The 143222-nt window shown below is 40.4% G+C and overlaps 4 protein-coding genes and 1 long non-coding RNA gene across 15 annotated transcripts; 2 read left to right on the top strand and 3 right to left on the bottom strand.

Annotated features, from left to right (window-relative positions):
• The first annotated feature begins 1118 nt into the window (after positions 1-1118).
• On the top strand, positions 1119-4980 carry uncx (UNC homeobox). The gene is made up of 3 exons (XM_037089146.1): positions 1119-1896; positions 2523-2698; positions 3482-4980. Exons 1-3 carry the CDS (start codon positions 1638-1640, stop codon positions 4610-4612), a joined length of 1566 nt encoding a protein of 521 aa, XP_036945041.1. The 5' UTR covers positions 1119-1637; the 3' UTR covers positions 4613-4980.
• Positions 4981-51559: 46579 nt separating this feature from the next.
• On the top strand, positions 51560-103306 carry LOC119014682. Of its 5 annotated transcripts, XR_005073039.1 has the most exons (4): positions 51560-51632; positions 56558-56762; positions 63977-64061; positions 68364-69909. It is a non-coding gene; the product is annotated as an uncharacterized LOC119014682 (long non-coding RNA). The 5 variants fall into 5 exon arrangements; XR_005073038.1 differs by lacking the exons at positions 63977-64061; positions 68364-69909 and adding an exon at positions 102793-103306; XR_005073040.1 differs by lacking the exons at positions 63977-64061; positions 68364-69909 and adding an exon at positions 97431-97514.
• Positions 91445-106154, bottom strand: micall2a (mical-like 2a). The gene is made up of 17 exons (XM_037090077.1): positions 104073-106154; positions 103314-103362; positions 102026-102167; positions 101725-101891; positions 100743-100873; positions 100151-100654; positions 99844-100028; positions 98091-98142; positions 97442-97641; positions 96324-96431; positions 96084-96148; positions 95768-95891; positions 92676-92778; positions 92225-92298; positions 92036-92150; positions 91853-91899; positions 91445-91762 (listed from the first exon to the last, which is right to left on the bottom strand). Exons 1-17 carry the CDS (start codon positions 104213-104215, stop codon positions 91683-91685), a joined length of 2289 nt encoding a protein of 762 aa, XP_036945972.1. The 5' UTR covers positions 104216-106154; the 3' UTR covers positions 91445-91682.
• A 1725-nt stretch (positions 106155-107879) lies between these two features.
• On the bottom strand, positions 107880-109642 carry si:dkey-43p13.5 (homeobox protein unc-4). The gene is made up of 3 exons (XM_037088642.1): positions 109379-109642; positions 108937-109094; positions 107880-108302 (listed from the first exon to the last, which is right to left on the bottom strand). The coding sequence occupies exons 1-3, from the start codon at positions 109611-109613 to the stop codon at positions 107880-107882; spliced, it is 816 nt and encodes a 271-aa protein (XP_036944537.1). The 5' UTR covers positions 109614-109642.
• An 8531-nt stretch (positions 109643-118173) lies between these two features.
• Positions 118174-137227, bottom strand: ints1 (integrator complex subunit 1). Of its 7 annotated transcripts, none has more exons than XM_037090078.1 (48): positions 137074-137227; positions 136575-136703; positions 136199-136489; positions 135921-136117; positions 135672-135809; positions 135434-135593; positions 135222-135327; positions 134900-135086; positions 134179-134324; positions 133957-134098; positions 133679-133855; positions 133472-133589; positions 133271-133391; positions 132743-132820; positions 132477-132634; positions 132129-132225; positions 131954-132045; positions 131797-131857; positions 131514-131711; positions 131178-131307; positions 130785-130964; positions 130470-130619; positions 130204-130383; positions 129996-130109; positions 129730-129897; positions 129307-129418; positions 129066-129224; positions 128825-128971; positions 128641-128739; positions 128297-128421; positions 127833-128087; positions 127587-127746; positions 127375-127506; positions 126678-126846; positions 125884-126010; positions 125661-125776; positions 124920-125007; positions 124547-124797; positions 123064-123193; positions 121777-121910; positions 121480-121672; positions 121245-121369; positions 120737-120846; positions 120480-120593; positions 120319-120389; positions 120133-120224; positions 119823-119932; positions 118174-119619 (listed from the first exon to the last, which is right to left on the bottom strand). In XM_037090078.1, the coding sequence occupies exons 2-48, from the start codon at positions 136627-136629 to the stop codon at positions 119507-119509; spliced, it is 6576 nt and encodes a 2191-aa protein (XP_036945973.1). In that variant the 5' UTR covers positions 136630-136703; positions 137074-137227; the 3' UTR covers positions 118174-119506. The 7 variants fall into 7 exon arrangements, with proteins under 7 accessions (XP_036945973.1, XP_036945974.1, XP_036945975.1 ...); XM_037090079.1 differs by having other exon boundaries at positions 125884-126007; XM_037090080.1 differs by having other exon boundaries at positions 130005-130109.
• Between the last annotated feature and the right edge of the window lie 5995 nt (positions 137228-143222).

Below are 143222 nucleotides of genomic sequence, written 5' to 3'. Positions count from 1 at the left end.
CAAAGAAGAAGGGAGGAGGAGGAGGAGGAAGGAGAGGGGGAGGCTTCAAAGAGCTGTAAGAAGGAGAAGAAGAAAAAAAAAAGGAAGATGGATAAATACGCGAGATCATTTCTGAGGAGTTCATTAAAATGTAGGGCTGCGCGCTGAAATGCAGAGGGGTTGTTATTTGGGCTTTGGGGGTCAAGTGACGAGCGGATTATATACTTCCTCATAATAATATTAATTAAACAATTTGCATGCTAATAGGGTAACAATTATCGCAGCTTCTGTTGAGAGATTCAGGTTATTACAACATGCCAATCCGGGGTGCCAAGGGGTCAGGGAGTGAGTGGGGTGCGAAATTTCAACTCTGATTAACATTATGACAGCGCCAGACTTGGGATAAATAAAGTCGAATTAATTATTTGAGAGGGAAAACCTTAATGAGCAGATAGGATTCGGGCTGGTCACATATTGGGTGCAACACACACACACACACACACACACACACACACACACACACACACACACACACACACACACAAAAGGGAGGGCTGTGCGTAAAAAGCAAAAGTGGAGGAGCTCTCTCCAGTCCTGGACAGGGGAAAAAATAACAAAACAAAACGCCTTTTCGGTGAGGATGGTGTTTTATTGTGTTGTACTGAAACTCGTCCTTGTTCTTTTAGCAGTTCCCTTTTATTTGCTCGTATATTTTGTTCATAACGCAGCGAGGGTCGTAAGTGAAGCCCCTCACTCCCCCTCCTCACCCCCCCTCCCTCAGTAACACTAAAAATATTACAGATTCACTTTGTGCCTCCAGCAAATAATCTCACCTCGCCCCCTTTTATAAAAAAAAAAAATAAAAATTACTATCATATTTCAGCAATCAGCCGGTTTGTTTTACGTTTTAATGTGTTTAAATGACGCTCAGAAACTAACGTGGGGGGCTGTTTTTTTGTTTTTTTTTTTTATCTGAGGTGGTGTCCCAAAGTGGGGCTCGGGGAACAGGAGAGGGGTCGCACCGAGCAGAGGAGGTCACAGACATCCCTGAAGAAAAAGAAAATTTAATTAATTTATTTTTTTCACCACATTATCAGTTATTGTTGTAGTTTTAGGTCAGATTTCGTATTATTTTAGCAGTCATACCTGAGAATATATAACAATACTACACAAAAAAAATCACTAAATAATAATAAGAATAATACTGATAATAATAAACGTGTATTGTTTCCTCCCATGAACAAAAACTCCCGGAGCCTCTGGCCCTAACCTATCCGCCTGTAGCCCTCTCCTCCCCGGCTCCGGTGAGCCCTTCCTCCCCGGTGGGTCCCCCGTGTAGTCGCGATGTAGTTCTTATCAAAGCCCTCCTGTCTTGTTGTGACAGCTCTGATATTGTTTATTGAGGTGGATGTCAGCTTTAATTAGCAATCGATACGGGGAGCGTTCGCAGAGCGCGCCTCTGACGTCAGAGTCCATTACCGCTTCTCATTGGGTCTCATATTCCCAGAGCCTGGGCTAATTATTGGGAGGTTCATGTGGATAAAGTACAGCTCATCCCCTCCCTTCACATCATGTCCCCTACTCGCTGGCCACACTCGCTGCATGCTTTTTAAATTCCCATCGCCGGCCTCCAGACGTCGTTTCCTTTTGCCTGCGGGATGATGGACAGCAGGATACTGGATCCACCTCACGCCCAGTTCGGAGGCTCTCTCGGCGGGATGGTGGGCTTCCCGTACCATCTGAGCCACCATCACGTTTACGAATTAGCCGGGCACCAACTTCAATCCGCGTCCGCGGTTCCCTTCTCAATAGACGGATTACTTAATGGTTCCTGCACGGCGTCAGTGGGTAATTCCAACCCCCTCTTGTCTTCGGGCTGCGGGATGAATGGAGATAATCAGCACTACAAACTCACAGGTAAGACGCGTTTACGCACCAGCAGCGCAGAAGGGGGGTGGGGTGGGGGGTCGCCTCTCAATCCAGAGCTGGCCGCTCCGCACAAAAACCAAAAAACAGAAAAGAAACAAAGGCAGGGTATTGCGATATAAGTTATCCTCTGGATGGTGGCGTGTGTAAAGAGGCAAGCCACACACACACACACACACACACACACACGGGGAGAGACAGAGAGAGAGAGAGGGAGAAAGAGAGGGAGAGAGGTTTTGCTCCTTCGCCACTTCATTTCCATCGCTAAAGCTGAAGATGCACCGAGGCAAAAAAAACAATGTTCCTGTCAGTCAGCGAACAGCAGAGCAGAGAGTCGCCCGTGTTAAACACGTGAAGCCTCAGAAACAGACGACAGGCTCCGACACAAGCTGCAGGCAACAAAAAACAAAAAAACCAAACAAAACCATGTAAATGTCAGACGCAGTCGTCCTCTCCGGCTCTGAAGTTTGCACGAATCGTCGCACACGCACCAGAAAGCAGCCCCGCTAGAACAGTGCAGAAATGCTGGAATAAATCGAATGCATTCACCGGGCTGTGTTTCGTTTTTAATTTAATTTTTTTTATTTATGTATTGTTATTCTCGTCCTCGCTGTCAGACTCGGGGGACCCAGACAAAGATAGCCCTGGCTGCAAGAGACGGAGAACTCGCACAAATTTCACTGGCTGGCAGCTGGAGGAATTAGAAAAGGCTTTTAACGAGAGCCACTACCCCGACGTGTTCATGAGGGAGGCTCTGGCTCTGCGGCTGGACCTCATAGAATCCAGAGTCCAGGTAAATATTAATTTCATGCTCCTTTTATTTGTATTTTTCTTTTTTTTAGTTGTGTGTGTGTGTGTGTGTGTGTGTGTGTGTGTGTGTGTGTGTGTGTGTCTTCATCCCTTTGTTTATTATTCATTCAGGCTCTTTTATGATTTAAACTGCTCAGGAAAAAAATGCAGAATAAATATCTATATTTCTTGTAATAATTAAAAATGTAATAATCAGGCGTGGAGGTGTGTTGTTGTGACCTTTCTTAGCTCGTGTGAGTCGAATAAATCAATTATAATTACGCCTTTTATTTTGAAAAATTATGGAGCCCCTCACACCAGCTGATATTTGATCTTTTATATATTTTTTGACGTAATTATTTAGTCATAAATCCTGACTGATATATTTGTCAAATATATCGACAATCTTGGATAAACAAAGACCAAAACATATGAAGTGTGTAAATCCAATTCTTCAGCTGAATATACCAGCTAGATTTATTTTATTATAAGAATATTTTTGTTGATAAAATCAGCAATTTACATGAATTTTATAAGAGAAAAAAAATATTTTATTAAGAAATTTCAGCTGTTCTGTAATCGTGAAGAAGTCACCTCAACTTTTTGTGGCACAGTTGAGTTTTAAAAATGAAAGGCCCTCATATAAACCCGGAAGAGCAACACGTCAGTTCACTGTGTGTTTGATTACCAGGATGTTCAGACACAGAAACATTGTCACACGTGTTTTATTCTTATTTTATTCCCACTATTTTTATTATTATTATTTCTTTCTTTGAATCCTCTGCAGGTATGGTTTCAGAATCGCAGAGCCAAGTGGAGGAAAAAGGAGAACACAAAGAAAGGTCCGGGTCGACCCGCGCACAACGCACACCCCACCACCTGCAGCGGGGAGCCCATGGACCCGGAGGAGATCGCCCGCAGAGAGCTGGACCGGCTGGAGAAGAAGAAGCGCAAGCAGGAGCGGCGGCTGCTCAAGTCCCAGAACCGGCTCGCTCATGGGGATTTATTTCACACCCCGGGGTCGGACAGCGACAGCGGGGTGTCGCATGTGACCGACAGTGACCACACCACAGGCCCGCCTTATGACTCTGTGGGGCCAAACCAAACGAGCTGCGACCAAACACCTCACCCTCTCCAGACCCAAAACCAGAACCAAAGACACTTGGACCAGGACGCTGGCGGCTCCGAGCTGGACTCGCCCGACGCCAGCCACCGGTCCAGCCTGTGCTCCGACAGCAACAACAACAACAGCAGCAGCAGCAGCAGCAGCAGCATCAGAGCCTCCGGCGTGCAGAAACTCAACCCTTTCAGCGTGGAGAGCCTCCTGTCGGACTCCAGACCGAGACGCACCCCCGCGGCCTTACCCTCCTCACGGCCTTTGATAGGGAAGGGACACTTCCTGCTCTATCCCATCACACAGCCGCTTGGATTCATTGTTCCTCAGACTGCTCTGAAGACGACAGCAGCGGCGGCGGCAGCAGCAGCGGCGGCGGCGGCGGCGGCGGCAGGAGGAGGAGGAGGAGGAGGAGCAGGAGCGACCTGTGACAGTGACAGCACCCCGGCGGAGAGGAGCACCCAGCCCGGCGTCCGCTGCGGCGCCTCCGCGAGCTCCGCGGGATGTAGGAGCGGCTCGCCGGACCGCGCCGCGGACGCGCAGGCGGGGTCAGAGGACAAGACGCGTTCTTCACCGCACACCAGCCCGCCCAGGGCCGCCTTCGCCACTGGCAAAAGTACTCACATCTCTGTTATTTGCGGCGACTCGACTTTCACCCACGAACACAGTCCGCAGCGCGTTAAGCCCGTCGACGCGGACAGGAAGGAGCATTTAGAGAACACGGACCGGCCCGTCCACCCCGAGGCTGTCCACAGTGACAGTCCGGCAGAGACAAAGACAGACTCTAAAGAAGACTTGGAATAAATCCTTGGGGGTAAAAAGAAACAGAAAAAAAGAAAAGAAAAGGCAGAAACATACTGATATAGCCTCTAAACGACATTAGGCCAAAGCTTAAACCACAAACTACATCTTTACATCTAATCTCCCCCCTCTGCTGATATTTTGACAATGTTGTGCTCTCTCTCTCCCTTTCTCTCTCTCTCTTCCTCTATCTCTCTATCTCTGCGAGTGTGTGTGTGTGTGTGTGTGTGTGTGTGTGTGTGTGTGTGTGTGTGTGAGAGAGAGAGAGAGAGAGAGAGAGAGAGAGAGAGAGTCTCTAGATATCCTTTAATGTGTGATAACTTGTCAAAACAAACAAACACAGAAAAAAGAGACAGACCACGAAGACCAACACAAATCCTCAAGAGCTGTAAAAAAAAAAAAAAAAGGTATTATACTATTTATATATGTAAGTTTTTTTCTTAAATAAATCTATTGTATACAAGCACCTCGAACCGTGTGAGACCTTAAATAGCAGCACGCAGGACGGCGGGTACAGTAGGAGAGGGGAGAAAGGGGCTTTTCTTAAGAAATCTCGTGTTGTACTTTGTATATTGCCTTAACAAATTTATTCATCTATAAGCCCCCACTGAAATGAGGTTACGAGCCTGAGGCGAAAAGGACCCGCTCGACTCCTGCAGAGTTTTGATATGAAAGTAATTATTTTCCCGGTGGCTACTGCAGGGGGATTCAGTTTATTTTAGCTCAAAGGGGGTTATAATACATTACCGATTTCTAGTGATATGAAATCACATAAACTTCCAAGAATAATAGAATTAGCATGAAAAGGCCTGGGTGTCAAATTGAAATAGGAAAATAATAGCCCCGGCAGCTGGGAGTGTGTGTGTTTGTGCATATTGGATAGGAGATGGGGAGTCGTGGGGAGGCATTTTCATGAGCTTTCTTTCTTTTTTTTTCATCCTCCTCTTCTTCTTCTTCGTCCTCTTCTTCTTCTTCTGCTCTCCCCCTCCTCGCTCTCCACTTTGCCAGGGCCTCCTTGTAGCAGGGCTATATTAAGATAGATGTTCGATGATATCCCTCATTGTTCTGTCGCTTTACATTGATGTTCTCTGTGTTATCAGCCTATTGATCATGCGTCGGGCTGTAATAGGACGGGGGCTGAGGCAAACGTGCCTATTTACAATAGCAGAACACATTTGTTCTAATAGGGTTGGTGGTCCCCAGGGAAGCCGAGCGGGATCTGGGACATCTGCTCCCCTTTTCTTTTCTCTTTTCTTTTTGTGTGTGTGTGTGTGAGAGAGTGTGTGTGCAATATTAGCAGTGTTGACCACAATATCACGTCGACCTCCGGGGATGGAAATGTCGAGGCTGGGCGTGTAATGGCATAATACAAAAAAATAATCTTAAGACAAAAACAAAATAAAATAAATACATTTTAAAAAAAGATATCAAGTCCAAAGCTATAGCTGCTCAATGCTCTTGTTAAATATATATATATTAAAAAAAGAAAAAAGAACATCCACAAGCCCCCTTTGGTGTTCTGTTTGGGTCCTCGATTTGCAAATAAATTGAAAATAATCAGAGGGGTGAGCTTTACGTCTGAGCCGGCGCAAATGAATTTCTGAGCCAGTGTCCCTTTCAAAAATATTTACATAAATTTCAACCCCGTGCAGCTGTTTGCTCTAGGAAGCAATGTCTTATTAGGTTGGTGGTGGTGGTGGTGTTGTTGAGGGTGGAGGAGGAGGAGGAGGAGGAGAGGGGAGGAAGGGCAGCAGCAGCAGCAGCAGCAGCCAACATGGCACACACAGTGAACATGCAGGAGATTAGAGGCCTGAGCAGGCTGTGGTTTAACCTCTGTGTCTGCACGCCGATCACTCAGCTGAGATCATCGTCCTGTGCGTGAATCCATTCATGTCGTGTGTAACTTTTTAGGTGAGGTAATTCTATCCCAAAAGATAAATGAATAAAATAAATAACACAACAAAACATAAACAGAAATTACATCAGGAATGCGCCACGAATCGGTGACGGAGGCTTTAACTCCCTTAAATTTGTGGGATAACCAATTTGACAAAAAAACAACAACAACAACAACAAAAAATAACCTAACCTCGGATCCTCCTCGCTTGTGTGTGTTTCGCCGGTGCTACTCTTTAGGCTATTTGGGACGTATGCCCAGTTCATCCATAATTCATTAGCGCGCTGAATGGGGAGTATCGCTGGCTGCACATTGGTGGCCTTAAGGTGAAATTAGCGATTTGCTTAAGTAGTTAAGCTTTCTCTTGCCTGAGAGCTCGCGCGCCGCGTGATTCAAGACAAACTATCAATCGATATGCCCAGGCAGCCTCCAGGAGATGTGTCGTCCATGAATCATACTTTATGAATTCAATTTATACCCGCAGAAATTTTCAATTTGAACGCCGGATCATTATGGGAGAGTGTAAATTGTTTTTGCTCTATTATGCATCGGACGCCATCATTTTTCTTTCTAATTACGGAGGTGTCAGGTCGGGCTGTCATGCAGACGCTGATTTTCAATTTAACTGATCATCATGCATTCATTTTCCCATTTGATAAATCTGCTATCTCGAAGCTTCTCCATGCCCGGAATGCTAAAAGAGAGAAGGCACCAGATTGGCAAAGTAATAGGGGCCTGTATGCGGCAATAAGTGCAGATCAGGCAGCTAATTTAGCACCTCCTGGTATTTCCATTTCCATTTCTCATTTTCCAACTCTCAAAGGAGGAGAAAGCAGCCCAAAGGCAGAAAAAGCTGGTAGGGGCTTTTTTTTTCCTCCACTATCGGAGAAAGACAGGGGGGGAGAAAAAAATCTACCAAAACGGCTTGTTTTCAGCCACACATTCTCCTAAATTAGGATATCAAGCTTAATTAAGGCTAATGGAGTTTTCTCAGTATGTGTTAGTTTTATTTAATAGAAACAAATTTGCACAATTAATTACGGCCATGATATTAAGGGGTCTCATTTGCAAGCATTCGAAGCTGCAAGCCCGGAAAAAAATCAAGCGTCTTCAGAAAATAAGCCTCTCATTTCCAAAGCAAATGACTGAAAAACCAAATGTTTTTTTTTTTTTCCTACCAGCTCTCATCACAGACAGCATGTCGGTTTTATTCCGCCCCCCCCTCTCGAGTGGAACTCAGTCAGATTATAACGTGAATTGATCTCTCTCTCTTTTTTTTTCCTGCGCAGGGTGACTGGAATAAATGTGCCATTTTTGCAGAAAAAAAAAAAAAGTGTAACTGTGCGTTTTGAATTTTAAGATTTTTCCAAACATATATTTTTTCTTTAAACCACAACCTTATCTGACACCTCATACACACAAAACAAAACAAAACAAAACAAAAAATGTTTTCTCTTTGGAAGTTGGACAACCTGATCCATCCTGTCTGTCTGCCTGTCTGTCTGCCTGTGCAGGCTACTCATGTGCGCTTTGTGTCGCTGCATGAGATCTTAGGGAGCTCGGATAAGAAAGAACCGTGTCACTTTAAAAAAAAAAAAAAAAGAGGGAAAGAAAAGGGGGATCCTCCATAAAATAAAATGGCACTTGACATTTGGCTTCTCCTGCAGCAACTCTGCCATGCCTTTTAGGATTATTTTACATCTACATACTCATTAATGCGCCGCTTGGATTTAATCATTCTTATCTTTCCTGTGCATACCTGGGATAAGCCTGAAATTACCATCTGCATTGATTTCTGGACGATCCTTAAAAAATAATTTTAATTATCTTGGAGTGTTTCGAGAAAAAAAAATCCCCCCCCATCCACCCTTAATCAAAATTTAGTTAATAACACGTGAGCTCATGTTTTGTAAAGAGAAAAACACAATTTAAAGTTTAATTTACAGAGTTGAGAGTGTTTGCTAAATGATATTCGTTGACTGTGTGACTCATTTAACCACCTGCACTTTGACTTTGCGTTAATCCTTTTTTAAACTTCACACCAAATGTGAACCTAAAGACTCAGTTCTCGTCCATGTTTGACCAAAAAGAAGCTCGAAATGTCTAAACTTCACTTTTTAACAGATCACTGCTGTCATACTACAACACCACAACTAATGTGTGTTTTCATTTTTATTCAAGTGACGGTTTCGACGATCACTGTGGACTGAGTGCATCTCCAACACTTATGAAAACAATTCAGAACACACCGCGCGTCTCCGAAAAATACATGGCACATATTGAAAACGGGGAGAAAAGACAGAAATGGTTGCTTTTTTTATCATGTGTCATGTATTTTTCAGTGTGCTCTGAATTGTTTTCATAAGTGTTGGAGATGCACTCAGTCCACAGTGATCATTGAAACCATCGCTCGGATAAAAATGAAAACACACGAGTTTGTGGCGTTGTAGTATGACAGCAGTGATTTGCAAGAAAGTGAAGCTGTGCCATTTTAAACATCTCCTCCTCTCCCTCTCTTAGTCCAATGTGGATGACACCATGTTCCCCCTCACAACATTAAGTTGTGAGTCTGTTTGTTTTTTACTCTTTGGGTTGCAGTCATCACGACACAATACGCAGACTGTCCTGTCGTCTGATAAACAAGCACCAGAAATTCAATAAAGAACACAAACATTTCACATCCACAGCGTGAAGGCTGGAAAAAAAAAAAAAAACAAAAAACTTTAGGAACACTGCATTAACATTTTATTTGTTGTATTTGAGAAATGTGACCTTAAAGACAAAAGAGGAAATGTAATGAAGAAACAATGGGCGAATAGATTCTGGAAAGTTTTCAAATATCTGCAAAAGGGCAAACATCTACCTTTTAACGTCGCTTTGAGGCTGATATTCATCATCAAAACACACAATTTTTCCATCCTCTAGAATTGTGTTTCGCCTCCTTCGTACCTGGTCTACAAAACAATAACTTTGCAAGAGTTTGAGAACAACAACGCTGAAAAATAATGCAGATTAACACGTCTCCCAGTCACCAATCAAACCATTATAATCATCTCTTCTACTTTAAAGTTATGCAGCGCAGAAGAATGACAAGTGAAGTGCAATAACATTAGTGCAATATCGCACCATTTCCCTCTTTCTTTTGAAAAATGTCTCCCTCATTAAATATTACACATTTCTCTGCATTATGCCGGCTCTATATTGTCTTGGAATGGCTGAAGGGAAGGATTAGATATTAGACTCCTCTTCACAATAAGAGCACTTGCATCCTTGTATGCTGATGTGAGAGGTGACAGGAGTCTTTTCATAATGGTCACACCTGTTACTATCTGTCTGGCCTCATTATCTAAAGTGACCCGTATTGTGCTTTTTGGATTACAGAAGCTAATAATTCACAGGACAAAAGAAATGTTAGGGGGAAAAAAAAGCAGACAATGTGTTTAAAAATGTCTCGGTAATTTGAGGATAAGAGGGTCTTCTCTCAAAAAGGCTACTGGTGGAAATAAATTTGAAAGCAAGCAAGTAGCTGCTTTCTGACACCTCGCTGTCTTTAGTGCTTAAACTTGACAGCTGCCTCCTTCCAAAAAAGTGAAGTCATCATGTATCAGAATGTTCAATAGTGATACGAAGTGATATCTGAGCAACTTCAGCTCCAACGTTTTACAACAATGTCCAAAAGAATAGCTGCATAAATCTTGGAAGACCATAAAAGCACTTGAGAAACACTTTGACGGCATTTGTCTACGACCGGTTCGGTTTCTTTAGATGTGGCTCGCATACTGACTCAACTCCCAGGTGAGTTTGATATGTGCTTAATAAAATAATAAAGAACGAAATTAAACAAACCCGATCTGCAATGTGTGAAGAGTCGGAGTTGGAGAGCTGGAATACCTCACAGAGTGCATCCTGTACATTAAAGGTTCAGTTCACATTTTTGTGAAGGTTGTGTTTGTCAAGAAGCCTAATTGATAACTTACTTTGAACTGCAGCCTGATAAGGTGAATGTGACCCATAACATCTTCTCAGGTAACCTGGAGTGACGTCTGAGAGCTGGGAAAACAGTCTTTCTGAGACGAATCAATAACATTTCTACGAGAGGTATAAACCATTTTCATGACTAATTCCACAACAAAAAGCTTTTTGTTTGTTAGCTTTGCATTGTTTCATAATGCTGGCAACACATCAGTTACGTGAATAACAATGTTTTGCATTGAACATGTTGATATTCTTCCAAAATACACAATACTGTCAGGCAATGTGGCGATATATCAACACTATATAACTGTTGATGTATATATCTATACAGACCAATTATCACCCTCTGTGGTGATTCTATTTATGAAAAAAAAATCTGATTTAAACAATTTACATCTATTTGGCTCCAGTTTGTACATGTGTAGGCTAACTGGCAGCCTATTACCCAAGTGTAAAATAAGTATTTGGAGCCTTCAGGATCCTTTGGATGGCCTATTCGATCTTGTTGGTGCAAATACAACTTTATTTTCCTCAACACCTAGTTCGTTTGGCATAATGCGTGGTCACAGGTATGTGCGATATGAACTTTTTTAACAGCACAACCAGCAGATTATTCACCTGAGCTTTCTCTTAACAGTGTTAACATCTAATTATTCTTTCTTAATGAGAGAAACTTTTAAATGTCAACATGTATCCACACTGAAAGCAACTTAAAAATATCAACTCTCATTGTTTTCTCTCTGCGTCCTACAATATCCGCTCATGGTGGCTAAAACAACCAAAGTGAAAGATAGTTGAGCTCTGAGACTCCAAACTCAACTATCTTACAAATTGGATGCGATTGTGGCGACATCCTGAGATAAGACACATTTGTGGTCAGTTTTGTAGGACACCGATTACGGACCTACTGAAAATAACCCACATCACTGGCAACAAGCTGCCACAGGGTACGTATGAAATGCTTGGTGAAAGAGCTCTTAGATGAATCACTCAGAAACAAACTCATGCTGAGCTCTAAGACCTGAAAGATCACAAAGCAGCACACAGTCGACAGACCCTCGTGTGCGCTAGCGGCTAAGCTAAAGCAGAGAACAAGATGGAGGTGGAGTTAGTATGTCAGCTGGGAGTGGCTCTAATTCAACAAGAAAGTGAAAGCAATTCTTGATCCAGGAGGGAATGGTGACAGAAAACTCCAGGCAATAACAGCAATCGGCCTTGCTTCTAAAAGGTTCAGTGTCGTACGTGATGACCAGTGGCTATGATTAGGCAGCTGAGGCAGGAGCTTAGGCCCTTGAAACAGCAGTTCAAGGAGGCATGAGACGAAGTGAGGGGAGCACCTTCAACTCGCTCATGATGAGAAGGAACCTTTCCAACATTCAGAGGGGAACAACGTCATATGAGGTTTGTTAGAAAGAAGAGCAAGGCACCATAGAGTTCATGAAAGAGCCATTTGGGTAACAGATAAGACTCTTTACACCCCCCAAAAAGTGGTCACAGCCCAGTCACCAGGATACAGTGTCAGCAGTTAAGTTTCAACAAACCACAAAAAAGAACTTTCACTTCAGGAGGTGGAGGGGACGGAGGTCGCAAGGTGACAAACGGACCGGCCACATTTCAAGTCTTTGTGCCAACCAAAACCGGCTATTTTCACAGGAAGTCAGACCATCTCCAGGCATTTTGTTGCGACCTAAACCAGGTGTTTTAGCACGAGAAGGAAGACCATCTCCAGCCATGTTAATGGTGACCAAAACAGGTACCAAACTATGACATTTCCAAACCCATACCAAGTGCTTTTGTGCCTAAACCTGCAGAGAATAAGCAGTGGATTATGACAAGGGAGAAATAAACCTTAACAAACATAAAGTTACAACATACACATTTACACATTTAGAAATTACAGCTGCACTTCCTTTAGATCCCCGGAAGGGAAAAGTATTTTTTTTGTGTTCCTCAACAGATGCCTCTAGAGGGATTCCTTCAATGCACAAGGATAGGTTGACACATGACCATTGAGCTTATTGGAGGTGTGCAAGAAGGTGTAACGTAAAGCAAATGAGCCATGGTGAATAATGATCAATATTATTTGTTTCCTTCAATAATTTAGCTTCTAGTTTTCTTCAACCGCTGCCTGTAGACTGAGGCTCCGGCCTTCCAAAGTTTACCATTCGGGAACAGCAGTTGATCGCATATCCCTCCAAGGAAAGGGAAGACTGCCTATGTGCTCACTTCTGCTTTAAGTACATGTAGTATTCATAAGGGACACAGTGACTCTTCATGTCCTCCACCTCTTCTACTTTTTACAAACCCCCAAATCTACTGTACCCATACAAGACCGTGGTTCCTGGTGTTGACAACAGACAAGTGTTTTTCTGCTCATGCCAGTCATCTGTCCAAACAGGAAGTAGTTGCTACTCGTAGCAGCGGGCAAATTAGTTCGGCTAGGGAACCTCAACGCTTGAGGCCCCAGTATAGGATTGTGTCGTTCAATAAGCCGATAATTTCTTTGAATCGTTCTCGCTGGATCAATGTGAATCACCACCAGGTTGTACGTATCTCAGAGGAAGAGCCCTGGAGAACGTCCTCAGCCGTTGCCTGAAAGCTTTGGGAGAGTGAAACCATCTTTTGTTCAATAACCACATCCCAACGGCCTGCAGAGGCACCATCCAAGGCAAGACACTGCTGTGATCCAAGAAGAAGAGGACACAGCTCCAGAGCAAGGTCCCATGTGGACTTCTCAGGTCAGCACAAGACCTGGGCGAACAAAATCTCAAAGACCGTCATATTGACTACAACTGGACCAAAAACTTTACAAAAAGAATCCGTTTGAAGTATCTACACAGTTGGTCAAAGTTTAGAAAGTGGTCCCCCAGAAGGGCGCATCCGGCTGAATGGGAATTTTTTGCTTTTCACACACTCTCATCGCTAACTGTACCAGCTCCCAGGCTCCAGCCTGCTGTCAGAGTTGAGAAAACCATTATGGTTGGAGAATCAGCTTTACTGTGTATATGCACAAGGTACACAATGGATTTCTCCACATTTCAAGATGTCTTGACTGAGCCAAATTGATTCAGATGAGTCAAGGAAATAGAACAAATAGAGGTAGTGTTTGTTGTGCTGCCCAGGCAATATGAAGGGCAGCCAACAGCCAGCATTATTAGCTGGACAACAGAGCCATCGGGTCCTCAAAGATCGAGCTCACAGATTTCTGTTGGATTCAGGTTTTGGTCAAGTGTTGATGTGTCGGGGGGTGTGAAACTTGTTTTATGACTGACAGAAACTTCAACACAAACAAAACAATATGGAAAAGCAGAAAGAATCTGAGTGTAAAGGGTCATTTTTAATCTTATAGTTTGCTACAATTCTGTAACTCAAGGTGCACATTTCCTAGATTTTTTTCCAGATAAATGTAGTTTTCTGCTTAACATTTAGAGTTCTGCCTGACGCAAAAGTTGAGCACAGTTCTTTGCATCAAACTGATTATTCTGCAAGTGATTTAGCATAATATTTGCCATATAATAATATATATTGATATAACAACATATTTTGTTGAAGATTAGTTATATATTGTTATATTTTGTCATTTCATTCTATTCATTATTTAGACCAAAAAAGAAAGAACATTACAAAAATGACCCTGCAATTAACACCATATGCTTTTGTTGTTTTTTTTTGCTTTTCTTTGTCTTCATTAGATAAATATAAATGAATATCTTGACCTTCCATGGTTGGATCTCTAATCTTGTCTTTAACCCCATATGTGGATGGTTGTTGTTTTCCCTGTTCGTTAAGATTAAACTCTTAAACAGCAAAATAAAATATCACATCAGATTATCATCACTATAAGTATGGTTTTACAATTATAGAGAATAAATGGGGAAAAACCTAATACCATTTACTGAATACAGGGCTGCAGTATGTGTTGGCTTATCAGTAAACACAAAATACATCCAACTGGGATCCATGAAAGTGTCAGACTACTCCATGTATGTAAACACTTGCTTTGGTAGCCGGCATGTGTCAATTTAATCTGGGATACTGAGATAAGTAAACTTCATTTTGTCACAATTACTGTTGTTTTTTTCGTGCAAGTTGGTTTTTCACAGCAGTGTTTGTCACATTCTGTTCATGCACGAGTACACGGGTATTTGTGATCGAGATGCGAAGGTGCATATAAACAGCGTTTACTGAATGGCACCTTAACCGGAATATCAGCTATTATCTGGAATACTGTGTGCATGTAAATGTTGTCATTCGGGGTTTACCGCTTGGTGGTGATTTATATGAGAAAGACAAGCATTTTCTTTCCTTGACTTCCCAGGGAATCTGTGCCCCAGAGGTTAATGAAGTGTGAAGTGTGAAAACTTCCTGAGATGGGATGAGTTAAATAGTGTTCTCAGATGTTAAAGCAACACTGTCCAAATTTATTTGTGTGTGTCAGTTCTTTATAAGTCTTAAATCTGGCGAACATGCCCCACGGGCCGTCTGCTACCACTGTTGGAGCTAATGCCATCTCGTGTGTTCCAGTCGGTCCACATAAACGGGTTTAATAACAAGATCTAAGTGAGAATTCGAATTGAATCCATGGAATTCCCTGACATTTGTTTTACCGTTCGGTGGTTATAATGTTAAATTTATGAGCAAAGGTGACCATACCATCATAAATACAGGATTTAAGCAAGATTTTCACGACTAAGGATAAAATAAAGACATATAACACCACATTTTAAAACAATGAGATGGCTGTGCAGCAATTTAAACTCTCAATATATGTATGTATTAGAAGAAATAAGAGAATCAACTAAATAATAAGTAAAATGATTTGCACAATGCTACAGAAATATTTGGATTAAGCAATATATTTTTTACATTTTGGTATGGCCAATATCCAAATGGCGGGAGGTGCATTTTTTTTTTGTTTGTTGATAAAAGGTAAAAGGCATCACAACATAGAAATGAAGATGCTACAGAGATGGCACAGTCTAAAAGTCATATTCTCCAGACATGAGGACACATCACAAAAAATCACACCATCTTTTAAATTTTTTTTATCATGACATATCACAAAATCTGTCAAAATATGGACAAAATAATTTTTTTTTTTGTTTTTTTTTTTTTTGCAAATCTTGCAGCCTAAGAAAATGGTATGATTTCAATGTGTTGTGCCAGGAGCTGGTTGTTTGTTTACGGTGGCGGACTCCATTTCTAAACTAAGGTTAGCTACTGAGCGGAGAGAGGCACTAAGACGAGGCGTTCGAGAACGTGCATAAAGTTACATCCTATGGACTGTCCCGGAAAATCGGACCTGAGTCCTTCACAAAGAAATGCACAGTAAGACGGCATTAAACAAAAAATAGTCCACATGCCTGTGTAGGCAACCAAAAGAGACGGGGAAGGCCTCATTGTTCACGTCAAGTTACAATCCGCTCACATATAGTAGATAAAAAATTGATTCATACATGTAAATTACTACAAATTGTTACATAGAGGCCCTTTAATGAAGGGTGATGACTTTCACAACAGTAACATACAATAATAATAATAATAATAATAATAATAATAATAATAATAATAATAATAATAATAATAATAATAATAATAATAAATGGTGATACAATCTTTTCATTGATGGATTTCAACAGTATGACCTCTATAATAGATACAATATGTGCCTGAGGGAGACTCGCTAATAGACACTTTTGGTTGCAATTAAAAATGGTTCCCATGAAAGGCCTGACATGTCCTCTAAGGCAAGAGTCTCAGACCGGGCTCCTTCCTTTTCGTCATTAAAGTGGTATTGCAAATGTTCTTAGCACATCAAGGCCAAGACCTCAGATCTCACTATTACATGCACATTATTTAATCCTTGGGCTCTCTGGTAGTACTGACATGTACAATTTCTGTCATTAACGTGCCTGTAAGCTCAGGGATGGACCAGACTCAGAGATCCACTTGAGGTCCAGTTTTTCATTTAATGGCCCAGGGGAAGTAGAGTTCAACTGGGCCTGAAATGTTACTATAAAAGGGCTCTGTAGAGGAGCATGTTATGGTTCTGTAGCCAGCCCAATCGATCACATTAGGGCTAAGGAAGTGGCGAGATGTGACAGCCCAGAAACATTTCAATACTGACACAGTGTGTCTGAGAGCTTCAGGCACACTTCTGAAAATAAAAAAAATGCCTTGTATCAGTCCTGTAAATGGGTGTGATTAGTCATAAAGGAGCTTATTGTGCAGAGGCTGGAAGCAAATTAGAGGTGATAGTGGGACAGAATCAATGCTGTTTACCTCTCGGAGGTGTGAGCATATCCATCAGCAGTGCTGAGGATGGCCGAGGACCCCTCCCTCCCAACTCGTTATTGACAGTTTCGGGAGGACCTGAGGAAGGAGCATTTTAAGACATAACATTCATTTCTCTGCTATCGATGAGTAGACGGGGCTTTCAAAATAAGTGATTAAGGAAGGGGGGAAACAATTAAAACGACACCTGCAGCTTCTCACACTGCATATAAAGGCAGTTTAGAGAAACGCATACATTCACCTTGTCCCTTTGTTTGAAGGCATGTAGTGTTATCTACACAGTGTCTTCTCTCCCTACAAATAATCCCCCAAGAGGTTTTTACTATTATCAGTTTGGGTTCTTACTGTTAACTTTTACCTTGAAACATGATATAGGTAAAAATAAAGAAGAAGAAGAAGAAGAAGAAGAAGAAGAAGAAGAAGAAGAAGAAGAAGAAGAAGAAGAAAAATGTCAAACTATGAGTTTTTTTCTTATGCTTTTAAACACAAATGTTAAAGAACACTGACAATGATAATGTGTTCATTAGATCTGTGTTATGACTAAAAGGCTCCAGATTCATCGACGTGTTGATAGTGACTGTTGCTGCTAGTGCTCAGATTATCTCCAAACATGATGTTTGAGCAGTTTATGGAATTGAGACGTCACGGTAATAAAACATTCTTCAACACCATTAGTCCAACAGCTACCTGGTGATATATTTCTTAACAAGATGATCCAGAAGATGAATCTTTTTATATCTTAACTTATTTTAGCAAATTAGATTTAGATAATAATTGCTCGTGCAATACTGTCAGTGTCAGTTATTCTTTAACAGGAACTGTCCACTCTCTCATTCTGTTATTAGTGGGTAATTGGTCGTTTAAGAAAAAAACAAAAAAAACATATTGCAACCCAGCCTGCACCCTTTCATTCCTCAGTGGAGGACACACAAACTCAACTTCACTTTAACTACAGTGCAAACATTATTGTAGTAAAAGTTTTGTTGTTTTGATTCAGTTTGTGTTGGATGGTTCTGATCCTAATGCTATAAGATGTTGTACTTGACCGACTGTGAGGTTCCTTGAGAGGTAAATATTGACTTGACTTATTGTACAAGACTTGAAACTGTGACAACTTTATTCTGACGTTTGAGTGTGTTCAGAAAGAGGGTCATGTGCTGGTATACAAAGGAAACATTCACAAGTCTATCTCAAAACACTGCTAACACGTTCATATGTACACTCAAAGGATCATTGTCACTACAGCTGCTCATCCTGTCCATACTGGCTGTAATTTGATTGCTTACAAATCAAAGCACAGTAATAAAATTCACATTCCATATTCTGTGTGAAAATGACTGTAAATGAATATAACTGAGACTTTAGCTTACTTTTTTGGACATTTTCACTTTAAAAGTCTCTGTTTTTTCCCAGGAAACTGATATCTTGCTGCATCAGAAGTATAGTAACGTAAATGGGGACCTTGGTGTGAAAATTATAATATCTTTGTAACTACTTCTAGTCCAACTCAGACTGCCAAAGCCATTTATTGTAGAGCCGGCTAGCTCTGGAGGAGAGAGCTGAGTGTAGAGCTAGACCTTCTGGAGGAATAAACACCAAGAGATACAGCTGTTTACTGACAGGAGGAGTGCTCATAGAGTGTTTTTTTTTTTTAACTTTTGGGATTAAAAATTGTATTTATTTTCACTCCTGTTGACCAACCTGACTGCAGCAGGTGGTGACATCCATGGTAGGTTTTTCATGTATTGAACTGGAGTATCAAACAATCACCATTGTTACCGGTATTTGAAATATCATTTTTAGACATTTAAATGCAGAATTTGTATGCAAATCTTTAATTTTCTGCAGGTCCATGTGAGACGCTGACACTTCATCATGCAACCTATAAGCAGTCATCATTCTGACCACTCATTCTAAGATAAACTGTCATCAAATCAATCAAATCTACATGTCTGTATCCGCAAAAGTTGATCCTTATGGATACATTACAGTACAGCAGCTTAATCTATCAGCCTGTTATGTCTGTACCTGTAGCTGTTGAATCACATCTTTGACCGTGCCACATCTTGTGTTGGTGGTTCCGTCGTCAGCGGTGGCTGGAGAATACACCAAACAAGTCAATCACGAGGAAAGTCACACACTGGGAGAGCCAGACGACATTAAGGAAATAATAGTATAACTTCCAGCAAAGAGGTGAGCTGACCTAGTTCCAGCAGTAGACTCACAAGCCACAGTGTGTCTCAGAGGACTCGATTCTCCTCCGGAGGAAGGTGACTTTGTCCTTGATGGAAGGCAGTCAGTGGCCTCTCCAGCACAACACAAGTTTTCCCTTCAAACACAAAGACATGATGCGAGGCAGAAGTACAGTCTATGTAGGAATGATTTGTAAAATTACACTGGAATATGGGCACTGTCTCCTTATAAAGTCTTTGTCAGTGTTCTGTGGATTTTATAAAGAATCATTGCTGATGAAATACTATACTTCTCTCCCAAACAGCAATCACAGCATAGCAACCATAACTAGGCATGAAAGGTCTGTCAAGCATGAGGCTATATTAAATGCAACACTTTATAAAAATGTTCAGGGGGTGGTTCGTTTTCTTTTTTTTCTCCTCTACAAAACTAAAAATACCGCAGCTAAAGTGTAGGAAATTGATTGAACAGTGTGTTGGTCTGCTCTAAAGTTAGCTGCAAACATAAGCCCGTCCAGGGAGCTTCCTTTCATACATTAAACTGTGTACTCACAGGTTTTGTGATGAGAAAAAGCTCCGTACATGACATCACCACATCCAGTCGTGAACGACTTTGAACGCTTGATGGGCAAAACAGTGGGGGAGCTGGTCCTGCTGCGGCCAGTTTAGCCAACTCAGTGACATTTTCTAACTACAGTCAGAGACTTTTCAGACTTAACGGATATTCAACTCGAACCTTTTGGGACCCAACAGGCTGAGTCAAACTGTGTCACAGTTCAGTTTTGTCAATCGACATGGTGCTTTCCAGTTCTTTTTGTGAAAATACGTTATGTGCCAACGCTTTGAACGCAACACACAGGCCAAGGACAGAGGACAGAGTAAACAGCTGTAATCAGTGAACCAACTTTCCCATGATACAAACACTGAGCACATATTTAAAACCACTTTTACAGCATTCTAATTTTAAATCTAGAAAGTAAGCCTCAGACATTCAAAAGTCAGCAGGAGTCGGGAAGTAATTTTTGCCATCGCGTGAAGCCAGCGTTAGCTTAATTAGCTACTTAGTTGAAGGTGCTTAAATCCTCGAGCCACACGTGGTCAATTCAGCAAACGATCCACAGTTGCTGTCTGTAAATGAGACACCTGCTTTAGTCCAACTCTGTCTAAAACTCAAGGATGTGGTGTTTTTGAATATTGCTAAAATTGAACTGAGAGAAGGGAAGCTTGGCAACGGTAACTTAAGGGGATGAGGTTTATCAGATAGTTAAGGGCTGAGAGAGTTTTTGATCTCGCCCAGCCTTTAACTGAGCAGGAACTAGCGTAATTTATAGATAAAATGTAAATTGGTGTCATGTTATTTTGGTAACCTTACCTTAACCTTCCCGAGACGTAATTATTTTCATACTGTTGAGTAACTGACGGGAGCATTTCTCAGAGGAGATCTGATCTAATTTGACAAATTCATCAGATCGGGTTCTCGGAGGAGTCTTGTGTGGTCACGTTTCCGGCTATTTTGAGAGTTTTCAAAATTGTTTTAGCTGAGACACCTGCTGGGTCTTCTCCAAACAACTGCTCTGAAGTTGAATCACTCGGCCAATGTGATTTCAAAGGATCATTAAATGCAGCCCTCTCCAAAAAATAATAATAATAATAATAATAATAATTGACTGGACAACACACTGACAAAAGCCCACACTGTCATAGATCTTCTAGCATGTCTGCAAATTCAAGATATCCTCCACTACAAAAGTGCTTTCCCATTAATGAATAGAACATGAGCTGAGGAAATTATTCCTTGAATTCTCTGGGCAGATAATGATTCTCATCTTTATCAGTGGTTTATCTTCTAAGGTCAAGATTAAAGTGAAAAGTGATGTGAACCCCCAGTGTCTCCAATTAAGAAGAGCGAGAGAGAATAGAAAGAGAGAGGGAACGAGAGAGAGCAGAGGTGGACTCTGCTACATTACTCTGCTTTCTGGTCCCTCAAGAATCCATGAGAAATAGAAAACAACACAATTAAATTATGACACCTGACACCTAGACCTCACATCAGTGTGAATCATAATGGACTAACCGCTGAACGTGAGATCCTGTCAGACGATTAATGCGATCACACACATTAGCACCTTTCTAGCTTGACATTTTTTGATGTTTTTTTTTTCTTTTCTGTTTCTTGATAAAGACCGGCGGATGTGATCCTATAGGAGCGGTATAGATGGAGCTTAAAAGTGAAAATGACATTACACTTGTACGTCTCCATGTGGTTTCTATTGAGCTGTTGTCTCTGAAACCCCCAGCAGGTAGCTGGTTTCAGCTGTGCACCACTGTGTTTTCAATCCAGCTACTGATAGCCTTTGTAGAGAGCTTCTCCAGGATAAAGGTATTGAAGAGCTGAAGATTTACACAGATTTACAAGGCTATGCGCAGTGTTTAAAATGTTTGCAAACACAAAAATATTCAGTTTGGCCAGCCTCTCCCAGAAGAGTTACTGGTTTCAAGGAGCATCAGAAACTTGTGTGGACAAGGAGCTTTGTAGTTTGCACTAGAAAGTACAGGTCCTTACTGAATATTAGACAAGTCAAGCCTTCTGCCAATTGTGTCGTGATTTGTTTTGTTGTGTTTTAAACTGCCAAGACTTTTTGTGAAATACTGTAAGTCAGGGTCTTGGTTAGCGCTGTTGCCTCACAGCAAGAAAGTTGCGGCGTCTCTCTGTGCAACCCCATCTCCAGAATAACAGATATGATGAAACTTTACGTTCGATTAGTTGAAACTTTACATTAATTTACAATTTCAGGTTGTTCATGATGTTGTCGGCAAAGCAGTTTTTATGGTCAAGTTAGGTTTCAGCACGAAAACGACCAAGAATTAGGAAAAGATCAAGTTTTGCTTAACTGTTTTTTTCACCACAAAAATGGAAAATCGTCACAACGTCTCATCTATAATGTCCCATTTGTTGCCTTCTTACGTGGCTGGAAAATGTACTGACAACTCGTCAAGAATATTCAGTGTTTTCAGGCTTGAAAAAATGTTGAAACACCTTCCTGTACAGCCATCATCTCCCCGTCACCACCACTGTTCCAAACACTGAAAGCTAACATACCCGCGGTGACTGAGCTGTTCTGTCAGGAGGAGTAAACCTGGGTTTGCTGCAGGAGCTCCAGTTTCCTCCTCAAGTCCAAAAACATGTAGGTTAGACGCCGATTCTAAATTGTTGCCAATAACCTAATCCTAACGGAAGGACTGATGGGCGTTTATCTTGGTGGGGACGCTGTTAAGACAGATGATTGTACAGCAACTTAGTCTGATGTTTAATTAACAATAAATCAAACAAGATTTCCATCCTGTTTCGCTCTTTTATAATTTAAAAGATCAAACAAGCACATAAGTGTTTCATTCTTACACCTATGAATCTAGCTGTGTGTGGTTACCGTAGAATATATTCGCTGTAGTCTATTTTTCCTCCAACATGCTGTGTCTGGTAATGATTTTTTTTGTCCCTTCATGTGGGTGAAGCCAAGGAAGCTTACCAAGTTTTTTACAAGCAGGGCTGCTACTAGAAATTCTGCCTCCTCTTGACAAGATGTCACACTTGACCCCCCCCCTCACCCTGTTATCATATAACAGTAGACTATCACCTCAACAGTACCCTCCACCTCGGGGTCCTATTAAGAAAACTCAGTGCATTTTCATGAGACCCACTACCTGTGCCCCGAATTAAGAGACTTTCAGCACCAGTGAAAATAGCAGCCTGGAGCAGCGCCTCCCCCACCGAGAGGTTGAAGGAGCTCTCAATCAAGTGATGGAGGGGAGTTGTGACCATGTATATTTTAATGTGTAGCCAATCTAATTCCTTATAAGTACCTACACTACACCGTCTAATTTAATAACTTCTTCTTTTTTGCCATTAGACTGTACAAAAGAATCTCCTCAATCTTACCAAGACATTTTTGTAGCCATAGAATCACATTGTACTGTTTTATTTTGTCGATACGAGTGAATTATTGCTTCCTGTGATGCATACGGACCTGTTAGCACGAGAGAGGGGTCGGATTGACCTTGTGCATGAATAATTCTGTAATCTGTAGTTTGTACGAGGACAGCGGCGGCTCCTCGACATCATCTTCCAGCAGGCAGGTTTTGACTATAATGAGTTAACTGCTGATTAACTAAAGAGATTGAAAGCAGCATGTGCTGTTGGAACATACATACCTCACCCAAGCTGACTTTAGAGTCTCGTGAATCGTGAAGTTTTGCCATTCTACCCATAAATATGTTTGTATTTCATAATGGAGAGATTGTTGCACCAGCAAAGAATGGTGAACAACCATCAGGCTTATTCAGTGTAGATGGCTTTTATGTGGATTTAACTAGTTTTAACTATAAACATATTTATTAGACGAAGGTCTTTGGTTCATCCACTAATGATCTGTCATATGTGTGCATTTTTTAGACTGTTTTTTGGAGTAGATGTAGGGATGTTTTGACTTTCATTTTTTTCGACTAGAGGCTGGAGAAATGTTTAAAAAAAATGTATTGTCTTTTTTTTGTTGCTATTTTGTGCTTATGATGTGGTTTCATATTCATCTATTGTTGCTTTTCTAACTTGACCTGTAGAGTGTTATTTAGTGTTTGCGAACTTCACCAAACACTTAACATGGATTTGTGGATTTATAATTTTTTGTGTTTTGAGAGTAAACAACCATGTGGTATGTTTACTCCCATTATTACTCTCATTATTTAGGAAGTTGATGTTGGCTGTTTATCTAGATCTAGTAATGAATGTGATTGGTTGTAGGCTTGCAGCCACTTCCTATTTAAGATGGCCTCTCTTTTTCAACAAACTGCCTGATGAAGGTCTGCTGAAGGTTTGCTTGTATCTTCTGAAATAAACATGAGGTAAAAACAGTTGATTAAGAAGTCTACTAACCACTTTGATTCAAATTATGGGTAGAATTTATCATGCCAGTTAGCTGATACAGTATATTTCTTCAACACATAAAATGCAATGGATGCTCAAGATTTTAGTTCTTTAATGTCTTTTCTGGCTGTTGCAACCAATATCTAATGTCTACCAATGGCTGCTAACGTAAATGGAAAAAAAATGACAATTTGTCTATGGATATTTCCAGTCTTACCTCATGCTGACTTCTACAAAATGATGGGCAATTCATGCCAGTGTAGGTCTCTATGAATGCTGTGGTACTGGGCTGTATCAACAGCTATCAGTCCTTTCTTATTCCAACATGAATCAGACACTTCACCGGGAGCAGCCACCCCTTTATTTCTCTTCTCACTTTCATCTTTTACCGGGTCCTCAATCCATTCCCTCTTGAAAACCTCTCAGAAGGTGTTGCTCTAGAAAAGGTTTCGACTTGGTGTTCAAACGGATCCCAGAATTCACTGGTGCCTGATGTTTACACTCCATGAAATTCACATGTACTCACTTACTTGTCAGTCTGTTAGTGATAGAGTAGCATTTGTCCTTTTATCTTATAGTGTAGCTCCTTTAAGTACATTTTTATGTCAAATTGTGGGTTTGCAGTTGTACTTCAGGGCATGTTTGTCTTTCTTCCAGATAAAACTACGGATCAACCAGCTGAAAATGTTTTTGGATACTGTTGGTTTGAAGAAAAATGCTTCAAATCATCCTTTCATTTGAGAGTTTTGCTTCCAAAAAAGCAACAAAAGGTTGTGTGTTACTGACTGACAGATCATCGATTTAAAAACATGCTTCTTCATTTTGAGTCTTTTTCAATAAATATTGAACTTTGAGCTGAAGTCAAATTTCTTTGTTTCCAAAGTGAGCAGAAATGAATCTTCAGTACTAAAAACACGGCAGAGAACACACACTCACATCACACATCACACCTACACATTATGCCCACATTACAACAGTGGGTGCTTTGTTATCAACGCAGACTCGATTCAAACAGTAAGTCCAAGGAATTCAGCGGCAGCACAAAACAAGTGCAACACATTTAATTGCTGTATGGTATGGTGTCACTATAAGGAACCAGAACAATTTCTGTTATTTTAAATAAAGCCCCCTCAAAGATGAAAATATCACGGCAGCAGCAGAGAACAAAACGGACATGAACAACAGTGAGAAAAAAAAAAAAAGTTCTCGACATGAAAGTACTTTATAGTGCTACTTTGACACACAGAACAAGCAATTATTCATTCTGCAAGAAGATAAAAAAAAAAAATCACTTTCAGATGAATGATTAGCATTTGATTCAGTAAGGAGAGAAAGATAACTGGATGTTCTCTGTGACAACCTTTTTGATCTTTGTTGATGTTTGTATGACGTATTATACTCCTTATATATAAAAAGTATAAGTATAACTATAAGTTTGTTAGAGAAGCAACTATTGTGGAAGAAGTATTCAGACGCTTTACATAAACCTGAAGTTTGGAGCTTCTCGGCAGAGTGATTAAACTATGTGCCTGTGATTCTCTGGGTTAAAGTTATAATCTGTGATTTAAAGGGGTCTCATTTTTAGGTGGCATGGTAGCCAGTCCAGACTCCTACTCTCTATTCAATATGTTATTATAACGATAACATTTCCTGGTTACACATGTAGTGGCTTCATTCTCCAAATAGGTTCATGACATGTTTTCCACTTGCAAGCTCCAAACTTTCCTATTTTGAATGTTAACAATCGTCAATACACTGAAAAATGTCCTATTTGTGCGTGAAGATGGTTGTCGTTGAAGTGTCAGCCGCCCCGGCAGATGTTCTTTTAGTGGCACAGCTCACCAGCTCCCAAGTAACTCGAACTCTGATGATTATTTGTTGAAAGCTGGAACCAACTTTGGAACTGAAACACATTTTAAAGTCATTGATTCATGATCATAATAATGTTTTTTAATTTGAAGAGACATCTTTCTGCAAGCTCTGTAGATGTATTATTCTTGAAAACATAAAAAAAGTCAATAAGACCTTTAAGTACCAAAATAAATTGTTGGGCAATTAATGTACAAGTAGTCAAATTATACATATATTTTTATGTACATACTATACTCTATAGGTTGGCCAGTTGTTGGCCTGGCAGACTCTAATCTACATGCGAAAAGAAGGCAAGAACCACACATGCGTGTATGTGATGCATAATGTACATTGCTTATGCTTATATTCATTCACTTGTGAAAATGTCCAGTTAACATATGGCTTCTTTTTCTCTTCACATATAAACATTTTTTGTTCATTCACATGTGAAACTGTCATTTTAATGTGTGAAAGGAAAATGTCACGTGTCACATTTTCATAAGGGATTATACGTAGTTACTTTTGACTGCATAGCTGTCATAGTTGTTAAAAGCTCATTTGAGAACTGACTACCCACAGAATTATTGTGGCATTTGCTTGTGTCCCAAATATTTAATTCTTAATGATAATTGTGCCATTTATATTATCTTTGCAGTGAAAGGACCTGTAACTCTTCATTTCACCAGCTGGTTTTGAGTGATAAAGACATGGATAACAAGGATTTACACTCCACTGGGAACTGTTTTAGTGACAGAATCAAGTAGTCTTCAATCAGTTTAATGTGCTAAAGAGACTCATTTTATTTTGTACAAACAATAGAAGCGACAGGGCTACACAGGGAAAGAAAAGCAATCCTTTTGCTCCAGTGGTCCATGGCAGATAGATGATTCCTCCAGGTAGATCTTTTAGTTCAGCTGAGCTGCATTGATTTGGCAGCATCGGGTGGATGTCACACATGCACTGAACAATGCTCAATGACTTTGCCATCCTATTCCCATTTAAATTGCCTCTACGTTTCCTTTCTGACACCTGTTTAAATCAATGCCTTCCTCTGCAGGTCATGGGCTGAATGTACTAAGGCGCACACCAGCCGCCTCTCAAATCCACTAAAATCAACACAATAATTGAAATATTTTCAAGCTGATTACACCGAAGCCCGGGGCTTGGCTGGTTGCTAAGAGTACGCTCCCTAGTTGCTAGGGGGAGTAAATCATCTTGCATTATTTGATTTTTGTTACTGATATGAAACTGCTAGTCCCTCGATTAAATGTCTCACAGTCAAACACCTAGGGGATGGACAGGGGAGGAAAAAAAAATAAAATAGTCACAGCGAACCTGTAAAATAGCATCTCTAACTTCTCTTTTCCTCGGGGCTTCAACACAAATCTATCTGCTTGTTTATGTTTGTTCCTGCCGAAATAAACAAAGCTCTCATTGAGGAAAAACAGAAAGGACAGCGAAATATCAGGAAATCCCACATCACACTCGGGTCTGTAACATCATCTGTAATTTACCCAGCATCCCTTTTATCAAAACAGATTGCAAAGTCCGAACTGGGATTCTTTTTTTCCGAAATTGCAATCTCGGGGCGATTTGGGTCGTAACAGACGTATAAATAACAGTCAGTTAAATACAACAAGGGAACCATTGACTGAATAATATGCTGTCATAGAGGATTTAGAGATAAAATCACCTTGACTTGCACACAAGTTGTCACAATTTATGCATCTTACTCAATGAAGTCTGTGTGGTTTTATATTTAGCAGAAAATTCACACAATTTCCTCAGTCACCAGAAATAAATGTTGGCATTGTACATTTCTGCAAACTGTGGATATGTTAAATCTGTACATTTCATATGTTGTCTTCTTCTTCTTCTTCTTCTTCTTCCTCTTCTTCCTTTCTGTCAGTGAAGTCTTTGTCTTGCAATTTAAAAATAACTGTTAATGAGTGGATAGAAAATGATTTATTAAGCTTTATAAGCCATTGTTCTCGCTTTAGATCCAGTAGCTGTAAAAGCATAGTCACTGTTGATAAGTGCATAATGAATTACATATTAATCCTAATAAAGCAACAAAACAGTTTGGTAAAGATTTAGCAATGACATAGTAGGTAAATTAGTTAAACTCATTATGTTAATAACCTGTTAGTATGTTTCTTTTAAATACTTATTGATATCTTATAATCAATCAATAAGCATATTTATTGTGCTATTATTAACACTTTTAATGTCTTATTGATAAGTGTTACTAAGCATCTTATAAGGACTTATAAATAACCTATTAAGTAGCAGTTATTACAACAACGGTGATATAAAATCTGATGATGACTTTACCTCGGGAGATCGGGGGTTCAAGTCTGTTTGTTTTAATGCATGCAACATATATAAGTAATTGATATTAAGTCCACTGATCAAGATGCCGAATTTCACAAGTGAGAATGTGTTGAAAGTTTCAACACATTCAGGCGATACTTATTGTAGAATTTGCTGTATCCGAATTTTCACGTATCCATAGTTACATTTATTTTACATTTATTCTGGCGATTGGGTTGAATACCCTCCCTGTTGCACCTCAGTTGATTATCAGAAGCTTTAACAGGCTCTTATTTTCCTTCCCACAGCATGAAAAATAAGGGGCTACAGTCCACCACACCACTCCAGGATCTGATGCTCCCTGATTATAACTGGACCTTCCATTTAATATTAATACTGCATTGAGGAGGATTTTCTCCAAAGACTTGTCAGACATTGAGGGCTGCTCCAGCCGGCCTTGTCAAATGAGATCAGTGCTCGCCATAATGGTGAGGTCAAGTGGAGGGGCAGCCTCTCGACTCCATAACAGCCTGACAGTGAGCGTTATATTATGCTCTGCAAGTATGGAGCACATAGACGTGCGCAGTCCTGCACGTTACTAACTACAGATGCACTTGACGCATAGCCAAGGTGTGTCATATCATTAAAAAAAAGTGTCAACGTAATCCTCCAAATGGGTGTCGGCTGAATTAGTTAATCTACTTATGCAACAATAGATTCTATCTGTCCAAGGACTCAACTCCCGTGAAAAGAATACAAGCCATTTAACAATATTCCTTGACCCCGGCAATGAGCTGGCCCCTGAATTTGTCTTTCCTTAGCCAATAGGAAAAAAAGCTGGCTGACAGAGCTACTTAGGGGAGAGTGAGTGGTGATCAGTGTCTACTAAATGAAACGTCTAACCGCGGTCCAGTGTCCCTTCATTAGCAGGCCATCAGATCTGGCTCGGGGTGGTGGGATCGATAAAGCAGTGCCACTTCTTTTTTTTATTTACCAAGTAGCACATTTCTTGTAGCTGCTTTAAACTGCGCCGCTGTTTAACTGCTTTATTCAGCCTCTGTATGAGACCATCTGGTCCCCTGTCCTGTAAGTCTCTTCTAAAGCCCAGGCCTGACAAGCAAGAGATATGTCAGTGCAGTCCTCAGCACAAAGCAACATCTGCCATGCCTGACGCCCACTATTGTATGGCCATTTAATCTGTCCCCCTCCTCCCCTTAACGGCGCACAACAGTTCCTGGTATTATGTTTTGCCACTCAATTAGCATTATCATCGCGCTGAAATAGAAGCCAATTTACCTTTAATGACGTGATTGTTAGATGAGTGACAGCAGTCGGCGCTGCCACTATCGCTAGATAAACGGAGGCCTGCCCCTGTTTTCCTGACTGGTCGTGCCGAGGGCTGGGAAGTCAGAGCCAGCCAATCACGATGGCCTGACTTCACCTCTTCGCCACCAACATTGTTTCCCCCGGTTCATAGAGGCAGTGTGCTGGAAAATTGAGTCCAGATTCATTAGGTTTTCAGTGTGCCGCTCGAGTCAGTTAAATTGATACATTTCCTAACAAAATTGAAGTGCTTTTGTGGTGCCTGCGGATGGCTGGTGACCCCACTCGGCCCACTGAGCAGCCGAAGCAAGCTGATGGATCCATTAGACCGCTTAGACTGCTTATTCCTCTCTCTCCATCTCTGACTGACACTGTAAATCTGAACCAATTTCAGACTCTAATCACCATTACAAACCCCTTCCACTGTCCATTTGTTACTCTGCAATTCGAATACACTACCTAGATTGGTTCAGAAATACCAGTTTAGAGGGGCCCTCCTGCTTTCCCATGGTTAAATGGCTCATGACTGGTCCCTTTTCTCAGCTGAAGCAGAAAAGCAGTGGCTACTGGAGGAGGAGGGAGAGGAGGTGGTGGGGCAGGAGGGGGGGTTGGATAACATACAGTGAAACAAAAGGGCCTTGAACAATTCCCAAAAGATAAACTGGAATTAAGAAAAATGACAGATAAATGAATAAATAAGAGGGGAAAAATAGGAAGTGTGAAATTCGGTGAGATGACAGACAGGCCTCAAGGCCACACTGCCGGCTGTGGTGGAAGGGTGTCCCTTGAATAACAATCACTGTTACACCTCCAAAACATTTCCTCATCCACTAGCCATTTTTACCCAAGCTTTTATCTGCTCAGTCAACCGCACAGCACTAGCGAAGCGGCTGGAGGATATTATTTCCCTGTTGGCCCCAGTCATATAACTCTGCTTAATATGCACTCTATAATTTAAGAAACTTGAATTATAACCCGAATACGCCTTGCTTTATATTATCTATCTAACCTTCAACTTTGTTCAACTTTGAATTAGTGACTCCGAACATTTCCACATAACAGGTAAAAATGCTCCAAAAGTAAAGCCTCGCATGCATTATTTATGCACTTAAATCATAGCGGTTCAGTTGAAGGGCTTATATTGAAAACCGGTGAGCTCACCCGTCAGTCTCTACATCTAATTAACTGCTGCACCTAATATCCTCTAAGTGCAGTGGAAACACATTTTAATTGATATTGAGATGTTTATGCCCTTAGAAAGTAATTAAGATTTTCAATTAATCCTGTCTTATTTCTGGACATCTTGGTTCTGTGTCCTTGAGCGTCCAGCGATTAATTCCCCAAACCTCCTCCAAATGAGGGAACTTCAATTACTTTGCACTGAATCGCAACCCTGTGAGTGACCTCATCCGAGGCTGCATCATCATTTAAATTAAAGGCAATACAAACCCATTTAATGTAATATAAGGAAATTACCGGTAGCTGAATGGCTGTTTTGGTACATCCTACAAAAGGCGCGAGTAAACTGGGGAGCCTCCTTTATGTCTCCGCAGGGTGAGAGGCAAAGCTTTCATAAAAAACCCAGCTGCTTTTAGGTTATCAATAGTTCCATAGCAATCAATTAAAACAGCCTCAGCACAGAAAGTTCCCTTTGGGAGCAGAAAAGCGGCGTGTGCCTTTAACGCTGACCTCCTCCCGCTCCCCCGTGTCTCCATTTGCTTGCTTACTCTATTACATTCAAACATGCACACATGCCACTATAAATATGTTTGCTGCTCACCCATAGGGAAAAAAAAAAAAAAAAAAAGGAGACACACACACACTTTATCAATCAACTCAAAAAAACATTTGTTTCCTCTTCCCAGATACACGCCTTGCCGATAAGGGTAAAAAGTGGGGCCCGATATGAAAACATAATCCATCTTCTACAGAATTTTTTATACCTTTGGAATTGCAACTCCCCAAACCTCAAGTGTGTACATACAATGTGACAACACTCCGACTGTCCAAACCTCTATTGTCATGCCAAGAATAAATAATAATTTCACTCGCTGCCCTTGCACTGCTGTTTTGCTCACACATAGAATCACCTGCCCATCTAGGCAACAAAAAGCCTGCTTGGGGATTATGGTGACATAATCTTAGCAGTGGCCTGTGAGTCGGGGGCTGAATGGGTTTGAACCCTCTATGCCACGCTGAGATAACATTTGTCACCGGGGTTCCTAGGCGCCCTATTCATAGATTAGTGGACTGTCGCCTTTTCAGAATGTGAAATGGCTTTGGCACTGCTGCATGTTTATTTTTCAAAACCTGTGCCTCCGAGGATGAGGAGAGCATCTTGTCCCTTTCTTGAGAGCACCACCACTTGGCCTCGTGCGAGCACACAGGAATCAGCGGCCTCTGTTGTCTACGTGAATCTGTGAGGACAGTGAGGAATAGTGTTACATAGCATTGTCGCCTAGTGGACCTCCTGAGATAATACATGATATGATTCAAAGTGTGATCATTTCACACATTCTTAAGTAGAACAGCCTGATTTCTGTTAGCCTATTTTTGTTCTTTAAACCCAGAAGCACAGCGCAGTCGACAGAATGACATGTAGGCATTTTATGTTTCTGCAAACCCTGGGTACGTTCATATTTGTATGAGCCACATATATCAACATTTATATAAAGCATGGCATATCAGGGCCGCATTTCATGTACAGGAGCTGACCTTTAGGTCGTGTGGAGGGGATGGTGGTGGCAGCACAGCTAGCTGAGACAGCTACCAAGACAAGAGGCAGCCACACATTACCCAGCCGTGTTAATCACAATTTAACTGTATATTTCATAAGAGATGTTTTTGCTGATAATAAGCATCTTTTAAGCCCAAACATCATCTTTTCCTGACACTAACCAAGGGTTTTTTGTGCACAAGCCTAACCAGATCATAAGCACAGCGCTGTCCGTACATAAAGTAGAAAACTGAACCTAAATGAACATGACGTTGCAAGTATCAAGATATTTCTAGTTTATAGACTCTTATTGCCAACATTTATTCTGGCAGCTGGGTTGGGAACCATTGTTCAAGCAAATAAGAACAAATAATGCTAACAAAATCCAAAGAAAAACTTACTCACCCAAGACTGATACCATTCTGTCCTTCAAACAGGAAGCTACAGCTAGCAGCTGGTTAGCTTAGCATAAATTCCAGAATCGGGGTGAACAGATAATAAGATAAGAATCAGCAGTTAGTGACTATTGTGTAGGTATCAAAGGCGCTACTGAAGCACGCGGCACATAAAATCAGTACAGCAGGAGCATTAGACAGGTCGAACCATCATCTTTAACTATACATCTTTAAACATTACAGTCAAGACAGAAAATGACAACAGAAGTAAAGAAGTTTATTTCACGTTTCTCTACAATACAAACCAACAGCAACTTTTCTACCCTGAAGTGACTTTAGCTCTTAGCGACATTACAGAGATTTGGTCTAAAAACCCCAATAAAATAGTGTATTTTTTTTTATTTATTTACAATTTGGTTCTGGTACGGATTGAACAACAGATAAATAACGTGTATTTTTGTGAACTTTAGATGTAATAGTGTGTCACTTCGTTGGTTGTCGACAGAGCCAGGCGGTTCCCATCTGTTTCCAATCTAAATGCTACGCTAAGCTAACCAGCTGCTGGCTGTGGCCGCACATTATCCGACAAACAGACAGAGTGGTATCGATCTTATAGTCTTACTCTCTGCCGGAAAGCGAATGAGCATCCCTTTAAGCCGTCTTCCTTTAGACAATGAGCTTTACATTTCCCTCCTGTCACGCCAGCATCAAGTTGGCATGAGCCATGAGTGATTGGTTACTTATTTATTGAAATTCATTCTGAGCAGAAAGATTTGGGGGTGTTTCGCCGCTGCAACATCTCCGCTATTCCTCTCTGAACATCCACAGTGTATTATTTGAGCACGCTTCAAGGGGTCTTTAATCAGCCCGAGCGGTCCCCACAGTTAGCATTTAAAGCGAATCTTTGCATCACAAAAGGGTGGGATGTGTAAATGAGATGTGACATTTTATTTGTGCGTGGCTATGCAGCAAATAAATAAATATCAGGCCATGACAGACAGAGACTGCTGGGAAAATCTCCCCCACACTGCACTCACTGGTTAACTGTCACACCATTAAATTGACTTTCACGTTGACATGTTGCCTTCCGATTGGTTAGCAGATGTAAAAAGAAGGGAACACTTGCCAAGCAGTTTCCAAGAGCATGAAATTGATATTGTGAATCACATGTGACAGTGACTCTTCTGCCCTATAATTGATCTACATTAAGGCTACAAGGCTTCAGACTGTGATTGGAAAACGGAGCACATCATGAAGCTCTGTGTATCCCCGGCTGGCAGCCAGAGGAGTTTATTCTTGCACTGGAAAGATTACATCTTCAATTTTACCTGGGGTGTATAGACCTCAGTGGGCCAGCAGATATCTCTCTATAAGTGGGACCTTACTTATTGCTCTTTCAAGTGGTAGATCTATCCATTCACTCTAATTAAATTGAGGTTTTTAATCTGGTTCCTCTAATCCAGAGTCAAGTGTGTTGGGACTTGGATGATGTGATTTGAAAGGGAATACTCTTGATTCGCTGAAACACTGTTATCTCTTCCCTACTATTGAAATAAATTTGAAAATGAGGTTTGTGCACTTAAGCACCACACACTCAGCCGGCCTGAGCCGGGTGCTTTGGCGTTCAATGTATTCCGAGTAAAGTAGACGGATATAAGGGAAAGTAAAAGCTCTAAATCGGCACATGCCATCTTTTTTCTTACCTTTTTTTTGTTTAAACTGAAATGAAATTACTGGAGAAGGGGCAAAAAACAGATCTCAGCAGGGCCCCAAAATAACATAGCTTATTTATTTATTTTTTATTTTATTTATCTATTTATTTTTTGGCCAAACAAACATGGCATTATCATGTTGCGGAAACCTTATCATATGTGCCAGATTGGTGGGAATGCTAAATTAGAATTCCTGGCCAACCAGTGAATTTTAGTGCCAAATCCGTCCTGGAAAACGTTAAGTAAGTAAGTAAACAAATAAATAAATAAATAAATAAATATTGAGTTGGATCTGTGAGTTGAAGATGACCTCTCATTGCAATTGTAGCATCCAAGTGGGTAAAGGTAAGCACCTCCATCTCATGAAAGCAGCAAAGCATCCACCGCTTCACCATATAACCTCTCTGCTGGGGGAATTCATGCAGTTTGGTCTTTAAGATCCAGATCAGGACGAGGCTTGATAAAGCTTGTTCTAGCTGGGTATCCAGAGATAGGGGTCTTACCTATGAGTCATTTTCAGCATGATCAGCCTTATCTGCGTTGAGCTGGGCTCCCCTGGCTACTCGGAGGCCTCCGTTTAACCCGGGCCCTCACATGGCTTCACCACCAAACACAAAAAACCACTTGCAGCCAAAGATGCTTGTTTGTCAGGGATTAAAGGTATTTTCCCTGCCTCTGTCGCCGCATCCTTATTTGGCAACAGCGCCTCTCTAATTCAGGTCATGGTGCCATCGCTCTCATCAACAAACTGCAGGCCACCTTCCAAGTTACACTGGCTCGCACAAACCTGTGCAAATCACGTTGAACAAATATCAGGTCAGCCAACTGCCCCGGTGAGAAAAATAAAATGTTTGAAATTAAAAATAAAAGTTTAATGGTCGACATTCGGCCGTAATGTGTGTTCAGATCATGAGAAAATGAAAAAATCTGGGGTTGGGATCAAAGCTAAGGGAGAAATGTTGCAGGGATAGGACTGAGAAGAATGGGACAATGAATATATTTTAGGCAATTACCTCCGAGAGCAGAGTTCCATAATTTATGCCTGCCAAGATAAAAGTAATCCACAACACAGAAACTAAAGAGCTGATCTCATAATGGATATTTTAATCAAGTCCCTCAAAAAGAAAGAAGAGGCTATTAAATTCCAATTTTAATTTATGAATAAAGAAATGATTCTGCACCTCGGTGAAATTACCAAAGGCGTGCTGCACGATCACACAGTGACCTTAAATGCGCTTTTTGTAAATATGTATCGTGATGTGTTTGTTTTAAAGAGAGTATTTGTCGGCCCATCATCTGCTGCCACTGTTATTCAGCAAAGGAATGAATTATGAAATAGAGCTGTCCTAAAAGGGGATTCATCAATATTTCATGGGGGTTTAAGGGACTCTGTGAGGCCCGGTATAGGTTGAAGTGTTGTCTAACAATATGTGTAGCATATTTACATTTCCTCCTCATGGGAACGCGTGTGCATGTAGGGCCACCATCCCCGAAAGGAATATCGCAGTAAACTAATCATGACGCTCTGACACCAGCGTCTCTCTCCGTGTTTCCCAAAGTGGAAAACTCTCCTCCAGACTAATTGCCAGCACTGCACACATCCACTGAGACATCACTCAACATGTCTTTATACCACTTTATTAACATTTATGATAAGAAAAAAGAAAAGGATTATAATTCCAGGGCTTTTTTTTTTTTTTTTGCACACTCATCTGGCGGCGTCATCTCATTTTCATGGCCTTGGTTTCGATAACTGACAAACACCGATTCTGCGACCCGATTCCATCTATTTAGAAATAACATACATTATAGCTAAAATGGCCTAAATGGATGTCTAAACGGCGTCTCGTAAACAAACAGCAGCAGGGTGGGAATGGTCTTTGCTTTGGAGCAAAAGCGCGACACTCTGGGGGGTTTGCGGATGGAATCTCCATAGTGACAGGATGTGATCAGAGACGTCCCTGCTGAAATCTATCCAGGTTACGTGATACCCACCGCAAAGGGGACTGAATTTTTTAAAGGAAAACCGTGTGGCTGTTGACCTTAAATGCATCTACCCTACGAAAAAAAAAAAAAAGCAATTCTGGCAAAGACGCAACAAAGGCAAGACCTTGGAGAAAACGGAGGAAGAGGGAAGAGAGAGGAGGAGAGGGAAAGGATGTGTGCTGGTGCGTATTTGTCCATGTGAGGCCATGAGGGAAAAATAAATGGGGAGATTGGGGCTAAAAAGAAGGGAGATGACAGAGGAAGCGAAGGAAGTATTGGGGTCACACTGATGGCCACTGAATTGTGTTGTGAATTGAATGAACTCATCTTTAAAAGACTACTGTGTATTTTCCTCCCTTTATTGAGAGAATGGCCATATTAACATCCTGTTCTCTTTGCGAAACAAAGCCATATCCGATGATGATTGGGTTTGGGAAACGCTCTGATGGAAAAAATAGAGCCCATTGCATCCACATCACCATCTCACACCGCATTGGCATATGCGGCTCACTGCTTCCCACTTTTGGCCAAAATTGAAGAGCTTGCACAGAGGAAAATAAATAGATGGTTGAATAGCAATGGCCTCTGCCACTGAACCTTTTATCAGTGGGAATCTAACAGCCGTGCCGTTTCAGAATTTCAGTTTAGCTTCCGATTACGGTATGTCCCGGCATTTTATTCCCTACATCTCTATGCTTCATAGCCTTCAAACACTTCTCGGTAACTGCCTATTATCCAACAGTTCCACTCCACTGACCCTGCCAATAAAACTTTTCATATCCTTATAAATGAACTCAATTGCCACGTTCTAAACATTTACACTGCACTAACAGATCATCTCCACACCTTGGAATTGGGTAAATTCCCTTTTCCTTATGAATATATAGGAGGAGATTAGAGATATGATAGCTTTTCAGATTGCTGCACCCAGTGAAATTAGTTTAGTGAGCATTTACAGACTAAATTGGAACCATTAAATAGCGGATTGAATTGATGGCACATTCATTGTCTCTCCATCGGTATCACTGTAAAATCAATTAGCCGTCACTTTTCCATTCTCAATAAAGTATGATTGTCAGCCACGGATGAATAAAGAAGACCCTGACAGCCACTCAGACCAGAACACCATGTGAAAACAAATCTGTGTGTAGGCCAGGGGCTGGCAAATGTGACCTGTAATTGTGCAAAAAGCCACAATTGACTTCATCAAAAGGCCACTGTGCATAGGATGGGTCATTAGTTTAAAAATGTACCACATCAAAGTGATATGGAGAAACAGGAAAAGCTGCAACAATTGTTTCAGTGCAGCGATAAGTAAAGAATGCACATTGAATTTTTATTATTCATGCAGAAATGTTCAATATATTATAATTCTCTTTTTTAAAGGATCGCATATAAACGGTCTCACAACGTAAGATGGCTTTGCGGTACTGTTACAGGCATATGAATGAAACATTTGTGTCTGTTAAAGAGTTTCAGAGTCATTATGGATTGTCAGAAATGAATACAGCAACATGTAAATATCTATCATTTAAAATGGATGCAGCATGATGTTGACTGAGACATGCTGGAAAAACAATTTTTCGTTATATAACGTTTGAACGTATCTCCGCAGTTCATCTGTCACGGAATAAAATCAAAGGCATTTGTGTTCATGGAAAGTCATATTAAAGTGTTGGCACATTTCTTTGACTGATTGAAACACCACAAGAGATGTTAAACCCTGTAAAGCATAAATTTAACATTTAAATTCATCTATATGGTGCAAAAATACTACAGAAGGAAACTTTACAGCATTTACAGAATCTGCATTATAACATCAGCCAAATGTTCATAAGTGAGACAGATGCTGCATTTTCCCTAAAAATATTTTTGTCTAATATTTAGAACAATATGTTATTGAATAAAAGAAAAAAAAGTTGACTAATGATAAATAAAATAAATTAGAACAGATTATCACTTTACTGCACTGTTAAGGGCCCCCATGGTGGTTTAAGGGACCCTATGCACCTGAATGGTCTGCATTTAGCAGTTGTGTTTAGGTCTGGGCAACACAAGTTAGTTTTGGTCGAGGTTAGAAAAATACACATTTCCTGTCACAAAATATAGGAATCACTCTGATTAAGGTAGGGAAAGACAATATGATTTAATTCAGTTTAATAAAAAAAAAATTAACTTCATGCTTTTGATTAAATTCTGTCAGTGTTTCTCTGTCATATAACATGCTTTCATGGATCATATGAATATTGCCTTTGACAACATCACACCACACATGCACATGAAATATTGGGCCATGCTGGTTTTCCTTCATTCAGTATTCCGCTTCTTGTTTTCTTTATCAATGAGTGGAACGTCATTTAACCAAACACTCTGTTTGTATAATACATTAATTGCCAGTCAGCTGTTGGGTTTTGGTTGCAAATCAAACAGCATTATGTCTGTCAATTTGCCAGAGGCACTGCTAAGTGTCCTCTGAGATCAAGACTTTCATCTAATTTTTTCCCTCTAATGAAATCAAATAGGGTCTCCCAATATCCCTCATCACAATGCTTTGTGCAATATCTGCACTGAGAGCCTCTGCTCTAACAGCTGAAGCCTCCCCCCCCCCTCTATTTTCTCTGTATAGAGTAACATATGAACATGCATATGAAAATTACCAGAGGCAGCAGCATCACATATGGTATTATGCCATAGATGGCACAATGAAACAATGCCAGTTTTTCATTAAAGCGTTTTTTGTTGAACTGATAGAGCAGCTGAAGCTTTCTGGTTCTTGGATAAGCCAACAGCCTGATGGCCTGCAACACTGTGACTTTTAAGACCTGCCAAAAAATTACCAGTCAGGGCTCCAAAGCACTGATGCTAATGCAGTGTACCAACAATATTGTGATCTCAAGATTTGCTCCAAAGTTGCCTTTTGTAAATAAACAAACGTTATTACACAAAATTCCCTCATTTTAAAAGTGCAGCTGTAATATTGTTCGACCTTGTTGAGTTAAACCACGACGATCGTGTTCACCCTCACATTTGTACTGCAAATAAACAGAAAAAAAAGGGCCAAATCCAGCAGAAATTCAAAGGTTTTCATTGCAAAATAAGTCTCTTAAGTGTCGTGAAGGAAATCCTAATATGAAGCTGAATATGCAAGCCATGCTCGGTAGATATGTGCCAAAGCTTTTACAGGTATTAAATTCACTGTCAGGACCACATTGCTGTAATTTTCTAAAAAATTAATGAATCCTCATCTCCATGCCGCAATTACCCTGGTGCGCATTGTGCTGGCAGAGGATTGGTTATCTCCACACATAGTAAAGGGCTTTGAGATGCTCAGATGAAAGGTGAGATGGAAATGCGATCGGGTATTATTGCTCCATGTTATCAACACTTCAGCTTCCAGCGTATGTACTGATACATTGTAGATGCTCATCTCGGAGGTAAATACTTTGATTTCATGAATACATATGGTCGCTCACAAAAGGCAGGGTAAGAATTCAATCTATATCAATCTGATTCAGCGACTATTCCAGGCCCCTTAGAAAGAGAATGAAGGGATCTGCCGCGCCAGCCTCCAGATATGAGCTCAGTGTTTGGTTAGAGCAAAGAGGGAAGGTATAATAAACCGCCTGTGTGTTTTTGCGGTCAGCCAATAGCTGCTGAGCTCCCAGGTATGGTGTGAGATTGACAATGTTTAAGGAGACAGGCCGAGCGGCGTCAGGGTCAGAGGATGTCCCAGGTAGCAGATCAACCTTTAGACAAGAGCAGGAGCTCTTTAATGTTCGGGAACTAGCGGAAGGTGAGAAAAGCTTACAGGGGGCTTTCTCATGAACCGGGCTGACCTGGGGGAGAGGCTGTAGGGGAGGCCTGGGGGGCTCCAGTGGAAAAATAGACAGCTGATGTTTGGTAGCAGGTGGGGCGCTGCTCTGTCCACAGGTGCTGCACAGATGCCTCCGAAACAGAGCAAGCACTGGTTATCCGGGGACGCAGGGACCCGCCGGAGTCTCCTGATTCCGTCTCACCAGCAGCCCTCGCATCTGCTCAGCCATTCTCTAGGAGTAATTACACATGGCACCGGGTGGGCACATGATGGATGCTGGGAAACAAGGACAGGAAATCTGACATGGATTTCTCTTTAAGGTTCAATGGCAACAAATTGAGATTCTCTCCCTCTTTCACTCTGTCTCTCTCTCACTCTCTCTCTTTTTTTTCTTCTTATTTTCATCATAATCTAAATGGTGTTTTGAATGTAGAAGTGAGGTCAGGCCTGGCTGTTTCTCTTCCAAAGAGATTTTTCCAAGATGTTCGGCATTTCAAAGCCATAATGGAGAATAAATGAAATGTATGAAGAAATGCTGTCCAATTGGTGTCATAATTGCTATTTGGAGGATTCATAATTACAGAGTGCAGCCATCAGATAAAGGAGTGCAGATAAAAAGGAGTTGGGCGGGTAATGGAAATCTGTTTGGAGAGGAATAGTTTCTAATAAGTAATTTTGCCTAATAAACTATAACCGATTTAATCTCCACCTTATCAGGCCAAGATTTCACCACTTTCCTTTTTAATTGGCTATTTTGTAATCCCGATTCCCAACAGAGCGGATGGTCTGTCTCCCTCTCCAGAGACTTAGCATGAAATCAGTTTAAAACACTGTGTCAATCTCATTCTGAAGTGGCCATCTGGCCAGTGTACAGAGGCTGGGGATGGAACGCTGAACCATGGGGTCTCGGTGAGGCAATCATCAGCAGATTTACACAATGTGTTAATGCAAATTTAATAGAGACTTCCTGTCAGCCACTTTAATCTTCCATGTGTTCTCAGTGCTGGCCCTGACCAAAAACCCACAGCACAACAGGAAAAGATGCTCATCGACAACATATTAAGCCGGTGCACATTCATGGCTCTTTTTCTCTATTCACATCTCATTTCCGCATGTTTAATCATTCGTAGATCAGCTGTGGCGCTGAGCGACATTTCAAGTGAACAGCAAAACATCGTTTTTTGATGGGATGTGATGGGAGTTTGGTCGCTCCCTCACTCGACTAAAAGCTTCATAGATTCTTAATGTCGCCCAACAACACAAATGCTCAATAAAGTGGTAATGTACTTTATGTGCTGTTGAGCTCTGTTGCCCAATTTCAGGTTTTTAAAAGCGGCGACTTGATGGATTAAAGATGGGGATGTGAGTGCCAACATAACTGATCCTCAGACATGGAGTTTTACATGGCTGTTAATGCTCTAAAATGGATTTTAGCTTATGACTCAAATCAGTTTCCGTCCACGGGACAAGCAAACATCCAAGTCTGGCGCTTTTAAAATGTAAGTAACGGTGGTGGACATAGATTACACTTTATTCAGTGCTGATAGAAGACTCACGGTATGCACTGGCACATCCCCAAGTGCCTTGAATTATACTTCTGCTAGAAGCCAGACTTGTACAGCAGAAGCAGCTCGCTCTCTTCCAAGCAATATAACAAATATTTCCTCCTTTTAGACAACGGCGCCACACTACTCCTGCTCCTGCCATCAGTGGTTTTCAAGTCAGTATAGTCTCATTCAATTTAGACATTCAGCCTTTTAATGAATTACATTTTATAGGTTGTGTTTCATAATTGCTTCCAAAACCCAATGCAGGAATTCCACTGGAACACCGCTGCGCGGACCCTGAACAGTAATTTTCTAGGTTGGTTTACAAAAATATGTCTATTCCCTCTATTCATTAAAGTGGAATATATCATGCAGGGCCATAGCTAAGAAATCTAGGACCTTGAAAGAATATTGCTCTGGGCCCTGCTTAATTAATTCATACACCCTACGAAGATTTTTACGGTCTCTCTCCAGCTGTGGGCCCCGCATATTATCCCCACCTTTCACTCTACTCTGTTTGTATTGGCTTTAACAATATTTAATTTCAATTAGGGAAATTCCGCATTTTGAATGTGTGCAGCATTAAAACAAACAGTTAAACCTAAAAGAAATACCACAGTTTCTACTGCCAAGAAATATCTTCTACTTTTTTTTTTTTTTTTTTTTTTTTAAATAATCATGTTCAGACAATGTAGTAACTCTGAGAGGCTTCTGAGAAGAGTCCTATTGCTTAAGTATTATTATTTAACACCAGTAGTTTTGCTGGCAAATGGCAATATTTTGGTGTATCAATGTAACTGTACTCGTACTTGAGTACAGACTTTCAGTTCTCTTTCCACCAATGGAAAAAAAAGCCAGTCGCTTGTAAAAAGGACATTATCTTATTTCTTATGCCATTTTTTGTTTCTCCATGTGGAAAAACACTTGTTCACAGTTCATACAACATTACTGTATTTTCACATGTTGAAATTTTGAAAATTGTGGAACTCACGTGAAAAAGCACATTTCGTGGGATTTCCTGTGCCATGTTTTATATCATGGAAATTTTTATCTACATGTGAAAATGTCCAGTTCACATGTGACTCTATTTGCTTTTCAGATTATACATGTTAGTTCACATGTAAAATTGTGAGTTTTAAATGCGAATAGGCAGATTACACGTATGACATTCTTGTAGGTGATATGCTTTTTTTTACTTTTCAACAGTCAACAGAAAACAAACTAAACTAATAAAAGTGTCACTCCAGCTCACGTGACCTCTTTTCACTTTCTAATCATGTTGTGCCGTCATCAGATAATATCCTTAACTGTACTTCGTTGTTCCAGATTATCAGACGTTTATGACTGTTTAACATTTGTATGGACACATCAACATCAGAGATAGAAAGTTCATCCCAGCGTCGCTGAGCATCTCTTGGACAGAAAACAAGGAAGTGCTGTACAGCCTGAGGGCGTCTCGATGGACGGGGCACAGCTTCATTGTAGCAGTGCTTCTCTTCCAGCGATATAATATGCAGTCTGATCACCAGAGAATTATACTGGCTGCTCTCTTGGTGACCTTTTTGCATTTTTCCACTTCATTCTCTATGGAGGGGCACATCAGTGTGACATCACAGATTACAGAGTGTGGAAAATCCTCTCTTGTTTCGCGTTATTGCAGGAATTATGGATTCGGTTCCTTGAAGTGTCCTGAGATGTACTGCAGCAATAACACATTTCAGAGCTGAATGCTGGTGCAGCCTGTGAAGCACAGAGGGCTATAAAAGGCAGCCCTGGAAAAATCAGGAACAATTCAACTTCTTGTATGTTGTTTTAGTTTGTCTGATTGTTTTCTTTGTTTGGTTATGGTGGCGAGAAATGGAAACAATGACTTACAAACTTTATACGACTTCTGTCAGCCTGAGCGCTGCAACAAATGTTGTCTATGCACATTTCAGCAAAACAAAGATATATTGAAACTTTATATTTCTTTATGCTGCAACTTCAAATCTTGTATTCAGTTTCACTTTTAAATTGTATTTTCTGCTCACAGTCAGCTAGGTTTAGGCACACATAACACTTGGCGAGGGTTGAGAAATGCATTCATCCACTTATACTTGTCCCAAATGATTTAGAAATAATTTAACTCCATTGTATAAAGTTGTATTTACTGACGTTTTCTGGCTTCTGTTCCCCAAGAGCTTGTCTGACTGTTTTTTTTTTTTTTCACAAAGTGACCAGAAACCAAGAAACAACCTTTAAGAGTTTTACTTGTGTCCAACTATTGCTTTGTATCAAAAATGAGAGGACATTTAAAAAGACACATCCCAGGACTGATGATGATTTGAAAATGCACCTTTTCCAGAATCCATTGAGATATTAACAATTTGTAGCCTAAGTATAAAATACGATAGAAACAAATGATAGAAGCAGCTTCTACTCCCTTATACGGTTGACGTTTGTGTCCACAGCTAATGTCTTTCATTAATCTTAATTAATTAGCCCGCCGCCCATCTCTTCGGTATTTGCTCATTTCACTTTTCTTGAGAGTTATGAAAAGAGGAGTTGAAGTGGGAGATAACAGTGTTGCTCCTTAGCGAAAGGACATTTTGTGCCTTTGTTCATGGACAGTAAATAGACATTGTCTTGCCAAGTCCCTCTCTTTATTATTTGCTTTGCCCCTGTCAGGCCCTTTGTTGTTTCATAAAGCAGCTCCACAATGCTACTACACCAGTCACATATGCATCAGTGGTCTCCAGTGGGAGTATTGTTATGTAAATGCATCTTAATGAACTTCCCTGTGAAAGAGTGCACAGCCACTGGTGTTGGACATGTATCAAGGCAGCGAGGGACATTATGTCCCTTTCTCTAAGTGCTGCATTATTGATATAAATGGAGTAAAACACAAACTAAGAAGATATCTTTTACTTTAACAATAGGAGGTAAGTGCCCTTCAGTGACTAATGGTCCCTTTCATTCTACATTCATCACATGTCACAGAGAGTTAAGCATCAGGAGTGAAGGACAGAAGACAAAAGATTTGTCACAGATGACAGTCCTGCTCACCTCCGACTGAGACTAAGGAACAATTCACCAACTTTCTTGAAACAATAAAACCAGTTAAACTGAAAATGACGATGTTTATTCTGATCAGTTAAACTATTAAACGCACTAAACGGTTTTGTCTCGACACTCCAAACATTTTGAATTTCATTTTGTTTATACCCGTCGGACCTCTCAGCTTTTAGGCACTCGCAGATAGTTTTGGTCATGCTAAATTCTGAAGCAATTAAAACAGTCAGACACACACAGAATGGTTTTTAACAGAATGACATTGTCATATCTGCATAATACAGGGGACTGAATTTGTATGAATGGCTAAAGAACAGGTAAATACAACCTTTGATTTCATTTTAGCTTGAGTGTTTTTTAACAAAAGGGACATGGCTGAAGAAAGAAAATGGATATCAAAATGGAAATTTCCCTGGCTGTTTAATTGGATGGCCACTTTTACTTAACTTATCTCTGCAGCCCAACTCATTCGCTGGAAGTGAGCATTTCCAATTAGAGAAAATAACTATTTCTTCTAGGTTCAAAGGCATGTCCTTTACTGTTGCATTTAGTTATGATGGTACGTACCAGTGTAAAGAAATGAGACACTCAGCGATGTCCTCTGTTAACCCTGCTGTCAAATCTTCTTGACAACACACACATTTACTCAAATCATTTTCCCAGGTTTATAAGACTCATCGCATGCCATTGAGAAAAACACACATTCAGAAAAGAAAAAAATGTTCGATAACATAAAACATGTACTTATTTATGGCTCAGAAAAATGATTCTGGCACAAACGGCCACCCTGGAGAGCATCTCTAAGTAAGTCAATACGACATGAATCAAGATGAACGACATTTTAAATGGCACACCGTTACAATCTTAACAATATTGCAAGCTGAGTTAAGAACAAATGATTTCATCCTGTATAGCCTCGGAATAATGGAAACGGCTCCTACATTATTGCCCATTTTGTCCTGGAAGCTATAGAGACTGACATTAATCCCAACTGTCTGTAAAATTGAAGCAATAAAAACCACAAGCAGTGGCATCAAATTTTGCCATGGCAATGCTCCTCAAAAATATAGATCCGCAGACAAACAATGATATACTTGATTGTTTCAGTAAAGATTCCTGGACTCGGCGCATTCCCTTTGTTGTACATGAGAGAGACATTACACCAATGGTGGAATATGACCTCATTTGCTGCAAAGAGGAAATTTAATTAACAGAGCAAACAGCGTCTGCCAATATGCCTCCGTAGAGACTGCAGAGGATAAGAAATACCTTTCACAAGAACCTGCAATACTGCCTTAAGAATGGACCAACAGCTGGACACACGGCTGCAACCCTCCATGAGCCTTTTACTTCACAGCCTTAATCAAGATCAGTGGAAGGGTTCACTATCCATACCATCGCTACGGCACAAAAGATCGCAAGGCCGTGAAAGCAGCACGGATGGAGTTAAGACATCAACAGCCAACACAGTGCGATTCTGTACAAACTTTAACATCATCACAGATACAATCAGGCTTTTTCGTCTTAACTTGTAAAAACTGCTCATTTTTTACTTCATCGCTGTTCTTCTTTGCTGCTTTCGTTGTGCCAAATAAACTGAATATCCTCAAAGGAGCTATGTGTGGATTTTTTTTTTTTTTAATCCAATATAGTTCGTATTGTGCCCAAACTCACTTTAATACACATAGTAAATGATGACTATGTTCACACTTCGCATCGGTGCTGTTAATCAAGGAGATAGACTTCATACACATGCTTTCACATATAAACAAGCAGGGGACGTGATACAAACAAACATTCAGGAACAGTAACAGATTTCAATTTCAGATGGTAAAATCCGCGATACAAATGGGCAACCTCAGCACAAAATCAAAACGCTGGACTCACACTCAAATTAATTGACAGGTCCTTTACAGCCCTTAAAATCTTAGCTTTTTGTCTAAGTCTTTGTCTTTCTCAACAAAAAAAAAACCCTAATTTGGTAACAAAGTTAAAGTCAAACTCTGCTTCATCATAGTACTGTAGGTGTATGGTTCTAGATTTCACTGAAACTGACCAAGCTGCCCACCAAATGTCATAACTTTCTGAGCCAAATGGTGTTGAATTCTGATGATGTGATGTGACATCACTGGTTTCCATTTGAGCCCTGCCCCTTTTCGATCCAGTATGAGAAACTCAGAGAAGACTCACAGTAAGGAAGTGGATTTTGGGTCCAACACTGACACTTTGGGATTGTAGAGACTCAAAAATCAATCCTCTTACAAACTGGACCTTTCGTATGTCATTTATCACAAACCTTTCTCATATGTTAGGTTGGAGAATGTCAGACCACAGAATCAAAGAAAATAACAGCTTGAGACAACCCAAAACTAGCAGTTTGTCTGAGACGTCGCTGTCAGACCATAGTCTTTAACTATACGTCTTTAGATGTTACGGTTACAGCTAACAATGACAGAAGTTAACATGTTTGCAGATATCTCACATCTCCGCAATGCAAATGAAACACAAATAGTCTATTCAAAGCTGACTGTTGTCGTGGCTATCCAATCCATAGGCAATATGTTTAAACTTAACAAATGAATGTTTCCAGATGCTACTAAAAACTACTACTGCTACTAATTGACACCAGAAGTATTTTGTAAATATAACACAACAGTTTAATTGTGAGCAGTTACATTATCCTATATAAAATGGTCTTTAACAGAGATGCAACTGTGGAACTCCAGAAATAGATTTGAAAACAGACATTTTCTTCCTGTCTGGCTGAGTCGATGGCCACTTTTGCTCAACATTTGCCACCGTCACATTAAAGTAAAGTGAACATATAGTCGGGTGTATATACACAGTATAGAACAAGGATGTTTGACTGAATTAATGCATCACCTTTGAGCTTTGCTAATGACTCTCAGAGCTGTCTTGACCTTTCTCCGCCTTTACAATGTGCTAACATCTCACAACTCGTGTGAAAAAAACACCTTCACATGCCAAGCAGCAATAGAGGTAGTGCTCTATTACCCATGTAGCCTGCTCATGGTTATCATTACGCCTCTTTGTGCTCTGTCTGAGACTTAAAACACTTCCAGAAAGGACCAGCTTTATTGAATTGCTGTTACCCTGATGGCTGAGTGGACTGATTTGTTTGCACTGGGAATTGTTCATATGCTATCAAGAAGGGAGAAAACACACACAGGGGCTGGTCTGCTTGGACAGGAGGCACATCATCCGTCAAAATAAAAAAGAGAACAATAGATAGAACAGATAGCCACAGACAAATGTCACCATAGTTATTTTTTTTCTATTTATTATTTTTATCTTTTACACGGCAGCATAATTGGTTTCTGAAACAGTAAATTCATAGCTAAAGTGAGCAGCATCCAAACTTCAGTAAACAATTTTAAGCCTAATTTGGTATGAGACATGACTGGCCCAGTGGCAGTGTGCAACTCCAATTATGATAAGGATTAAGCACATGCAATCAAAAGATAGAACAAGATAATGTGCAAAGATACATTTGGCAAGCAAGCAATTAATTGGGGAAGCATGACACCCTGCCTGCAAAAGATGAGGCAGAAGATGATGTTTCAACACTTCAACATTATTAATGGCAAAGACTACTGATTTCTCCCTGTTCCCGTGAATTGGCCGCAGTCATCACAGGAAAGGCTGTCTGTGTGATTTGGAGGAGCCAGACGGAGCTGTCAGGGAGTCCACTGCGTTTGGTGGTCCCTGTCTCTAACTGCTGTCTGTGCCTAGCGAACCCAGGAGGCAGAAAATGACCGAGTTCACAGGTTGATTAATGAGTGTGCCGCCACCAGTTGTCAAAATCTGACACTGATTGTGAAGCTTCAAGCCTTTTTTTTTTTTCGAGGAAGAAAATAAAATACTATATCATTTGATGAATCAATTTAGTGTGGGAAAATTAATTATGACTCGCACAGACTGACCACACATTTCAGGGGATAGATTCAAAGGCAAACGACGTAGATCGAGAGGTTTTGGCTGATGGGAACCCATCACTGATCCTGACAGTCTGACTTTGCTCGAGAAACTATCATGACGGATAGTATCCACTTTGTAAGAGCAATGGCTTCAGAGTGATAGTAGTGATGATAGCATATGTTGAATCTGTTTAGCTGCTGACTGTCCAACTGTTAGGAGCGATGATGAGATTAATTAGGAGGGGGATGGCTACTGAGGGAGAGATGAAGCTGTCATTATATAGTAGGTGTTGAGTAATGATGACTGCCTTGTCTTTATCCTCGGTGAGACTCTCTCCGCCACGCTTTTAACTCTGACCCAATTAATACCCCAGGTAAACAGGCTCTTGCCGTGGTCACAGGCTCATTCCTCCCGAGATTTCCAGAGAAATGAAGCTGTACATTTTATCTGTGCATCATGGTTGGAAAGTCAACTTGACAGAACACGGGGCACTTGATAAACAGTCTATCTAGGGCACACACTGTATAGCAGGTCTCCCAGGGAGGGTAGACAAAGCCCAAGACACTACAGAGAAACCCAAAGCAAATTATCCTGACATGGATGAAACAATAGCAAATTGGACAAATGATATAATTTGAGTCGTATAGGCCCCAGCAGAGTCTAGTTGTTTCTTGCACTCGGAGGGATTTGGAAACAAGAATAGTGTTTGATGGTAAAGGTCAGGAAACAAAGGTGGTTTCTATAGCGGGAAGACACCCCTGTGAAACACCCGCCTCCACCAAATGTATTCATTATTTTCCTCCTGTTTTGTAATGTGCCACATATAATAGGAATGCTGCTTTCATTATTCAGGAGTGTTTCCTTTGGTATTTCCTCAAAATACAAAGAGATTTGAGGGATTGTTGAAGGTGCCATCCCAGGAGGCTGGGCTGTCTCATTTTTCAACACACTGTAAATAAAATTTGTATATGTCTGACACCACAGCACTGTGGCCAGAATAAAATGTTGGCATTGTACATTTCTGCAAACCATGGATACATTAAATGTGGATGCTTTATACATATCATTTTAACATATTAACATTTATCAAGGTTGCCGTGCTGATGACCACAGTTGGAGTTTCAACATTTCTAAGGAGATTTCAGGACAGTTTGTGGCAACAAAAAACAGATAAGTTGCAACATAAAGAAACGTTAAGTTTGAACTTATCTGTGGTTTGCAGAAATGTTCTTTGCCAACATTTACCGTGGCGACTGGGTTGGCGAGAGGCCGCTGTTTGAGACGCCATGTCAACATTTGTAAGTGTGAAACCACTGAATATTTTTAACGACATTTCGGGACATTTTCCAGCCGTGTCCGTGCCAACAAAACCAGACATTTCTGAAGAGACACTGGGACAATCTGGAGCCAAAAACCAGGTATTTATAACAAGACGTTGGGACAATATGACAGAAAACAAAAAAGACAAGACATGATCTTTTTCTAACCTTAACCAAGTGGTTTTTCTGCCTTAACCATGGGCACAGCATGGTCACAAGATACAAGGGAAACAGCAGCAACATAAAGAAATGTAAAGTTTCAACATGGCTATGATTGGCAGAAGTGTACACTGCTCATCACCAGTGCTGCTTCTTGATATCTTTCCTGTCATTCAGCTTCAATAAATATGTTAACATTTCTGATTCTCCTTTTGTTCAGCTAATTAGACTTGATTAACCATGAGGGAATGAGGAGTGACAGAAATGTGACTTTCCACTTAAAAATCAATTACATTTTTTTTGAGTCAGAGGAACAAATGTGTTAAATAAGTTCAGGGGGACAAAGGTCTCTGCGGGATTTAAAAGTCCTCAAACGGTCCATGGATGTCTCCTTGGTAAGGAGGAGGTAGGTTGGGGAAATCTTAGTCTAGACTGAGTGTGCACTTTTCAGCAGGAGGGAGCCACAGTGAGTCATTAATCACCCACCACTGACACTGAAAACCTTCTGCCCCTCATAAGGGCAAAATAACCTCTAACAATGAGAGGAACTAAGTGGCCAGAGACAATGGGATATTGCGTGGTAGTTTATGTTCCTCTCATAAGCAGCCCAGCCAGCCTCAGAAGATGGAGCAGCCATTTGATGCGGCGCCCTGAGTGTACACAGCAGCAGGGAGGAACATTACATAGTCGCCTCAGTGAAGCGGCCTACAGATTCAAAGTGCATAGTGGAACTTGTGTCATTTCTCACAATGGAGCTGACCCTCGGCAGCATCATTACATGCACATTTGCAGCTGAAATACTAAAAACGAGTTATCGCAACAAGAAAACTGCTGCGTTTAATGGCACGAAAAGCGTAGAACATTTAGCTTCAGCTAAAGTCTGCAGGCACATAACACAAGTCTCATTCTGTCTTTTGATGTATTGCCACAGACGAAATGTGTAAAATAAAAATAAACTTTTAAAACATTCCAGAAATTAACCAACAATAATTTGTCTTGTAATACCACTTTACACCACAAGAGGTGATGGTCCAACAGCATAGCCCTCCCCCCAACATTACAGCTGGGAGATGTATACAAGTTTAGTCTAGCTTTCTCATAGTTCTAATCCCAAGAAATTGACAAAATGTCGGGAAAGAAAATATCACTACATCTATATTCTTTACTCAACAAAAATACAACCATGCACTTTCTGAACTGAAATTCAGATAAGTGAATTAATTACATAAATACAATAAATAGTAAGTAAGAAAGTTACAATAAAGAAAACAATTTGCTTTAGAAACACACTTCATTTACACTTGACACAAACAAAACTCCCCAAAACCAACTTGGTTTGTCCTTCCAACATTCCAAGAATCACTTCTGCTTTGAAACAGAAAAACTGAGATTTGTTACCCTCAATAATCTATATCAGTGAAAACACATCATTTAAAAATCTTAAATTATCTACACTGTGCATGCTTGTGCGAGTAAAACATGAAAAACCATGTGATTTTATGTTGTCTTATTAGATTGGTCCCCCCCTCCGTTCACCTCATAGTGGTTTGGTCCACTCTGTCACTCAAACGGATCAAGCAGCGCGAGTCCCTGGAGCAGTTTGGTGTCGCAGGCTGGCTAAAGTAAGTAAGAGCTTCTCAGAAGTTAGCTTAAAATAAAATATTATTTTATCTTGTCACACAGGGTTAGATTTAAGCATAAAAAACACTTGGTTTGGGTCAAACCAAAAACATGGTGTTCTGGTTTAAGCTTCCCTGTTTGGTCGCCACAAACACAGCAGCAAATGTCCCGACTTCCCGTCAAAAATACGTGTTGTTTTTGTCGCCACAAACACGGTTAGAAAAGTGTCCCGAGTTCCCCTCCCGTTTGTAAACATCGAAACACCAGCATTCCCTTCCAAAATATCCACCTTCAGACAGCCGGTCAGTTAACAGGTAATGTGAAAGTGACAGCTCTGTGAAAAACGTCAAATGAGAGATGAAGCCACGCCACTTCCGGTTTCCCCCCTTTTGGAAACATTTTGAGTGATTGTGAATGGAGAGAGGCAAATAATGTATTGATCTCGCTTGAATTGTGTCATGAACTACACACATGAGGTTTGTTATTTTAAAAGATCATTCTCACAGTCATTAACGTTGCAGTTTGTTGTAAAACTGCTGAAATATAACATGAAAATACGCCAACAGTTGCATTACCGACGTCTTGTTGAACGGTCACTGATGCCCGTAACTTAAATGTTGTAGAGCTGCTCCTGGATATTAGCGTGCTCACAAAAACTGATGAACCCTCCTTTCACATAACTACAGTTTATTTTGATTGTCACCTTTTTTGGCACCTTTGCTAAGCCACGTTGGCCCAAATTGTCTCTCCCCATCGATTACTGTTCGATATTTTCAATTTAGTGGTTCACTGTAAAGGATGTGACTCTATATAATACGTAACCCATAACAAAAATGTTATCATAACGACTGGGCTAAACGATGTCTCTGACATTTGTAGTATATTTACTTCTGTCTTATTAACAAACCACATTTACAGGAGTTATCACAACATTTTTTGGCCCAGTCTCACTGTTTGATATTTTGGATTACCGCAGCCAAAATATTGGTATCTTTATCTTTCATTATATAGTATAGTTCAAGAGTATGTCTCGTAATCAGTGTATCCTCTATATAAATTTAGTATAAGTCTAACAGTGGGCTAATTTTGGCAGCATCTTCGGTGTCGGCCTCCGGAATTGCTCTTGAGAATTTGTTCTATTTATTGTTCCCCCCCACACAACACTGAAGTGAAATAACTAGCCTTGGTGTTTGGTTAGTATATTTTTCAGGCAAGCTGTTGTGTTTTCAATCTTTGCGCTATACTAAGCTAAGCTACTTGCTGCTGGCAGTGATATTATATTTAATGGATGGACAAGTAAGTGTTGTTGACCCTCTCACCTGGCTCTACCAGAAAGCGAACAAGCGGATTGCCACCAAATTTTGAACTGTTCCTTTAAGTACAGCAGTTTGACAAATCATTAATTCCTCCAAATGAATGGCACTTAAATTTTCTTTTAATCATCACACCGCCAAATTTAAAAAAAAAAACAAACAACAAACATCCAATTGTCTAAGATTACAAGACACTATTAAAGCATTTTATTTTTGTCTGACAACAGAGGTGAATGATATTGAATTTCAGCACTCTCAAATTTATCATTTCCCTCACCAGTTAGGTCTGTGCTCGTGAGCACACACAGCTGTCACCGGAAAACAAAAGAGCTGAGCCTTTTCTGCTTCCTAAATTATGTTGTCAGTTCATCACACTGCACCTCTTCAGTGAAAATAAACTGGGAGGAAAAAATGACAAATTTGACAGAGTGAGACACCAGGATGATTTTCATGGAAGATGTTGCAGTGCAGTGAAACCGAGTAAAGCTTATTTGATTATAAATCCTCAAACACACAGTTGCATGTAACCACAAGTCAATTCATTCTCTGCCAGCTGGAAAACTGTAACTCATTTAAATATTTGGTCATGTTTAGTGTTTCCCAGATGATTTTTTTTTTGTGTGTGTGTAATTTTTTATTTGTATTTGTATTAGCCCTGTATTTATCCAAAATGTATGTCACAGGAATTTGGCACTCAAGGCCAGAATGATTAGAGCAAAAATCCCCTGAAAAATGGGACCTACAGCTATAACACACATTTGCATCCCGGATCTCATGAAGGCCTGATGCTGATTGATTAATAGAGACAGAGCATGCAGAGCCATATCAGGGCCCCTGCACAGGTTAAGTGGTGCTAAGATTGTTTTATATAGTCTGTGATTAGAAGATGAGGAAGGAGAGTTTGATCCCTCAGACTTGTTGACCCTCTAATCACAGGGGGTCTTTTGATCCAACCTGCCCCAACAACTTCAATCAGGCACACTGCTGCGAGTTTGAAACTGGCAGCAGGGAAAACGAAACACTAACAGAGGAAAGAGAATTAGATGTGTCAGATCAGATAATGATAGGAATACATATACAGGTTTTAGTTCTAAAGATCTGCTTTATATCATTTACATTAGATGCAAAACAAGAGACTACCATTTGAGCGGTGAAGATTCACACCGAAGCATGAAACCACTGGATATTTTTACAAGATGTCTGGTATCACTGCAGTATTGCAGCTGAAAATGGAAACGTACAAATCCGGCATTTATTCTGGCAGTAGACCATATTCACACGGTGGCCATTTTTCTCAATCATTATTATTGACTGCTTCCTGATTGATCAGCAAATGAAAAGACAATAGATAGTGAACATCTGGTACATCAGGCCATATTTCAAAGTAAAACAACATGTTTGATTGCTGCAGTCAGAAAACATCTATCATTTGCAGTCAACCATTTTGTAGTTAGCTAGTTAGTGTTATGGTCCCATTCCAAGATATGTGCACTGATATTTCAGAATTGATTTACACTTTTTCTTAGTGTCAAAAAGTAATGTTAGCTGGGAACTGATTGAGTGCCGTCTGATGGAAAATAATGGGTCATCAAATGATGACTTTGAAATATGCCTCCCAGTTTTCACTGTATATTGTCTTTAAGTTGCTGAAGTGGTGAAATGATATTGATTCGTTAGTTGCCTCTTGTTTATACAACTTGCAACCAGTAACACAACAGTATGATATGAGCTGCACACACTGTGATGTCAGAGGAACATAATATCCTTGGCTGGGTTGGGAGTGACATAAGAAATAAAATCCCTAGGAGCGATTCTACTGGCAGTTTCTGAATTTTATTTATATTTGCACTTAAGTTTCAGTGACACAACACACACTTTTCTGAGAAACTAAGTCACTTTTAAACCTTATAGTGTTACATGAAAGTGAAGTAGCCCTTAGCTCAATAATACTGGTCCCACAGTGTTTACATGGGATAGTTGAACAGGAAAAACAAAGGTTTGAAGGTTTTTTCTGTAATTTGCTTGGTGCAAAAACTCTCGCTGGACTGCAACATAATTATCTACATCATCAAAAGCAATTATGGATGCATAAATTGAATGCATGTCCACATCCCCATTGTCCCTTGCACATTTGTCCCTTGCACAGATAACACAGCATTATCATTACAATGGAGGGGGAATAATGGAGTTGCCCAGCTGGGGTTAAAGGGACATGACAATAAGTGTGACAAGCTTCAGTCAGATGCTGTGCACAGAAAAAGAAAAAAAAAATACAGCAACTTTTCATCCTATTCAATCGTGGGTGTGTAGAGTCAAATGAATTGTAGACATCATGGCTTCAGAGATGAGCCGCCATGCTAAACATAAACTTAGCATTAACATAAATATCAACATCTTCATTTGACGTTAAGGCTTGTGTTTTTTTTTTAAGGATAATTAAAAAACATAACTTTAGGCACTTTGGCTCTTCGATTGAAAAAATGATGTTTGAGTTCAAGACAACAAGTCCTCCATGCTTACATGACCTTTATCAGTCAGGAGTAAAGAAGGAAATAGTTAGAAGTAGTCGCCAGTCTTTCCTGTATTCTTTTCTGCTTTGTCTGGACATAACTACAACCAAAACAAACATTTTTGCAATTATGCTTTGTACTGATTTTGGAAAGTTTCATGTGTTGTCCCCAACAGTGGATTTTTTGTTGAATTTGGTGGACTTGTTGAAATTTTGGTGATGTAAGGCAATTACATCCTTCAGAAAATTAACCCTGGCAGTCAAAGTCAGTCTCAGATTTTCACACTCCAACCAGAAGAGCAATTAATTGTGGGAACTACAACAAATGATTTTAGTCTGCAGTGTGATTACAACATCTTCGAAAACACTTTCCTCACTTTCGTAGATTCTCTAGGATTTATTTCTACTTTTGTTGTCAGAATAACTCCTCTGTCATTATACAGAACGAGCACCACAGGTCAGTCTGACAGGCACATTTGTCATTCTCCATGAGAAACCACAAACAGTCTATTTGCTTTGGTGTGCAATAAACAATCCACAGTACACAGACTCACACAAACTGAAGTTATTTTGCACAATAGGGATAGAAATATGCCAAACACAGCTACTGCTTACAAGAAAATGAACAACATATTCAATATTTTGATAACAGAGAGGGAACACTAACTGTCTTCTATTAATTTAATAATTTTTAAGCCTCTTGAGAGTCTCAGAAATAATTTTTCTCTTCTTTTATCAGAGGACCAAATTCCTCCACGGACCCTTAAAATAAAGAGCCCCAAACTGACTATTTTCAGACTAACTACAAATGATTTGTATGTAAATATTCAGACATGCTCCGGTGACTTCAAGTCAACTGTCTAATTATTTCTCGGTAGAAAACGCCAAGCTTGAATGCTGGTTCTTTACATTTTCCTTCCTGAGTCTGAAAAGATAGAAAGTGAAATGATCAACAGAACAAAAAACATCAGTTTAGACATATTTCATATTTTCACTTGTCATTCCAAAGGTGGTATTTGTTAGACATAAAGGAGAACTTGTGAGATGATGGATTGCCAAACATCAGTTCATCCCCTGATTTAACATTCTTATCCTCAATCAACAGGAAGTGATAAACGTCTCCAAATGCTTCATCCGCATTATTATCATCACAGTCTGCAGCAGAGACTCATTTTGGGCCTTTTTCCTGAGCTGCAGTCGGCACACCAGGCCTTCTTCTCCTCAGCTGAGACTCTCTGAGAATCCCTGGCAGCTCATATATCAAGGGAGATCCTCACAGCAGCACTCCTCTTCCTTTTTCAATGCACAGGGTAAGTATTTTAATTAGTTGGCTAATTGTCTAAGTAATTGGAAGACAACTTAGCTCAAAGAGTAATCAATCTCTACAGGGCTGTGTTCTATCACATCAAAGGATCTGTAATTAACACTGCAAACCATGGGATGGTCTTTGACTGAGCTCGATAGCGTGGGGGCGTATGATCACAGATAACACTGAGGTTGAGGAGACGGATCTGGGAGGCCTCCAATGAGCACGGAGAGGTGTTATCATTTAGACACAAACAGAGTCAGACCCAAACACTTTAAAGGCAGAGACAGTCAGACCCTCATAGGCTGGCTGTGATGCAAGAGTTGCACTCGGTAAACAAAAGACAGATAAAGCCATTGGTTATTAAATACTGTGTGTAATAGTGTGTGTGTTTTTGTCTTACGCACATCTGAGCCGCTTTTATGCTTTTAAATTCTGCAAAATCGTGTTTTTATTGTCAATAAGACAAATTCAATATGAATGTCTTACCGCTGCGCTTGAATGTTGAAATGTGCATCCTCCCCTTAAATTTCCCCGTAGAATATCTGTTAGCTTGATTTTGACAACAGAATTGGCAATTCATTAAATGTTTTCATATACCAAGTATCAATTTCACTTTGCAGCAAAGCTCACGCCAGGCATTAAAAAAATTACACATTTGGGATGAACAAGACTAATCATGTCTCGGATTCATCCATTTGAGGCCCCTTAATTTCCCCATTGTAGAAAACAAGACGTATAATGAACAATTATATATAAAGTCAATTTCAGTGTTGTGCAGAAGACTTAATTAAAATTACTAATGAAAAAAAGGACTGCTTACAGTGTGGAAGTTTACTCATCAATTTCAAAATGAGCAAATGCCTTGTCTTCATGGACTGTAATGAAAATGACCCTAAATGGCAACATACTCCATTTTTTTTTGTTTACAAACAATCGTGAATAAAATTAGTAACCACAAACCCATCTTGTTATTCATTCTGAAAGGAATTTGACATAATTGGCCAAATTGTGGAAGCAAAACAGCAGCTAAACATCAATACCATTACGTTATTGTGGGACAACGTATCATATTATCAATTAACAAATGTGTTCAAAATGCTGAAATGAATGTCATGCTTGTGGCGGCAGCCTAAAATGGATAATTATGATGAAACATCCAGAGGAGAGCAGTCATTGGAAGACATGATATTCCCTGAAGTGATCCCCTCCCCCCTCTGGCCCCGCGCTCCCTGCCGCAAGGCACAATCCGCGCAGTGGCACTGACAGATTGACAAATAAGGTTAATAAGTACTTTCCACCTCTCCTAAAGGCTAATCAAATATTAATCCTTGAGGTGTGGTCAGCAGAAAAAAAAACAACAAACAATTGGTAGAGGGGAATTGATCGAATTGATTCTCTCTCGTAATGCTCGGGGCTGGGTGGAAGAAGAAGAAGAGGGGGAGGAGGTGGGGCGGGTGAGTTGGAACTGTAGGAATTCATTTCAGGCTGAGAACGGACAAATATTTGGTTATAAGCGCTTAAAGCAATTTCAATTTTTAATCCATCTTCACATCCTGGTGGCTCAGTGGGCGCAGTTTATTCGCCACATGCTCTCAGTGTTGGGGGTGTGCTGTCTGGCTCATGAACCCCCACCCACACCCAGCCCCTCTCGGACCCCCCACACTCATCCTCCCTCCATAAAACAATAGTTTTTCATTCTTCATTGTGCACTATAAACCTTTTCACACAAATACCACAAAAACTCTCCTTAGAATCTAATTTGAAAACAACAAAAGACCAGCCGAGGGTTTAGTTAGTGAAATGAATAAAAAATGAAAATGAATATGATATTATAAATGCCACCTTGTGCAGACAGGGGAAAGAATCTTTAAAAAATGGGACCCTTAAAAAAAAAAACATACTATTGGTGACAAAATTTGAATTTTACACAAATCTCATCCCCCCTCAAACAGTTTTCACTAATCGGAAGCCTTGAGACATCTCGAGGCCTAGTGGACCATGTGAGCAGAGCCCATGTACTGATAGAGCAAAATTGGATCCAGTGAGAATGCAAAGAAGCTTATCAACCAACACTTCCAGGCAGTGCTCTCTGCAAGAGCATATGTCAACATCATTTATTAGATGTGGCCAGGGACTAAATTATGTATGATCACAAAACGGGGGGAAAAAAAGGGAAAAATGGGATCACGCACAGCAGGTGGATAGAATAATATTTGGAGAGAATATGAAATTATTAATAGAGGCCCTTAAGGGAGAATATTTGTTAACATTAACCGGTGACTCATTTGTAATGCTTTTGAGTCTATAATTAATCATATTGGACATTTCAGGATCATATAAAGAGTTAAGTGAATGTTTTATTTGCTCATATAATTCTATATTAATGTGTACACTTACAACATGAGCTATACATATTTCAAAATTGCATCCAGTAAAAAAAAAGTGGATGTGGAATTAGAAGGAAAAAAAAACTGTTAACTGTATTTCCTTCACTCCAGCCAAACATATACTAAGTAGCTTTAATATTGCCAGATGAGCAATCTCTCAAGCAAAATACTCTTCAGAGATACTATGTAATTGACTCCACATCTAACAGTATGGAACAAATCCCACTAGCAGAGGGAGTTGACAAATTGCATTAAAAACACTCAATTGGGCCAGGATTGGATAGAAGCTCATGTTCCTCCTTATCCCATTAAACATGAAACAGTTTAATCTCTAAAACTTGCTGAAACGCTTAAGCATGCAGCCCGTATTTGATTTGTAGAAGAAAATCAAGGCACAACAACACGGCCTCTGAACTACTGTGCGCCTCTGTGCGGGCGTAACACGTGTAGACAAGAGCAGAATTTACACTTGCCTCAACATAGAAATGGCATTATTTTAATCAACGTCAATTACAACATCGTTTAATAGCAGACGACGCTGTAGACGTGCATATGATTTGTTTCAGCCTGCTCAAAGTGGGCAATATTAAAGAGACTCAAACTGTCAAATCATCCAAGTTTCTTCCTCAATAGCTTACCCGATTTGAACATGTTCCGCTTCTTTTCATGACATGTAAACAGGTTTTGACATGGGTCTAGTTAAATGTGTAAGACATGCTGAAAAAAAGGAAAGGGAAATGCCTGTGCAAAAAAAAAAAAAAAAAAAAAGCAAACCTGTCAACACACAGTACCTGCTTTAAATCTGTTCCCCATTTCAAGCAATCTGTGGGAACCAGGCCTGTGGAGTCTAATCCTGTTTTCATCCGTACCCCCCCACACCCTCCTCATCTGTATCACACTTTCAATTCCACTTGCTGGTGCCTTTGTGTGATTTTCATTTGATCTCGCTTTTAAAATTCAAAATCTATTCAAGGTTTTTTTAGTTGGATTCACGCTGTTGCCGTGAAGCCCTATTTATGTTCTAGATTTGGAATTGCAAATCAAGAGTGTGTGATTTAGGGGGAATGGGAGTCCAAAATTCCCCGGCATCACCTTTTATGATTCTGTAGGTTTAAAAATGTTAACAAGGGTGTTTTAGCAAGCTGATTTGTGCAGTATCAGCCCGTCTCTGGCTGTGTGTGCAGAGGACTCTTTCTGATTGTGTCAGACAATAATCATGGTAAACTTACTTTTATTTACTGAGTGTGTTAGTCTGTGGCACAGAGGCACTGTGGTGTGTTTCATTCTGAGGTCTAGACAAAACCTGTGATCCAAATCCATAGTCCTATAAAGCACAACCTGAGCACACTGATGTTGATAATGCTCTGTTTGAGCAGCTTGTACATAAAAAAATTTAATTAATTTTTGCACGTCAGTGCACAAGCACACAATAGATCTCTTTTCAAATCTGACAACTTCAGAAAGAGGAAGTCAAATTACACATTTTTCCAGTAGTTTATTGGTTTGTTTCTTTGTTACCGACCTATTATAAAAGTCTTCACATCCCCTATTTTTTCACTTAAACAAATATTTTTATTCAACTTTGCATAGCCTCTCCTCTCTATTGTTGAACAAACTCATGCATACTGGCATTTGTAGATTTGTAGCTTCTAATTTTTCCAGTCGAAACACCACCAAACAACAAATGTCGAAAGATTTTGCATAGATTCTTTGCACTGTGGAGCAATATTATATATTTTTACTTGATTTTAAATTTTTCCAAGAACTGAGCTTTGCAGTTGAGACACAAGACCAACACAACCTCCAGAATAAATGTTAGAAACACACGTTGCTTCAAACCACAGATATTTTGAAACTTTACATTTTTTCACATTGAAAATTTAAATTTCTTAAGTTCAGTTGTCAATGCTTTCAGTGTTTGCTTAGTGTCTGGTTGTGTTTGGGCACTAAAACCATTTGTTAAGGGTTAGGAAAAGATCACGTTGTGGCTTAAAATACCTGGTTTTATTGCTACAAATAGGGCTTGAAATGTTCTGACATCACACAACCAGTTTTGTCACCACAAACAGTTCTGGAGATGTTCCAACTTCCTGTCAAAATATTTGTTTTCCTGTTGCCACAAATACTGCTTGAAATTGTCCTGTAGTCTCCTTAAAAAAGGTGGATGCCATTTGACATGGATGGTAGAAATTTTAATATGGTATGCACGACACATAGAAGTGTGATTGTGTCAGTAGTTTGCAGAAATGTTAACTTGCAACATTTTATTGTGGTGACTTAGCTGCACAAGACAGATCTTAATGGAGTGACTCTTTGGATCGTTCAGCCAAAAGTGCAACTATAAGCCAAGGTGCATGGTAGATCCTCCAGCAGCCATAGACATACTTGTTGGGAATCATCACTGAAGTGATCTGCACACATACGCCTGATGATCGCCATCTCCAAAGCCTCAACGAGCTGTAGGATTTTCAGAACAGAGAAACAAAAGCACGGAGATAACAACATAGATCATAAATACATGATGTCTCATGTCTGCTGCGACATAACCTTTACATTTGCTGCAAAATGTCAGCAAAACATTGCATTGAGTTACAAAGAGAAACATCTGTATGTACTGTAGAACGAACTAGGAAATCAAAAGTATAAGAACCCTATCCATTTACAATACCCCGCCACAGTAAAACAGTACGGTTTCAGAAACCTTGAAAGCATTATAACCCAAGAAATGTGTGATGGATTTTAACTCAGCCAGTGATATCAATGGGACAATATCAATATCGACCAACTATGAGAGATCTCAGTCTGTGCTGTAGCTGTATCATAAAAGAAATGGTGGGGAAACGAACTTTGGATCTATATGAATGAATTCCTATGAGCATTTTATGCAAAGAAACTTAATATTGCTTCTGACTCTCATCCGCTGTGCAAATAAATGATCACTTCTGTGCCCAGATACGACTCTAAAGAGCACATCATAGAGTATCCACATTCATATTCCTGAATCGTTAACATTCAAAAAAGATACACTTGGCTGTTTTTTTAAATGTCAAGGCATAATAAACAACGGAATATTTTGAGCGTGTGTTTCAGCTCAGCAGTATGTAGCCTGAGCCTTTGATGAACATTCCTGAAGTCATGTTTGTTTTGGAATAAGTTATAACTGATAATCGTGTTATGAGAAAACAGCGTATCTGCTTATCGGAGAATATTGCTGCCCTACTTGATGCCCAGTGAGGGATTTAGGTGAGCATTATGAACTCAGCTCCACTTCCTGTGATTATCTGACACAAGGTGCTGACTGACGCTCACTGTTGACATTTCTGTTCATATTGGCAGTGAAAAGGACAGCAACAGCAGAGTGTTACACCGCTTACAGGACTTACGTAGATGTGTTTTCCTCTTTGTTAGCCTGTGTTGTAGGACTTATAGTATCATCAGCAGTTGAATGAGCTGTGGTACTGACCTGTCGTGACAGACCAGGATCATACATCAGGGCTGTTTTCTCTCTGTTATCACAGTTGTGTGGTCAGGCCTGACACCTGGAACAGCTGAAACATCAAAATGCAAAATGTAAAAGCCCCACTGTAGAGCAGCATGTCAAAAAGTAGCATGTGTAATGGAGAGAGGGTCACAGTGTCGCTGTTTTTTATGTTGCGGTCTGATCCTAACCTGATTGGTTTCTGTTAGAAGTTATTATTAGAATAACACAGACCCTACTTACCATAAAATAACAGGTGAGGTTAATGGCAAATGATTTGTTGCATTAAAACCACAGTTTTTGCGTCTCTCTCACTTTTTTTTTTTTTTTTTGCCCTAATGGATTATATTTTACTGAATATTTGCTGAAAGCATACATAATTCCGTGTGAAGGCAAATCTATTTTTCATGAATACAAAGCAATATTAAAAGCACAACTTAGGAGACTATGAATTAATAATTTTGTATTACTGAACATGAAAAATGCTCAATTAAGAACATTTCTTCACGCCCTCCTGTGTGGTGGCATAGATGATGTACTCTATAATATGCTCTTTCACAAACCTCTATTTGTTGAGGTCTTGTTACACAGTCCTTTTGAATATGTGAGTTTAGATGGTGCACAAAAGTACATTTGAAAGCATCAGTAAAATATATGAGACATATGAAATTACTGGTTTGTTTAAATGCAAAAGATGCATCATATTTGTGTGATAGATCCACTGCTAATCAATGCTGAACAAGACTCGATCCATAAAAAAATATAGATTACATTTAATGACTGTTATATATGCTGTGATAGTATGTTACATCACCAAATCTTATTAAAAGACTAAAATACTTTACAACATCTTCACCCTGTCTATGGATCATACTCTGGAGCCCATTTGGTTTTCCTGAATATGTGCAATTGAAATGAATTATCATCATGAATTTATCCTGAAACTTAAAAAAAAAGACTCGGTACAAATAAAAGTTACTCAAACAGGAGTAAATGGTTGGTTTCAATACGGCTGAAACTATTCTAACCTGCAGATATAATGCGTTAGTGAATATTAGGGCAGCGGGACTCTGAATGTGAGACTGAGTTACAGTACCCATGATCATCAGTATAAAAGAACATGTCAGCCGGTTCAACAGTGTGTTTTTAATCCATGGCACAGAAAGCAATGTCAGGCTTTGGCTATACAAAGAATACTTGTTAGGAGAATCAATTTATTGTTGGTTTTGGTCTTTTCATGTGACACGTCAACAACAGGTACAGTATGAAATATCACCAGATTTCTTCTTTGAGCTTTATTTCACTTCTAAAACCACCAATATCCCCATTGGCCCCAAACAACCCATTCAGGCATCCACAAAGTGCACTGGACCAACGATCAGAAGCTTCAGAGTTGATGGGTCTTGGTTGTAGCAGCAGGCTGAATCGTCAGCAAGTAAGTGGATAGCACATCACTGGTATCAAAGCCTTTGCTATCCTTTGATAATGCTGTATTCTAATCTTGCAATGCATTTTTGTATATATAAAAGCCCTTGGATTTTAGAGTCATTGAGTGTAAAAATGCATTAGTTATATAAAGCATATGTCCTGTGTAGTCTGTCACCATGCTTTGCCTACCTGAAGCACATACAGTAATAGCAGTGGCAGCGGCTTTTCCCATGACATTTGGAGGTTAATTTGCACTGGTTTCATGGTCATTTATCGATGGTGGGCTCAGAAATTAGCATTCACCACGCTTTTTATTGACAGAAGTGTTTAATAACCCATCAAATCAAACAGGATGGCCAGCCCGGATGTGCTCGTGTGGAGAGAAAATACGCGCCATTCGAACAGCAAACGTTTTTTAAGTTCAAAGTGTGGTGATTGAACTTGAAACCCAGAAGTTTCTGTGAATTAATTTTCATGCTAGGTGTTGTGAAAGATTGATGTCGGGGAAGCTTTGAGGTAAATATTCTGTAGGAAGTGATTCCTGATGTAGGGCTAATGTGCGTGGAGGGATTTGCAGATGACGAACCTGCATGAGGTGCTTTGATCCAGATGGACTTGGTCAGTATAGTGGAGACAGATGAGGGAAGAGGAAGGAGGTTTCTTGTTCTCACCGCAGGTTTTCCCTCTTTTTGACACATTTACAGCCCCGCTCAATCTGTTATTTTTTTTTCACCTATACAGCACGTTCTGCCCTGCACACTGCCTCAGATCTACAGTGTCTCCTCACTTCCTTTCACAGCCCTTTTCCCCAACTTTGTCATATTCCTTTGAGCATGACTGAAATTGTTTACTTTTGTGGTTGAATGAACGATAATTTCTTTCTGAGAGGCTGCAGAGGAGGCATTGTGGGCTATGGAACAACGTACCATGTTCACAAACATTTGTACAGAACTTATTCATCAGACAAAGCGCTTGCTTTAGCAGCAGAAGCCGAGAAAAAAAGCGCATACGATTTTTGTTGAGGAAATTAGTTCAAACCCATAAAATACGTTGCACATAATTTTTTGTGATCTCCTTTATAATTCCCAGCTTCCTCCTCCACGCTTATCTCCCGCTAACCACTGTTGTGCTCAAATATGTATAATTTCACATCCACAGATTCACACGGCATGTCACCAACTCGGAGTGAAATATACTTATGTTCAAAGGAGTCCTAATGTGGAGTGATGGGTGGGCCTATGGTAGCCTCGCAGCCGTTGACACACAGCTGTCTTTGCTATAAATCTTGCAAATCCACACAAGAAAAAATTCCCCCTCTTGAGACTTCTTTGAGTGGTAAATTGCTCCGGCTCTAAAAGTAAGTGTAGTAGGAGTCATCCTGAATGAGCCACTATTGAGCAAATCATTGAAGTCCAATGGAGAAAGGCAGTCAAAGCTATAACTGCAGTTCAGATAACACGGAGCAATTCTTTTAAATTATGTGTCCGTGTGACCAAATGTAAATAAGTAAACACATCTGACTTCTAACGTATAGTTACTGGACAAGGTTAATCCTGCAGGTTAATAAATACAATGCATCCCCCTCTTAATAGCATGCATGGCCTTGTCAGAGTTCCTTTATCTACAGGCTTTGTCTGTGAGGCTATTATATAATTATATCATTGCATTTGTCATTTGCGTTTCACCCTTGGGGTGAAGAACAAATTAAAGCACTGAGTATGTTAGCTTTATAAGCAGAATGTCTGCAACACAAACCATAACAAAAGTTCATATTTTCTGTGTAATGAATGTTACATTATTTATACTATGAATTATGGATGAACTTGTGCAGACCTGCGCAGCCCTGACTAGGATGGCTTGTAATCAATCCTTGTCTGATGGACCTCTCCAACAAACTGTTATTAGTGGCTGTCTGAAGTCTTCTTGGGAAAAAATCGAACCAACTGGTACAGAGCGATAATATGAGCTATTATTACCTGCGCTCAAGGTGTAAATGACACTATTCACAGAAAATTCATTGCCAGTAATTTGGGAATAAATATTAAGATATTGTAACTGTGATGATCTAAAGATTGTGGCAACAGCGATTAAGCAGTTCACTGATTTCGTGACATTGAAAGGCTTATTGAAGCGGACTGTTAATACTTTTCACCAAATACTATAGAGAATGCACGGTAAATGACAGCATCCTTTGAATTAATACACTTTGTAACTTCGCAGGCAGTGGCATAAGCACTGAGCCGAGATAGGGAGGAAACATTATTCATGGTGTTTTTCATCCTAACTCTACTTTATTAGCTTATTTGATTCCCCTTTCTCCTCATAGTTGATTCAATACATTTCCTATTTGCATAAAACTGTCCGGTAAGATTATCTTCACTTATTCGATCTATCCTAAGAGTCACCTTGTTCAGGATCTTATATGAATAATGAGATTTTAAATTGGAAGACACTCGCACAGAGAATGAGGCATTTACAGTTAATTCATCTCATTGAGTTACATTGCTTAGAGGTATTGGAGGGTTTAGATTTTCATTCAAGCATCATATTTAACAGTGTCTGCTTCCCCCCACTTTACTGCCATTGAAATTTAAATGGCCTGAGCCTGACAGATCCAATATTGCGACCCACTGTTGCTATTTTCCTGGGAGCAAATATATTGTCAAAATCCCTATATTCAGAAAATAAGAAGGCAAAAAAAAGAGAGATCACATGGAAGCTCCTCATCATTGCAGCCCCCCCCCCCTTTTTTTTTTTTTTTTTTTTTCTCATTTACAAATATTTCAATAGGACCAAACTCCATTCTTTATTTGCCTATTTATAGAAATGATATGCATCTGAATGTTGCAGGAATTATTACAGAGCTCAAGAATTTGCTTTCAAAAATGAGTAGTGTTTTACGCAACACAACACATTTGTACAATAGCATCCCATACTCAAATTTCTGTCACCCATGCACACACATTCACAGTGATTTGACAGAGAGAAAGAGACAGAATGAGAGAGTGGGAAAGAGAGAGAGAGAGAGAGAGAGGGAGAGAGAGGGGGGAGGGGGTTAATTGGCTTTTTATGACTCCAATTAAATAACATTATGCATATACTGGCTTAACGGCTTATATGTGGCCTCCATTAACAATGTCCTCTTGATTGGTTCTTGGGCTTAAGGTCTCCTCCAACTCAGGCAGCGCTTGTCATAGTGTTTAAACCCGTATGTGGAGAAAAAGCTTGTGACAGTAAGAGATTTTATACGTGTGTGAATAATTTAGAAGGAAAACTACAAATCTCGGAAAAGATCAATGACCCTTTCTCTTCCGACACAACCTGCAACAAGACCGGCTGAAACGTTATCTGTCTGAGATGACAATTGAATAAAATAAATCTCATCATTAAGACCTTAGTGAGTTATCTTGAAAGCAAAAGAGAGAGAAAGAAAACAAGCATGTGCCTGTCCTGAAGCGGAGCTCCTGAGGTGTTAACTAATCTCTAGTGGCCAGTCTATGCACTGCCTCCTCTAATTGCTCCCTGTATTTCAGTCTGGTGTGAGAGCAGCCATTGTAGCGAGCGCCCAGTCAGCCCCCAGAGGTCTCACACCTTCATTATCACTCTTTATTGCAGAACCTTATACGGGCACTCGGCACCAAACAGCCTGCCCGTTAAAAATAGAGCCTTCTCCTCTCCTCTCCTTTTGGTGGTTTCAGTTTTAATTACTAACACAGAGCCAAAGCCAGAGTCCTCAGCAGGCCTGGCGTTTTTTGTTCACTAATTAAAGCGAGGATGGAGTTTATTGAAGGGACCCTGACTCTGCTCTCTCATCTATTATTAAGAGGGCAGGACAAATCATTTTCAAATTTATATGCTGAAACCTGTCCAGGGACAGGCACAGGGCGGTAAAGGTTGGGGGAAGGTGGGGTGAAATGGTGCTGAACACAAGGGGAGGTGGTTGAGACATACTGTATATGTGCAGGGTGGATAAAGGATAAATGCAGAAAACCAACTGTTATATAACACGACACAAAGTAAGGAGGTGCAGCAGATTAATGCTATCTGCTGTAAACATGTGAAAAGTTCCTGTGATGCAGCACACCTTAATTTTGATCATTAAGGGATGAGAGTCTGCTAGACCTGTACCAGCAGTATTAGCAAAGATAATGGCATTGATTGGAGGACCCCCTCTGTGTGCTCTGTGTAAACAGTGGGCATAAATACCAAAACAGCAGGGTGGTAATGCAAGAGCACAATGTCCAGCCAGATTGATGTTCTTAGTGATTCACTAACCCCCTCCGTCTAACATTCTTAATTGTCTAAACAGCCGCGACCCTGACAGCTGCACAGGTACCTCACTGACGGAACAAAAAGACAAGTCTCTGACTGGAGAGATGAGAAACGGGTGAGACAGCTGGCAGAAAAAACAAGTAGAGCACAGAAACAGTTTAAAGAAGTCTTTACACATGTACTTTTAAATCATACAAAATACTGTAAATACGATGTTTGTGCAGATTTTGAGCAAAAAAATATGTCAAAGTTGGAAACAAACGCTAAGATGATGTAGTGGAAGGGGAATTGTGATTGTTGTATTAATGGTAATCGTGAGTAAGTAAGTAATTTTCTGGAAGTAAACAAGAAGTGGATCCAATATTCAGCATTTCTTTAAAAAAACAGAATCAGAGTTTATTTGTCAATCTTATTGCAGATAAAATAGATTACAGTACAAATATGGATCATATGACTAGTATATCATTCTTTAGTTTAGATACATGTGGTCCATTACTCCATTACTCAAGCCCGAGCTTGTCCCAGCACAGTAAAAATTGTGTATAGACTATGACAACCAAGAATTCCTTTATTTATATATTCAATTAAGAAAATCCTACAACATGCATAACAGAATTCATTCTATGTGTAACATGAAGAAACTCACCTGAATAATAAGAAATTATTCAATTTAAAAATAAAGACTAAAACAACCTTGACTCCCATACTTTCAAAGCGTTACGAACATACAGAGCTTTATTAAATTGCCTGCCATACATTAATTTGGCCTCTTAACAGCTGCAGTATGTGAAATATCCATGCTGAAAAACACAACTGGGAGCAAGTCCACATGGAAAATTAGCAACATACAATTAGAGAAAGAAAATCTTCATATCTGGTTTCTAACCTTTATAAGATGAGGTAGGGTGAATTGAAAAGGAGAAATAATTAATTTAGCCCGGTGAAGAGCAAGAGAATCCTCCCTTTGCCTAACAAGCAGCTCGCATCCTCAGGGCAATTAGTCACTGTCATATGAGGGCAAATGTAGAACCCTTTGCATGCTTGTTAAGTAAAAACTTACACAGGGGTCACTGACATGTAAGAGAAATGCATGTAGCCAGTGAGCTGGAGAAGATTTCAGAGTAAAATAAGGCAGATAAAACTCCACTGTTAGGATAAATCTGTTTCTGTGCGATTTTTAACATAATTTAACTTTGTCTCATTAACCAGGTTTGGCGCTTTGACTGATGTTGATCACCTTTTATTCAAATATGAAACAAAATGTAATGCTGCGGACTAAAACACACAAGCCTCCAGATGTAAACAATATGACAAAATGTATGTTTTCTTTTATCACTTTCTGCTCGCACAGTAATACATGTTCACCTAAATAAGGATTAATTCCCAAGCCCTCTGACACATTGTAGAATCTGGACACTGTTGCTGTCAAATCATTGTGTTTCCTTCAGTGCTGGTGTGAGATTTTACAGATTTTCACCCAACCATCCATGTCCATCGTGTGCCAGATCATACTTCCATCTAGACAATTTAGCCCAATGCGTCACACCAAACAAACCCTCCATGTAGAGCAAACTCAAGAATAAAGTGAATTTCACAGCCGTGCAATGTGTGATTGTTTAATTTCACCATTTCTATGCATTATAAATGTACATTTCTTTCAGGGTGGATTTTTCCAATACATACAGGGAGGGATATATAGGTCAGAGACCCCAGTGCCTTATCAGTAATTCGCCATTGCCTGGTTATTAAGGACAGCTTAGGTGGAGAGGGCTGGAGTACCAGGAGGGGTTAAGGTGAATTGATTGCCTGTGGACATGTTAAACATGACCCTGTCAGGCCTCCACTCCACTCCTAAAATGCACCAACCTGTGCACCTCACTCCAAGTAATCAGCTGTAGAGGCTTTAATAAAATTCAGAAAGCCCCGAGAACTTCCCCCCAGGGACTGCACCAAGTTGGAAATAATCGAAACCCGCGGCAAGAGACATTTGCACTGTGTTACCGTAGGAAGCATAACAAAATGCCTGGTGCTCTGAACCCTCAGAAAATGTTTTCAGGGAAGGAAAAAAAAAAGTTGTGGTTTATGAGCGTAATGGAAGCACATAGGTTGTTGTTGTTCACTGTTAAACAGATTGGAAAGTAATCACCAAAGTGTCTGTTCCTCTGCTGACTGGGTTCAGATGCAGCAGCTTGCAGCAGAGGGGCAGTGGCAGGGTAATTACGGGGTAACTTGGGCTCAATCTGTCTGTAGACGCCCTCCCTCTTGGAAGGGGGTGTTTCCCTTGATTAGCCCGACTCAGGGTGAAGCCCCCTCTGCAAACGGCAGATTGAAGTTCATCACAGGGGTCTCAGCTGCCAGTATGTTGCAATGAATTGCTAGCTGTAAGAAGGTGTTGACAGGAGCAGCTGGACATCAGAGAGTGATGAAAAGAAAGGGAAATTCATGGAGAACCCAGACAGAACGGTCCACTGGGGAAAAAGACAGAGAATTGGTCATCTGCTGGTGGAGAGCAGAACTGCAGCCATTGTAGTCTGGCCTCAGGGTGTGTGTGTGCGTGTGTGTTTGTGCACAAGTCATATTAGTTTATGTGTGGCCTTCGTTGTGGAGAGAGCCTGCGTTCGAGAGTTAAGAACAGTGAAGTGTGTGAAGTTCAGTCACGCTGATTGATTGGATCACTGCAGCCTCTGGCGATTACTCTAGTGAAACCCTCCCTGAAAAAGATATTCAAGTCAAATGATAATGTGAGCCATTCAAAAAAAAAATTACGACGTGCCGGCAGCATGTTGATAAAACGACAATAATGGTGAGGATACATGTTAAGTATTTCTATTTTCTTTATGTCATCTCTTGGAAGGCAGAAGTGGCAGGAGTTGTCAAAAAGCATTGTCACTGTTTAAGACACAGATCACATCAAGCCCTCATTTAGCATCCAAATTATAAATAATGACTTTGGACAGGCCATTCAGGGGGGCTGACAGCGACTGTGGGACGTTACACACACACATGTGCCTATTGTCTTCTTAGCTCAGCAATGGTGACTAATGTTAGTGAAAATGAGAAGTGTGTGTGTGTGTTTTGATGAATAGAGATGGTGCCCTAAGGTGAGGACAGACTATATTGGTGTGATTCTACCGTTCACTATATTAATGAACTGCCTAAAGGTGCAAATTACGTTTTAATGGGTGTTACTTTACTAGCTTGGTTCCACCACACACAAAGCCCTTTCACTCAGTGGTCCTGCTGCACCTTTCTTTTTTTCTTTTTTCTTTTTTTTTTTTTTTATAAAAAAGCAATTACAATTTGAGTCATTTTAGTAATGCCAAAATGAAATACAAACATTAGCAGCTCAACTTCTTGAGAGAAAATAAAAATGCTTATTCATTTCGTTATGACACTATGTTCTGACTCTGTTCCCTCCACACTTGAAATGCCTCAACTCATACTGCCAAATTTTGTCTTCCACCAGCTTACTGCGAACAAAGCCAAACCATTTTGCATGCCTGCGCGTTTGAACCCTTCATGCTGTATAATTTAACGCTCTTTATTTTGCAGCAGGAGAATTTGGAAAGAGGAAATGTAGATTGCTGCATTTCAAAGAAATAGGTGCAAAAAAAGAGAGAAGTTTAGCCGGGGAAACAAGACGGAGGGAACAAATGTGCTTTAAGTCAGTGGTTTGAGGGAGCAGCTCCCTGCCTAACATGGTCTCTTAGTATACTTGACACCAGCCACTACTTAATTAGCTGCCATCATCTCTGAGCCCTGGAGAAAGAGGGACAGGCTAATGATTAATGATAAAAATGCCTGGAAAAAAAAAGCCCCTTTGACAAAACACAACATGTCATCTCGTGTCCTCTACAGACGTGAACCACTGCTGTGATTTACCCTCCTTGAAGATCATTTATGCTCACAAACCTGATTAAGCTCAGATTTGTTTCTGCGTTTCCAAACACAGATGGGATTTTAGGACACTGTTTGCAATCGTAAATGATGCCGTTTCCTCCCCACAATCAGTCATTCATGAGGGACTTTTGACAGAAATAATGGCTGACTGTACAAAGTCTTTGGGGAAATCTGAAGAGTCATGTTTCTGTCTGTATGTAACGGTCAGGTTGTATTGCATTTTTCATGCTTTAACTCCTCCACTGAATCTCTGAGCATACTGCAAAATCAATTGCCTTATTGATCTATAACTAATTAGGGGAAGATAAATGGTTCAACTAAACAAATACAGGCTCTATAATGAGCCGATACAGTGCAAGACATATTAATTGAGTTCTGCATAATATGAGGCTATTCTTCTATATTAGCCCTTAACATGTTGTTCAACAAGAACTAATGTGACTGATGTTGATGCACATATACCTGCAGCCAGAACAAAGCCGGAACGTGAAATCATTTATATGTTTTTACAGTTAAAAAAGATGTCCAGTCTCCACATCAAGGTATTTTATGAGCTAAGTGTAGCAACCAGTTCCCTTGGTAAAACACACACATACACACACATACACACACACACACACACAAAAAAAACACCTCTCCGGTGTGACTCGTGTTGTGTGCAGTCACCAGCGATCAAAGGCTAATTAGTTTCAGCTGACATGGGGTATGGCCCTCAGGTCAAAGATCATGACTGATGTTATGGAGATGATGGTGGAGAGAGGGAGAGGCACGGGAGAGCCCAGGGATCTGAATCCTCATTAGCAAGAAATTGTTGCGCCTACATCAATTCCCAGACTAAACTTAAGCCGAACACATTTCCTATCCTAATCACTTGTGTTGCACTTTTAAGATTTCTGAACTTGTTTGTGAAAGCGGCTCATCCCCTTGGTGTGTGTTTTAGCGGGAAAGAGGTTGGAAATCGAAGTAGATCATATTCCATACATTTACTGAATGTTTCCCCAAAGGCTATTTAAAACTCTGCAAAATTATGCAGTTTACATTAGTGCTAGTGCAGCTCCATAGACAGACTCATAACCAGGGGCTCCCTCTACAGGCCGACTGATACCTCCACCAGCGTGGCAGCTGAGGCTCTCACTGACAACATGCTCTCTCGCAATGCTTCATTTGTCATAGCAGATGTTCAAAACTATTTTCCCTGGAAGCCTAAAATCTGAAGAAGTAAATTAATATCCCCTCCCCTCCCATTTTAAGTCCCTCAGACTCAGTTCATAGCCTGCACTAAGTGCCCTTGTTGACTCAATTGGATTAGCACTAATATGTAAACACAGGAGGTAAGAGGAGTAATCCTCTAATAAGAGGAGAAAAAGTGAAATAAATAAGTTGAAATGCCATGCCTCGCCGTTAACTGAGGCATCTGTCAGGTAAGCTGGAGATTGAAAGTAGGTATTAAATGTAGACCAGGGGATATTCTGAGGTAAACAGTTGTGACCATTCAGTGACAGCGTAATTACTCGTTTGTAACTTAGTTGGATAATAGGAATACAGCCTCCAGGGGATAAGACAAAGACTTGTTAATTATTAAAGCTTACATCAGCCAGGCACTAGAGAGTTGCAATTATTAATGTTGTTGTTCTTGTTTGTGCTTAAACACTACCTCTGCTGTTAATATGCTCATTAACCAAAATGAGTGATTTTATTACTCTTGATTTGGTTTGGGGTTTGTTAAACGAATCAGGGCTCAGCTGTCGTTGTTTACTGAGGGATAAACACTTGTGGACAGGTGAGGAGAGAAGCTTCCCGCTCCTTCTTATTTTCTCAGAGTAACTCCCCAAAAATATATATATATATACATATACATTTTAATTATAAAATTCTCAATTAAGATCATAAACTTTTTGTTTTAGTTCATAACCTTGTGGAGCAGCTAACCATGTCCCCTCTATTAAACAAATATTTTACAGTTTAATCCCACAGATACACTGCAAGGCTGACTCCAGTTTAATGTCACTGAACTTATCGTATACTGTGAAGAATCACTCCCAATTTAAACATAATATTACGTCGCGCTCAAAGTTAAACAAGTTCTGTCTAATTAAGCAAATGTTCTCATTTGCCCTCATTGAAATGGTGCACTGCTGTAACGTTTCCTGTAAATGAAAAATTGCTCTATTAATATCCGTTGCATAAATTATCATGGCTCAGAGTGTGAGTATGACCACAAACGCAATTCAGGAATAATACCCGACTTTATTCATTATATTTATAAATACTCTCAGTATTTTCTCTACATAATGTAAATTTAAAAGAGAATTTATCTTGTGCTACAGAACTGATTTGTTCCAAATGACAGCACCTCCACAAACGATTTGTTGGTAAAACTCTTACCAATAAACGCTCCTCTGCCAATAGTGATTTCAGGTGTCCACACTGTTGTTGCTGCTCGTGAAGACTCTCTAATTGGACCTGTCTGTGGATCGAGGATAGAAAAAAAACAAAAAAAACACAGTATATAAACACTCAGAGTAAAACTGTAAGTCCGGGCAATAATGTTGACTTATAATAAACAATTATTTGTTTAGATATAGTTTGTCTACAACAATAATCAGCAAAAGTAAAATAGAAATGTCAAACTTTGTCACATGAGAGACAGTGAGCTGTAACTGCTCCAACTCTGCAGCCTTCATCCAATTTGAGGGGAAAAAAATGTTACACAGCCATATTCTTGAAAAACAGCAAAAGCAAACCAAAAAAAAAAAAAAAAAGAAAGAAAAAAATGTTAAAGCAAACAAGCAATTATATTTGTTCCCTCTCCATTGTGAGTTAAAACCATATGCAGCTTTAAAGGGTGTTCCTCCTCCTAATGGGCCCCGTGGGGACGAAGGGGTTAATTGATGCAGATGTTGATCGCTTTTACACACGATGCAGGGAGCATCTCCCCGGTGGCTCCTATTAGAGGCAGTTTTAATGAAGTGCTAAACAGAAGGCTTTCCTACAGTGTGGCCTGTCCTCAGGAAGACTCGGGGAAAAAGAAAGCACTTCACAGGAAAACAAGGTCCTCTATTGATCGCCATGCCAAATAACTGAATCCTTTCCCGATCAATGCTTATTTCTCAACTTATGGAAGCTAATAGAAGACAACGTGAGAGGAAGTCAATCGGAGAGGCATTATTTTGCTCAGGGCACATGACTGAGTGTGTGTGGTTGTCATGTGGAGAAAAACCACTGCTGTTTTTAACCTCTTTGCGGTAATAGTCGTAATAATTCAGCTGTGATTTCCCTGACAGTTTAATGTTTAATTCCGAGGTTGGATTTAAAAATGAAAATTCCTTTAAGATTATTTTCTGCTTTTTTATTATGTTCCTTTTTTCTTTTTGTTTTTAGGGTAAAAGGTACATTTATAAAAGCGGGATTGCATTGTGACACGCAGAAAAAATATAAAGAATTAGCATGTAGGCTGCATCAAAATGTACACATGAATTTAAATCCAAAAATCTAATTTTTTCACAAATTACTCAAAAAGGAAAAAAAAAAAATCATTCTACTTAATTCATGCTGCTGACTGGAGTTTGGTTAAAGTGATGGTAATGTAATGGGGCTTCTCACGCAGCGTTACCAGCCCATAGTCACTAAATTCTGCTCATTAAAATGACAAACCCAAACACACAGTTACTCAGGCGTGATCTTCAGCTGTGTATGGCATCTGGCCCTGACGCACCTCCGCCCCCCAACTCCCCAGAGCATCGCACACAAATGCACACACACACATGCACAGAGTAACCCCAATCAAATTTTAAAACAATCAGCATTCCTTTCATTTCCAATTTAGTCACCTGCCACAGCCTCCTATTAGTGTCCACTATGATACAATATTAGAGGTTTTATAAATGAGCGCGGTGTCTTCTTCCTCCCCTTCAGTCTGAAGGAGTTTTCCACATTTTCCCCCGTCAGCCTCTCACTCCATCCGTCAGCCTCTTCCATCCTGATTATCAGGAGACACCAATTTCAAAGAGACATCTTAATAGTGATGTCAACGTATTAATTAGAAGTGTTAATGAGCTAAAAGCAACCCAAATTAAATTAATGCAGCAATAGACAGAGAGCGAAATTAGCTTCAATTTCTGTAAATGATTCTGAAGTGTGCACAACGTATCAGCCTGTCTGAACATTCCCATCCCCCAAAGCTAATCAAGAGCTACATTGCAATTAGCTGCTTAATTAAAGCAACACTCTGCTCGGAAAATCCGGCACAATTAAGTAATGGCTGTTATAGCATGAAGACAGACTGTATTTTTCTTCTGGAAGGAAAAAAATAGAAAACAACATATTCTATCCCTAATGGCCTGCAGGGGATTGAGCCAGCCAAGATGTGCCAAGATGGAGAGGTTTCTATCTCACGCTTCAATGGGGATCTTTGCTCCAGCTGGAAGCCTTGTGAATCAATGACAGCAAGGCAGATCAAACTGCCGTGCCCAGGGTAGCTAAGACATCTGAATTGGCACCGACTGGGGTGACTGTGTCCTAATCACCAGTTCTGTTTTAGCAGCTCAATGGCTTCCAGTTGGACAGAGGAGCTCCAGACTATTGACACTTTGCACATATTTCAGCAGTGGACCTGTTACTGATCCCTGTGGCTGTGGACACTGTTGTCCTTCAGTCCCTGCTGGTGTGGCTGGAATTTACCAGCAATGAGGGATAAACAGTCTCAGAGCCAGAGGAGGATGTGCCTGCAGCTTTATCTTTACATTTCATTTAGACGTCCATGAATTTGATTGTGTATCACAAAAAATAATGTAAACATTTAACCAACACAAAGTGGGTGTGTAATTACAATACTCTGAGCCAATTAGTACTTGAAATAGAAATTTCCTTTATATGGGAGACAAAAGACTGTCTGTGGGGGATCGTTATTTTGAATTACTTATTTATTTATCCACCCACTGTAGAGAGTGAACAGGCCGGCATCTCTGGGGCAGGAGGTGTCATTTGAGCAACACTGTGTCCCAATTTCACAAGACAAACTGTCTGTCTGTACATTTTAGTATGCTATTCTTGCATTTTGCATGCAAGAAATCAGCTTACTTTAAGGTGTCACAGTAATATTAAATATACATATATGATGTCCTTTTGAAGACTATTACTTTCTTATAGTCATATATGTTTAGACATGTCTTGGTGCTCGTTTACAGCTGTGAGTAGCTCTTTGCATTGTAGGATATTTATTACCAGAATAAATGTTGGCATTGTACATTTCAGCAGACCATGGATATGTTGAAAACTTGGTTTCTTTAAGTTGTCACACAACGTGTCTGTCTTAAATTTTCAGTGTTATGCAGTAACAACGCTCATGTTTGTCATAATATCCATTGGTTTTGCACTTGGGTTGAAACAAGGTCTTGGACAGGGGTTTTTGGCTAGCCCACTTGCCAGGATGAAATGTTGGCAGTTTATGTTTCTGCGAACCACTGCTATGTTCACATTTGTACGTGTCATAGGCTTAGTGACCATATTCACATGTCTACTAGTATGTGTCATCTTCACATTACATGTTTGTTCATATCTGGAGGCAGATGGGATGGTGGCGGAATGACAGAAGGTGAGAAGGCTGCCAAGCCAGTGACTGCAGTTTGAGACCGTTTCAATATTTGTAAGTGTGAAACCACTGAATATTTTTAAGGAGACCTCGGGACATCTCCAGCCATGTTTGTTGTGACAAAATCTGTATTTTAAGACAAAACATGACCTTTTTGTAACCCCGACCAAATAGAAAATTGAACCGAAATAAAGTTGCAACATATAGAAATGGATGCAGAAACATACAACAGCAACAATTGTACTCCCGGTTGGGTTACTATGGCTTGGCTTCTTGTGTAGCTATCACATGACCACCATCCCATCCTGCCCACAGATTTAAAAGTCAGGTCATATACACTGATCTGAACGTAATAAGTATTGTAGAAATGTTTGTATGATATTTAAAAAATGTATGTGTCAATGGTTTGCAGAAAACGTACAATGCCAACATTTTATTGTTGGCTGACATGGAACTATCTAGTGTATTCTATTGTGCATACTGATTTTTTTTGTGCATTATTTTTTTGTGACTTCATTAAACTTAAATATAATGTAAGCTATTGGGACAGAGCTTATGTTTAACCACCAGTGGGACAGTAGATTTCCTGGGATGTTTGTCGATGGGACTAACAAATGCAGCAACACGTACATGGTGTCCAAATTGTTGGATCTATTTATTCCGCTGACAAATAACAGCTTTTAGTGCCTCCTAAATGTTGCAATAATGAAACCAATGGAAAACACAATTTATTTCTGACTAACAAAAAAGGATGACACTAAGTTCAAGTGAGGAACCCCCTTGGCTACTCAGTTATTTTCTGGTTTTAAAAGTACCTGAATGAGTGGTGAGCTGTGATTAACAGCCTTCTCGGAGGTGGAGTCCAGGGACTGTGGTGTAAACGCCATCCTTCAGCAGGTGTAGGCCACAGCAGAGCATATGCCGTCAGGTAACCAGGCTGGTTTGCTCTATAGAGACTCCACTGTGATCATATCCCTGGGCCTGCTTCTGCTGGGAACCGGTGTCACTCACAAACACCATCTGCCAGAAAACAGGTCCGCCTGCTTAGAGCATTTATCGGCGGGTCAAGGCGTGGTGGCTTCCTCTGGAAAAAAAAAAAAAAAAGCTCCAAACACCTGCTGGAGATAACAAAGGGAAAAGGAGCTTTGCACTGCTTTTATAGCTCTAATTTCTTCTTTAGGAATCAGCCATGTAAACATAAAACAGTAAAAGCACCAGGCACAAGAGATGGCTCAGACCCCACAGTGCTCCAGGATACCTTTCCCTTTGCTGAAGAGAGGGGAAAAGACACCTGAAGTGTTTGACGCTAAATTAGCTTTTCAAAGACAATAATTAGACTTCTCCCCCTAAAGGTAAATTACCTGCTAACCAACTGAACTGTGTTCTAATTATAGGATCTTGCCTCTGAGCCATTGCCGAGGATCCTTGTTCCTAGCAAGAAGATGTAAAACACATTTAAAAAATGCATGTTGAAGTGGTAGAGCCTACAGAATACACAGTGGAAACATGTTCCGGGCTCCCATTGCTCCGTAATGCAAAGCTGAAAAACTGAGGGATCACTTGCATAACTGCAATAACCTTTAGAGGATTTAAACAAGATAAATTCATACAGCGACCAGATGGCAGTCATCTCTTCCTTTCGTGCATTTTGACAGAGGAGGTTGACTGAGCAACACTGAATGGGTGACAGCTAGGTACTTATCTGCGCTTTGCATATTTTGCAGTTGATGTCGTGACACTGCAAATTGATTTGTAAGACACACAGTCAGTGAAAAGATATTGAATATTTACACTCACCATGTAATAAAACCTGTCTGTGATGGGGAGGGTTTGGTTGGCCTTTAGGTCTAGGTAATTTCTCATTGTTCTGCTGGGCTGAGCGCTGAGTCTCCCGCAAGGCGGCACTGTGGCAGTGGATCGCTGCAAAGCCACAGCGAAGGGCCACACATTTGAATTCATCAGCCGTGCTGATAGCCTGCCACTAATTAATATGTAAATTTAACGTTGTTTGTTTGCTGCTGTGTCAAACTTTGATGTGAGGAGCTGCTTCCAGGTTAACAGAGATTTAGTGAAGATTGAGGACCGGAGACCTGCCACATATCCCAACCAGCTTGTAATCTAATATTTTATTTAAATACATCGACTAATACTGTACGTCTCCACAGCTTAGAACCTGGGAGACAGGCTAATGATATTTTATTAAGCCAGAGTAATTGAGGATCCCATCAAAATATGTAATTAAACACTTAAGCATAATTATCCAACACAGTAGGAACCCGAATGAATTAATTAAAAAAACGTCAATACATCAATTTATTTGAATTCCTTTGTCCCTTTTCTACTTGTAATAATTAACATTTTAATTGCCTTAATTTGTGATGAGTAAAAAGAAATTCACACTTTATTCGACACCGGCAATAAAGCAAGAGATTCGAGCTCAGGAAAATGATGATGAATGTTAGTCTCGTACAGCTCACTGCAGCTCAGAGAGGGAAAAACTGTTTAAATGTTGTTTTTTGTGTGAGTGTGGACTAAAAGTGGGGGTGTGATGGGGTGTGTATCCATCTGTGTGTGCGTGTGTGCGTGTGTGTGTGTCTTTGCTTGCTCGCTTGCCTGGGTATATGTTCATTATCAGCAGGCTGCCTGGGTTTGATGCATACCTGGAGAGCAACTTAATATCCTCAGGCCACTACTACATGTCAGGCCATGAGAAAGATACACACACAAGACAGAGGAACATCTCTGGCCCCGGTGGAGCCATTTACCTTTCTCCAAGTAGGTTCAAGATATTAATTAAGATAAATCTACCTCAATTCACACATTCTGCCATCTGCCTATTTATCAGAATTATGTTAATCATTTCTGTAGGGCAGAAGAATTATTACCCATTTTGTTCGTAATTCGTATTAACATTCAGAACTAAATGATTTTGCATTCTGTTCCATATGGACTCCTTACACCATGACATCTTTTCAGCGTTCACTGCTGTAGTAAAATAAGTGACACACTCATAATGCACACAGAGCGCATGACAGCACTTTCCCTCTGGTACTCCCACAAACAATATGGAAATGTATCCATTCTAATCATGCACTTCCTCTCAGGATTTATTCGTCATGATGCACCTCGTGCGTTTCGGCAGCTTTAAACAAAACAATAATCTTACCATGATCCGTTCTGTCTCGGTGGCTGTGATTTGAAGTGATTCGAGGCTGCTTTTTTTTTCTCCTCTTCTGTTGGCCAATAGATGAGCTAGTTAATTAAACTCTGAGGAGATAATTAAGATGAGACGGCTGCTTGAATCACTCCGGTCATTCTGTCATTATCTGGGGCAGGCCGACAGGTGGCACGGGCCTGCATCAGGTGACGGCTCAGCCAACAGATCGCACCATATGATGGTATGGGCAAATTTCATAGCATCCCCCCGGTGCAAGACACTCCTGCAGACCCACATGTCATGCAAATCTACTGTAGATCTGCAGAGTTGTTGAACTTCTGAGTTTGTGAATGTGTGGATGCTGCCGGCTGATGGCACGTCTGGGTCAGAAACGGGGGTTGGAAGGAGAGTGCCGGGGCTAAAACAGGGCAGATCATACTCCTGCACAAGCCAAGGACTAATGAGGGTGAGGACGGGGCCAGGCGATGCTATGTGATTAAATTTAGATCTGGAGGGAGATCTTGACCCATGGTGGCCTACGTCTAAGTGACATTTACCCAAGAGAAACACACTGCAGCTGAGGCTTATTAACCTTTTATAGATCTAAGCACTGCCGCCTGTCTTAATTGGCAATTGGATTATTAAATAGACCAAATTCAGAGTGATTTGATCCAACAAGATCTACAATGTGGGGGCTATTTTGAAAGGTCCAGTCTGTGACAATTGTGCATCCGATCCATGTAAGAGGTTCAATATTCTAAAGTAGGACGATTCTCCGTCAATTATTGGATTGCAGCAAGCGTTATTGGAGGTAAGTCATTAGGGTTAACTGTGAATTAGACTGTCAATAGTACGGAGGTTGAATCGGTTTCTCGGAAACATACGCAAGTCAGTGCAATATTCTGTCATGTGAGAAGAAGACAGATTCGTGATGGAAATTGTGTTGGCCACCTCTAACTGGATCCACATTAATGTTTATATTTGCCATGGTGGTGCAACAACAAGTTACATTTCAACAAGAATTACTCAATCTCCTCTTTTTTTAAGACCAATTACATGAAGTAAAGATTAAAGAGTTTTAATCAGCTTAATCATCAAAAGGTTGGAATTGTTTATGTAAATATACGGTCGTCTTTGCCAGTAGTTTAATGTCATACAGAACTGTGAACATATTTACTTTGTACGGATTCACCTCGCCTTAGTCTAAATTAAGTGAGTTGCAAAAGTTATGTGACCTTAAAGTGATGTTGTAACCATGGCAACAGAAAGTATACAATGACCTCAAAACAAACAAGTACAGTATATATGAAAACCAGAACAAATGTTAATTTAATGTTTCTTTGCCCTTTAAAGTGCCCTCATTTTCACAAAACTTTGATCATTAAATATATTAGTCATTACCAACTTGCTTTATAGAAAAATTCTGAATTCATCTTAAGTAGAGACTTCTGCCTAATACTGCGTTCTGCTGTGTACTGAGGCATAGGGCTGTGCAATATGTGGATGAGACGTTATATCATCTTAGATTTTGGACATCGTTACATGCTGATATGGCATAAGTGTTGTTGTTTCCTGATTTTTATAAGTACAATTATGTAATTCACCGAACTTACCAGCCTGTTCTACTTGTTCCTATGCTTGCCTTTACCCACTCAATCATTATATACTTGTTACTGATGATCAGTCTCACTGTCGTAATATTTAGATGAAACATTTTGTGATATTTCATTTGGTTGCCTATAAAGATTCCAAGAAATCTATATATACTGTATTGTATTTTAAGGCCATGTTACCCAGCCCTGCTGTGGCATCATAAGTTAATTCAGTGACATAATGATTACCTAAATTGGCGTTTAGTGTTTCTATTAAACTTGAAAATCATATTTTTGACAACTTCTTTGTATCACATTGCAAGTATTTTTGCCATACTTGATAACAATAATAATATGTATTACTTTATCAGGGAGGGATCATCTCTCTGTACTATTATCTTCACACAGAATAAAAAAGGTACCAGACGGGAAACCTGTTTTCATAGAATGAAAGATGTTTTACCCTTGTTCATAAGGCTGTCTCATAAGTTGTGTTACTATTTTAGAGTCAGATATGTGCTGTATATTTTGACTCTGTATCATGTTACATCTGACAGCACCAGTGTTGTGCGACTGCATGTGAAAAAAGGTCATGTCAGAGTAAATCACTACAGTAGATTATTCTGTGTTTAAACCCAGATGTAAACTCAGAGAAGCTCATGTACTCGACTCATGTTGCAGGTAGAACACTTGATCCGAGATGCAGCTTAAAGGTTTTAATCATCAGTTTAACTGTGTTGTGATCATTATTTGCTCATACACAGTTTATTTACTCAAAGACTCTAACGTAAAATAAATAAGATGAGGTGGCTGAGCCAAATATCATCAGTACAACAGATTTTCCCAGCAGCGGTAAAACTTATGTCTGTCTCGTCGTGTTGATGCAGCTATTCATTCAGAACAAGACGTCCACTTTTTATGGACTTCTTACAGTCAGTTAAGATGACCGACAAGCACTGGGAACATTAGTTCTGTGCCACAAGTCCCATACATCAACTGTCTTGTGACGAGTAAGGGAGGGGATCAACATATTCTAAATGAGTAGACATAATCCCACTGAATGTGGAGTTAAGCCATTTCATAATTAGCAGATTTTCTAATGTATGCCAGGCTTTAATGACCTTTGCAAATGAGAATGGTTGTTTGAATTTCCATCCTTCACATCGTTTTATCCCTGCCATATCTGCCTGATAGAATGAGTGCACCAGTTGATGATACGCATAAGCTTAATGAACAAGTGCACACACTTCTGAATGGAAACTGATGGGCTCAAGCCAGGGAGATTGGAAATGCATTTCCACACCTTGCATATCATCATCAGGGCCATAAGTGGTGTCTCTCTGACCCGTTAACAATGCATTTCAAGCCTTTTCCTTCAATTAGGTACACTTCTCACACAGATTCGCTCATCAAAATGCTATTAGCGTACTATAACATAAAAATATACTAGACTCCTATAGCATCACAACCTTTTTATGATTGTAAATTATGGAATCATTGTTCATTCAACGGTGCAGATGACAATCAGGGAGAGCCTTCATAGCCAATTAATATGACGTTTTTAAATGTGCCTGCATAGATCTATAACCTGAAACAAAAACTTAAGCTTGACTATCATCAATAATTTTATACCAACAGCGCGTTGCATTACTAGTACTCTGAAAGTGGATGCTTATAATGATGAGCCCATAGAGATTTATCATCAGCTCAGTTTCATCAGCTCAGCAGAGCTTCAGCATCTTTTAGCTTAATGTTTTGATTTCCACAGTAGGACGTTACTGTTTTGATTCACGCTCACTGATATCAGGTTTTGGTGTCAGATGTGTGTGTACAATCTGCCTAGAGTGACATAAACATTTGTGTTTATATCATCCCAAGTGTTTCCAACAAAATTCAAAGCTGGGGAAATCTGTAATATGTTTTAAGGGAACAGAGTATTTATATGCTTGCCTGTCCTGTCGCTATAACATCCAGGAGAAAGATGTAATGTCAGTAACACTTACATAATACATTACCTCGTGCCTGTATTGTCGGCACTGTTTAACAATGGAGACAAGCAATCCCATGATCCCACGCAACTTCATGACATCATCACACTACAGCTTTTGTAGTTTGATTAAGAGACCCATAGCAGCAGATATTATGTACTTTGTTTAAAAGGTACAAATTGTTTTAACCCCAAGTGGCCTAAAAACATTGATTGCAGTTTTAAGTACATGCTCTTAAATAAATTGCCAGTGATTTACTTATAACAGTGGCTATAAAGCACATGGAGCTGTGATCTGTAACATTTTCCAATTTTAATCCAATGGTAACATCGTAAAAGAAACATCAGGATCCTCTTCTTTAGCATTAGCCCACTGCAGCAACAAAGTTCCAAGGATACGATTTCATATGTAGGTATGTAGCCAAAGCTAGACAAACTATGAAACCTTCAGCAATTCACAATGTATACTTGCCTATCTCTGAGCAGAGCTGCTGATCCCACAGACATCTCGTAGCTAAGCCAAGCTCACCACTTACGCTTAGCATACCTTCACACTTCAAACAGATATAAATTGATGAATACCTTTTTTTTTTTCTCCAACATGAATAGTTGGGAAACATTAGCTCGAACACTGTACAATCCCTTTAAGTGTAAGATATACAACGTACCAGGAAGTGACGGACTACAGCAGATTCTCCTGCACACAGAAACTTTGGGATATTTAACTCACTGGATAACAAAAAAGAAGAAGAGCGCTTCACTAAATTATACCGCTGATGTATTTAACGTTCCTCGCTCGTGCTGCCTAACTCCGCTCACGTCAGATGCCTTGTATAAGAAGCCACGTGGTGGGCTCTGCTAAAAGCCACCAACATTCATCATGGTTTTAATGCTATCAAACTGTAATCTGTCTGGGATTTCATGTGTGTTAACACAGCTACAAATGCAGGGAGCAAACACTTCAACAGCACTACATAAATGTCTCAATATATTAACTAGACAATAAACAACCTATTCAATTCCAGGGATTTGCATGAGAAACCTGAGCATTAGTGAAGGGAGACAAGTCTTCTGGCTTTCTGCTTAGGGGAAGGATGACTTCAAACATGATCCTTTGTCAGACGGGATGGGAGACGCACAGACGCACAAGCCTCTTGGTTTTGGCAGATCTGGGCTCATAATGCCGTAGATTAGTAACAGCCTGACCACAGAGCTGAAATAAGCTAATTGCTTAATTAGCTGACCCAATTCTATAAGCTTCTTTTAGCATATTAACAAGAGCTATGTAACAAATAGTTTCACAGAGGTGGTGTTTGTTTATGGAATTACAATAACGAGGATCAAATACAGAACACACGGTCAATGGCACTCCTTTCATGGAATCTGTGCTTTGGAAAATCAAAGCATTTATTTGATTTCAGCAGCAACTGGGGTGCTTTTATACATGTAAAAACTCAACTCAGCCTTTGTCTGATCCACATGCAAATGATCCTGCTGCTTGTTTGTAACTGACATCAATTTTACATCTGCTATCCTTCTATGTTTTGTTCCCCCCCACACACACACTTTTTTCTTGTTTCTTTTTCACATTAAACAATTAAGCTGCTTCAGGGAACAGTTTGACCGCCCTCTCAATATTTTTGGACATTCGTGCAACAAGGGACAAACGAGAGGAGGGAGAGAAAAAAAATCTTATTAGATTGAATGATGATTGAAATGGATTAATTTACATTTTCTGCATGCATACTTTACATACATGATCTTTGCTCAGCACAGGGAGTTCTGGGCAAAAGAGCACTATTTGTATGAGATGAACTCATCTATATGCTAATTCATTGGCATGTAGACCTGCTTCATTTCTCCCATTCAGGACTGTTTACCTATTAGCTCTTATAGATGCAAAGGGAATTGGAATATTAAAACCAAAAAGCTAAGGAATACAGAGCATTAGCACTACATCACCTGTTATTATATTTATATCACGCTGCCATTTCTGCCCTTTGTTTAAGCTGGAACCACGAGCCACCTTCCAAGACAATTATTACAAATAAAATAGGCCAACTCCGTCACTTAAGTGAGACTTGTTGCCCTTAACAAAGGAACAGTGGGTTTTCAGAGGTCCTTCAAAAGAGTAAAGCAGACTACACCCCGCTGAAAAGCCTCAAGGAGGCAAAACAACTTCGACTGTTTAGCATTTCACAATAATTCGTGACATTACAGAGCACAAAACCTGACTTAAATGCCGCATAGAAAACTAAGTTGGCCTTTTAAAGGAGATGTTTGACAGATCAAGTTACAAGTGACGGCTAAATGCTAATGTAATTTCATATGAACCAGGCTGAAAGAGATGCAATCAACCATCCTGATTCAGACGACTGTTGTGTTGAAGAGGATGACAACCCCCTTTCTTATTGTCTATGTAATTCACCAAAATTGCCACTTACAGCCGCTAAGAGCAGGACGTTTCATCTCCAAGCTTCCTCTGGTCTTTGCTACTCATCCCATTTCTACTTCCTCCAAAAGTGCCACCACTTCATTAACCTTGCCAGGCATGAGATAAGAGAAGCAGTGCATCAAAGCTGCCTGCCCACAGAGAGAACAGAGCCCTGCATGTCTCCACTACACAGCAGCCATCACACACACTGGCAGATACACAGTCCACAATCCCTCCAACATGCAGAAAAAGACCTTTTGTGTTCCAAACTGTCATTCAAGGGGTTTTTTTTTATTATTATTATTGTGCAAGTGTGTGAGTGCTGGACGTCGACATATTTTAAATATAACTCTAAGTGGGGTGAAAACGTTTGCTTGTTCCAAAGGTTCTAAGGGACTTTGATTGGGAGGAAATGCAAAATAATTGGTCAGGGTCAGACTCGTCGTAGCCTCAGACCCTGCAGACACTTATTTAAGGTGCTGTAACAGGAGTTCAGGTACATAGCACTGTCGCCACTATGACCTACACACTTAAAACCTCCAAAATGAGAAAATTAAACAAGAAAAGCATCAAAGCCAACTTCAGCGAGATGAGTAACAGCTCCCGACTTTCTCAAAGCACGAAAGTAGATGGTAGGAAATGTATTAACTGAGTCACAATATTGTTTTACTTGCACCACATACAAATCTCTCTGGTGCATTTAATCCCTCTACCCACAGTTTCTCAGAAAGGAGGATATAAATTATTTTCCTTTGGTGGAAACTGCAAATCCCTGTCTGGATTCTGTTAAAAGGCTTAAAATGTCACTAAATGCCAAGGCTGAGACTCCTGCTAACACGTAGGTCTTTAAGACAAGATGTTAAAGCGTTGAAAGTTACCTGAAATTGATGAGGTTAATATTCTTATCGCTAGCTGAGGCTTCTGTGAAAGTGGATATTGAAAATAGCCAGGTAACCCTTCATATTAGAGGCTATCACGAGGATTAGCGGCATAAACAGAAATTACACGTTTAATTGTTTATTGTCAGAAGTGTTTAGAAAACATGCTACAGCGCACAAATTAAAGGGATTGGGATGTCGAGGGTGGTATTTGCCACAATAAAGTATCATCTTCAGTATGTATTTTAGTAAAGAAGACAAGGAAACGCTCCTAAAATAACAAGTCAAACTGCTGGATGCTGGGCTCTAAATGAGTAATTTACCATGAATATCCTCCTCTATCCCTTTACGGCCATATGAATTTCCAAACCACGTTACACCAGCATGGAGGGGTCTGTCACTGAAATTTGAAATAGAGGACAAAGGGCCACCGAGCAAATGGGTTTTTTAGACACCATCCTCTGAGTTCTCTGCCAATGTGAATCAGAGGTAAAATACAGTGCATTAAGTCGACCTCTGAGGCAGCACAGAGGAGGGTAGAGTGAGACATTCTGCTATCTATTAAGACTTGCGTTATGTATATATTGTGTTTTGAAGGAATTTTACTGATCCACAAAACCAGCAGGAAAGGATAAGAGTGAGTCCCTAAGACCATGTGGTAAGCAACTGCGGTGCAGAATCTCAGGCAAGTTGAAAGTTGCTGTGCCGTTAAGGAGAAAGTCTGGCAGAATCCTGCATGCCCGCTGATAACATGGTTGGATTAAGGATGTTTAAGGGAAGTGAAAATTATTCATTTGAGATGGATGAAAGCTGCACTTGTCAAGTCTACCAGTCATGCACTTTATACATTTCATTTCCACTAGCCAGCATGCATAATTTCCCCTCAATGCAAATTTCTACACACTGGAAATTGTGAGCATATTTACCCCGCTCCCTTAACACATTCCCTGACACAGAAAATGGATCATCTCTATTGAACAGGGAGCAAAACAATGCAATTTTGTTTGCAGAGGTTTGAGAATCTAATTCTGAGCAGGAGGATAAAGTCGCAGCACTCTGAATACAAACAATAGCTTTAATATTTGGGGGGAAAAAAATGCAAGAATTTTGTTGATCTGCTCATCCGAGTGACATTTATTGAAATTATTTCTTAACACATGGCCAATTATCCAAAGAGACTTCATGATGTTTTCAGTGTAATTAGCAGTTTAAAGTCACAAAAGTCTCGGCCTGAGTGTTGGTCTAGGAGCTTTTGTAGCTGAGTATATGTGCAGTGTATATCTGTCTCTCTGTACAAATATTATGATCTCTCTGATGAGAATTAAGTCTCCAGCCTGGATGGCCAATAAATTAGAGGCACGCTTCTCGTTTACTCATCAGAGCTAATGAGCCTGATAAAATTACCTCGAGGATCATAATTACAGGCTAGTGGCAGAGACTCTGGCAGGCACTGGAATAAGACGGCACACACAAGCGCGCGCACACACACACAGAATTTAGATTGTGTTGCAAGTGGCAGCGTACAACAGCTAACCTAAAAAATCACAAGGCACTCACGTCGTATTAATAGAATAACAGACTAATATCAATGTGCAGAAGCGCAGATTATACATTGTACATTTTCATTCAGGAAGCCTAAACAATTCAGCTAATGGGACATACAGAAACCTGTGCTGCTTTTTTTTTTTTAAAAAATGCCCTGAATTAACATAATGTAAGGTGCCGAACAATATTACAATTTCCACCTTTTCTGTCAGAGCAGTTCAAACAGATTTTTACCACCCTTTCATAAAGATTAAGCACTTCATGGGTAATGGCATATTTTAATGAACGATGGCAGCCTGGACACAAGAGCTCACCTCAGAGGATTCCATTTCATCACACATTCACAGGATGAATTGTTTTACTTATGAATATTAATGTCCCTCTAATTTGAGGCTGTTGTTAATGCTTGTCGCTAGGAGCTTGGCAAATCAGGTCCCATTCCTGTTAAAACCATGTATTAGACACCCCCCTGACACTAAGCCCTCGCCTTTGATTCTTAATTGCAGAAGTGCAAGCATTTGCAGTAGATGGGGCGCAAAGCTTTAATTAACTCTAATATCACACATTCAGTCTCGACTGTCACCCACATCATGCGTGGCATTTTGTACCAATATCATCCCCAACTCTGCTCAGCTAGAAAGATTGTGTTCCAAGTTCATGATCACAATTTCATGCATCTCAAAATGAGAGATGTGTAGTTTATAAGTGGCTGCAATATATTGACGCCCTCCTTAATAATGATAATAATAATAATTAAAAAAAAAAAAAACCTTATTAAAAGCGTACATTTGTGATTACTGCGCGGCTTTAATGCAAAAGAGTTGCAGCATTGTTGGTTTCATACTGAAAGCGACGTCTGATCTTGGCAGCCGTTGAATCAACAGTCATTGGTGAAGCTTGTAACAGGGAAAGTGGAGTGATAAAAAGTTCAGGGATGTGTTTAAATAGAGAGACGTGTGCCAAAGGAAGCTGTTATTAAGTAAATAATTCAACCTCTCATACACAGTAATCTTCAAACGATTTATTGGACAACAGATTTTTCAAGTTTAAAAATACTATAAATAGAGTACGAGTACAAACCATTCAGAAATGCAACTCTACTTATAACCACTGAATGCCATTTTCACACATGAGAGACTCCACATGTCGTTTGAACATTTTAATAGCTCAGGTACGGAGCATTTCTGATGCAGATATTAGTAAAGAGTAATGTTTAATTAAACCCGGTTTGAAGATAAAGAGCTCAATACAACCTATAGTTTATAAGCCTTCCTAGGCCATAAGCTACTGCTCTACCTAATCCTCTTTCACATAACATTATTGCATCAGCACAGCTGAACATTTTTGCAGCATTTATAAAATTAGCAAAGAAATTAACTGTCCGTACTGTGGCAAATTGGATTTCCAAGTTCTCTCCTTGTGATACAGCATACCCAGGCTGCCACCTACAGTACAGCGAGAGAGAGGAACGACAGTCTGCAGTGAGGCAGCTCAACATGTGTGGCTCTCCATTTTGCACTCCACAGCCATTCAAAACTTAATTGTCAAGGCTTTTTTTCTCCTGCTAATATCCTTACAGGAAATTTGTTAAAATCCATTATTAAATAAATACTGAAATAATTTCATTTTGGATCAAGTCTGTTGAAGGATTACACGTTCATTCTGCTCGGTCCTATTTGCATGTGGAACAGCCAGTGTTCCCTCATCTTAGTTTCTTTTTCTAACTCCCAATATATATATTTTTTTCTGGACCCAGTGAAAGTTGATTTGCTAGAATTATTAATTAGATACATGAGTTAATAAATAAACAGTATCCTCGCACAACAGTAATATCCACGAATGATGGCTTTTTTTTTTCTTTCGCTCCTCTCCTGGGGTCTAATCAATATAAGGGAAATGCTCCGGGGCTGCATTTACCACATAATTAATCACCAGCATTTTTTTGGAAGAAAAACAAAACAGATGAAAATGAAAAATCATGAGCTGTTTTAGAAATTATTCACTTAAGAAACAGCAAAAAGAGAACAGGTACAGGTGAAGGTCAAAGCATTTTTTTGTTTCTTTTCACTGAACCTTTATTTTAAAATATGATCCAACATCTAGACACACAACATGAATTTGTCCTTTATTTGCCTTGTTTGACATCGCTTCATTTGTCTTCTCTTTACCCCACTATGTGCTGCAGCACATGAATGTAAAAGCCTTAAAGAATTAAAGAGATGATGATAATAATAACACAGTGAGACAGGACTGCCTTTCAGTTCCCTTGGGGATCATTCCACTCGCCTTTTACTTCTTCGCCTGAACAGTTTAGAGATAGAGGATTTCCTTTTATTTTTGGCTTTCTTTACTCCTAGTCACAGAAAAAAATAATATGTTTTAGAATTATTCATTCAAAATGGAAACTCTCATTTAAAAGAAAACCACTTTACTCAATGCTTACCCAGGTTTTGCATCATTTCATTCAACTGCTGATCCTCCTCCACTTCCCTGAAATTGATCAACAATTACCTTAGTCAAGCAATCTGTTTCATTTGCATATTAAGTCATTCTTTCTGCCAGTATTGCTCTGCGTTTGTGATGACTGTTGTCATATAAACATTAATTATTAGAAGCCCTGAATCACCTCAGCCTGTCTTCATCCAGAACCTCCACAATGGCGTTTCTGCCATCCACAATCTCCATCAGTGTCTGCAGCAACTTCTTCTCCCGCTGCTGCTCCTCTCTGGACTTTAAATGATCTGTGATAACCAAGTTTACAGACTTAAGTGTTGGAAACATAAAGTAACAGATCTGAGAGTCCGTGATCTCTTACCTGGCTTCTCCAGCAGCCTGCGGAGCTCCCCCTCCACACCTGGCTGCTGCTGCTCCAGCTCCTGAGTCCTCGCTCTGAGATATACAGATGTTAATGACGTCCAAAATGCAAACATCTCAATTAATATATACATCAATTATTTTGCATAAATGTAAACAATCTATATTTTGGTTCAACTGTTTATAAGTTTGAGTAGCTCCTAATGTTATATTACAAGTGTATAGAAAAAAGATACATTTATAATAAAGGGTTTTACTCTCACACTGGAAAATATTCCAGTGCATTGAGTTAATATTTTAAAAAATAGCTTTCATGGTACAAAGTAAACACAGACTGTAGTAAAATTCTTTTTAAAGATAAAGCAAGACACACAAATTGTTCAGTTCAGAAGCAGTAATGTATAATATGCATTTAGCAACATTTTAATTCTCATATAAAATGGAGTACTCACGTGTATACGAGCTCTGACTCCTTTCTAATGTACATCTGCTTCTTTCGAATAAGGTTGAACCAGTCGACCATCAGTGGGTCCATCAATATGTCGCCCTCTCCCTCTGAAACACACAACACCAGAATATGTAGTACACATGCTATTTGTAATTAGATACGCTGTGATAATCTTCAGTAGTGGTCTTGGCGTAACGCTTGAATATTGGGTTCCTAAATCACTCGTCATCTTTTCAGTTCAAGTATTCACGACACCTATCATGACTGCAGGGTCTCTTTACGTATCTTTCAAAATTGTATTTGTTATCTACTATGGCTGACTTCAAGTACAGTTTAATGCAATTAAATGTTCCAGACTCTTGACGTAATAAAATCTTTGGTTCGGACTAGAGCCCGACAGATATACTGGTTGGCCGAGTTCATCAGCAGATATTGGCCTATTGCAGATATCCGTATCAGCTGATATTTGAAACATTTTGTCAGATATCCACAGATATGAGTATTACTTTTTTCAACAGGACAGAATAATAATGCAATAAAATTATACTTATTGTAATTTATAGTTTACATTCCCAGTGAAGTTTACTGGTTCATTGCACCGATTTGCAAAAAATGTTATGAGTGTATTTTCTGCAATACATATCCAGTATATTCAGTATATGTAGAATGTATAGATATAGATATATATATATAGAGTAGAGCGTATAGAGAATAAATCAATATTTGTTTTTTTTGCCTTAACATTTGTATCGTCTCCATAAGAAACGGTATCGTTTGGGCTCTGGTTCAGATAAACCCTGAGCTCCTCTAATGTCACTGACTGAGATTAAAGAGCTGTTGAATGATTCTGCTTTCACATTATACGTTCTGGTTATGTTGAAAAACAGACATTAGACATTAAACATCATCATATTTAATATAAAAAAAATCCTCTCCTCATCCAGAATCATGGCTCATTTTATTTTCACCAGATCAGCTCTTTGTTTTCACATGACTGTATTAGCTGCACAACAATACAATTAAGTGCGATAAGAAATTAGTTATTTTGGATAATTTGGCTGCTAGGCAGCAGCAGCAGGGTGCAGGTTTGTTGACTCACCTCCTGGGATCATGTCAACACTTCACTTCAGGGACTGTAGCAGCCAGTAATACTCAGCCCTGCAGCTTAGCTGTAGGTTATCTTACATTTGACACCTTAAACATCTAAACGTTACTGTCCATATGCCGTGGAGCATATGTTTAACAGTTAGGGGAAATTGTTTCCATTTAATATGTATTTAATACTATTATTAATCCCTGCTGTTGCAGATTATTCCAAAAAGATCACATTATTTTATCCAACTTGGTTTGATTTATGTTCTGAAACACTAAATTAGAGATAAAAATGTTAGTTGATAAGATGACCAACTATTTTTGATAATCAATCTCTTCAATCAGATTTCAAGCAAAGATGCCAAATATTCTCTGGTTCTTTGTTGGACACACAAAACAAGAATTTTAAATATTACCTAAGGAAATTATAATGAGCATATCTAATTATTTTCTAACATTGTCTTAATAAGTTTTAATATGTGGGGATGTAGGGCAACACAGAGGGAATACATGATTTATCTTCATCTGTTCAGCTGATTTATTTATTTTTTATATATGTTTTGGACCCTGAAAGGAAAAGATCACATTGGGAAAAGTCCTTACACCAGAAGCACAGTGAAGCTTTGACAAAGAAAGTGATTAATATATAAATCTGACACGTTGAAGGTCGTTTTAATGTTTTCCTGAAGCCATATTCATGGTTTAGGGATTCCCTTTTTGTCGACCACAGGATCTGCAACATTGCATTTTCTGCTTCACCACGTCAGATAAGATTACCTGAGAAGGTGGATCAATACATTTTTACAGTGAATATTTGAACTGACAAGGACTGAGGACGAGGCCGTTTGCATCCTGCCATCACCAGAACAAATGTGATTTTATTCTGGATTGAACCAGAGTGCCGGGGTTTAGTTCTGACAACGACAAATTCCAGTCGAGAAGTTGATGATCTCCTAGGTGGTGTGCAATTGATGTCAAATTCTGGCCAAGCGATTGCATGCTCAGGCTTCCTGGGTGGCACGTCCGGAAAGAAAGTGTGCAATCGACCAGAATATATATTACTATACCCAAGTCATGTTGACCTTGAGCAAAGCAATCAGGCCCCCTACTCCCACTCCCTCAAAAGAGAAGCAACATCCCTGTGGGCTGTCTGTGCCTCTCACCTCATTTGGCTGCAGAAACAGTAATAGAAATGGCAGCTAAAGCCCCCCAAACACACACACACACACACACACACACACACCAAGCTCTAGGTGATGGTGAGTGTGTGTCCGGACTGAGGCAACCAGGACACAACTCTGCACCGTAGACACTCTCAGAGAGGCAGCAGAGGGATTCAGCGCGAATAAATAAAATATCAGGTTTTGTGTCACTGCAACAAAGCTAAATCGACTGATGCATTGATGTCTTTTGCCCTAAAAGAAGTTGTTTGAGGGACTGTTTATCTTCAAAATTGCATTGTCAACATTCAATTTCATGTGCGCTTCTGAATGAGTAAAAGCCGAGCGCCTTGGTAGCCAAATGGTTACTGCTGCGCAACAGCAACGTTGTCAGTAGTGATGCAGTTCATGATTATTTTCTTTGTTTCATTCAGCTGTTCAACTGATAATTTTCTTGATTAATCAGTTAGTTGTTTGGTCTATAAAATGTCAGAAAATGACAAACAATTTTGATTAGTGTTTCCACTAATGTCTTGTTTTGTCCACAACCCAAAAATATTGAGTTTAGAATTTTGATTTATTTTTTTTTTTTTAAACATTACCCAGATGTTTTAGAATAGTTTGCATTTGATTTAATAGTTGACAACTAATCAATTAACCATCTTTAGTTGCCGGTTCGATTCCAGCTGGCGGCTTTCGTTGAACGCCTTTCCACCTTCCTCTCCCCCATGTTTCCCCATCAGCTTCTGCTCTCAATCTGTCCATTAAAGCAGGAAAAGATGCCAACAAATAAACAAGGAAAAGGAAGGAAGTGGGGAAAGAGTGACAGGAAAAACACAAGTACCTTCCTCGCAGCTGCGGAGTTTCTTTTCCAGCTCCACACCCTCCTTCTCCAACTGAGCCAAGTTTGTCTCAATATCTTTCAGTTCTCTCTCAATCTGCTCCACTGGAACATGATAAGACGTCACCTGTTATAAAACAAAAGAACTTAAGAATCACAGTCAAGTACAGATAACTTTAATTTAAAAATTCCGACTTTGGCTACTTCAACGTAAAGAAGGTCGTCCATTTTTTATTTATTTTTTTACTGGGAATGTAATGAAAGCATATTTGTAGAGCTGTTAATTAATCTCTTAAGAGACTTAATGGAGGGAACTTACAGAGGGTGACCTCATTTCGGTCCTGGAGGCGTTGGTGGGTGACAAATACTTTCCCTTTTTAGCGCCTAAGAGGTAGATAAAATAGGATTAGATAGTCCTTTCATGGCAGCTTTTCAGAAAAGCATTGTCACATATGACTTCACCTGATTTATTTTCAGGGAAATATGGCTGCTCATATGAAATCAACAAGATGGCTGAGGCCATGTATGTGTGGCTTTGATGATGATATTTTTAATCAACCTGACGGATTTCCGTGATTGGCTGGAACAGTCGTCGGAGTGCTAATAGATTCCACAGCTGGCCGTCTGGGTGGGGATTTCACAGACGAGTGGCTTCCATGTTTGTAACCTAAAATAAAGACAGGGAGGTTTTTATGCTGTAGATCTACAGAGAGTTCAATCCGCTAAACGCATTTACTGTTTCCTGCAAAACAGAAAAAAAAATCTACAGTAATCTCAAAACACAGACCAACATGTCTGTTTGGGAATTAGGGTGTAAGGATGTTGCTTTGGGATTTTTTTTTTTTTTTTTTTTTTTTTTGGCATTGTTGGCCTGCCTGTTGATCCGTCTACCACTTCAGTTAAATATCTAAACTATTTCTAGTTGGATAACATCAAACTTTACAGCAGCCTAAAGCAGGCAACAGCTTTTTCTTTCCTGAGAAAAAGCTCTTAAAAACCACTGTACACTACCTGATCAGCACTGAACGGAAGATAGGCCAATGAAATCATTGCAGCATGTGCAAAAGCAACTGTTTATGCAATAAGGGACACAACATTGTGAATAGTTTGCCGGGAACGTATGAGAAGTGAATGAGGAACTGACTGCTAGTTAACTATTAGTTAATGAGTACCTCCCAATCAAATTTTAAAGAGTAACTCACGATTAGACAATTATGAATCTGTGACAAATTGATAATTAACAGATTGTTAATAAGTACTTTCCTAATAGTGCCTAATAGAGGACCACATCTTAGATAATGATAAGTTCCTAGTAAACAGCCTATGAGATCACTTATTTATAAAACACGAGGTGATGATTATATACAGATTATCTGCAAGTTGATCACACTGACCACTTTCCTATTAACTCTAAACCAGTTAGTGAATGGCACAAAACTAGTAATGACTCATTTATAACTTATTAGTTGCTTTTTGTTCGCCTCATAATACAGGATACTGTGTAGTTACCAAGGAGTACCTCAATATTTCATCAATATCTTATGATTTAAAGGTGGTGCTTCATATAGAATAATTACTTAAGATCCCTGGACATGGAGCTTTTTTCATTTCAGCTAATACAAACTGACTTTACTAGTAGACAAATGTTCCTTATTTCAATGCACAGGTGTGACTCACCCTGGTTTCCTGAGCCAAGCTGAGGTTTCTGGGGAGACACTTCCCTAAAGTGTGCGGGATCAAAGAAAACAAAGCTAACTGGAGGTGCTGCAGGTGCTGGAGCTGACGGAGGCCTTGTCGTACTGATGGAGACATTAGAGGAAGTCGTGGACGTGAATCCAGGCTTATGTTGCTCGGGAAAGGTTTCAGCTTCAGCATCTCTGTAAGAAAGACATAATGACACAAGCCTTTAAGTGTGTCGCCATAAAAATGGTGTTAAGGTGCGAAGATATTATACTGTACACTTTCAGGCTGAGGATAAGGAATGAAAATATAAGAAAAAAGGCCTCACCTTGTTATTTTGTACTGATAAAGGCGGTGAAAACAATGAAGGAATCATCAGCAGGGAATAGAAATGAGAGAATCTATTGTTAGAGGAGGAAGGTTCAGGCCTGACACTGCCTGGGGCTTGTTACGATGGGGGACAGTGCTAGCAGCTGCACTCTAAGCCAGTTAACATTAAAAGAGATGGACGAAACTCGAGGATTCGGCATTCTGGAGAGTGAATAAACTGAATAATCAGGGAGACAGTTTTTTCTTTTTTTTTTTCATCCACCTGTAAGCGAGTTATGAGGTTATGGTGATTATTAAGATGATTGAGGGTACTTACTTCAGCTCGGTTCTCAAAGGTTTGGGCTTTGATTGCCGCTCGTAGACTGGATCTGCAGACGAATGATTAAGACAGATAAAGTTAAGTGACTGACTGATGAAAATAAAAGCATGATGGCAGAGGATATCTTATCACTACTTTATCTGTCACAACTGTTGAAATCATTTTTACTTTTAAAACCAGGGACACATTATCACATTGACTTTTATTTGACATCCGCTTTAGCGATGAAGTGTGCGTTCAAAAGCAGTTTTAAGTTCTTGTTAGGGCTGGCAATATATTGATATTATAAATTTATATCGTGATACGAGACTAGATTTCAGATGACATTATATTGTGACAGGTCATAAGTGTTGTCTGTTGCCTGGTTTTAATGGCTGCATTACAGTACAGAGACGTATCATTCAGAGCTTACCAGACTGCTGTGCTTAGACATTATATCCACATTATTCCTTAAGTTATTTGGTCAAAAATATCATGATATTGACTTTGTCCATGTTGCCCAGTCCTATATGTATATGTCATCATCGAAGTTTCAGGAATATCAATGGTGATTGCTGGTCCTTATTAGCAGGGACTTGGGCGGCGAAATGAATCAAAAGTCTTATTGACGTCTCAATATGCCCAAATGCAATATTCAAATAGCAAGAAGCTGCAGTTTTGATGCGTGACAAATGTGTGACAGAACGGCATTACAAAGAAGTGCCGTGTTGCTGCTGCAGTGCTTTGACCTACAAATCTTCTACTCCAGATGTAAGAAAACATGTTTGTTTGGTCCAGATCCCAACAAATGTCACATCATCATAATTACCTCCGCCAAGGAGGTTGTGTTTTCAACCGTGTCTGCTTGTTTGTGTGTTTGTTGGTTGGTTTGTCAGCAGGATTACATAAAACCTACTCAACAGATTTCCACGAAACTTGGATAGAGGGATGGGTCTCTGCCCAGAATAGACCCCGTCAACTTTGGTGTGGATCTGTATAAAGTTATGGAGTCATAACAGTTTTGCTCACTGTTTTTAACATCACAGAATATAGCTTTTTTGACATTTTTTTTACTTTCTTAGGGAATAATCTGGCATATTTAGGTAGCTGGTATCAATGAGAGAGTAAAATTTGATGCAGATCCTAGATCTGGTGAGCTTAAAGAACGGTTAAAAAACTGTTTGGCCTTGGCAGAGGTATGCACTCTTCTGCAGAGGGCCATTCTATTTGAATATTTATTTCAGTGAAAGTGAAAATTGTGATGCAAAATGCTGAATCCTGCGTATCCCACGTCGTATCACAATTGCAATATCAGTCAAAATAATTGCAACATAATTTTTTTTTTTTAGTGAATCATGCAGGTCTCGCATGCTAAGTAATTACTTTCCATTAAAGAGAGTTCTATCAGAGATGATAATTTGATGACCATCTGTATTAAAAACCCAACAATAATTGTATTTCTGTCTGAAAAGCTAGCGACTGTCAGGACTTTGCACTCATGCCTGCAGATCCATCCAAACAGAGTGACAGTTCAACTATGAAAGTTCATTACAAGTGTGAGACAGAAATTAAAATGTCAGTATCCAGCATTGAGCTACCATCACGCTAAATGCACCGGCTGTGTAAATAGGGCAAAAATGACAAAAGGGCTTTGTTTTCTATGAATGCGTTCTGAGACAGACAGACAATGAGGGGGGAGGTAGGGGCTGGAGGTTGGCTGGGTGTCAAATAATGGATCGAGATGAAGAGAAATATATTTAGTAGCGCTTGCCTTTGGCGCTTGTGTGTACAGTTGTTGGCCTTGCGTTGTCTTTGTTGATGGCTTTCAGACATGGCGATTCCTTATTGTTTGTCTGGCTGGTGGAGGGCTGTCCTGCCCAGTTTCCTGCTGGGCCTTGGCTGCATTTGTCCTTTCTCAAACCGGGGCTGTCAGCAGAACTTGGCTCATCTCCAAACCTGCAGAGAGAGGAAGCCCTCACAGTCAGTCCTAATAACAAAAGTCATTACAAACCCATACAGACAGTTGGAAAGAAGAGAAATATCCAAGGAGAATCTTGTCGTGGTACTGAAGCGCTCACCGTCTCTCTGCCGATCGGATGGTGAACGGGCGTTTGTTGTTGTTGTTGCAGTTTTCTTCGGCCAGTTTCTTTCCGATGGTTGTCCTGGCTTTACTCTTCTCATCTTCAGGATTCAGTGGAAACTTTGAACTTCCTGAAACACTCGACAGCTCAGTGGACCGCCTGTCAGCAGTCGAGGCCTCTGTGGCAGCCGGCGAAGCCTGAAAAAACCTCTGCCGGGCCGACTGTGTCTTCTGGGCTGAGGCCGTCCAGGACTTGGAAGGTGGAGTAGGACTGACTGGCTTCACAACAATTTTCAGTGGGGCTGAAAGCACAGAAGAGGGGCGTGGTGCTGGCTGGGTCCGGCTGGCACTATTTAATGGCCCAGCTGAACTGGCAGGTCCATTTTTGACCTCAGAGGAGGACGGTTTGCAACTGGTCTGGTGGGCGTTACAGATAAAAGTGTCTGGATTCTTCCCAGGTTTATAGCCTCCTGCGTGAAGCACGTTGGAGCATTCACTGCATCTAGTGGAAGTTCATGAACGTGACATTACGAACACAAGAACACAGTGCATTACAGGAAAGTGTGAATGAATTTATATTGAATTCTTACTTGAAGCAGCTTCTGTGATAGAGCTTGCCCTCCACAAAATGCCTCTGAACCAGGTGAACGTGACTCTTGCACGCCACACATTTGCTGTTGAGGGTCCCATTCTTGTTGGTGTTTTCTGCCAGAACTGCCTTCTGCGAAAGGAAAATCAAAACTCTGGTGATGATCGAAACAAAAGGGTAATACAATCACCTTATTAAAGGTATTTTTAAAAATGTCTTTTGCTTCTTGATGCCACAATTGAATGTTTGAGCTTCACTGTGTAGAAGGATGTATGTTCAGAATAAGGCTGTTTTCACGTTCATTACTGAAAGCAGAAATGTTCTCTGTGAACACTGAATATCTGATTTCAAGAGGTCGGCCTCCGAGCATGCTTTGTGACATCACAAATACTTTAGAAGCCAATCCTGGTCCATTATGCAGGAAACACACGTGTGTGACGTGGAAGCTCGAAACCTCCAGTGCACACACACTGAGAGTGGACTTTACATAAATTGTGTATTTGCATTTTTAGCAGTATAAACATTTTTAAGACTAAAGAGTTGATTGAATAATTGATAATGAAAATTATCATTAGTCGCATACCATTAATGAAGTAGGAGATACTTTGTGTCCAGAACCCCTTATATTTTAAATGAGAAAGGAGTAGGTGCCATTTTAAGGTTTCCGCAAAAACACACATTTTTTGTGTGCCTCGATACGTGTCTAACAATATTTTATCTATATTCTTCCTGAAATTACTCTAATGGAACTTAAGACTTCTAGAAAAAATATATAAATATCATATAACAAATATCATCATCAATATCATCATAACTTGTATATAATGTGGAAGGTCAAGTTGCTAAAACTTACTGGTATTTTCTCTCAGTTTCTACTGCACAAGAAAAAAAACAGATTCCTCCTGGTTAAGTAAAAGTCTAAGGTGTCTTGTAAACATTAACCGTTTTGTTTTGTTGAACTGTTTTCTATGATGTGTTCTCACCTGAGCAGCAGCTCTGGCCGGCTTGGGTGAGCTCTGAGCTGTGAGAGCGGAAGGTGAGCGGTTCTCGATGGCAGTTTTAGACACAAAGGTTTTGGCAACCACTGGGAGATTCTTCTTCTCTGATGGCTCCTCCTTGGAGCCCTCTGCTGGCCTTTTTACACCTCCCACTGTGGAAAAGTAAGACACTCTTAATGTCCATCATCACACATGACTGAAACTTAAACTTAAAGAAGAAATATGACAGGAAAGGCTCTAAATTAAAGAAAGTCTTATTGGTTAGGAGGATCTCTGGTGTTCTCACTGGGAGGTCGTCCTTTGAAGTAGTTGTAGTACTGGGAGACGTAGGTAAGAATGCTCAGCCTGTCCGGGATCCTTAGAGCCACCATGTCTTCTGCATCTAACAAAGCCGGGATCCCCAGCTTCTCCTCTGCGACCTGAAAAGCCTTTACAGAAAAAAACACAAACACACAGTTCAACAGCCATCTTCTCCTGCCAAGACAACATTTAATGGCAGTGTATGGCAGGCCAAGTGAACAAATCCAAAGCATTTTTGTTGCCATGTGAAAAACATTTTTTTTTTTTTTCACTGGGTGCAGTACAATTACAGCATGTGTAAAAATGTCAGACAATACAATCTCCTTTAAATAGACGAGCGGCAGTCTGTGGCTCGGCCTGGAGAGGTCTGAAAAGGGCTGTATAATGAATAGCGCACTTCCTGTGAGCTGGTAGGGATAAGAAAAGGGATGGAGGGAGGAGGATATCGAGGCATTGTTGAGGATCAGCCTGGACATGCTCATTAAATTTAAAGCAAAGCCTTACTGAATAACCAAGTCTGTCCGCGTAAAAAGAAAAAGCACTGAAAGGTGAAAACTGTGGCTGCTGCTTCTGCTACAAACGCACAGAGACAATTTCTTATTTAACAACTCCCACCTGTAAGAAACGTGACACTATTCATGAAATATAGAAGGGTGTGAATTACCGCTCCAGTCACGTTCTCATGTTTCAGACCAGGGAGCATCTTCAACAGCTGATCACAACTAAACACAGTTTTTTTTCTCTGGTTTAAAGTTCTTCATGTGTAACAATCGAGAAGAATGCAACAACGGTGGCTTTGAGTGAACCGTCGTCGCGAGGATCGAGTGGCAGATGACAGCAAGACCTCATTCAAAATGAATAAGAGCCCTCTCCCCCCCCGAGCTCAGGTTTGTTGCTGACACTGCCGGGACCATCCAGGACAGCAGGGGAAGTCGTACAGAGCGAATACTGAAGCGCTCTGAAGGGCCTGCAATCCTCAGAGGAAGCCGGGGAAAACTGGAAGAAGACTAAATAATGGAGAGGTCCCGGCTGCGCTGCTCCGGGTCACGTCAGGGTTAACAAAATAAATGAGGTCAAGATTCAGAAATTCTTAAGTTTGAGAGGCTCGTTGAAACTGTTAAATATTTAACCAAGGCGAGAACACATCCAGTGAGTCGTGCTTGTGTCTCTGGGGGTTAATGAAGTGGAAATGTTATGCTACATCAGATTGTTTAGCACCAGCATGAAGTCACTTCCACTCAATAAGACAAGGGTTCAACGAGCTGACATCTTACCAGTCTGTTGTTCTCAAACACATCCTCCTTTCTGAGTGAGTCATAGTCACTGTGGAAAACAGAAGTACAATGAACAGGGAGAGGGATGTGAGACATGTCTGTGAAACACCTCATCTGACTTTGACTCGGGCTCAAACTAAAGGTTCTTCTCATTATTATTTCCAGGATTGTTTGATTAGTCCTTTATATACAATGTCATAAGTAGTGTAAAATGCTCATCACAGTTTCTTCAGACTGATTCTTTTGTCCAGAACTCAGAGACTCTTCATTTCTTATCATAAACGACAAAGAAAAGCAGCAAAATCTTAGGAAGCTTAAGAAGCTGGAATGAGCATATGTTTTACTTTTTTTGCTTGAGAAATGACTTAAAGGATTAATCAATGGCTCTTACGATCGACTAAATGATTAATCTGCAAATCGTTGCAGCTCCAACTTTGACTGTTGCATCCTGAGAAGTTCAAGTGCTTCAAAACAATATTTACATTTACAAAATAATCTTTCTTACACATGATGTTTTTTCTTGAAAGTAACAAGTACTAAACTCAACTAACTGAACAAGAATTAGACTTATTTTTAAAGGCCAATACCAAAATTAATTAAATAACTAAATAAAACAAACAATAAACCTCGTAAAAAAACAAAAACCGTTTAGGAGGGACAGACTAACTCTGGACCACTTGTGTTTCAGCTCACAGTTTATCAATGTGCTCTACTTTCTACCAGGTCTTTCACTTCTTTCTAATTAAGTAAGCTACTCACATCAGGTCCGGTCTGTACTTGTGTATTAGCGCGCAGAAAGCCATTCCGTTCCTGAACGAGGTCGTCATGTTGGTGATGGCCACGTCTCGGTAGCCGTCGCAGTGCAGTTTGCACCACTGCTCCAGAGCCTTGATGGCAGCCATGAGTCCGAGACAGAGACGCTCCGAGCGGGCTGAGCTGAGCAACAGGCAGCCGAGGCTTCGGTGTGGAGGAGCCGGAGGAAAGACGAGCGCTAAACAAAGTGTGCGCTCAGGATCTGACCGTGAACTGCGGCGCAGCAGCTGCGTCCTGTTTCCTCCTGTTACCTGAGTGACCGCTCGGGGAGAGCTGCTACTGCTGCTGCTGCGGCTGGTGGAGGTGGTGCTGGTGGTGCTGGTGCTGGTGGTGCTGGTGCTGGTTCTGATGATCCAGTCTGTGTGTGTTTCTGCGCTCACTTCACTAATTGACACCGAGTGCCGATTCGTTATTCACTCTGGTTGAGTCAAACGCAACTAGAAAGGTAAATTAATATATCTTATTGTAGAAAGTATCGTAATTGTGCAAATGATTAAAGTTAGTATCCTGCCCTATTAAAGCTGACTCAGAATCAGCACCAGGTATGAAAGGCCAGATTTCAGCAGTGATGGAAAGTAACTAAGTACATTTACTCAAGTATAATTTTCGAGGTTCTTGTATTTTACTTGAGTATTTCCATTATCTGCTGCTTTGAACTCTCACTCCACTGTATTACAGAGGCAAATATTCTACTTATTACTCTACCACATTCACTTGATAACTTTTAGTTGCTAGTTACTTTGCAGATTACATGTTGCATCGAGCCAAAGAAGCAAAATTCTTCAATTAATCTAGTTTATAAGCATCTGATTATCGGTCGATGCATTGTGTATATACAGTCTATACATATGTTTAAACATTTGTATAATTCACTTTCACTTGTACTTTTGGTTCTTACAGTGAGTAAAACTTAGATACATTTAATATGATACTGTAAGACTTTTACTCAACTACTGTTCATATGGGTGACTTTCACTTTTACCAAAGAAACATTTTAACTCTGTTCCTTTACTGTTTCCTCAAGTATGACTTTTGAGTACTTTTACTACACTGGGTTTCAGTTAGTCCTTTAACAAATTAGTGACAAAGTGAGTGACAAAAGCTGAGTGTATCAGTCACTAACTGCGAAGTACTGATGGTGTTGTTTTTGTCATAAAGTCAAAATTATCTGATTTCAGCTTCTCAGATGTCACAAAAAAAATCACAGAAAACCGGCAAATTGGTGAATATCGGCCCCCACAAAGAACCCTTTTAGTTTGAAAAACAACTCTTTGCCTTTGATTACTTTTTAATTACTTGCGCATCTATCTGGGTTTTGGGGAAATTAAATGCAGTTTGCTGTATCATATGTTTAAAGTCAAACTAAGAGGGCACAAGTGTCTCCAGATATTGTATTTTATGATTTTTAATTGCTGCACTGTATTGTTCTCTGGCAAAGAATGCTGGTGCTGTGATTTTATTTATTTTTATTTTTTTCATTTCTGTTGGAATCTCCACTTAGGACAAAATCCAAAAGTTGTATGGACATTTAGAATAGTTTTCCCTGTTATCTTTTTTTGGGGTGGGTATTTGCTGCAGTATTTCTGAAGTAATTAAACAGCAAACATTATCTCAGCCTGCATATCGAGTTCAGCCTGCAGTATGAGAACCAACAGATTCTGTGGTGTGCTTTTTTTTAACCTCAGTCATCTTTGTGTGGGGCCCCTAATTGGGGACTAATTGAGGCCAACTATTGTCATATAAGGATTCTGACCTAATTAGCTCATATTATGGCGTCCCACAAAATTTCAGGGAAACTTGTAGCTCGATTTCTCAGCAACTTTCACACAGCAAACTGATTATAAGGAATTCTACTCGTAAAGTTTGTTGTTCGCAAAAATTGTGAGAGTCACTCCTTTTTATGACAGAAAACTAAATCTTCCAGTGTGCTTCTCTGACCCAGTGACCTCCCGCTGAGCGTTTACACATCAGTCGTGGGGGGGAAATGTGACGAGTGTGAGAGCAGAGTTGAACTTGAGTCTCTGAAATGCGAGTGACCCACACTGACCCCGTTCACTGTGAGACATGAATTGTTTATTTGTTCACCACAACGAGGTCTCCCAACAGCATTAAGCACGTTAACACAGCTTTATGGTCAGCACAACAACTAAGAAAAAAATGTGTGAAGTGCTGCAAAATTGGATTTTAAAAATCACATACTGCTCGTCCTGTCTGAACTACAGTATCTCTCTCGTCTGTCCTGTCTGAGGACAATCTTACTGCCCAGAAGGGGGCAGCGTCACACTGCACTGTTAGACGATAGCACCACTCTGAACTTGTGGTCAAATAGAGAAATAATGCATCTAAAGTAAGCCTTTTAACTGGAATCATGCCAGCACACAAACTATATGTGTGCATGTGTACAAATAGCCAGTTTTATCATCTGCTCCCTTTTTATTATCAGGAGATTAAACTGTTAAAATATTAACCTGCAACTCTGGGAATTTATAAATTGATTAGATGCTTTGAATCATCTTATCCTGTTGTGTTTAGTTTTGTTTTGACTGAGTAACACGTGCAGGGTTTCCTCCCTAAGCTCCCCCTAAGCCAAATTAACATAAAATCAATGTGCAGAGAGCATCGAAACTGACCAAACGACAGATCTAATGGTAGTTACTCACCCCTGAACTTCTTAAGCAAGTTTTACCTTTAAGCTTTTTGGAAATTGCTTTCTTGTTTTAATTGCAAAACATAAAAAGATTTCATGCACCAGGGCCTCCCAAACCTGTCCGCCAAATACGTGCACCTAATCCATCCGTAAACCCTGGGACAACACTGACACGATGTAAAATATTGTTCAAAGTATTTGAAGATGCACACATGGGGTTATGAAATCTTCCAGACTCACTGCTGTGACTGTTTAATAAGTTAAACATGTTAAAGTCACTTATAGTTCTCTCTCATGTTACTCTAATGAAATTTGACTGCAGTTTTAAGACATTTTCATAACCCAACAACAATGTTTGTGTGTTTGAAAAAGTGAGCCCTCAAAATGTCTTCTCGTTGCCTGGCATTGAATGCAACAAAGAGAAAAACTTCTTCTTATGTCCTTGATGTGTATATATTGAAAAAAAAAACAAACAAAAAAAACTAGATGGATCATCTGTATAGACTCACTCGTCATGATTTCATTTTTCAACTATTTGCAGTGTTTCCTGTGAGGACGTGTGGCTGCACGCACACATCCTGCCTGTCAGTGGAGGTAACCTGAGCGTTCACGGATGAGTTTGTCATTAGTGAAATTGTGTAGAAATTATTTGTGCTGTATCTTATTTCGGCTTGGCCCCGATGGACTTATATGATAACGTGGCAGCATTTATCATTTGTAACTGTTAGCCATTAAAGACCCGACAGATAAACTGTATGATGTATGATCCGTTTAACGTTGACAGTGGAAGCACTTTTAAGATGGGATGAAAATCACTTTCAGAATATGAAGTGATATAAAATATGATGTTATCTAATTAATACACACCATGATTTACACTTCTATATTTTTATCAAAATAGACAAAGTAGTCACACGTTCACCACCCAAACTTAGAAATAGCCCAACTTTTTTATAGAAAATTGCATTTTATACTGCAAGAACTATTTATTTAATGATGGCTAAATAATAAAGCTCCTCATCCCAAAGAGTATGTATGTTCCAGTGCAGTAATGGTACACAGTGTTTTGTTATGATTATCTGTACAAACAGGAAGAAGGAAGATGATCAATCATCATGCGTGGCATCAGCTTCCTGTGTTTGTGACTGCGTGTCGCCTCCTGACATGTTTATAGTGCTGTGGATCTCGGCCTCGTGCTCTCTGGCTTTGGCCCTCAGCGTGGCGATGCTGCTGGAGCGGAGCTCCTCTGAACTCGGCCCCTCCGGCCTCTCCCACTTCCCCGACCTCTGGGTCACAGGCTGCACATTGACGCTCGGCGCAGCACCCGCAGCTTTTGTCCATGGAGAGTTTACGTCTCCTTCCTGTCGTCTCTCGCAGTGCTCGCCGTCAGAACTGTGCGTCTGCTGTCTTAAACTCCTGCTCACTTTCTCAGATGTTTCATCATTGTCTGTGTTTACATAAGGCCCTGTGAGCTGGCCCTGGAGTTTCAGCTGTCGTCTCATCTTGGCACGGCGGTTTTGAAACCAAACCTGGGAACAAATGAAGCAATACTAAATATAAATGAAACTATAAATAATCTGGGAGTATAAATTCAGTGTGTGTAGTAGTTACAAATCCAAGACAAGGTAGTTTACTAAAATGATTCCCACACTAATTAAAAGGTAAATTCTATATCTCAGTTTGCAATACTTTGTTAAAGAACAGTCACATTTCAAGTCAGCTCACTTGTTGCTGTTAATGCCGCTTGTCCAAGTGAACTATGAAGTGATTCTTTTCTAGTATGTCACACTGCTGACGCCTCACATCAGTTTATATATTAGTATATTGGTTTAATCTGAACTCTTGAATGCAGTTTTGGATGGAACAAGTACTGTTTGGCTCGACCTCTTGTACTATAAACACATAAGTAAAGCATCTCTTTACAGTCGGTATGGACAGGAGGAGCAAGTACAGAAACCAAGGACTGTGCCAATGCACACATGGGCATGTGAATGCTGTTTTCAGACAGATATCTACATAATAGATGTATTACATTTGGATTGATATAGATAATCTTTGCTGCCAAAATATTAATCATTGTGACATTTTTGGTACAGAAAAATCAATATAAGTTGAATTAGTATGCGGTGAACATTTCCAGGAAGAGTTCAGAGTGCCGGTCACCTGCACTCTGGCCTCGATGAGGTCCAGTCTGACGGCCAGGGCCTCCCTCATAAAGATGTCTGGGTAGTGGGTGGTCTCGAAGGCCTTCTCCAGCTCTTCCAGCTGCCAGCTGCTGTAGTTGGCTCGTGCGCGACGCTGCTTCACTGGCCTCTGTTCATCTGGAAAGCACAGCGCGAGCACCAATTACACAATCGCCAACGGGTGACAACGAACTAATGGCTCTAGATTGGATAATTAGCGCAGCAATCATTAGGCCCACTTTAACACTGCCTGATAATTGATTGTTGGTTACGAGCTGTTAGCTAATCTTTTGTAAACATTTACACCGCAGTCAGATGGTGCTCACTGACTGTCTTAGAGACTGTGCTCACACAGTGCCAGTTTCAGTCCTGTATCGTACAATAAATCCTTTCTGGCCACAGCAGCCGTGGTTTGAACTCACCTGTGCCTTCAGTGAGCGGCCCCATCCCAATCGCCTGCGTTGCCAACAACAAAGCATCCTTGCATGGCTCTGGCTGCAAATAATTCCTCAGGGATTCATAGCTGATAAAAGGCCCTGGGATCAGGATCTGGGGTTGAGAGCCCAGTCTGGTTGGGAATGCGGGGAAAAAGTGAGCTGCCGGCGAGTGGAAAACTGCAGGCAGGAGAGTAGATACCAGCTGCCTTGGGCCAAACATGTCCAAGCTATTAAGAGTCCAATATTAAGTGTCTGTCCACTGAAAAGGGCCAGGTTGACTCCTATAGGGATGCAAGTGGATTGTTGAAATGCATCCCAATGTCCAGGGTAAAAACAAACAAGAAGATAAAACAGATGTGATTGTCCACCAGATGTATCCAGTTTGTTGCTGAGGTGCTCAGTGCTGGTACAAGTTGTTGCCTGAAGAGTAAAGGTAACACTTGAGTAGTGGAGGTGGTCTCACCTTAGCTTTCTTCTCTGCTCCTCCAATCGTCTCCCCCTCCTCCTCTCCTGGTCATGTGACCGCCAAACAGACGGCAGGGCTTGGTTAATAGCACCGAGGTGAGAATCCAACCTGTGATTCATCTCTCAGTGGATTATCAGCATTGCTGCATCAGTATTTACCATATTCGTCATTACTTTCCCAGTGACGTATGTCCCACAATCTTTTTCTTGCATTATAGTGATGTTTTCCCTGATTTTTTTTTTCTTTCACCGCCCACCTGGGGCAAGTTGCAACATCTTTAGCTTGGCTGAAGTTTCACTCGGTGAGATGGACAGGAATTTTGGCATGTTCATTGAGACACGTTCACCTTCAACTTTTAACCGACTGTTCTCAAATATAATGAGAACAAATTACCGCAAAGGAGACATAATGAAAACACAAGTTGTTCGGTCCTGTGGGATGAAAACAAAGGCACACAAAGGCAGCAGACCCTGAACAGCAGGTTCCAGGATAAACACACTCAGGTGACAAACCTGAAAGCTCATTTGCGTAATGTTTTTAATCCCTCCTAGCAACCTCATGTGTACCTTCCTGTTGATTGAGGTTTTTTTTGGTTTTTTTTTGGTATTTCAGACAGACTGAATGAAAATGATCAAGACTGTCAACCTTCATGACGCTCAACTTTACAAGTAGTGGCAGTGCACACACTCAAATCAGTTCTTTACAATTATAATCTACTATGGACAGATTAAATGAGGTACTTTATTTTACATCATTATTGGCTTGCTATCCTTATATATTTAGAATATCTTTGTATTTGAATCTTTGGCACCAGATGCTACTGTAGTCACTGATGCATGGATTTCTGATGATACTTTTGATTCTATTGATTTTGATTAGAGCTGCAAATGCAATTAGAGTCAAAATTTTCAGACTTCAGCTTCAAAACAAGACATGTTAGGTCCTCATAATGACCTTTTGGAAATACACCAATTACACACATACACATTTTCTGACATTTTACAGACCAAACTCATTGATCAATCATGAAATTACTTATAAATTACTTGAAATTATTTATCAACAATAAAAGTCATTTCACTGTGGCTGTCACAATATATTTTTTTTTACCTCATGATTATCAGTGCCAAACAAATGTATCATAATTATCAAATCTATCTTTAACTTTGTTTACTGTGTGTTTGGTCCCTTTTTTGCCAAATAAATTACTCTCAATATGCTAGTGTAGGGAGGTAGATTTGAGCCTGTAACCATAACTGAAAAAAAATAAAAATAAGAAAGAACAATAACTATCAACTACTCAGTTACTACTGAAAAGGCAACTTTATTAATTCATAAACAGATGATGCACAAGGTCAAGCATGTTATTTGGATAACAATTTTATCATACATGTATTATTAACACAATGTCAATATTTCATTTTTCTTCATGGTTATTGTGAATACAGTGATACTCCAAGTTGCTGCCCTTGTTTCAATAGTGAAGATTTATAGTCACAAAACAACTGAACATGAAACTGCTTTTACATGAAATCATTTTAATATTCTAAATACATTCTAACCTAAATTATGTAACTGTAGCTGTCAGATTCTAAGTTATTTTAAAAAAGGACAAGAGAAAATCCTGTGAAAATGCAAGTTAGCTAAATGCTAGTCTCTACACTTATGTGGAATACAACTTTTTATATATGCTAACTAGCAGAAGGTTGCCAGGTGGAGTCTCAGCGGAGCAGCTTCTTATCTCCAGATAATATGTTAAAAGTTTGTTAATAACATACTGCAGTACTTGGTGTTGATATATTCTTGCCATCCCTCTCTGCAGTATGTAGACAGTAGTTCGTGTTTCCGAACACTTACAGGATTTTTCCGTCTCAGATCAAAGCATACACATCAACACATTAACAGCCGAGACAGGAAGATTATTAACAGTTTTTTTTTTTCTTGGAGCAAAGCAGCTGTAGCTTAGTGTTGATGGATCTCTGATGAGATGATCGCCAGCACCGTCTACGTGAATTAAACACAGGTGCGTCAATTAATCCGAAGATACCTATCACCTAACAACACATCTCACTAACTGCTCGTCAGCTCAGACAGCGGTGAAAACACTCAGCTGTCAGCTTTGTCACCACTGAACTGGCGGGCTGAGGCGGCTTTGATCAGCCCGGGACCTCTGCAGGAGGCAGCTGGCCAGAGCCGAGGTGAGTCACAGGATGGTCATTCCTCCACTTCCTCACCTGTGGCCCTTTCATCTGCACCTGTTTAAACACTGAATTAAAGCTTTTGTGCAGGTAATAAAGAGGTCAGTATTGGGGTTTGGATTTCTTTAAAGCTTATGTTGAGACTGAAAGCAGATATTCACTTAAATTTTTGTTGTTTAAGTCGAAAAAAAAAACTTGGCTAACAACACTTTGTTAGCATTGGCATTATTTTGTTTATTGTCTATTTAATTGATAATTTAATTAAGTATTTTTCCTCCATTACATATTGAAGGGAATTATTGCATATGTCTTTACTCAAATACATTTATTTGATCACTTTAGCTATAATTTATTGCCCACTCAGGTTAATAATTTAGAATATAATGTGATTTTACAGATTGAGATAAAATTATTGACAGCCGTGCTCGCTGTGTTAACACCAGAGTGCCCCCATCGCTCCTAGTGTCAAGTCTGGGCAGACTTGCTTCAGATAATGAGACCACTAGCCCCACGGCTAACTGAGCTAACTAGCTAATGGCAAATACAGTTAGCAGCAGCATACTGTTTGGATTATTATCTCAACAGGTGGTCAATTCTTCTATTTTGCAACTTTAATTATATTGATGCTGATGCTTTTGCACCTTGTGAATGCAGGACTTTTACTTGTAACAGAGTATTTCTTCACCTTGGTATTGTTACCTTCACTTAATTACGAGAGTACAAAAGTTCTTCCTCTGTCTCTGCATGACAGCCTCCACATTACTGGAAATGTATGTTGAATGATACAAATAATTCAGGCTCTACTTTACTTTAAACAACATCAACGATGGATGGCATAACCAGATGATTAAAAACAACTTATTGCACCTTTAGTCTGTCTGTGTGCGTGATGGAAGGAAGAGACAGGTGGAGATTGAAGGAAATCATTTTTGGGGGTTTGAAAGTTCTGCGGGGAAAGGCAAAATAGATTAAAAGTGTCTCGTCTGAGCTGTGACTAAATAAACACTGTGTGTGGTGGGACTGACGACTGAATAGCCATCTCCGTTTGTCCCTGGCACACAGGTAGTTACGGGGATTTCTGCTCTGTTTGAAAGAAGACCCCCTTCTCCCACCCCCCCAAAGTACCGTGTTTGTCTTTGCCTGCCTCCTTTAATGCCCACTGATCCAGATAATCAGGGACAAAATTGGTGAAAAACCGGTGGGGGAGGTTCTGACAGTAGTTGCTCAAAAGAGCTGCTTGTGGATAATTGAAGGAGGCATTAAGACAACAATAGTAATGGATAATGCTGGGCCTTATTGGTCTCTCAGGTATTTCAAGCTCCCTGGATGACAAGGCAACGCTGGAGATTCACAGCTAAAAATGGCAATCATTGTATCATTAGCACACCTTCAACAGCAGGGACAGACTGCGCATTATCCACGGGTTTAACAAGCCACCAATGGGACGTCCTTCAGATGGCTTTGAAATGGACTTGTTGGAGCTTGCATTCAATCGTTGCAAAGAAGAGGGAAAGGGACATCTGAAAGCCACTTAAATGTGTGTATGTGGTTTTCAAAACACATTCTGAAATTTGAAAAACTTTGTTCCCCACCAAGTGTGTTGTGCATATCGGCAGTTCACTTGGATGTTTGACCTTCAGTTTCCAGAGGGATCCACATGAAGTCTAACACTAGAAGTTTTTTTGTTTTCATCTGCTGCAAAAGGAACAAGAATGACTTGGTGACCACAACAAGTTTTGAAGCAAATCATTGTCTAGTATACAACTTGTCAATGTCAGGGCTGCCAGCCAGCATCTGTGCTTGTTGTGGTGCGTCACACACTGTTGGTCGGCCCTCGTCAGGGGCTTTTTGGCCGACTGAGCAAGTAGAATGGAGGAGCCCATCGGTAAGAGAAATCAACGCAAAAATCACAAAACCAAGGGTGCAGTCCTGAATCTTACCGTAAGACATAAGTTCTGAGAGCCAAAGTGAATAGTTTTGTTGTTTTTTTTTTATGGTCATCCATTTTCTAAGTCTGATCTAAAATGTTATCCCTCTGATGTTTATGACTTTTGAACTAGTGGGGATACAAGTTTTGCCAGGATCATCTTTCTTAGTTATTTATTTCTAAAAATTGCCAACATTTTATTCGCTTTGTTTCACACTGATTTTTTTTTTAAATTTCTCATGATTTTCTTTTAATTTCTCAAGATTTCTTTTTTCAAATTTCTAATGATTTTTTTCAAATTCCTCAAAACTTTTAATTTCAAAATTTCTCATGAAAAAAAATTCTGCTGCCAAAACTAACAAAGAAACGTTTGCTGTTTTTCATACCTGGGAAAAAAAGAAAGAAATTCTTTTTTTTTTCTGAAATTGTCAAAACATTTTCACTCTGGTTCACACATTAAAAAATACATTTCTTGTGAAACTGTATTATTTAAGTTTTTTTCACATTTCTCATGATTTTTTTTTCTTCATTTTTCTCATGAGATTTATTTTAAAGTTCTCATTTTTTTCATATTTCTCATGAATTTTTTTCATATTCTTTGAAATTTGAAAAAATAAAAATAAAAAATAGGAGACATTACAAAAGCATCACCAATTGTCAAGTCATAAACACAAGAATGAAAGAAGTTTTTTTTTTGTTGTTTTTTTTCTTAAAACATAAATTCTTCTGCTAAAACTTTTTCACTCTGCTTCACATATTAAACAATAGAATTATAATCAAAAGTTCACTCTCTTTAAACTCTGCTTTGGTCTCCACCAACTCCAACTCGCTAAGTGCACTTTGATAATGAGCAGGTAATGTTCAGAGGGTTTTAGAGCTTTTCACTTCAACAAAGCTGACTGCTGCAATATGTAGATCCAGACTCACATAAAACATTGGGTAACTTTTCAAAACTGCTCTCAAGGTGTATCCACTTATGAAGAAATCTTTTAATCTCATTGAATTTGTTGCACAGAAAACACTTCCAATAAGTTGAGATCTGAAAGAAATGATGGGTGCTGTTTGCGCCCCTTTCTCCTTGACAGACATGGCTGAAGTGGATTAACTATCACACTCTGCCCTCAGTGAGATAAGATGAGATCTAACATAATGGAGATCGTGAACACTACACATTATTATTCTTTCTCATCCACCACAATGGCACTTTAGCTCATAAAACAGGAGTTCTGCCAAATGTCACGCGAAGATGGATGATTATCGTCAGCTCCGCTGTCATGGGAATATATCTATCTGGTGTAATTTGCAGGCTGGAGCAGCAATGAGCACAGATAAGATCAATATTTAATGAAAGTGTAAGTGAAGCTTAAGGGTTGTCACTTATGCCTCTGCTGTTAATGACATGTCACATTATCATACTTATCAGATTGGGTCAATCTTAACTGCAATTACTGGCCTCATTTCTTTTTAATTCATTACAAATGTTGAATCATTTCGGTCGTCCACTTCTGTGCAAACACACCCGGAATGTATTCTCCGGATGCTTGCATACGTATTTTAGTGTCAGCCTGCACAAACTTCAAGCTAAAAATCTATTAATGGCTTCGTAGATGGGCATAATTCAATCAGCACACCTAAAATGTGTTTGTAACTTGGAAGGAAAGTGTATTTCATGGCTGAGGAAGCCCCTATGCTTGGTGCCTCTCTCTCCTTGGTAATAGTATCCCACAGTGAGCAGGCTGATTGTTTTAGTCCCGGATCACTGGCCGTGGGATAAACCTGAGAGCCCAGCCTGCTTTTCATGTCAAAACCTTCAAGGGAAAGCGGCCACAATCCAAGAGCAATCACACTTGAGACATCAAAGTGCCAGGGGAGAAGAGAGGCGAGAGACGGTCCGCATATTTTTCCACGCGAGCCAAGTGCAACTCAAGCGTGGTGGAAGAGGAGATGATCTAAGGCGAGGGTGCCATTGAGAGGAAGACGGAGAGCAGACAGATGTGCACGGGCAGGTAGCGGCACATCGGGGCCCCTCCTGTAGCTGAGCAAGACACCGAGAAGCCTCCGCTGGCCGCATTCCTGCTCGCCGCTCATTCACTGTCCACCCTCACATGGACAGGAAGGCCCGCTGACAGCCATGTTGCTGCACCTTGAAACAGTAATTCATGATTTTACCATTTCGCTCTTCAGTGTTGGAAGTATCCAGGTAAGTTACTCAAGTTAAAGGACAAGTGATGCAGCAGTGTAAAAATATATTCACAACATTGTACATAAAATTGGAGGAAAATAAAAAAGAATATTACCAGCTAAAGTACAGGGAGCAAAAGTATTTGTTATGCACAGAAATGTCCCTTCTGAGTGGACAAAAAAGTGTTAGTAGAGTTTAAATGTTTTATGGTTGAGGTTGAGGTGGAGCTGATTTTTAAGACTACTTTCTATACATTTTGGTAGTTTCGCACAGTGCTTGATCAGTTTCCATCGCTGTACCACCAGACTACAGAGCAGCTTCTCTCCTCAGCTCAGCTTCAGCACTCCACCATGAAAGAAGTTTACATTTTGAGAATCTGACCCGGTGGTGGGCATTAAGAATAAACATGCAGTAATAGCCAACCTTCTTGTTGATGGTATGCTTTGCTTAAGTAGAACATACAGAGGCATCAGCATGACACTGAGGCCGTCTTAAAACCAGTTTAATGTCGTTTAAATTAATTTATCAGAGAAATTTAGATGGAGAAGTAACAGCTCAGACATCTGAAACATGATAAAGGGGCTCCAACTAACCAACAACGTATTGTTTTGAAAAAGTTTACCGTCTGCTTTTTTTAAATGTAAAATCAGAAGTAATGTGTTCAGTGTGAGCTGAATGTGCGGTTCGCTCTCAGCAGCTGCATTTGAGGGCATCCAGCCTGGTATGATGAATAAAGGCCAAGGTTGTTAACTTGTCAGTGGTCCGTCACACTATTCAGCGACACACCGGCCTCCCTCTCCTCCTCCCACCACTTCCTCGTTAGCTGTCATTCATCTCTGTTCCGCCTCACTGCTGCCCAGCCAATGGGATGCTGGCGCCTGACCAAGAGCCCGGGCTGCTAAGACTTGTGTAGTAAGTTGATTGATAACCATAAACAGAGCTTTCGGCTAGTTATAGGACACCATACAGGTGCAATTAACACATCAGACGGAGGCAGTGGAGGGAGATCAGCAGGTATGAGGCATGATGGGTAGGACATGATTGGGTTTACATATGAACGAGTTAATTATAGGACTGAATGTGTGAATACATATTCATTAAAGGGGATCAGTAGGGTTGAGAAGACAAAGGCACATATATAATGAATTCACAATGTGTTGGGTTTGAGTCCTGAACATGACAGCCTGTGCTTAGCTTTTGTTGCCCAAATAGATTTAAAAAACAAAAAAACCAAAACATAATTGTGATTATGTTTAACACAATAAACTACCAGTTGTATTGTGTTTATTGACCTTTAGTCTGTTACTACAGTTACTCAGAATAAACCTGCATTAATGGAGTCTGAGTCAACCTGTTTTCAGTCATCCAGGCCGTGTATCTGATTGAATGCCGGTTATTTCTGAATGACAGATTCCACTGACCCGCCAGTGTGGGCATGTCTCACCCTCACCGAGGCTCTTTAACCATCTTCACGGCCTCCTGTGTAACAAAACACCAGCAGCAGTCGGTGCATTAAAAACCCACATGACGTCTTCAAAGCGCCCTTTGGTCTGTCTGATTGAACAATTACCGCCACGCTTAATTTACTATCAATGGGGACTTCCACTTTCCTAGTTTACCGGCATGCCTCCGTGTTGTTTAACTTATCCCTCTGACTCCAAAAACAAAACAACTTACACTTTCATGGCAAAATGGTTTCCATCACAGCATGTGCATCGCGCCTTTAATTTGTCTGTTACACGCCAGTGACGAGCGAGCGTGCCCATGACGGCTATTCCAGTTCTATCAGGACGCAAGTGTTACTGGAAGGAAATGAGAAGCACAAACCTTACACCGTTTATATTACATCTCGTTTGAGGTGTTTAAAATATTGTTCTGAAAGGTAATAATTGGTTTCTTGTAAAATTTGTGTTTTTACATTTTCAATATGAAACTGTTTTCCAATTAAACGGGGGTAAAATGTCTCCGTCTGTCTGAAGGGAAAGCTGAATGAAAAATACAAAAAAGGACATTTTTCCAAAGTTATTTTATTCAGTTCACATCAGGGTGGCTCACAGATGGTGTTCAGGTAACAAACATTGTGACTTCAAGGGAAATTACAGGTTCCTGTCAGATATGTAAAAAAAAAAAAAAAGAAATCACAATAAATGTGATATTTAGGAAACAACACAATTATTCACATAGGCTTCTCAGTCTTAATAATTTGAGTTAAACGGGGAAAATATTGTTCAGTGATTGACAGTTGCATAATGATTTTAGACTATTAAATGTCAAAAAACCTCAAGTGATGTCTTTAAATTGCTTCTTTTGTCCAATCAACAAATGTTCTTCATTTAGTCATCTGTGTGATGAATGACACAGAAAAGCAGCAAATCCTTACATTTAAGAAGCAAATGTTTGACATTTAGCAAGAAATAAAGACCGTAACAATCAAATATCAACATGGCAACCAGTTTTCTTTTGATCTAGTACTCAACTTAAGTTAATTAACTTAGTTAATTGTGATAAAATGTAACTAGATTGTGTTGCTGCTTACGTGAGGCAATCCAGTAATATTTGGTTTGTAGCCAATTTCCTTGGAAAGTTTGTGGAAAATTATAGCTAAATTGCTAACATATTGATACAACACTGGATAGGGGACCATGAGCGAATATCAGCATTTTATGATCTTAAAAACAATTACAGATGAAGTAAACAGTCAGCATTATAATTGTACAATAATGTTTACATCTCAAACTGTTAAAAAAAAGAAGCCAAAAATTTCAGAAACTAGCAAAAACCCCCATTGCAATAAATGCTTTAATTCAAATTTAATTAAACCATTTTTCATATTTATGTTAGAATATAATATGCATTATTATAATATAATATTTATTCAATCAGTTTTGTTGACAGCAAAGCCAGTTCTGTTTATGCTGTAGTGTCTTTAGCAGACTTTATATTAACCACTGAATCGTCATTATTGGCTAATGTATCATTACATCATCAGTTAAAAATAACTTACATCCTTTAAGAAGTAATAACTGCACTAATTGCGGCATTATTACAATAGCCCTAATTTTATGGTTTTAATTATTACATTTTCAACTCATTTAGAGGGAATTTAATGCATTCTTTGAAGTCACTTAATTATCCAGAAGTTATTCCATTACTGGTAGCTACCAGCTCACTGCAGGATCCTTTAATCTGCACCACTGAAGAGCCACAGAGTTCGTTAATCTGTCGTGATCAAATTAGAGCAACGTTTGAACTGAAGACAACAGGAAAATTATCTAGCTCTGGAATGCAGAAAATGAATGACACCGTTTTCAATCAGATGTGGAGTCAAATTTCTTTGTTGTTACGTTGCCTCCATGTGAAGGACCTTCATGGACTCTGCGATCATTGAACTGGTGTCGATTTGTCCGTAGATGCCCACTAGAAATGCCTTGTGGAGCAGGATGTCCGCGTGTTCTATGAGGAGGAAAAAAAAGGCACATTACAACACGTAGCTTTGGATGCCCGACTCTGACTAGAACATTGGTTTCATGCTTCGTTAAATCACTTTTTCCCCTTAAAACAACTGTGTGTTGATTGTAAGACAGGAAAAGCACAGGAATGACTGCTTCTTACCAGATTACTGTCAACAATCATGTGACTAAAGGGTATCCTCTTACCTTGACACAGAAGCACGTATTCTGGAAGATTCCTGAGAGCAGTCTGCACCACGTCGAAGTTGCCGCTGCCCATACAGTACATGAATGTAGGCAGGAAGTCTGTCGCCAGGCTGCGGAGGAGAAAGCAAACCATTATGTAGTGAAAAGTAAATGGAAACAAAAGTGTGCAGACAAATAGACTGAAGATTGACAGATATGTATCACTACAGCATTCTTGAAAAAACCCCCCAAAACATTGGCTTATCTTTATCTTTGCGCATTTTCAGCATGCTTTCTGTAGGTGTTCCGTGCCGGGCTAAAGTAACCTTACCAGGGATTATTCTGGATGCAGCGCAGGGCCAGACTGAAGGCCATGTTACGACAAAGCTCCTCGGAGGAAGTCATGAGTCTCTGCAAATCGTTCTGAGAACAGGGACACAAGGTGGTGACTGACGTGTTACACACTGACGGGAACAACGCTTGACCTTTTGTTTTGTTTCTGTTGTTTATGACTCACAATGAAGTACTGTATGATCTCTGGGCTCCTCCTTGACTTGTCATCCACCTCTGTCAACACTTCCAACACATCTGTACCAGATGGGACAAAAAACATATTACTCACTACTCATAGATAGAGAATCTATACATGTGAAACTGCTGCAGCAGTGAGGCAGTTACCCTCGACTGCTTCTCCTCTTGACATCTTTTTCAGGTACATGGTCATGTCGGCCGCACTCAGTGAAACAGAGGCAGAAATGTTGACGAGGGGCAGGGAACCAGTGGCCACATCGTCTAGAAAAGAGCAAAAACAATTATTTAACAAATGTCTTGTATGCAAGACAAGGAGTGCAACAGCGGCTCTCAAGACCGAACATGTAACAGTTACCACACATCGAGATATACAAAAACCACTGTCAAGTTTCTCCTGCGCTTACCGTCTCTCTCATCTGCGTCAACGTCTGCAGAAGAACTTTTCACAGGGAGAGTGAGTCCGGCCAGCAGAGATTTTAGTTGAACCAGGTCTGGGTTTTCTGCACACAGAACCCTGGCAGAAGGAACAGCAGAACCATGGTTTATAAGTTTAAATTCAAGCACTCTCAAGGTACTTTCAACATTTCTGGAGTCTCCAAGTCTTTGTCAACACATCTGAATTTGTCACTATAGATGCAACTGCAAAAAACAAATGTACGGAAGAATTTATACACACGGCAATTCATGTAAATAGTCATTTTGTTTCATTTACCAGCTGTTTGTATTTACTTCATTGTATGTTTTGATAATGAGTATTTAAATCCAGGAGACAAACAAATATGACAAGGGGATTGTTTCATTTCAAGTACCAGAAGATTTTTGGTTCATGCGAGTGATTGTGGAGATGAGAGACCACATTATGTTGAAAATCAAGCATTCAAGGGAGATTTTTGATATATAGGATATACTTACTGCAAGATGTAAGAGTGCTTCTGTAAATAGGGAATGGCAGCTGCTGCATCGTGGGTGATGTACTTCTGTGTGAACTGCAAAAACTTGTTGATGAAGACCAATGGAGAGCGAGTCCTCTGAAAGTTCTGCAAAAAAATGCATTAACTTTGATTTGAAGCTCAATCAAACACGTAGTTAAGTCTGATCTCAATCCTAAATCCTGTAGTGAATATTTGACAGCGTGCAAGCCGCCCACCTGAAGGACCCTCATGAAGGACAGAAGGCAGTCCTGAAGCGCCCTCTGGTGGTCGCTGTGGAAAACAAGCGGCTGCAGCAGCTCCAGGATGGCGAGCACATTGCTGAAGAAGGTCATGTGGTTTTGCTGTCGAAACTCCTGCATGTTCAGGTGCATGCGACCGTGCAAGAGTCCTGCGATCATAGGCAGGTGTCTGGAAAAAAATCGTAAAAACTGTCAGCCGTTTGAACCATCTGCTATGGCAAGAAAGTCTGGTGATCGTAGACTAAACCCAGAAATATTGCTGCACTTTTTCACCTAAGCAAAAGGACAGGGTGCGACACAGCCATCTTCCTACAGGCGAGGTTTGCATCAGACACGCGGTTCTCTGTAGACTTTGAGTCTCCGATGTCAGCCAGCAGCGTGACGAGGCGATGCACCAGGACATCAAGCTGAAAGAGACTTCCTGTGAGTTTGTGCTTTTAAGTGGTGTACAGAATTATTTGATCCAAACAAAGACACATCTTCTTCAATTTGTGTACTAAAGAAGCATTTTTTTTAATTGATACAAGAAGCAGGGATCTAACACCTTTTTAAACAGCCAATTCAAGGACTTTTCAATGACTTTTCATGCTCAACTCGCTCAAATTCAAGGACCCAACACGCCATACTTTGAAACACATGCAGGTGTTATGCGCTGCATAGCTCAGTCGGTAGCGTGCGCGACCCATGTGCCGAAGGCTCTGCAGCGGACCCGGGTTCGACTCCCGGCCCGGGTCCCTTTGCTGCATGTCACTCCCCATCTCTTACCCTGCTTCCTGTCCAAACTCTTCAGCTACTCTGTCAATAAAGCCGAAAAAGGCCAAAAAATACTTTAAAAAAAAAAAAAGAAAACTAGCAGGCTTTACAGAAGCTCACAAAAATGCGCTCATGCAGGCACCGGAATATAATCTCTATTATTATTATCATTTATTGACAAATTAAGCAAAAAAAAAAAAATCAAAAGAATATAATACACAAATCCAGGCTCTTTCACTGACACATGACATCAGATCCAAATTTTCAGCATCATCACTTCCTATGCAGCTCAGTGAAGATCATGACTTGTAACTTGTAACCCATTTTATGATCCACAATGAAGTTTTTCTGCTGTCATGGAGACAATGGGGGTTGCGCTGCTTCCCAGGATTTGACACTTGATCAACAAAGAAAACACCCTCCTGCAACTGTGAAAACACTTCCTGTCTGCACCTGATTGTACAAGCGCCTGTCATGGGCTGTTTGCACCTGGATTTCAAACCAACCGACATGGCGACTAAAAACAACAGATCCTGTGGACATGTCCTTTCACGGTTGTTCTGATGGGCTTAATTTACAGCAATTTCAAAATCAGTTTTTACTTTTTATTGTAGAAATGTATTTAGAAAGTTCCGGCTAAATCTAAGCACACATTTTTTTCTTAATACTAAAAGCTTTTAGTCTAAGTTCAGGTTGACATCTCTATTGTATTTACAAGGAGAAACAAACATTATAAAATCAGAAGACACAGAAAGCGAAATCACATTTAGATTGTAATGGATTATGAACCAGGTGAAACATGTTTACCTTGCAGCTGCTGCCATATGCCGCCCCCCCACTCCTGAAGGTGCCTTCAGGCAGGGTAATGTGCTGAATGACCTCAGGGAAGTGCAGGTAGATCTGCAGCAGCAAGTTCTGGCACCGCTTGCTCATCGCACTGAAAGACAAATCAGATGTGCATTATGTACTGAAGATCTTAGATGAGACACCAGCTAAAGAAATGATGCCATTCAATTTAGGGAAACGATAGTTAAGATGTCCATAGTAAATTTAGAAGCTAATCCAGACTGCAGTGCCTGAAGTGATGTTATTGAGTTGTCTACCTTAAAAGCTCTTAAATTGAAAGAGACAGGTTGAACAATTTTGTGCTGCCATAGAAAGTTAGAGCGAGCTTCACATTATAGACCCAACAGAAAAATTACTTTGGGTTTTGTCAGATTCACTTTCACCATCTCTTTCAATGGATTATCAACAGAGCTGATTATATGAGATCACAGATTAGACAGCACGATGAAGCACTTCTCTATTGTTTCAGTCTACATACGACAATAATTAATGTAGATTAATACAAACTAGGCACATGAATAGCTTAATGTAATTCTGAGGCACATGCCTTCAAGTCACTGTGGTCTCATAAAATCCTCTAAGGCTCCCATGATGCACTCCCTACTAACTGAAGAGTTTATACCAGCTGTGAATTAAGCAAATCAGAGCGACCTTGACCAACAGTAAAGAGTCCGCTCACTCTTCAATAGCTGGTGTGTAATTGGAGTAAACACCAGCTTATATGACAGCGAGGTTCCACAAGAAGAATGCTTAACATACAATCAAGTGTTTACTCAACACAAGGCCAAAACCCTTTACTTTCAACATGGTTTTATCCCGCCATATTTTGACTAGCAACCATTTTACCAGACAGCTTAGCTGTACTTAAAATACTGTAATTCGGAAGCTAATTTTGTTTGACCTTGGCCAAAGTTTCCTCATTAAAGTGGTTTAATAACCAGAGACATATTCATGAAAGGAGGGTTTGCCTCCACAAAGAGCTGCACCCTGATCTCTGACAGCTAAGTCAGAGCAGGAATTCACAACACAGGCAAGTTTAGAGCTTCAGCCTTAATCCTCTTGGCTTCATTATAATACACTGAGCTTTTAAAGAGATCACAGTACAGACGACTTCTGCTGGTTTTAATTTCACACCAATAGACCTAATTATCGAGTTTTCCCTGGTCCACAGCATTGTGGCTGACAGAGGAAGTCTAAAAAGTTCATCTGCACTGAGAAGGAAAATCTAGTGTGATTTACCCCAAGTTTATCAGCAAACCATAACAGGGAAAATAACTCATGTATGTGGGCTAATTAGAAAGAACAATACAATGTGTTGAAATGGACAGGATGACTACTGATGAATCTGATATGATGATGAAGTGTGATGAGCATATGTGTCTTTACATATGGAGGCATGTGACAGAGAACGAGAGTGGAGGATGAGTGTGAATGACAACCTCACCTGTCCTCCCATTTCTTTGAGCAATTGATGAGATACTCCGAGACTTTCTTGATGTTTTCTAGATCTCCGTTGCAGTAGGAGTGAAGGAGGGGCAGCCTGGACTGGATGAGGGAGCAGGACGCCTGGTCCAGGCTGCTCGTATCATCGTGGGGTGAGTCGCGGCTGTTGAGCTCCGACTCTGACAAAATCAGGTCGACCAGGCTGATGAGCTCCTCCGAGCTGAGCCGGAGCACAAACTTCTCAGTTTTCTTCTGCGCACACATAAAAAGAAACACACACACACACACACACACACAGTCATCAGCTTCAGCAGAATAAACTCCCTCTGACTTTGGTCTCGTGAAATGCTTTGTATGTGGGCTTGTGAACTTACTTGGCTGATCTTCTGGTCGCGTCCTTGCCAGATGCGTGGGATGTGGCTGCACGCCCACAAGAAATCCAGGGCTGATGATGGGTCAAGCCTGAAAAACATTTTTAAAAAGTTATGAATAATCTTACAATTTAAGAAACACGGCTCAATAATATCTCATCAGAACCAGAAAAAGTATTGCTGTGCTATCACTCTATCCTAATATACTGAAGGCCAGTTCACCCCCAAATCAAAAATACATATTTTTTTCTCTCACCTGTTGTGCTATTTATTCATCTAGATTGTTTTGGTCTATGTTGCAGAGGTTGGTATATATCGGCCATACAGATGTCTGGGTTATGGTACATTAAAAACAATTAACAGCAATATCCGTTTCAAGAAATCATCATGAGCCTTGTACTCAAGATAATGCACAGACCTTTTTGTTAGCATTTTTATGCAGGACCCATTTTCCTTCTACAAAACTACACCCACAAACTGTATTACCGTGCAGAAGCAAGCGTACATTAAATGATTTTGGGAAAGAGACATTGCTGTGAGGTTTTTTTAAAGTATATTTTTGGTGCTTTGAGCACAAAAGCTGACTACTATGTTGTTCCTTTATATTGGAGGGAAGGCAGATATCTCTACAGCCAATATCTCCAATATTCGCAAATCAAAAAACAATCATGATTGATAAATATCACCGCAGGTAAGAGTCACACAATACCGTGGCTGACAAAGTGTGTGACAGAAATTGTGTACTTGTAGTCTTTGCGCTTGTTGAGAAGAGCACTGATGCACTGCAGGAGGGTGGACCAGTTTGACTGATGCGTCAGTAAGGCCAAGAGATAAGGTCTGTAGGCAGGAGTTCCCCGTGCCTGAAACAAGAGAGTAAGAAAGGCTGCATCAGTAACGCAAAGCAAACACTTACTCCTGTGTGATAAGACAAGAGACGTACGTTATCTGCAGGCAGTGCTTATCTTACCTTGTTGAGGGCAAACAGCAGTTTCTGCTGAAGGTCTGGACACACTGAAGTGACCTCGGGGTCGAGATGCTCCAGCCAGTCAACCAGCAGCCCAGAGCTTAGTCCGGACTTTGTCACCTCAGAGCTGCTGGCAAAAGTGAAAAGGAAGCTTACGTCTAAGGAGATGTGATGAACATCTAATTCCTACAGAAAAATAATGTGTAATATATCCACCATTCAACTGAGCTGAAGATGTAATGCCCACTGGTCGTGTGTCTCATGCCGATTCAGAACAACCAACAAATCCAAAGTTTTACTGTTAGCATTGAGTCACTTGGAATCTATTTAGTGATACTAGGGTTGCCAGTTTCACAGTATACTGTGGTATGAACGAAGGTTAGTAGTACAACAGTAGTAACTTGGCTCCTATAGTTAAATCAAGTTACTAGCTTTACTAACAATACACAGATAGTATTCAACACAAATATGCACTGTAAATAACATCACTCCATCTACTTTCACTGGACCAGATGTTAGAAGCCACAATGAGACCGTGTTGCCTCAACCTAACATAGTAAAGATTCAGTCAAGTGTTCCTCTGACTTCCACAACAAGTCAATCTGTAAAACCCAATGCTGCAAAACCAATTAAACCTTCTCAAACTCAAATCAAACAGCAGTTTCTGAGTACAAGGCCTCAGACTGCAGGCGCCACTTCGCTATTTTTGTCTGAGGCAGCCGTGTTTGTCATTTAGTCCCGTCGAATACAGACGTTACTTGTGTGACTTGAGAGGGAAACAGGATCGCAGTGCTCACGTGTTAGAATCCGCTTCCTTTTTCACAGCACGCTCCTCACTTTCCTGAAGCAGCAGGGAAATCACTGTGGCAACGGGGCCAGCTGTGCCAGTCTGTGTACCAACAGTCATCAGCAGAGACAGCAGCTCCTCCAAATACGGCGACCTCACCTCCATCAGCCCCTGTAACACTGGGATACGATATAAACACCTTTATTATGTATCTTCATGAAACTAAATAAATGTTCAATTTTGCAACAGCTTTTGTGTTTTAGTGGATGTGACGATACATTTTATAGCATGAATCTTTTAGTACGCAGCTTCTGATTGAGTTCACATGGCCTCACGAACATTTCATCACCGGTTTTGTTCTCAATTAAAGCTACTGTTTTTATCACTTACTCTGCTTTTGTTTTTTTGTTTAGCTTTTGTACTTTTGTCTTGTTTTATACATGTTGCTTTTAGATATCATTGTTTTACTTTAAGTGTCAGGATGTCTACTATAATAAAATGTTTTAACAATATTCAAATTGAACTTGCTAATTTTGCTGTAATGGAAACATAGCACACCCTGTTCACTGGAATGGCAATAATGTTTAATAATTAATTTTCATAAAAAAACTATTAAACGACACAAAGCAATTAACCATGTTTTGAAAATGTGACCAATAAAGTGTCTTATGTCTTAACTGTGGCAATCAATAATTGATAAATATTACCTTTTCCAATGAGCTCTGGTTCTGCATTACATCTGTCTCCTGCTTTAAGCATTGCAATGATGGCTCTCAGCGGCACTTCAGTCTCTCTGTGATAAGCCAAAGCCTCAGCCAGGTGGAGGAAACCTGTACGCACTGCAGGGCACAGAAACTTGTCACTCACTGTTTATATAAAATGAATAAGGCAACAATTGAGAAAGAGTTGAGGGGCTCACCATCATTGTGTCTGAGTTTTTGAGAGTTCTGACCAGCGAAGGACCTGAGCAGAGTCTTCAGTGGTCCTGCCTCTACAGGTGGGTTGTCTAACCAGATTAACATCTCAACAATGACCTTAAGGAATAGCGAGGAGAAAGCAATGTCCTGGGACACAAGACGCTGGAAGAAAAGACATCAAGGAAGAGGAGTAAGAACAAATCGTCTGGTGTGTTATGAACCAACATGGAATTATGCACCAAACATACCTGGTAAAGGTGAAGCTGGCGCATGAGAGGACAGGAGAGGGCATGGCTGCGGTGCATCGACATGACAATAGGCCCTGCATGAGCAGAGGTGAGCAGGGCTGCGATTGCCTGAAGTAGTCGAAATGCTAACCCACCCTGCTGAATCTGGCCCTGCTTGGCCCGCATCAGCTCTTTAGCCAGGGCCTGCTGTAAGGCCAGAGAGAGCTGGCTGGGAGGAGGGCCGGGCCAGCGAGGGTCCACCTTTAAGGGGAATATCTGGGGAAGAAAAGGAAACAGAAACAGGTCAGTCTGACAAGGAAGTGACACAACACATGGACAAACTCTGAAAATTGTTTGCAATCAACCACTGATATTTAGCCCACAAAGATCTGACTTTTAGCTAAACAGGTTTATTCAAAAACTAAATATATGGCAGACAAAGTAACACCAGAAATAAATGAGACAAAAAACATCGTATATCCCACCTGAAGCAGCATGCCAGTGAGATCATCATCAGGCCCGACTGCAGGAAGCTGACTGGCTGCTCTCATCTTCACAGAGCTGTGGGGCGTCTCCACGGTAACTTTGATCTTACTTGTTTCAGCAGAATCTGTCAGGAGGGAAGAAGTCAGCAGAGGGACTGACTGAAAAACATTTTCTGACTTTTTGTCAGACACTTATCACTAAATCCCTATGTCGTCTTAAAATATGTGCACGTATTCAATCTTATTATTTACAAAATTGAGAGTAGTAAAAACTTTTTAACAGCAATTAATGTCATTTAATGTGATATTGAACATAAACAACCATGGAGACTTAAGTCACCAACCTCTGTCCAGAGGAAGAGAGGAGCTCAGTAATGAATGGAAAGTGTGCCCCCCAGTGGCACCTCGCTCATGCTGCACTTCAACCAGGTGGGCCATGTAGTCTACAGCAGAATAAATAAAAAGTTTGAGACTTCTCCAGTCTTTTAAAATACAATTTCAGAAGTTGTAGTTCTGCAGCACTCTTACGCTTATCCATGATGTTCTCTTCCAGCGACTGTGGGTCATGAGAGACGGCCTGGTCCAGGTACTGCAGCAGTTTACTCATGCTGGATACTGGAATGCCAAAGGACTGTACAAACAGCAGCAGCTGCTGGGGCTCCAGGTCTTGTAAAGCTGTTGGCAAACAAATGTATTCTTCTGTGAATAAAGTGAAGATGTATTAACATAGCGGGCAATACACATTTTTGTGCACTACAACAAGTTGTACCTGCATCAACCAATCGAGAAACCTCTGATCGGATCATCCTCAGTTTCAACCAATCGGGCAACAGAAGGGCCTCTTCTGAGGTGTCGACCAGGAAGGCAGTGGGGAGAGGTTTCTTGTCGGGAAACCAGATGTCCAAGAGGTTGTAGAAATCACTCTCTCCTGCAACAATATACATTGTTAAACATGTTCTTACAGCCCCTCTAACATTGCAAATATTGAACAGTCAAATATGCAGGACAACCTTTGGGTGGCCCCAGAGTCAGCAGGATAACCATTGCATGGACGACAAGAATGTGCATCGTAGCAGTCTCTCCTGTTGTCCAACGCAGAAACACTTGGTCCTGAGATTCTGACTAAAATGAAAGAAACAAAAACAGTTTGTCAAGCACAAGTTTTAGCATGCAGCTCCTCACTTTCCAACACATGTCTCCATCAGATAGACATCAAACAGGGATCAATCTTCAACTGCAGGTGACATTTTCGTTGCAGATTCAAAGCATATTTGATCACAGGACCATTGTCACTAGGCCCAAAACTTTGCAACACAATTTTAGCAGAGATTAAACTTATTTTCAAATGCTTCACTTAAACTTAGAGCCAGGGAGAGGAGGACTGTAATAATAATTGAAACTTCAATGCAGTACAGGTAACTCAAGGTGCTCACCCAGCTGTAAAGATCCTCCCCCTCTTTGGTCTTCCTCATCCTCCTGATGTATGCTGAGAAGATGGTGAGGAAAGCACTGAGCACAGCGTCAGACTCTGGCCTGCAGGAGTGTTTGGAGAACAGGCTGTTCATGATGGTGGAGCGCTCCACAATCAGCCGGGCAACATCCTATAGTGGGTGAGATTCAGGTCAGCACTGTTGCATGAGAACAAAACTGACTGGAAAAAAAAAGAGCATGTGTTGTAAATGTAATTGAAGCAACTCGCATTGATTACCAGGGCCAGGTCATTATGAGAAGCTTGCTCCTCCACTGGTGCATGCTGGGATAGGTAGATGAGATAAGCGCTGATTGTCTGCGGATCTGTCTCCATGTGAATAGCCTTCGAGGGAGCACAGAGACAAGACACACCCTTCAAACTCCAGCTCAATAATCAGCCTAGAAGATTTCCACTTATCTCCATGTCAGACGCTGACCTGCTGCAGAGCGGTGGACGTCATGCCTCGGACGCTGTCAAACAGCGGGAGCTTCGGGAGGTCTTGCAGCAGCCACTGGTACCCTGGCAAGAGCTCAGCATCTGCAGAGTCTTCCTCCATGGGCTGGTCGCGCTCCTCTCCATCTTTCAAGCCCCCTTCACTGAGCACCAATGACAAACCCTACACACAAATACATCAGGTAAATGAAATCATGTTTAACAGCATTATAGTGCTACAGATGATATTTCCAACTTCCACTGAGGCACCTTCATGGCTAGCACTCTCGATGCCACCTGAGATGAGCTAAGGCGACGTAGAAAGTAGTCCAACACTTCACATGTTGTCTGCTCGTCGGCCTTGGGACCCAACAAAAGATCCTGGAGCCGTCCGAGTAGCTGTCTTTGCTTTTGTTGTCTCTAACAAGAAGACAGATAGTAACTCTGGATTAGTTGAGAGTCAGTATAAAAAAGGCACCAGTATAAATGTAGAATGTTAATTTGAGACAAAGCCAAAAAAGACCCATCATGTTTTTGAAGAAAGAATTCAAAAATGGGAACATTTCAGTAAGGGGTAAAACACACTTGTCTCTTCTTGGCTTTCTGCTCTTTGCTCTCTGCCTCATCGTCATCCTCTATCGGCAGACTGTCGTCTGCGGCATCATGCAGGAGGAATTCACACAGGCACTGCACTGGCAGCACATCCAGGGACCCTTCACTGGACTGGACCAAATCAGCCAACCAGGGCATGGACTGAGAGGAAGCCTGCGAAGGGTTTAAAGGGCATGACAGTTACAGCATGTATACCAAAAAGAAAAGTCTGAGAAAAACGCTTTAATCTTCCTCTTTAAATGCATATTGTGTAATGCTGCTAGGGGTCTTTCAAAGCCATTACATGTAGATGGATTTCTCTGGGTTTGATGAAAGTACATAATTCAACAAACGTCAGTCTGTTTAGACAGTGCACACGGCCATCACCTGTCTCTGGATGATGTTGAGGAGGAAGTCTGGGTTGCGGCTGCGGCAGAGGAGGTGTCCCAGACGCAGAGACTGGTTGAGGCTTTTTACCTGCTCCTGGACCGCAGGAGGAGGACGACGAGGAGGACCCCTGAAAACAAACAAGAGAATCAGTCCATCGTCCAGTCTGAACGCTGTAAGAACACTTTTATCAACGTTTGAAAGGTTCAAACGTTGATAGAAGGTTCAGGCACTGTTAAAGAATAATACAAGACTGATTTTAGAGTTTCTATTTTAATTAAACTGCTGTCTGAAAACAAGACAACATGGAGTTTGGATAAAGGGTTTGACTCTTACTGTGGATCCAGGCTGGTCAGCTGAGACAACAACAGGCTGTTGCTCTCTGTGATGGTCTGTTTGGTGGAGGCTGCTGCCAAGTGGCTCTCAAAGGCCAGGATCTCTTGTTTCTCTCTCTGGGAGATCTGCAGCTCCCTGTTGATCATCTCCGTCTTTGTGTCTTCATCCGCAACAGTGCATGGAGGGTAGGTGTAGTTACTGTGGCAGCATGGAGAGATGTATGTTAGTTGTTTGGCATTTTTTCCTTGAAACAATTTTATTACACATGATTACCCTCACTTACTTTGTCATGACCATCTCCATCAGCATTTTCAGAGTAGGATAGCCGTCCCAGGCAGCCAAACCTAAAAAAGGAAAATGTCAGAAAATGTATTAGCAGGATATATTTAATAGCTTAAGGTATTTTTCATGCATGCAGCATAGAAAAAGAGGAGATGTACCTATTTTCTGTGGATTAAATGCAGCCACTACAAGCAGCAGCAGCCATGCCTTCCAGTACAGTGTGGATATTGCCAAATTTGGTGGTTGGTACCTTAAACATTAAGAGTCATTTGTTATTTTAGGCTGTAAACTTTCTCATCTAAAAATGTGTTTAAAAGCTGGTAAAGAAAATACCCTGCAGGCAGCTGAATGTTCTCTGGGTGGTGGTATGTACACAGATTGAGGACCGCATCAATGAGCTGGATCCTTTCCACTTTCAGGACCTCCAGATCTGTTGGAAAAGAATGTACGGATTTATACTGATATGGTCAAGAGGCTTTCAAACTACAACAATAAAAAAACAAAAACAAAACATACTTCCTCTGTTTGTGCTAGCTAGCAAAAGATGTGAAAAGGCAGTCGCACTTGAAAGACTTGAGTCGGCTGCTCATTAAACTGTGTTTATCAAATGTCCAAACATTCTGCCAGAGAGTTAATGTACACAGCTTTTACTGTGATCATAAACAGTGGATCTCCACACACCGTCAGACTGAACTCCAGCTGCCCTTTTAACCAGGTGATCTGCGAGCTCCATGGCGTCGGCTGGGCCCAGGGGCAGATCACGCGACAGCCCGATGACCAGAATGCGCATCAGTGTGTCCTCCAACAGAGGCACCTCGGAGCAGAGGCGGAGGAAGAAACTGAGGAAATAATAAAAAAAAAACAAAAAACAACAAAACGGCTTAATCAGGTGATGGGGCTCAATACAGTCAGAGGAAAACCATTTTTAAGAAGGAAGGAAAACTCACTTCCTGTCGCTCTCTGGGGGCCAGTTGTCCCACTTGTAATACGTCTCCGGTTGCTCGGTGAAAAGCACTTTGTGAAGGCTGCAGACATGAAAGACAACACTCATATAAAGCAGCTGAAAATAGAAACAAAGAGATAAATCCTAATGACTAATTTCCCTTATGATTAAAGAGGAAGTTTGAAGGATAATTCAGTCATTGTCTTCCAGCTTTCAGGCCAAATCAACTGTTGATGTCTGGGCAGTTAGAGACATGGATCTTTCTTTTTTTGACTTCTTCACCTCGACAGACACTGGACCATGAAACTTCACCCAACTTTCCATCAGCATGAGGGCCAGCAGACTGCAACTGAATTTTCATTTTTGGGTGAACTTATTCTTGAAACTAGTTTAAAAAGTGCAAAAAACAAAAACAAAACTCAGAAAACAGTCAAATATATAGCAAACTATAATCTTTAATGCCAAAGTAAATATTGCAAATAAGAGCCCAGAGTTTGAATAACTAACTCTCAGGATGGAAACGGTTACTGACCAGTGAACGTAGTCTTTTGCGCCAACTTTGCTGATGGTCGGAACGACGGTATGCAGCCACCACACAGCGTCTCTCTGGATGGCTGCAATCTGATTCTGAAACGACCTCAGGCCCTCCAGATCTGAAAACAAAGCAGTCACGGATCTAGAAAGCCAAGAATACGTAAATGGTTAATAAAATACAACATTACAAGTAACGCACAGCACTCACTCTTCTTCTCTCCTTTATCCCACGCGATGCCAGCTTCTTTGACCTGAGCGGTGATGCCCAGCATCATGGAGACCGTCAGCAGATCTGTCACCTGGATGACAAAACGCTCCTGTGGGAGAGGACAAACAGGTCAGTCAGGTGTTAACACATTGAGATTAAAGAGAAAATGACTTGAGAGATTTTTTTTTTTTTCCTCACTTTGAACTCCATGTCAACATAGCTGGTCTCCTTTCTCTCCTGCATTAACCCAAAGCAGAAGGACTGGAAGTTGATCTCATGCTTGGTCTGTTTGATGATTTCTCTCAGCAAAGCTCGGGAGGCTCGGAGGTAATCGTCCTTATTGGTCAGCAGGTCCTGGAACACCATCGCCAAGAACTGCAGACACAAAGGAAGACAGGGAAGATGTTGTGTTTGGGAAAATAATAAAGATTTAAGATTATTTCCAGCCTTCTATCCTAACAACTCTAAAGGTTCACCTTCGGAGCCTGCTCTGGGCTGTGCTGCAGCACTGTGTGCAGGACCTGCATGTTGTTAGGATTCCTGGCGTTGGACAGCTCATTGAAGATCACCAGCTTCACCATAGTGGCCAGGTTGTCTCTGTGCGCGTTGAGCAGCTCCCTGGAGAATTGACACTAGTTAGTTCTGGTCAGTGCAGATAATTACAAGTTAGAAGTCAAACAAAGAGAGACGCGACAGACCTGACACACAGCATGTAGTGGTTGAGGAGGACTTTGGGTTTGAGTCGGATCTTGATCAGGTTGGAGATCACCTCCATGTCGTCGGCGCCGTGGGAGTTGCAGTTCATACACAGAGACATGAGGAGGTCTTGAGCTGGTCGGGTCAGCTGTGTACACAAAGACAAAGAAAGTGAGTCAATGCTCGTTATCAACATTCATAACAGTTTTGTTTTTTCATCATTAACTCCCATTCATGTACAAAGCAGATCGTCTTGGGTGTCAGATACTCGAATTAATGCCTTTTAAGACAGATATTAGATGTTGAGACAAGCTTGAACTACATCTAAGAATGATTTTTCAGACAAATTATAAGAAGGTAAGCAAGTAAACAGACAGCTCTTGGAAATGAGGCAAAAGAGTTTGACCAATTTTGAAGAAGGAAACAGACAGACAGATACATTAAATTAGATCAAATGTTGATAGAAACTAATATATCACAATTCAAATGTGAGACTTCTGTGGCCTTTCTAGCCTAATATTTATTAAAAGAAATAGAAATTAAGATACTCTAAGACAAATACAATGTGACAAACTATCAGTCGTAACATAACTGTCCCTATACACATACAATTTCATTATCAGATGCAGTACTTTACATCGCAAAAGGACAGAAAATGTGTCTGTGAAAATACTGGCAAAATTGAGATTACAAGTGGTTTATTCCAGGATAAATGCCACTCACCTTTGGGTTCTGGAGCCACATCTCCAGCCTCTGCACAGCCATGAGTCGAGCCTCTTTGTAGCCACACGTAGCTGTGAGCAGACGCAGTAAGTTTCGGGACACGTTGTCCATCGGCTGCCTGCGGTTCAGCTGATCTCTGAGGACATCGAGCACGTAGTCCTCCACACTCTCCGCCAGTTCTTCATATCTACAGTGCGACACAGGACGAGTGAAAAAAGACAAAATAACTAATTTCATCAGAATCTTAAACTCTATAATAAATGATGCAAACCTGACATGTATATATGTATGTTGTGTATGTAAAACCTGCACTTTTTCATACCTCGGCATGATCTGCCCTTCATCCTCAGGGCTGAGCTTCTCCTCAGCTATCAGCAGTTCAGTCTGGCTGTCGTCCTCGTCCGGGGTTGAGGGATGAGGGCTGCTACCTAAAAAACAAAAACCAAAGGCAGTGTTATCCCGACCAGTGCTTGTTTCCAGCAGTAGCAATCTTCACACACAACCTGCCTGTGTGTTTCCTTAACGTAACCGTACCTGCACTGAGATCTCCACCAGTGCGACCGGTGTCCGCCTGCAGCAGCATACTCTTAGGTGGCATCTTTGTCCCAAAAGCAGTCTGGATGTTGTCAACGAAGTTTTTGCAATGAGAACTGTCCACCCAGATTCTCTCTCCAAGAGAGTCCTCAATGTACACCTGAAATGATATTTTAGGTTGAGAGAGAGATCATACATGGCTAAAATGAAGAAAAGGGCATTTGGGAGAAATTCTTACCTTAACGAAGATCTCCGGCCAGTTCTCGTCCTCCTCGTAAGCTGCCATTAGCAGATTGCAAGCAAGAACAGACACGAGGCTGTTCCCCTTTGCTTTAAAGTTGATCGAAGCATCTCGACGCAAGAGGCTGCACAAGGCCTGAAAAACAATAAGAATTCAGTCATATCCCATCCGTGATGTTCGCGTGATGTCTTTGTAAGCCTAACAATATTTGTAATCAAGCTCTAAACACACCAACTGAAATCTTACCTCAATAATTCCTTCAGTTGCAAAAACATTGGGCTTGATTTTGGCCAGGAACATGAGACTGAGGTACAGCGTTATGTCTGGCTTGGCTCGGTTCATCTTGAGTTGTTTCACTGCTCCACACAGCAGTCCCTCAATGCGATCATCATTTCCTTCAGACTCTGCAGCTTCAATCTCATCCAGCAGCACTGCTGGTGACACTACAACAAAAAAGGAGGAGCTTTAAATTTCCTTCCAGAATGCACAGCACAGGCATTTAGAGGTATAAATCCACGACTTACCTTCGATAGGTACCACTGATGGCTCCTTTATTGAGGGGGATATCGCCCTCTTGTCGACGGCTGCAACATCAGCAAGTCGTCCCAGAGCACTGACAGGAGGGGTGGTGGATAGTTTGGGCCGCTTGGTGAGGCTGGACAGGCCGGATGAGGAGGGCAGAGCAGAGGAAGCCTCTCTCTTTCGGTCAGCAGGTAAACCTGTGGATGCCGGCTTCAGGAGGACAGCAGGAGCTTTGGGTTCTCCACCCTGGCTCTTTGACCCCAGAGCAATGAAATCTCCTGGTGGAGGGTGACCTGTGGAAAGCAGACGCCACAGTAGGTTGTGATTTTCTTCTGCTGTGCTTCTGAAGACAAGATGACACTTTGTTTTGCATTTTACCTGATGGTTTTGCAGCACTGGGTCGTCTGAGAGTTGTAGGCTTTGGACGATTCATCTTGATCAGCAGGCAAAAGTCAAAACCAGATTCACAGTAGGTTAAGTGGATGACATTATCTAGCGGTCAGCCGTCTGTGTATGAGGGAAAAACATGGAGAAACAGAAAATTATGGAACTTCAAACACCCACATTTAGTAGCTAACCTTCGCTAAGGCATTTAAACGGCTACAGCTAGCATAAATTGGCAAACGACAACGCTTCTTAAAACGTATCGTAAATCTGTAGCAAGAAGGTTATATTGAGTTTCAGTTGACAGCCTACATGATGGTAATAAGGTTTCAACAAAGTCACGTACTGGACAACAAACCGCTAACGCCAAGCTAACGACAACAAATACAGCTAGCAACATTAGTTAGCTCAACGGTGTCAAGCCTAGCACTGACAATGAATGGTAGCGTTTACTGACCCGCAAATCAACACATTTTAATTAAAATGGACTCACATGTTTATTCGGTTTCATAAAACAGATCGAAACCAACTAGAACCATTAGCTTTAAACAAGAAATTGACGTTTGCCGACTCAAAGCTATCAGATAGCCCGAGCCATGATCACTTCTTCTTCGCCGGCTGTATTACGGTTGTTCGCTAAGAATAACGGTCCACTGCGCCGCCTAGCAACAACAGGAAGTTCCAGGTGGCGTCGTTCTAATTCGTCTCAGAACGACCTTTAAACAAAGCAGATGTAAAATGAACGCTGCCGATTAAAACGGTAAAACAGAATCTTCTGCTACTTCGACTTCCACTTTCAGGTCTCTTTCTTTTACATCGCTCTCGGCTACACTTTGCTTTACTTTGAAATTATTCACCGGAAATACGAAGGACTGGAAGTATGCCACCGTGTTTAACTTGACCAACAGTTGTAGTTACAAGCCGTGTCCGCCAGGGGGCAGGAAAGATCATCATCATAGACAAAGACAGTACATGTAATAATAGTTTATTGAGCCATTCGTGGAGGTGTCTGTTGTAAAGGTGCGTGGCAGTTATGTCTATGTTCTAATTTAACAGTAGACAGAGATGTAATTATAAATTTATACCACAGGGGGCGGTGTAAAAGGCATAACAACTGGGTCTAGCAGTGTTTTGGGCATATGTGCGCCCTCTGGTGGCCACGGTGGGTAACTACAATTACAATATCAAGTTAGCGACAATAGCATAGTGTAGCTTCCGGTCAGCACTTTCAAAGTAAGTCTTTTAAAAATACAGCGCTGTAGTTCAGCTATGTGACCACTAGAGGGCACTCAAGAGTCGTTTTTATTACAGTTCATTACATATAATGCGTGCAAACACAACTCATCATACAAAGGATGAAACGATTCATGTTTTTAAAAGAATTGCTTTATAAAACTTGACATTCACTAGTGAACAGTGACTCACTTTCTTCATAAGTTAATTCATGGACACATAACAAACACCAGAAGTGTCCAGCAGATGTCGCCAATGGCTCATTTTGAGCACTGTTGCTTCACTTTGGTTCAGTCAGAGCTTGAGAAAGCGTTTTCCCCGTCAGTAGAGTCAGTGTCAGCAAATATTTTGCCATCTCATACACATAATTGACAATGTTCTACATGCAAAAATGATCCATCTTTCCTAGTTACATTATTGGTTATAGTCCTACTCCTACAGTAATACTACTTTTACTTTAATCACAAGCATATTTTGACATATCTGACAGGATTGGGAGTTTTGTGTTGAGTTCGGAAGCGTTCTGACGACACGACAAGAGAATCGTTCATCAAGAAAAGAAAAACTTTTAATATTTATATTTGTCTTCTTTTCCAGACGAGCAAAACTGGGATCACTTTCTTACCCAGAATAGCAAAGTCGACAACTTTGTACTCGCTTTAACTACAACATATTTAACACAAGGGGGCAGCAGTGTCCATTCCATTGCATTAAAATGGTGCCATTTCTTCAATATATGCAAGGTGGGAGGTTTCACTTCACCAGAAATGTCTTACACATGTGAAAACCTACAGAAACACAGGGCCTCAATCAGAAAAGGAAAATAAAAGCGTCGTGTGAGGACTTGAAACAGAGCAGCGCAAAAAAACAAAATACGGCAACTCTGTCGTAAATCTCAGTGCAGATTATACTGAAGATGGAATCAGATTGAAATCAAAAGAAAATGAAATGCAGATTATTTTTTAAAGTCTTACGTCATCCATCATGACAAAGAGTGAGTCACATGTTAAAGTGACATAGATGTAATGATTTCTCAGAAATGAAAATATGGAATTCTTTACTCTTTATACGTGTCCACACCCCAGAGGAAAAGAAAGTGAATCATAAATTAAACATTGCTTAGCACCGACAAGACAAGTTGGTGCTGCAGCTCTCAGCCACTACATTTAAATGCTTTCTGTTCACAAAAATCCACCACACTTTTATTTCTGCTCAGCTCAGTGCGGTGTGAACGGTCCACCTCGGCCCGCTCCAGCTGCTGCCACCACTACTACAGTAACCTCACCATGTTCGTTTCCATGCAGCTCGGACCTGCCAGCCGGTTACGTAAAGTGTTTTCATATGAAACACATTTCGGTGAAGTCAGTGGAATGTCCAGTCAATGTTCCAAATTAAATCTTGTGTCATATGGGAAGTCTACAAATCTGCGAAAACAATTCTTCTCCTCCTGACATTACGTGAGGCCCACAGCGTGCCAGAGGCGGCTGCCTAACGCGTCAGGCATCCTCAGTTGGATATTCCTGAACGGCATTAAAGCGCTTGGAGGAAGAAAATGTTTCTGTCCACGTGTGACTCATTTGTCCAGTTTTAAAAACTCTGCGTGGTCAATAGCTGCTTTTTTATATATACTCTTTAATAATATGGAGCATTCAGGAGGAAAAAAAAAAAGTGATCCCCTTACAAAAAGGCGGGGGCCTCTCTGTGCCAGATCAGATTTCTGAGTTCAACAGTCTGAGTCAGAAAGGAGCAACATCAGTGACTCAGTGTTACTTCCTGTAATGCAAAGCGGCCTGGAAGCTGCGAGACCCCACAGCACGCCGATCTAACGAAAACCCCCGACCAGCCTGCCGCACATGCTCGGCTGTTTGTGTCGTGTTAGACGCGATGGGAGTAGGTCGGGTCGTCTGTGGACGCTGTTAGCAGATGGACAGTAATTGGGTGGTGTGGCACCGACTGAGCAGCTGGATGTCTGACTGATCCACAACATCAGCGCTGCTCCTGCAGAGACTTTGTCTCGGCCATTTTTATTTCTCCGTGTCGACAGCTGGCAGGTTTTCTACAGGAAACAGACAACACACCAGTGTACTGTAGTTTTACTGCCATGTCATCATCTCTGTTCTGTGTTTCTGTTCTTATTTAGTTTCATCTCATTGTAGTCTACCTGTAATCTGTAATCTGTAATCTAACACCACTCATCTCACCTCTAATCTCAATTAATCTGGTTTCATGTCATTTATTCCGATCATGACTCATTTTTCCTCTCATGTGTCACACAGTCTACTCTCATCCCATCTGATGTAATCATCTCCAAACTGCTGTAATCTCACCTCATCTCATTCTACCCCTGATGTAATAATCTCACATCTAAAGTAATCTAATCTCATTTGAGGTAATCTGGTGTCAGATCATTGATTCTAATCTCATTTTATCTCTCATATGATGTTAAAGTAGTGTCATCCCATCTACTCTCGCCCCGTGTCATCTGATGCATTAATCTCTAATTTGACATAATCTCATCATATTTAGGTAATCCGGCCTCATCTCATTTATTCTCATCACATCACATTTTATTTCATACATAATATAATCCAATCAACCCTCATCTCATACAAAAATATCATCCAATCAATTTATTGTAATTATAGTTTATGTCATGTAATCTCATCTCATCTAATGTAATCTGGTCTCATCTCATTTGCATCAAAAGCTAATGTCATATGTTAATCTAATCTAATCTGATCGGTGGTGGAGGAGGTATCTAGATACTATACTCAGGTAAAAGTAGTAATACAAGTAAAGTGCCTGTGTTAATACTCAGTAGGCTGTTAGCATCAACATTCACTTAAAGTAGCAAAAGTGAATAATTCACAGTGAAAAACTGAACTGAATGTGTCATCGCTCCATAAAATCTGATGTAATCTAATCCTTCTCTTCCTCAAATCTCTTTATTTTATCTCTGAGGTACAGAAGCAGATGACGTTTGCATTTATCAGATGACGTTTGCATTTATCAGATGACGTTTGCATTTATCAGATGACGTTTGCATTTATCTCATTACAGGAAGGCAACACAAAAGGAAGCGGTGTGTTGTTGCTTGTGGTCAACACGGTGACTCAAACCGACCAGAACACGGTGGCGGTTTTTCATCCACCAGCGTTTGTTTGCTTTTTTATTTCGAAACACACTCCAGTGCAGATGAAACACGTCGAGCCCGCCGTCTCGCTCTTTCTCTTTCTCGAACAGCAATTGATTCCACGTGGGATTCAGAGGAAGGGCTCCGTGTGTTGAGTCACTAGCGGTAAATGATGACAGTATCCTAAATCTACGCTAGACTGGAGATCTGGCTGGAGGCCGACGGAACAGAGATGAATACTTGGGAGTTTAGTCAGTCTTGCTGGAAGCAGGTCCGTGTGATCTGTGTGAGGGAGAACTCCTCTCAGTGTTCAGGGTTTTTTTTTATTTTTGTCTAACGTCGGTGCTTTGGAAAAACAATAAAAGTCTCCAAAGACTAGAGAAACATCTGTACAGTATCTGCTCCGAAGCTTTATTCATTTATATAATCATTTTTCTCGGCCGTTGCTCAAGTCTTACTCACCGTTTAGCATTTGTTTACCAGTCATCCACCAGTCACACTTCATCTGAAAGGTCAAGGTTGTATCATGCATCCGAAACGATTGTTTGTGCCCTCGCTTCCCCTTTTCTCTGAGCACAGCGCCTTTTAAACAGAAACCACAGCGGAACAGAATATTTTAGGAAGCTGCTCTTAACATGAAACTGGTAACTAGAAGGCCTCAGAGCAGGTGTGCTTTGTCCTTCTCCTGCCTGAACAAGTCAGCTGCAGACGTGTGACTCAAGTCATATAGTCCGAGTCTCAAAGAAGTCCCAGTTTGTTTCGAGTCGGGACAAGTCGAGTCACGAGTCAAGTCGCCTTTTTACCCCTCCGAGGTAAAGTGACCAGTCTGTACAAATCTTTAAAATCTTTATCCTCATCACGTTCAAAGAGTGAAACACTGACAGCCAGATGCAAAACAACTAAACTGGAAACAATAAAAATGCACTCAGACGAGTAATTCGAGTCGCGTGTCTCAAATCAACTCGAGTCACGAGTCTTTAAACTTCCAAGTCAAAGTCTTAAGTTATTTTTCTGTCATCAAAACACCGACTTCTCCTCCACGTCTCTGATCGGCACACGTAAACACATCAACCGCACATTTCTATGTTTGATAGTGGATGTGGCTCCTCGTGAAGCTCAACCAGAGTCCACATGTTGTTTCATCATTTCTGCCACACGGCTCCACGTCCAGATGTTCACCTCTCCACACATGTGCTGCGAGGACGCTGACAGATGCGATCGAAACGCTGACAACACTGAGGAAATGATGTAACATGGTTCACCAGACAGTACATCCCACAGGGAGATGATTGTACCTCACAGGATATATTTAGTTTTTTTTTAAGATTTCATTTGAGGCCATAATCGTCCAGTCAGCAGAAAGAAAAACACAACAGGAGAGTGCAGTCGTGTTTCTTTAAGTCGTATTTGAACTGTGACAGAGTTTATAGTGTCAACGCAGTGTTTCAAACAGGCGGCAGCGTCCAAACCAGCATCACACTCAAGGTATTCTAATATGGGACGAATGAACAGGGCAACCAATCAGAGAGCTGCCCTTAAAACCTGGAGTCTGTGACGTCGTGGCTGTAAAACTGCCCAGATTACACGTCTAGTTTAATCACTCCTGCCACACGGGCTGCAGATCCAGATGTTTACCTTCCCCACACAGTGTTGGATGCTGACATCTGTGATCTGAGTTTTCAAATGTGTTTTACATTCCTGCAAATTACACACACACAGTATTATTACTCATCTGAGCTGAGATATAAAGCGGTTTCCCAGATAGCTGTGTCCTGCGAGAAAAAGCTCGCGGCTGATTTCACAGGGTAAATTTAGCTCCTCCGAGCCGTTCTGTTCGAGTCAGCAGAGGAAAAGAACCAAAATAGGAAGCTGAGATTCCAAATGTAACACAGTCGTTCCTGCCACACAGGCTCCAGATCCAGATGTTTACCTTCCCCACATGTGCGGCGAGGCTGCTGACATCTGTGATCTTAGAGATCCAACTGTGTTTTGCATTCCTGCGAGCTCCACGTACAGTTATTGCTGATGCTCATCGAAGGTTTGATTTCAAACCAGGATAAAGTCTCCTCCTCCGGCCGTGTCTGAAGTGTGTGTTCCTTCAGTGTTGACACTGTAACACACACTGGTGGTTTAAACAGGCTGCATTGTCTGAACCGACCTCAGACTTTATTTTTCTCATATCAGGTGACTCGTGCACGGGGGAACCCTCCACACTGCTTCCCTTAAAAGGCTCCTGACTAAACATATTTGCATTCGGTGCTTAATTACCCCAGAAT

The sequence above is a fragment of the Acanthopagrus latus genome, chromosome 23 (genome assembly GCF_904848185.1).
Source record: "Acanthopagrus latus isolate v.2019 chromosome 23, fAcaLat1.1, whole genome shotgun sequence".
NCBI lineage: Eukaryota > Metazoa > Chordata > Actinopteri > Spariformes > Sparidae > Acanthopagrus > Acanthopagrus latus.
This window is presented reverse-complemented; position numbering and strand designations above follow the sequence as displayed.

What these genes read in the sequence shown, in the direction of transcription:
- uncx (XM_037089146.1), top strand. Translation starts at nt 1,638, where the DNA reads ATGATGGACAGCAGGATACTGGATCCACCTCACGCCCAGTTCGGAGGC. An exon ending in TCAGCACTACAAACTCACAG is followed by an intron (nt 1,897 to 2,522) that starts GTAAGACGCGTT and finishes CCTCGCTGTCAG; the next exon opens with ACTCGGGGGACCCAGACAAA. An exon ending in TCATAGAATCCAGAGTCCAG is followed by an intron (nt 2,699 to 3,481) that starts GTAAATATTAAT and finishes AATCCTCTGCAG; the next exon opens with GTATGGTTTCAGAATCGCAG.
- micall2a (XM_037090077.1), bottom strand. Translation starts at nt 104,215, where the DNA reads ATGGCTGCCATCAAGGCTCTGGAGCAGTGGTGCAAACTGCACTGCGAC. An exon ending in CAATCACGGAAATCCGTCAG is followed by an intron (nt 96,149 to 96,323) that starts GTTGATTAAAAA and finishes TCTACCTCTTAG; the next exon opens with GCGCTAAAAAGGGAAAGTAT. An exon ending in CTGGATGAAGACAGGCTGAG is followed by an intron (nt 91,900 to 92,035) that starts GTGATTCAGGGC and finishes GATCAATTTCAG; the next exon opens with GGAAGTGGAGGAGGATCAGC.
- si:dkey-43p13.5 (XM_037088642.1), bottom strand. Translation starts at nt 109,613, where the DNA reads ATGTTTGGCCCAAGGCAGCTGGTATCTACTCTCCTGCCTGCAGTTTTC. An exon ending in GCCGCTCACTGAAGGCACAG is followed by an intron (nt 109,095 to 109,378) that starts GTGAGTTCAAAC and finishes TGTGCTTTCCAG; the next exon opens with ATGAACAGAGGCCAGTGAAG. An exon ending in TCATCGAGGCCAGAGTGCAG is followed by an intron (nt 108,303 to 108,936) that starts GTGACCGGCACT and finishes ATTTGTTCCCAG; the next exon opens with GTTTGGTTTCAAAACCGCCG.
- ints1 (XM_037090078.1), bottom strand. Translation starts at nt 136,629, where the DNA reads ATGAATCGTCCAAAGCCTACAACTCTCAGACGACCCAGTGCTGCAAAA. An exon ending in TTCTCGATTGGTTGATGCAG is followed by an intron (nt 128,972 to 129,065) that starts GTACAACTTGTT and finishes GTTTGCCAACAG; the next exon opens with CTTTACAAGACCTGGAGCCC. An exon ending in TGCTGTTTGCCCTCAACAAG is followed by an intron (nt 125,777 to 125,883) that starts GTAAGATAAGCA and finishes CTCTTGTTTCAG; the next exon opens with GCACGGGGAACTCCTGCCTA.